This window comes from Sceloporus occidentalis, unplaced genomic scaffold (genome assembly GCF_023333645.1).
Source record: "Sceloporus occidentalis isolate IW3139 unplaced genomic scaffold, rSceOcc1.0.p SCAF_26, whole genome shotgun sequence".
Taxonomy (NCBI): Eukaryota; Metazoa; Chordata; class Lepidosauria; order Squamata; family Phrynosomatidae; genus Sceloporus; species Sceloporus occidentalis.
In genome coordinates, this window is record NW_028317006.1 from 14,100,761 (window position 1) to 14,209,318 (window position 108,558).

The window sequence follows — 108,558 nt, forward strand, 5'->3', positions numbered from 1 at the left end:
ACACAAAGTATTCCATGTTTTCTTCTCTAAGACAGTTATTGTGTCGCAGCCGTGTTACTTAATTATCATACAAGCACTTGCAAGGATTAAAACTGACGGGTTAATGGTCCTGATGGCCCCTTGGTGATCTTGCAAGTAACCAAACATTTATCATTCAGCTATCGGATATCTCTCAGGGTTCTGTGACCATAAAGCTGGTGTTCTGTGTAATCTTTTGATGCTGAAGGTCACCAATGCCCTAGACGGGTCTTAATTACTCCTTCGTATCGCTGTGTAATCTCCATGAGCTCATTAGTATTTATGCAAAATATTTGGCCGCATGGCTCATTCTCCTAATAGTTAAGGGACTGTACAAGCATTCGCTGGCACCGGGTAAACATCTTGCTGTCTACGAAACGTGCGAATTTTGGTCATCAGCCTGTGCGGATTATATAACCTAAGACTAGGACGCGCTTATCTGGCCTGTCGGGTGGCTGGGCGTGCAAGCTCTGCGCAAAGGCGATAATAAACACTTTCTAGTCCTGGAGGCCGAGTTACCGCTAGCGTGGAGATAATGTGTGCACGTGGCTGCTGGCACTGTATGTGCCTTTTGCTTGACTTCGTAATACTTTGTAGCAGAAGTATAAACATGCGGTAGGATTTTAAAAGCTTTTTAAAGTTGCTGTCCCTCTCACGAAGGTGTTACACCTCTTCTTCACACCCGTGTCCCGCTTTTCCGTGTACTAACCAAGCCTGAGATGTTGTTAGAACATAGCTTTATTTGATGTTTCAGTGGCATACCCACATTGAGGGATGGGTGTCCTCCATCTGGACTGGTCAAACGAGCCATAAATAGGAAGGACAGGGAATTCGTGGCCAGTTTGCGGTTTCCAGGCGCTTCGCTGGATGGGGTTGTTCACCGGGGTGGGTTTCATGTGTTTTTTTTGTTTGTTTTTTTTCCTTTTAAGTGTTGGGATTTGACAAGATTCCCTTGTGGGGCATCATCCTGATTTCCGTTGGCTGTGCGGTGATCTGCGCTCTGTTTGTCTGGTTCTTCGTCTGCCCCAGGATGAAGAGAAAGATAGAACGTAAGCTCTCTTCCTCGGTAAAAGTATTGTGACGGCATCCTTTTTAGGTAGAATTAGGTCTGAGCGCTTCCTATTTGTCATCACGCGCAGGTGAAATCAAGAGCAGCCCGTCTGTGTCTCCGCTGATGGATAAGAAGAGCAGGGAGCTCTGTCGTCCCATCCTAAAGCAGGAACCGGAGGAGATCAAGCTGCCTCTCGACAGGGAGATTGCAGCGGAGACCAAAGGACCTCTATTAGACATGGCGTCGGTGCCCATACCATCAAGGGCTGCCGAGGAGAAGACCGTGTCTTTCAACATGGGTGACTGCGAAGACGTTCCAGAGAGAGAGAAATGTCAGAGCATGGAGACCAACATTGACCAGTCTCTGAATGGTGAGTTTCAGGTTATTTTAACTCGTTCCGGTGGTTGTGGAATCTCTGTAGCCACAAGCTTTAATAGCTGAATCTGTTCACTGTTTTGCGTATCAGACGCTCATCTACATTTCCCTGGTCTGCAGCTATCAAATGTATAAAATAATTTCCCGGCACAAAGTTCCAGTGTTCTGTTCGTAGAACGCACTTCATAAATCGCTTCCTTTTCACGCTTTAAATGGCCTTTCCAGCGCTGCCATTCATGGTCTTGTGTGGCTAATAAACGGGACACGCTGATTTCGGCCTCGTGACTAGTACCTGTAAACAGGGCGCGTGACTACTTTGCAGTAAACACCGGCGGAATAACGTGATTAGAGGAGGGCCGTCTCTCTGCTGCTGCCGCCAGAGTGTTTAACACTTCAAGTGCTGGAGCAGCCGCAAGTGGTCTTTAACGTGAGATATTTGGATGATGGAATAAACAACGCGCGTTACTATTTAATGCAGTCTGCTTTAACTTTGACTGCCAAATGGGCTTTAAGCAGAATTCCCAAATCTAACACACTCAGAATTTTAATTGGTTTATCGTTCTTTTTATTTCTGAGGTATATATTTTTTTTGTGTGTATTTTGTTTCCAAGCGCCACAGTGTGGTTTAAAGCGGATCTGCCCCATTTTCTCCAAAAGCCTACATGTTGCATCTCTGTACACGAACTGACTCAGTTATGGTGTTTATAGATAATGAATATATTACTCAGACAGCCTTTGTGAGGTTATAACGTCCGTACAAGATTATTATATATATATATATATATATATATATATATATATATATATATATATATATATATATATATATATATATAATATAATTAGTGTGTGTATGTATGTGCTTCCTTGAGCTATAGGTAGTTTTTAGGTAATTCTTGCCTTTTAAGTCTGAGACACTGTTTTGGTAACTCTGTGATCTGCTTGGTTTTCAGGGGCCGTGCGGCTGCCGAGCGGGAACCACGTGCAATTCAACCAGACGGTCAGCAACCAGATTAATTCCAGCGGGCAGTTTCAGTATCACACCGTACACAAAGATTCCGGCTTGTACAAGGAATTGCTACACAAGCTTCACTTGGCCAAGGTGGGAGACTGCATGGGAGACTCTGGTGAGAGGCCGCTGCGTCGCAATAACAGTTACACCTCCTATACCATGGCGATCTGCGGGATGCCCCTGGATTCCTTCCGGACGCGGGATGCCGAAGCAAGACCAGAAGAGGCAGAAAAACTGACCTGGCAAGGGGCCGATGGGAAAAAGAGGACGCGCATGGACAGTTACACCAGTTACTGCAATGCTGTGGCTGATGTGCATGGGGAGATGGGAGCCGAGGAGCAGGAAGAAGTAAGCCCCGAGGATGGAAATGCCGACCGGAAAAGCAGCAACTCCTCTCTGGGAGAATGGCAGGACCAGGACAAGCCAGAGGTGTCTCTTCTCTTCCAGTTCCTCCAGATCCTTACAGCATGCTTCGGCTCCTTTGCCCACGGTGGAAACGATGTCAGGTGGGTGGCAGTAAAGATAGCATTTAGGACAAAAAATGTGACTTATTCCTTAAAAGTGACCCTTCAGTCATCATATGTACTTTAATGCATATAAAGGCTGTCACTTTTTTTCTTTTGGGTAAATGTATATTATTTGGTTGATATAGCGCAGTGCTGTAAAAACATTAGGACGTGACAATTAGTATATAACATAACAAGATGACCTGCAGGAACAGGTAAAGAGGGCCCTGCTCAAAAAGAGGTTTTAATCTAGATAGTACTTTTTGGGGGGCACTAGAACTGTCCCTTTAATACGCAAGCGGTGTAAGAATTAAGTCTTGCAAATTGATAAACATACTCATTTTAGCCTTTTCTGATCTTTTCTCTAATTGGATTTCTTCTTCTTACAGCAATGCAATTGGACCCCTTGTTGCCCTATACCTTGTTTATATGACCGGTGATGTAGCAACCAAGGCTGCCACCCCCATCTGGCTGCTCTTGTACGGCGGCGTCGGTATCTGCATCGGTCTGTGGGTTTGGGGACGCAGAGTTATCCAGACCATGGGCAAGGACCTCACCCCGATCACACCGTCAAGGTACGGAGAGAGTCTCTGCGCGATTCTCAGCTGTTGGCGTACCGGACAATTATAAATGTTTGATCTAAGCTCTGTAGTTTTTATTGGTCTGTAAACCAGTTTGCAAGGAGGCCGCTTAACACAATGAAAAACGCATCTCAATGGTTTTGTTTCTTCATTTCAGTGGATTCAGTATCGAGTTGGCATCGGCCCTTACTGTGGTGATTGCATCAAACGTCGGCCTCCCTATCAGCACAACTCATTGCAAGGTGAGCGGAAAGCTGAACAGCGATCCTATAATTCTACGTACGATAAATAGCCTTGAGTAAGAGCGACCCGTTCTCACACAATCCCAAGTCGTAATATATCCTGAAACTAAACAATTTTCCCTGGCTTACTGACAGATTCAGGGTTTGCAGCTTCAGATTGAAGTGGGTGCTTGGTGTGTAGCAGGGCATCTGGCTCTGGGGTAATCAAAGACAACCATGGCAGCCTCTGTAACATTTATCATATTTAAATATGTATAGTGTGTGTGGTGCTAATACAATAGGGGGCAGTGAACATTTCACAGATGCATGTTAAAACTGCCAATAACAAAGGCATTGATACGAAGTAAAAGACTGCATTAAAAACCCCAGTGTCACTTTTTGTAGTCCTTTCTCCATTACGTGGGGTCCTCACATATTCCCAACAAAGCATTTTTTGTCGAACCAACCTACTCAATGTACAGGAAGATGCTCTCTTGTAAGAAGAGAAAACAAATCTTTCTAATGTAGAATATTTTAGCATTTACATATAAATGCATTGGAGTAACCTACTGAAAACACTGATGCTGTGGGGGGGGGGGGGGCAGCAAAACTATTCCTTTTTGTGACTCATTTTAACATGTTCTCTTTAAGCGCAGAGAAATGTATAAAGTTTATTCTTGGGATGTCTAAAGCCTTTCTCTGCTTCAGGTCGGTTCGGTGGTATCCGTCGGATGGCTGCGATCCAAGAAAGCTGTGGATTGGCGGCTCTTCAGAAACATCTTCCTGGCCTGGTTTGTTACGGTGCCGATCTCTGGCCTCCTCAGCGCTGGCATCATGGCGATCTTCAAATACACCCTCCCCGGTGTGTGACGGAACGGAGCGCGCTGCCAGGGATCACCTCTCAGGACCACCAATACAGATCACGCAGCCCATCAGTGCCCGCCGCCTCCCTTTACCTCTCCTGTAAGAGGGGCTCAAACCTACAAATTCATATTATGCAATGCCGCTGCTTTAAGGATGAGGTTGAGTGCTTTAAAGGGGGGGGCACTAAAATAGATAAATGGGGGGGGGGGGGGGGATCCCATGTGCTGTAAAACTGCTTCAGAAATTGACTCACAAACCCAATCTACCTGTGTAAACATACCAGTCATTCCTCAGTATTAATGTCTTCTGTATATAGAACTGCTCGTGGGTCCGTTTCTTATTTCACTGTAAATGTTTTGCTCAACTTGTTTGAAATCATAATTGTCGAGAGGGCTCTCCCCTCCCTGCTACATATTTTACTTTGTTTTGTCTAATTGGGGATGAGGGTTAATTTCCAGGGACTTGCTCCATACTCTAATTAGTGAAGCTTTGCATATCATGCGAGAACCAAGATATCATGAAAGGCAAACTTAGTGGGAGATTGTTTTGTAAATACCGCTCAAAAGCATCTGTTCATTATGGGCACAACACAAGGAGCTGCACACAATACATTTGCTGTGTAGTACTTTGTGGGTCCTGCTGCTGTTTGTGGTGAGTTTCCCCCAATCTTTCCCCCCCCCCTGTTGAAAATATCATGTGGACGGAGAGCTGTGTGGCTCCGGTGGGTGGCTGCGCCGTTTTGGTCAGATCGCGATACAAGTTCAAACATCTGTCCTTTTATTGTATCCATATCACGGATTTTGTTCTTGTTGCTGGTGAAGCCAAAATAAAAATAGCACTAATCCAACCCAACCAAGCCTTTCTTACTGTTAGTCACGTTGTATATTATTTCCATACTTCTGCATATGGTATCTGTGATGGGCCTCCGGTACCCCAGCTGCCTACACCCGTCTGTTCTTGTTTGCTTCCTCCCGGGATCTCAATGGTTAACTGAGCGCTAGATGATACTAGCGAGGAGTCCAAATACAGTGTAATAATTGTCCTGAAAAGGACAATAGGTGATATAGTGAGCCCCTGAAGCATTAGAGGAGACTAATGTCTAGGGAAAGAACACTCTTTATTGGGTAAACACACAGGCTTATATACAGTTCAACAGGGAAAAAGGGCCATAAATCAAATCCACGTCTTCCCGGCGCCACACTCTGGCACCAAAGCCCTGCAACCTGCGTATAACCTTACGCTGACGTTCTTGGAGTGATCCCGAAGGACTGGCGTTGATCCCAGGTACCGATGGATAGCTTGTGGTCCTGAGGATATCCTGTCCAAAAAGCGACGCGATCGGCCGTGGGGACCCCAAGCAGCAGCCGTTCAAAGTTTCCCCGGGACGGACGGCAAGATAGTCAAGCCCCGCTCTCCTGGAAGTCCCAGCGACCAGGAATCCACGGGAGTCTCTCTCCGAACCGTTCCTGGTCCGTACCCCACCGCCTGTGGGTTAATAGCGTGAAAAGGGTGCTCTGGTGTGGTCGATGGTGTCCAGGATACAAGGAGTTAAAGTCCGTGGGCAGGACATGTGAAACATGGACAGGACGCCACGTGAGGGAGAACAAAAGCACAAAAACACATATATAGGAATCACAACCAATGATTACTACAACGGCACTTAACCCTGGGGTGTGACAGTATCGAAGTGTCACAAGATATGTTAAATAATGGGGCATGAAGCCCATTTATCCTGACAGGAGCTCGAAAGTCTAATCTGAGCAGCGGGCCGAGCAATGTCCTTAAAAATGATGCAGCACAAGCCACAAACAGGTTCTAACAACAATGGCATTGCATGCCCCAAATGTGGCCTATTGCCCCCCAAGCCTATGCATAGGGGGGGTATCATTGTACTTGGGAGATTAGCCCATATTGGAGTGTTTGAAAGTGACATACCAGTATTCCAAATACCCTGGGGTGTCAAGTTTTCAAAAATATATGAATTGATGGGGTAAGTTGCAGCTTCAAAAATGTTCAAAATAGCACCTGGGGGAAGAATTACCAGATTTGGAACAAATCGTTTTGAAAGAGCAAAAAGCTACTTGTACTTATTGCCCCATAACATGCAGAATATTACTTACATTTAAATTATTACATTTTCCTCCTTTTAAATATACTTCCTTCTTGTATTGAGCACATTTCAGATTAAAACAAAACGAATCAACTACAACCGTAACTTTATTAACAAAGATACAATGTTGAAAATTAGTCACGTGAACAAACAATACAACAGAAGTGCTTATTTACAGAGTAGCTTTTAACCCTCCGGGGGCCAGCGCGGTGTGATAAGCGCATGGTGCAGATGCTGGCAGGTAACAGGCCCCTCGTCCCGCGGTTACAGGTATTTGTAAATGATTTTCTCCTCCACGGTCTGCACCTCCATTTTGACCGGACACTTGTACAGGAAGGAAAGCAGGGTCTCCGTGTACCCGATGAGGAAGTAGAACTTCTGCGGCGGCAGCTTGCGGATAAAGATGGCACAGATCACGACAAGGTTTGCTCGGCGCTTGATCACAATCTCGTTGGCCAGACAGCCGTGGAAGGTGCCATAAAGAAACTTGCGGATGAAGACATCTTCTATGGTGCGTTCCGCGGCCCCTTCCTCGCTGTCCAGGTTACCTGAAAGACAGCACATCCGTTAAAGCAATCGCTGGCCCGTCTCACGTACGCAGCGATAGTGCCGCCATGCTACGGCCAGCTCTCAATTCCCTTCTCCCTTCTACTCCCATTCACTTACACTGTGCTTCTATTTGGAAGTAGTTGCCTCTTAAAAGGGACAGCAGTCTACAGTCTCTGAATAATTGCATATTAAAAGTACTGTGAATACTTTATTCTGAATCTGGTAAATGGGATGGAAATTAGCGTTATCTCAAATTCCATGCCAGCGATTGGCTGCTTAAAAGCAGTAACGTACTCAGGAATGAAGCCAATGGGAGTGTGTTCCTGTCACTGATTGACAGCTTAATGAGCCAATCAGTGGTGTGAAAGTGCTCAGGTTGAAGTCAGTGGGAAGACTTTACACATGCGCCACGGGGGTCTAAACACAGCCCTGTGAGCAGCGTGGGGCTGAGGCTGCGCTGGATCTGAGAGGCGACTATATCACGTGCGCGAAGAGGCATCCGGCCAAACCCAGCTCCTGACGGACAGTCAGCTGTCGGAGAGGAACGAAGAAAATTCGATTGCAAAACCGACCTAAAGTACATACGATACGCAGACCGTCTCCGCAAACACAGACGTTAAACTCACTTTGATTTCAACGGGAACTCAAACACATATAGAAAGTGAGCGGATACGAGCTGCTGCGCATGTGAGCGGCAGGAGGAAGCAGAGCGACTTCATAGAAAGAAAGAAAAAAAAAAAGAAAGAAAGGCCCCATTGGTTTAATGCGATCGACTAAAACCAGTAAAAGGCACAGAAAGCATTCAGTAGTCTTCAGAAAGTACTTACCAACTGCACCAACATTCAGTCCCTTAACGCACTGATTTGTGATTATATGCACTGAAGGCCGTGCCACGGACTCCAATGTACAGGTTACTTAACGTCTGGGCTGTCAGACAAATAAAAAGTGAAGATGTGCTTTATGGCAGGTGCCTCACTTTACAGCAGGGTGAGCACATCGGCCATGCTTTCCAGGAAACAGCCTTCTCATTTGTTGCTGACCAGCAAATGTAAATGGCTGCCTTGCAGTGATTGAGATGTATATGCAGGGAGTCAGTTATACATTCCGCATGGTGCAGGGCAGCGCTGTACACGTGCTCTCACCAACACATCCTAGCCCAGCTGGCTGAAGTGGTCACCCCTCAGCACAGCCCATATATTCTCCTGGGGACTCAGCATCCGCTAAACTGACTCATCAAGGGACGGCGATATCAGACTTGCAACTCCAGCCAATTAAAAACTGGAAGAATATTGCAGTCAGAACATAAATGCCCTGAACCTGTATTTATTGGCAAGCGACTGCGCGGGTCCTGAGAATACCGGTCTGACGGCATTCATTCACAAAAATGCTTCATTCAACAAAGCCCACAACACTATGTTTCAAAATACTGAGCTACTCGCCACTGCCCTGTACACTGTTTATATCATTTTGCCCTTTAAACTCGTAGATTACATTCCTCGAGCCGCCCGCATCTCTGCTTTATTGCGGCTGTACACATAAACACGCAGAACAATAGCCTGACTAAAGGCCATGATCGCTTTAACCCTGCAAATGTGCTGGGTCTGTGGCAACCACTAGCCGTTAAAGGGCCATATTGCATGCAAACCAGTGCAGATATTCTTCGGTTATTTAACCCGTACTAAATGCAGGCAGCGCAGCTATTTATTCTTCTACATGCCTAGAAGCACCCCCATTCTATTCACTGGGAAGCCAAGCTCCCCTTTATATAAACAGGAGCTGCGGTAGCCAATCAAATGTGTGTTTTCTGGACGCTGATGTTTTGCTGGCATGCAGCATCTCAGAGGTCTCTCCTGCAGATAGAAGAGGAGACCTTTGAAGTCTCTAAAGCTTATGTAACTTTACATCTTCTATGTTGGCATACGAAAAATGTATCACGATTAAAGTGACAAAAGTCAATGGTGTAACGGCGACAGATCATTTTCACTCTTGGTGTGTTTTCGATAACTGCTTCTAAAGTTCGAGCACCCGGGCAGACACACAATGCCTCCGAAAACACAACCGTAACAGATGCCGGACCCCCACGTTATGAAAGTTATTGAGACTGTAATCACATTAATTCACAGGAGATAAAACTGTAATGCTTTGGAATTTCATCACTTTCTATTTGTATATTAAGAATGACTCGCCGTCTAGTCTTCCCTAATCCCTTTACCTGTGTTGTATATTCGCCGTTGTTGACATTGTTACAATGTGTGAGATTAGTCTGGTGCCGTCGTACCATGAAAGGGTGCAACAAGAGATATTTATCTCCCAACGAGCAGTATTTTCCATTTAGGGATGAGATTACCCACAATAAAAAGTGATAACATACAATCTATAGTATTCCTTCTCCAAGGTTTATAGATCATGGCCACATCCATAAACAAAAGCATCAATGCTGGTGAAGGTCCAACGTAAACTCCACGTATAAATTACATGGAATGCACTGGAATTGGTCTCCGCTTGAAGCTATTTCTGGATCAAACTGGATGAAATCACAGTTGATTTCGGCGTTTTTATGAATGTTTGTAAATTATACTCTGTTCAAACTCTTTATCCGTTCTTACACCCCTAATGCCATGCCCCTGTTCTATACGCATTTAATGTGGCATATCACTTTATATTGATCTCCTCTACCACTGCCTCTTTATATTCAGGTTATATGTTTTTGAGACACTCCACTTACCATTCCATGTGAAGAAGAGACCTCTGGGTTTCCTAAATTTCATATAACTTTACTATATGGGCCCAATAATAGCTATCAGATTAGACTCCAACCGAATGACTCCTCCAATAGCTCATCCCGTATCCAAGGATTCACCACCAGTGTTTATTCCCATAAGACAGCATTAAAAACGCATTTATTTGTTACATTTTTAAACTCACTCGTGTGTTGGGACAACCAGCCCTTTCTGTGTGCGATGAAGTGAGGAGGATGGGCTTGTTCATAAGTAACGGGCTTGTCTCCTTTCCCTACTCGTACACGTGCGGCACGGTTCTAGACGGGTAAACAAAAACAAAAGTTAGGTTTTAAAACAAAGCTTTCCACCATGGTCTCCCTCTGCTGCTCCTTCCCAATACAGGAAGTGTAAAAGAACGTCAATTGCAAGCAGTATAAACCCTCTTGTCACATAACTGCTATGAGCATTATTAAGTAAATGCAGAGGGATATAAGTGCCCCCTCGTATCTGCATATGATAGCCGAGAAGGCCTTTTCAATTTACATGAGGGCTCTCCTGGCAAAAGATGGGCCATCTCGTGCGCATGGATGTAGAGTGCTCCCACTGACTGCAAAGCAAACACTTTCAGGCCGCTGAACAATCAATCGGTGTAGTGAAGCGCTGCAGCTTCTATGACCGCTTACATAGTACTTCCATACGCATTCATTGTTCAGGGGTCCAAAGGATGCTGCATTGTCCCTTCATCAGATCCTTTAATGTCAGCAGCCGCAATATCCTTTTTTTTACAGCATTAGTAGAAACGAAATTCAGCGCTAGATACAGCAATCTTGGTTTTCTAACGGACTGATAGAGTTACTTTATGTTATCGACACAACTAAGAAATAAAACAACTATTATTTTGGCCGTAAACAATGGTGTATAAAGCAAGCCCTAACTCATAAGAACAATAATGGATCCAAAAAGCTATGAGAATGGAATAGTCCAATAATCCCTTAAAAAGATTTATTTACATAAAGCGGGAATTTCTTTTTCTTTTTACAATTTTAGTTTAAAAGGTAATAAATCCAAACACGTCCGGAGATCCACATTCACAGAACAGAATCTTTAATGTGCACCGTACCTTTAAACAGGCTGACGTGGTTTGGATACATCGACTTTGTGAATAAACCAGTAAGGAGGCCGGCGTCCTGCTAAATAAACTCTGAAAATATAAAAAACAGATACTTGAAATAGTGTATTGTTATCAACTGAACTAATCACTTAAAGAAAATATTTTTATTGCCACGGCTTTTAGGATAACACATTTTTTAAGCCCATAATGGCAAAGCCCGTACATGTATGGGCTCAAAATGCATTGTTTTCAATGGGTTTAGGGACCGCCCATTGTCCTTAAGGGGTTAAAATATTTTGACTTTTTTTTTCTTAGTTATCAGTGTAATGGTTTGCGGAGTTATTTTGTGCAAATGTTAATTCAGGGACGCTATGATGTGAATGCGTCACCACTTCTTCCCTTCACCCTTAAAAATGCTGCCCGAACCACGTGAACTGCAGTCATCGACCTAACAATAAGGCAGAAACGGGGAGGAATTATCATAGAAGATCCTGAGAACAGGCACGTAAGAGAGCTGCCACAGTATACACACAATAGATATTTATAAAGCTTATTTTAGTCTTTAAACACCGTTATACAGGTGTATTTACTGTACAGAATTGTAAAATGTAAGACTGGAGAAAGTGACATAATAAATAATATTAAGCTTTGAATAGAATTATTTTTTTTTTATGGGCCTCAGAAGAACGCCCCGTAAACAGAGACTATAGCACGCTATCCAAAGGTTCATTCCGTAATATGGCGTTATGGCTTGGAACGCTACAATTATTATGATTATTTTTGTTGTAAGAAAACAGAACGTCCACAATAAAAATGGTTGGGCTGAAGTCTACTCCTTGGGACAGACAGATAGAGAAGAGGAAGGTTTCCCGAGACCGTCGCTCGTATCTTAATTTATAATCCCAAATAATAATGACTGCAATAAACATCGATAAGGCGCGTTTGTTTCTAGTATCACCGACACCTATCTTAAACGTCACGAGTGTCTATTTCATTCATGTCGTATAAATACCTGGGAAAATGAGAACACTCTTACCATGAGACGCGTGTAACCATTAACCCATAAGTGTAACCATTAACCCATAAGTGTAACCATTAACCCATAAGTGTAACCATTAACCCATAAGTGTAACCATTAACCCATAAATTTTACATCACGTGGGTTTTTCCACGATCTTAATTTCCTCATAAATATTATAAATCTCCCAAATCACCCCTATTCTTCATCCTAACTATAAACGTCAACCTATTCTAAACACACCTATATAGACCGGACACATTTAAAGAGAATGTTGCAAGGAATTTTTTTTTAACCTTGAGCATAAAATATGCAGAAATGCAGAAAATATGCACTTTGCCCCAATAAACGCAGACCTGGGGGCTGCCATGGTTGTCGGTCATGTGATATTTTGGTGACTATCACCGGTCAAACACAAAACCGAGCTGGTTCTTTATGCCAACGCTAATAAAGTCCTGCTTGTACAAGAAATTCACTGGCTTCCATTGGCCAACTGTCGGGTAGGGTGATTAGAACCGAGCCATTCTATCGTTTATCGAACTGAAAAACATAACTGCTATAACTAAGACAACTTTACAACGCTAAACACTGCAGCTTTGAGTCATTAAAGCATATTTATGGTTTCGGTGTTCACTTTTAAACTGCTTATATTATGTAGCGTATCCATGCAGTTTATATTATATATATATATCTATATTACCCCTGTAATGCACATAATATTATCCTCTTAGGTTGTGTCTTCAGTTCTGTATGATAAAGATGCACAACTTTGAATGACTTTGACGCAGACTTTCTGTCTTAACTCTGAAAACCGTAATTATTTGCCCTGTAAAACTGACAACGCGCCGGATTTCACCTATTTCCACCGAAGCCCCTGTAAAGTGCGCTACCCCTGGAAAAACCCCGTTTACCCCGGTTACCTGTAATAGCCCCGGTCGACTATACATGTGCGCCGCCATTTTGGAAACGTACCATAGAGCTTAAGCCTCGCAGCGCGCCCTCTAATTTCCACTCTGTGTAAAAAGAAAAGGCGACCCCTAGCGGCGAAGTTCACAATGGAACATTCCATTAGCTGCACCTTGCGGAGGATGGTGATATAGAGTTTGGTCAAACCACTGCAGCATAAAATGGGAGTGGAAGGATTGCAGCAGTTGTCTTGGAAACGGTGTTACAGCATATGGCAGTTCCACTGGATCCAATACAATAATTATTTCTGATCATTTATTGTTCTGTAGTGTGATTTCTTCCTACATGATTTGCACCCCCCTTCACATGAAACAATATCAGTATAATTATTCTGTATGCGGGGTATATTTAAACATATATTGATGGATTATTTAAATATTGCCATGAAAGATTTTCATTATTACCTTATCAAAATTTCCAGCGCCCTTATAAATTATTTTGACGCAACGCTCGAAAGTTAACAAATATAAAATAGAATTATAATCTGCATTGGAGGGTTACAAATATACAGAGCTGGATAAATGCATCCAGATTGTTAATGTTATTTCATTATCCTCTTTCTCCCCCAAACGTAGTAGAAACTATACAACTACTAATAGTTAATTTTATTGTCATACTAGGACAGCAGATTGTTTTTTAATTCAATAACTGATTATTTTAGGTTTTTTTATATTAAAATTAGAAGCCCTTTCTTGAAATACTGTTCCTGAGTTGTGTTTTTTTCCGTACACTTACATTATCACCAAATCCTCATATTTTTGTAGCGCACAAAATAAATAAATGGGAAAATATAATTTACAAATTAGCTCAGGCCAGGACAAGAGATTATGCATGCAGTGTGTCATTTCTTGAAATACTCTTTCTGGGATGACTTTCAGTAACACAATTACACTACCAGCACAAAATAAAAATAAAATATTGCTAATAATCACTATTAATAGTTAGAGAAGCACATGATGGATGTCCAAGTGGTCCTTCAGTTCAACTCTTGTGTCCAGCTAGGGTTGCCATCTGTCCCTGTCTGACCAGGACCGCACCAGTCCCTATTCCCAGACTTGCCTCTTCATGCCCCAGAAACCACTGGGTTGGTGCTGCAGGGGGGTTCAGCGGGGTCATAATGTTGCATCACGAGCAACGTCATGTTAGTGTTTGTATGCTTGTGTAATATTGTAAGTATCGGTGTGTTAGAGTTAGTGTGTGTGTAAGTGTGTGTCTCACTCTTCTCACCTCTCAATTTTCTATATTCTGTCTTTCTCTGTCTTCTTCACTCCTACCACACTATTCTCTTTTTTTTCTTCCCCTTTCTGCTTTCCTCTTCCTCTTATTTCTCTTCCTTCTTTCTCATATCTCTCCTTTTTCTCTTGCCCCTTCTTTCTCTCCTCTGCTTTGTCTTTCATCTCATTTCCTTTCTCTTTTCTATCTCTTCTTTTCTCTTGTCTCCCTCTGGTTAGACAACCATTCCCCTAACTACAACGCCCAGTAGCAACCCTATGTCCTGCAAAGCCAGCTCCACCATTGCATGCTTCAATGTTCACCAATGGTGCTAATTGTGTACTGTTTCTGGGTTGTGTAAAAGTTATATATTTTAATTTGGTTCATTTCTGACCGACTACAATCTTAATTTGAAAATGTCTGTGAGATGTGTGGACAGAGCTGGGAGGCATGCATGACAAAATAGTCAGATGAACCCTAGTACACCAGCCCCAAGCAGACAGAACTCAGAGTCAGACATACTACCAGCCGCATGCAGCACCAGTAATAGCAAACATTCTGGCTCTAGTAGCGGTAAAATCTTGTCCACCCCAATTACCAAAGTAAGACACATTTTTAGTTACTACAAAGGCATTACGGAGGGGTCATGTGCTGGTGCCTGGTGGGATTAGAGAAGATTGCTTGTAAATTATTCCATGATAAAGCACAGAATGAAACTACTACCAGTGCCATCACAAGTGTTACCACTACCGCAAGCACTGCCAGCCCTGTAGTTTTTCTAGCCCCTCAGAACAAAAATGGACCAACACCTTCAGGCGACAGCAGCAGGTCAATTTTTGGTCCAAAAGAAGAAAGGTTCACCTTACTTACCCTGAAGCATCAGTTTATCAAAATAGTCCAATTCTGGGGAAGTTCAGTACATGCTGCTGGATCTGTCTCTCCACTGCTGCAGTGCTTTTGCTGTATAGTATGTGTGTTCAAGATTTTACACTTACATCAGGGACAGTCTCAGTGCAAGGCAGCACATGGGAAGCCTGGACCAGGAGGAGCCCCACCTGTCATCCCAGAAAACATCCCCAATTTGTGAACGTAGTTCTGGTTTATGACACGGTTGCAAAGTGACGCCACTGGGAGAGCAGAGAGGCTTGTTGCCTGTGCTCCTGCTATTAGGTGCAGGACTAGCCCTGACTTACAGATCAGATGGCACCAGCAGTCAGACTCGATACCTACCTCAACGCGAGCCCACCGCTGCCTACAGTCTTCCCCCACAGTCCCAGGTCCTCTGTAGTTCAGTGAGGACTTCGGTGAGGTGGGTAATGTGCCCTTGTCGTCCTTGCTCGGTCCCTCATCGACTGCTGCTGGAGATGTGCTGTGAGCCTCTTTGGCATGCATGCATGAGAGTTAGCTGGCCATTTTGGTGGCAGACTTCCAGGTGGCTTTTGGAACACTATATGACAGACTTAGCAAATAGACCAAAACAAATCAGACACACTTTTCATTTAATTTTTGGTCACTTTGGTCACCATCTCCCTAGGATCTTAGCCTCTTCCGTGTCCCTGTCTCCTTTTCTGCAGATAGGCTTCTTCTCTTGCCTCTTGTTGTTCTTCTGTCTTCATCCACTTCTCCCTGGTATCAGCCCTGTTAACCAGGCCTCCCGGAGCACGTCCGCAAAACGGTGAAGCCTCCACGCACACCCTCTCCGTCGATTGAACAAGAAGAGGCAAGAGAAGAAGCAAAGCTGTGGAAAAGGAGATAGGGACACAAAAGTGGTTGGCAGAGAAGCTGGGGAGAGAGTAAATGAGAGAGTGAGAGTGTGAAAGTGAAAACACAACAATATGCAAACAAAAATTGGGAGTTCTCTGCTTCGTTTCCATTGGGGATCACTCTTCATTTTTAGACATTCGTGCTAATTAACGAATTTGGCAAATGTTGTTTCAGATGAATGCAAATGCTCAAGTCTACTATATAAGACACTGACATCTTACTTAGTTGCGCAGTTGTCGTTTGTACTTTCCACTGTAACTTGACTGTTGTTACCTCTGCCTCGTGCCTAGCTCCCCCTTACCCCTCTTGGCTGTTCATTCAGTTGACTTGGCTGTTTTTTGGATTATGCTTTCTGGAATTGCCCCATGGATTTTCCCTGTCTAGTTGCTAACCTCATCCTGCCCTCAAACTCTGCATTTCGTATTGTTACTATTGGGACCATTAACCAGCTGCTGACCGCGGCTTGGCCTGTTTAGTCCCCGGCCACACGCCTCTGCTACATCTATTACAGTTAGGTGCCTAGCTGGACTATCTACCACCCTGCAGGCATTTACAGGTTTTGGACTACTATGTAAAAGGGTTTCCGACAGTCTGACACCCAAAGTTTGATGACATTTGAACTAGTTATGACCTGAGGCTTTTGTGATGTGACACTGGTAGTGTATCTCTCTCTCTCCAGCATTATCTCCATGAATACCATCTATATATGAGAGCTGCGTATACAATATCCACAAGAAATGCTGAAAATCAGAAATTAATATCATCTGTCCTCAGAGCTTCAATCTTGCAACACAATGAGAATCTAATAGAACAAATAATGTGTATCACTCAGCTACGTGCCACGTCTTCTTCCTACAACCTACTGTGTTGTGCGACTCCCAAAGGCTGAAATTTAACATCCTTTCTCTAGAAGGTCTATGACCCATCTCTTAAAAAGGTTGGACGTTATGTTAGATTTTAAAGCTTAATCAAAATTCCGAAAAAAATTGAGCAGTTGACAAATTTTTTAATTTTTTTATTCTTTAATTTGCAATATTCTGAAACAAATCAAGAGGAAAATCTTATTTTCTGTTCTTTATCCTCTTATTTTTTTTTTTAAACACAAACACAAGGCTCGGAAAAAAAAGAGTGAGAGAAAGAGACGAGAAAACAAATATAAAGGAAGACAGCAGCAAAAAAACCCCACTGGCATTCATAGAACGAACAAGCTGTCATCTTGGTTTTTTTTTTTAATATATATATAGATTTATGTATATATATCTATTTATAGGATTTCTGTTTTTAAGGGCATGCAAAAAATTAAACAGCAACAAATGAAAACAAGTCAGGCTGGAAATTAGCCTCTCCTCTCCCTGGGGGTCACTGCTCTCAACCCTGTAAGTCGCTTTAATGTATAACTGTAGAACGTAGCAATATAAAACCACTTCATCTGTCCTAACAAGTTCCGCAGAACATTCTGTCCCACCAAGAACTCTCCAATTCAGGTCAGGCACAAAACCAATATGGAATTTCTAGTTCCCCACAATCCCTGAAGATTTGGTGACCTGTTTCTTCCCGGTCTATTTAGAGAAGCCTAAGCACTCTCGAAGATCCACTTTATTTAGCACGCAGAATTATTCTCGGGCTATGGACTCCCACCCTACAAACACACAAAATCCTATAATCCCATGCCTTCTGCAAAAACATCATAACCTACAAAAAAAAAAATGAACACTTCCTTAGGATTTTGTTTATCTTTGAAGTATGTTCCTGAAAAGTCTTGCAAGGCTTGAAGGTTTGTACTATAAATACAGGTCTTTTTGGAATAAATAGCGCTCTCCTACCTAGAGAGCATTTTGTGTTAAGTGAAACCCAAATAATCATAGGTCTTCGATGAAGTGCGGGGAGCCTTTTCTTAGAGGTGACGCCACAAAATGTGCCGACCCCACACGTAAGAGGAGAAATGCCCTGGCTGAGGACAGACAGACATTAAGCACACTTCATAAATTGCTCCGGCCATGCGTTAGGACTGGTTCTCCCACTGCAAACAATGGATTTAAACATTATTAACGGACCTCGGGGATATCGGGTTGGGTCATTTTTATAGAAATTTTTGTTCTCTTTTTTTTGAAATATATTTTTTTTGCATTCCTGAAACAAAGTAAAACAACATAAAGGTGTGGTAGCGGGGGTCGGGGAGTCCTGCTTTGCGGTAAATACATTTTTTAAAAAACTTTTCGGTTTTTTTACACTTTTTTTTTTTCCTTTTTATTTATGGTTGTTCTGTTTTGACCACTCATTTCACGTTGGACGCGCAAACACATGGGAAAGAACGGCTCCACGGGAAGATCACAGTTCTCTCCCCTCAGCCCCTCGAGATTTCAGACGATCCCTCCACCCCCACTCCCCAAATAAAATCAAAAAGAGAGGGGGAAAGGGGTCAACAAATTCTCTGCAACATGTCAATGGATGATTCTACCCCTTTATAACTTAAGGGGTAATACAGGTTTGAGCCATTTTCCTCCACATCTTTGGAGGGGTGAAACGTCAAAGGTAAATCATACACTTGAGACTTATTCCCAAGACCTTTTCCTATCTTTTCATGGCACTTCAGTCTCCATGAGTCCAGGCAGCAGATATCTGGGGTTAGGTGGTCTGTTTGGGAACACTTAAGGATGGAAGAATAGAAGTCTGGATTATGGAGGGGTTGAGGGGGAGGAGGGATGGGAGGGAACGGCACAAGCATGCGGTCACGTGCTTTTCCTCGCCGCTGGGACTCTCTGAACGGCGGAGCCAAAAGTCTCTGGCACTTCTTTCATGATGAAGCCAGGAGGGCACTACTGGAGCCTGTGAAGAAAGAAAGTAAGAGGGGGAAGTAAGAGAAAGTAAAGTTAGACATAATCAGCTATGAGGTTAGCTGTGTGGAAGTTGGCCTAAAGCAGAGCATGGGGCCCCATGGGCTCCCAAAACATTATAGGTTCTCAGACTAAAGACAAATGTTATCTTGCCTTTAGCTTGATTAAACTACCTTAACCATATGGGTTCTCTGCGGTGCACTGTTAACCTCTCAAGTACTGAAGGATTAAGTGATGGACTTTTCCTAGCTAGTCAAGTGTGTTTGCACCACTAAAGAGGAATTGATAATTCACCCCGATGAAATGTGACATGAGGCTGAAATGTTGGTATAATGTCTGATATTGGCATTTAATAAATGCTGTACAGAGATATTTGGGGGGGTTTTGTCCACCAAAGGCTCAGGCAAGATATTTCATGCAAATTTTCCTCCACGTGATCGCTCACTGGAGACTGTGTTAGAATCTCCCTATGAAGTTGCGCAGAAAGTTGTAACACACTTCATGTCATACATACATTGTTCTGGCACATTGTTCACATTCAATAAAATTACCATCATGGTATAAAGCAAACATTACCGTCACTGGAGGGGTGCCACTGGGGCTCCTGAGCAGTGGAAGTGGACATTCTGCCACTTGCCATCACGGCGATGCCAGACACGGGTCTCCTCAGACTGGCTAGTACGAGGCCGGCCTTGAGTATCAATGTATTGCGTCAGGCGGATGTAGGCGATGCAGGCGGCATCCTCTCCCACCACATGGACGTGAGGATTCAGGATGGTTGTATGGATTGGTTTATTGTTTTTGGACAACACTAAGAACCACATAGAGAATTTCATGGTTAGAACTTGGCTTACATTGTGCAAGAACCAGAAGAAGCATGCTTTAGATAAATCTGTCATGGAAGGGGTCTCTGCTTCAGTGTTTGTGAGGGGGAATGATAGATACTAGGATCCACCAACACAAACGACATTCTTAATATTCAACACTCATTGAAACATTATAAGCACAGATGACTAACAGGTGAAGACCACGTTACGAGACATGGTTCTTTTGAAAATAAACAAGTTTGTGTGTGGTTTAAGATATAACCAAATTGATGGGGCCTGGCGGAAAAAATGAATAAATAACTGATTGCATTAAGAAGCCCCTGGCATTTTGGTGTGTTAATAATATGAAACGCTCCTGTGGGGTGATGGAAACAGAAAAGGGTTCTATAAGAATTCTGAGACGAGTCTAATATTGGAATATATTTCAGCTTCTTACAGTTCTCGAAGTAAAAACGGTGGAAATCTATCCCCTCCACCAGGTTACCCAGAGCTTCCGGCTCAAACGTGGTCAGTCCGGGGTCACAGATCTTCCTGTAACAGCAATTTAAAAACATCATTTATCTATCATAAGGCAAACTTTTAGGGCGCACTCCCTGCCCACTCACTGAAAAGAAAAATGTACAAGCTACACTATCAAGTTTTTTCTTCCCGACCCATCCTCATCCAAGCAGTCTTCTCCTACGGTTTCACTTCTCCCTCAACCGACTAGATTGTAAGCTTGCAAGAGTAGGGACCTCTTCTCTTTTTGTACCAATTTGTTATTGTTTGTGATCTAAAATGTATCCTGCCAACTGTGAATGTAAAGCGCTACAGAATCTGCTGGCGCTATATAAATAAATGTAATTTTTATTTCATCAGTTGTTTAAATATAACAATATCTACAATTTTATATATATTCTAAAACGTAAGCTTTATTTCTTTCCTTTTGCTACCTGTACATTTGTTTTTGACACTCAAATTAACTTTTATACAAGTGTATAGTTTAGCTGAATGGTCTTAACATATTTATCCTGACTTTTGTATACTTAAATGTAAAAATTCAAGCCCATATACATTGAATTAAGCCATTTTTTGTATGATTATGATTGTATTGCTATTATGCAAGCTCAGTTACAATGTCTCAAAGTTAATAAATGATGAGTATAAGGAGAACAAAAGAAGTGTGGAATTTATGTACTAAGGCTGCTTTTTTGCTGCCACTGAATAAAAGCAGATCATTTGCCAAATGGCTTTTATTTTTAATTCAACTCTACTTGGGCACTCACGCGTATGCCTCGAAGTCCCCATTATTCACGGCCTCGATCAGCTGTTCCGTTATCTTAATTATTTCTTGTTTCCGAGCTACAAAAATAGACAATTAAGTATAATTGGAAAAGCATGAAGAACACTGACCAGACATATTTTCAGGCGCAAGATGACTGACAGCCGAATATAAGGGTCACAGAAAAAGGAGAAGGGGCAGGGCTGGACAAATCAACGTAAAACCAAGTATCCAGAGAGAAAATTGTTGGATTTTCTTAAGCAAGACAATATGCATAAGTATGTGAGCGGGATGCAACCTAAACTGGGTCACTAAAGATGACCAGGCAAGAGATTGTCTTGGTTGAAGGGAGTAAAGGAGTTTGGAAAGAGAGATTGAAAGAGAGAGAGAGGAAAAGGATTCTTCTAGGAGAGCTTTAGATCCATAAGTGACCCATGGAGTATGATGCTTACCAAGAGGGAGCTAAAAAGTGGATAATGGCATTATCTGTATGTTAATCAATAAAGAAAGATGTAACTGAAATAAGAGATTATATGGAAAGTCAGGACAAACAAGGAAAATGATTGCGGGAGATACTGAGAATGAGTGACGGTGAGAACATGCTATTGGCAAGAGCGGTACGGATGAAAAAGTGCAGTGATGCTTTGAATGTAAGGCAAATGCCTAGAAAGGTGTGTGTGAGTGAGTGCTCTACTTACGCTGTACAAACGGAGAGTTTAGGTGGGGCTGGGAAAGCCGATGCTGCGTGTTGGAATACTGCACCCCCTCTGCTTCTGAGCCTCGTCTGACTGTGTTAAATATATCTGTAAATCTAGCAGCTGGGAGTGGGGAGACGGAGAAACCAGGAGTAGAGAGACGGGAACAGGAGACAGAAAGAGAGACAGGGAACAGAGACAGGATTGAAGAAACAAGAGACAGAGAAGCAGAGGCAAGGCACAGACACCAATAGACGAGTGCAATAGATTAAAGACAGTGAGGAGGAAAGGCAAGAGAATAAGAAGATTGGAGATAAAGAAAAAAGAACAGGGGAGCAGAAAGGGAGCATTCCAAGGAAGAGCAGGAGATGAGAAAGAAGAGAGTTTAAAGAAAGGAAACAGAAAAGAAAGGGTCCAGGGAAAGCAAGGGTGGCAGGGTTTTGGAGCAAAAAGGAAACAGATAACAAAATGGAGAAAAAAATGAGATAAACAGATATCAACACAGATAGAGCAGAGACACAGTAGCAATGCGCATGACACATAACACAACAAACAACATTTCTTACAAAACAAGCCACACAACAAAGAGCAAGAACTGAACCTTCCAACCCATCCCGAGACAAAGAAGTGTCGGGGGTCAGTCCCACCCTCCACACAAACAGTGACATCACGGTGACAGAAACACAAGGGACCTCTAGAAACTCTACCCAGCTTTCTCCACAACAGGAGAATCGCCGCCGAATTGGAATTGAAACTGCAATAATACTGTGGTCAACGGCATTGCTATACTGTATGTTTTTGGTAAATGCATATTATAGTTATCTTGTAAAGCGAGGAGTCTGCTCTCATCTTAGTATCTAGGAATCCATTTTTAATGGGGAAAAAAATATTAGATTTTCTATCAAAAACAAATAAAATATCCCCAAATAATATTAATGGCCTGTGGACAATACTGCATATGACATACTTCATGCATATATATTGCATGCTATATAAGTGTTTGGGGTCTCCCGGTTGACCCATACTCCTACTTACGCTGTGCAAGTGGTGAGTGGGGAAAGGATGGGGAAAGGGGCTGCTGAGCGACCGCTGGTTGTGGTCCCTCAGCTTCCAGAGCCCCCGAGCCCCTTCTCACTGAGCTTAAAATGTCTGAGAACTTCAGCACTAGAGAGAACAGGAAGAGAAAAAGAGGTGAAGAAAGACAGGGAAAGGAACTGATGGGAAACCGTGAGAGAGGTCAATAGATGCTTGTGAAAGAGACATGGTAAGAGACAAGAATGTGGTACCAGATGAAGTATGTGAGTGGTGATGGGTAAATGAATGAGGAAGGGTGGTGGAGACCCAAATGTTGAATGAAAACGGGAAATGGTAATGGAAATGTTTATGTCTCAACATAGTAATGCTGTGTATATTCTGTCCTTGGCCGACTGGAGGGGAACACTGCCCTAGGTCAGGTCTGTAGCAGTGCCTAACATAAATATGTCACTGACTGAGTGGTATAATTGCATTATTACTTCAGTAAGATGGTTGTGAATATGAGCAATAGGTTTACTGCAGAAATGGAAGAGGTTAATACAGGTACAGAAGATGGGCCTCCGTAGATGTTTTACCGATGGTGGGTAGTGGGTAGTGGGGATCCATGACCAAGCCTCCCAAGCCACTGTCCCTTTATTTTATCCTTAATTTTATTTTAACCTCATTGCAGACCACCATTTTTTTTTAAGACAAAGCGATGAATAAAAATATTTGTGACTTTAACAGCAGATAGACAAAGGGTTAAACTTTGTTTCCAATTATTTTGCTCTCAGATTCTGTATGATTGCCCTTCGCAGTCACGGAGGACGGGATCAGTAGAGGAACATATCGGCTAATGAGTCTGGTGCTGGGTTATTCTCTTGGTTTTGGGTTGCCACATGCCACCCCATTCTCCTTTGAGCATCCTACTACTGGAGAGGAGGGTGTCCAGTGGCCTCAGTTCATGGTGATCCAGTGCTTCCATATCTTGCTCTGCAGTAGAGTGAATGAAGAAGCTGGGTATGCTATAGTATCTGGTGGCTGCATAAACTACTACAGCTAGGCCAGTGATAGCCTAAGGGCGAAAGAATGATACTAGACAATACTAGACACCTCAAATAGTGACGGTAGTCGGTGCACAGCTGCTTGCGCTTCATGATCGGTCTCAGTTCCAAACAGACCTGACGTTCCAGATGGAAAATATACTGATATATGCTGATTGACAAAGCACTGTTTACTTTTTGTATTCCATTCCTAATAAATTTATGCTAACAACACAAGTGGATCGTTTGTTTTTCTATATTTAAAGAGCAATACTAGCAATTTGATGTTCGAGGGCAAAGAACTAAAGAATAATAAGCGTAAAATGTGTATTTTCCATTCTACCAAATACATCTGTCCCAGCATTTTGGGCATTATGGGGAAAAAAAAATTTTTTATTACATGGTGCTTAAACTACAAACCAGCAGACAAAACCAAATGTTCCAGGCCTGCCCTTTACACAAAACATACTTGATGTATTATAGAAATTATAATTTTATGGGGTGGGAGATTTCTTCTGATAGCTCTCCAGCTAGAGATCCATTAGAAAAAGTACAGGTCGAGGTGGAAACACTGTCTTTGACGAGACTACTATGAACATGGTGGTGGGCAGAAAAACAATACATGTGTAATGATGCGAAAACATAGGGCAATAATGACATCTTAGAGGAAATTAAAATTTCAGAGGTCTGTGGGGAGATGGGATGTATCAGTCTAGTAACTGGGTCAAATGATTCCTACTCCCTTTGTTTCAATCTTCTGTTCCCCTTGTTTATCCTTCTCACCCAGCAACTCAATACAAAGGAGGGGATGGCTTGGGCGATAGATGGAAGCAGATGGTAGAAAGGTTAAGGCAAATCTTATGGACGGAGGTGAGCTGTAAGTGACCGGAGGGAACATCACAGTACCTTTCATTTCTTCATCTTCTGGGTTTGTGTGTGTACTGTCTGAGGACTCCTGTGGAAAAAGAAGACAAGAGAGGGAGGGTTGTAATAGCATTTGGAGAGAAACTTTAAGAAGTGTAATTAATGGATAGGAAAAAAGAGAAGGGAAATACATCCTAGCAGGTGGAAGGCTGCCATCCTAGTTCAATGTGCCCACTAGGGCTGCAACTAACGATTATTTTCATAATCGATTAGTTGGCCGATTATTTTTTCGATTAATCGATTAATCGGATAAAAAAATGAATGTAAATTTTTCATTTATTTAAAATAATTTAATAAACAAATTGTTAAATACAAACATCAGAATTAAAAAAAACTTTGATAAAATACATTTCTTGTCTTTATTTCCCAACCAGCCCCCCCCAATTTATGCACGTTTGAGCCCAGGCTTGCCACGCTGCCTCCCACATATGCCACGCCACGCTGCCTCCCACATATGCCACTCCACGCTGCCTCCCACATATTCCACTCCACGCTGCCCCCCACATATACCACTCCACGCTGCCTCCCACATATACCACTCCACGCTGCCCCCCACATATACCACTCCACGCTGCCTCCCACATGCCACTCCACGCTGCCCCCCACATATGCCACTCCACGCTGCCTCCCACATATGCCACTCCACGCTGCCTCCCACATATTCCACTCCACGCTGCCCCCCACATATACCACTCCACGCTGCCTCCCACATATACCACTCCACGCTGCCCCCCACATATACCACTCCACGCTGCCTCCCACATGCCACTCCACGCTGCCCCCCACATATGCCACTCCACGCTGCCTCCCACATATTCCACTCCACGCTGCCCCCCACATATACCACTCCACGCTGCCTCCCACATATACCACTCCACGCTGCCTCCCACATATACCACTCCACGCTGCCTCCCACATATGCCACGCCACGCTGCCTCCCACATATGCCACTCCACGCTGCCTCCCACATATGCCACTCCACGCTGCCTCCCACATATGCCATGCTGCCTCCCACATATGCCACGCTGCCTCCCACATGTGCCACTCCACGCTGCCTCCCACATATACCACTCCACTCTGCCTCCCACATATGCCACTCTGCCTCCCACATATACCATTCCACGCTGCCTCCCACATATACCATTCCACGCTGCCTCCCACATATGCCACTCCACACTGCCTCCCACATATGCCATTCCACGCTGCATCCCACATATGCCACTCCACCCCCACATATGCCACTGTGCCTGATACGCCTTATACCCCCTGATACACCACTCCATCCTCCCCAGACATGCCACACTACCTCCCAGACATGCCACGCTGCCCTCCCCACATATGCCACTCCAGTCTACCCCCAGATATGCCACTGTGGCCCCAGATATTCCTTATACACCCTGATACACCACTCCGTCCTCCCCAGACATGCCACACTGCCCTCCCCACATATGCCTTATATACCGTATATGCCTTATACCCCCGGATATGTCTCTCCGTCCTCCCCTGATATGCCTTATACCCCCCAGATATCTCATGGTGCCCTCATAGAGTCACAGACCCGTTCACATCACACTGACATCATACTTTTTTAAATAAGTACTGGGTTAATCTTCACTGCCCCAGGATTTAGATTCCCCTTAGTTTGGCCCCCCTTTATCTCTAACTGCACCTTAAGTTAACTTTATTAAATTAATCAAATTAACCCTCAGTCCTCATCATTAAATTAACCCTAAACACCCCATTAACCATAACTGCCCCTAAATTAACCCTAAACACCCCATTAACCATAACTGCCCCTAAATTAACCCTAAACACCCCATTAACCACAGCATCCCCTAAATTAACCCTAAAGACCCTGTCAACCACAACAGCCCCTAAATTAACCCTAAACATACCATTAACCGCAACTGCCTCAAATTAACCCCAAACACCCCATTAACCACAGCTGCTCCTAAATTAACCCTAAACACCCCATTAACCATAGCTGCCCCTAAACACCCCATTAACCATAACTTCCCCTAAATTAACCCTAAACACCCCATTAACCATAACTTCCCCTAAATTAACTCCCACCTACCCTAACTTTCAGCAGCCCAAATATTAATTTTATACTTACAGTTAGATGAGTGTCACAGCCATGTGGTTCTGGCCTTCTGGGAGAAGGAAGGGGGCGGGGCCAGTTGTCACAGTGATTACAGGGAGGGGCTGGTAAGTAGGAGCTGCTGCTGTGAGTCAGACTAAACGGATTATATAATGAGGGGTATTTTTCAGAGCGTTTGCTCTGAAAAAACCCTCATTTTATAATCGATAATAATCGATTCAACTAATCGATAATGAAATTCGTCGGCAACGAATTTCATTATCGATTATTATCGATTTTATCGATTAGTTGTTGCAGCCCTAGTGCCCACTAAATTACATCAAAGTTCACTCGATTTTTTAAGGTCATACAACTCTTAAAGGATGTCGTAAATATCAAATCTTCAAACATAGTATTACCGGTATGGCAGAATACATTACAGGTCCAGGCCGACAGCCGATAACCAAGCAAACAATGTGGCAGCAACAACGCATTAACACCAGTTTTCCATGTTATTTGGAGAACTGAGCATTCACAAGGAGGGGTAAAGGTACTATATATTCCAACAATGCCACCGGGAGCCACCATATATATCCTTTTTTTAGCTTCAGACATTAAAGATCAAGTCCGTCTAATATCCTAGTACTAATACCAAAAAAAAAAACAAATACATATGTAATATAAATAGATAAACCTACTTTCACAGTAGGAAGACAAAACAGTAGAGATTCAATTTAAGATAATAGTAAAAATAAGGTTTGAAGTTTCTACCGCAGAGAAAGGAGCACACTATATGGGCTTTATGGTTCTTATCTGATGTCAAATTATCAGGTAGAATGGACTCTACAGCTATATGTTTGGCACCAAGCAAGACTTCATGGAACTATGAGCAGGGTGGACTCTTCCCTAGCCTATGTATCAAGAACCAACATCAGTGAGCTTCTGCTGCAGGAAGTGATTGGCTGACCCCATACAATGTATAGTAAAATGAGATTTGGATATTTGGATATTTCTCCAAAGTCTTCTCTCCCACTAAATTATGGATTATATAGGGCCAGCTCAGCCCTCCATGCTGGAAGACCTTGTCAATGTTGGATCCACATACCACATAGTGATAGTGAGAGAGTTTAAATGCAAACTCTTTGGTAAACCCCCAAGGTCCTTGTTCATATGGTTATAATTCATTTTTACCCGGGCCTGGATATGTACCTGCTCTCCATGCAGTGGTTGTTCTTAACTGCATTCTCTAGAGTGAGGTTCAGATTTTTCTGGATCTGTATTTTACTTATGTTTCACTTATTCATTACCCTGTTACCTTCTGTTTTGCTACAAATGTGTCCATCATTTTTCCTAATTGATATTAAACATGTATGCACAGTTACTGTATTCTCACTCTTGCTTAGTGTTACTGGATCATCAATTTGTTTCCAGTTCACACAACTTTCACATGTTATTGACCAGTGTTCTATCATTAGATTCGCACCTCTATTCATTTCACCAATTATCTTTTCTGTGAAAAAATGCTTATAACGACACTGTTTGCTCACCACTCACAGCCTGTGTAATCACTGCAATGGCCAATAGATCACTAACCAGAATCACTTTTTTATATATATATAACCCTCAAAGCTTCTTTATTTCTTCACAAGAACAGGTAAATATTGTGTTGGCCTTTAAAGCTGCTTTCTGGCATTGCACACTGTTGCCAAAACCTTATGTTTGCTATTTCTTTCAATGTATTCCCTATCAAGGGTTCATGTAACATAGACCAAATTATTGTCTTCCATGTAAATGGAAGGTAGTGAAGAATTAATTAGAGGTTGTTTTTAACATATGGAAGAGGATTTATGACATATTTTCATCCCCTGATTTCCAGTAAAATCAAGAGGTTTCATTATTATTATTGTTATTATTATTATTAGTATTATTGTCTTATAGGTAAAAAGGGCCCTGTTTCATCTCACTAAGTTAACTATACATCATCACTATACATCTGAAATCATGGTTGGCCCTTCATAATACACAGTTAAGCTGATGGAGTCAAAATTTCTGTTTTAACCTCTAACTCATAAAAGCAACTCTTAAGGTGCTGTAGGTGGGTTCATAGCTTGGTTGAACTGCGAGCAACCTGGACAGCTAAGGATAAGGAGTGCTCACAAATGAGATGGAGTTCATGAAAGTTGGACGTAAGCAAGACTGATTTCCTAAAGTAAAAAGCATGAGGGCACTTTATTTTCGGCTGTCACTTAAGGTTGCATACGCTCAAATTCCCCTGTTAGGTTACATACTACTTGTTATGTCCTGTCCACCAGTTGTACAGCGCTAAGGAATTTGATGGCGCTATATAAAACAATAAATAATATTTATAATAATATTGTTGCCAATCTGAAGTGACCTTGCTACACATTTTCAAAAGTTATAACTAACAGTTGTTGCAGGACCTATAATTCCAACACATTCCGGTAACAGTATCCTATCCAAACAATATACATTAATCCAGGCTCGGACTGGCCATCTGGCACACTGGGAAAACTCCTCGTGGGGCTCTGGCCACCAGCACCACACACTAATTCAATCCACTCCAGCAGATCAGGTGCTGCAGTTTGCGGTCAGACACACTTACATTATCAGGCCGGCCCCTATGCCAGAGCTGCCTCCTTATTGCTAATCTGGCCCAGCATCAATCCTCCATCTGTCCATCAACAACTGATGTCCATTTTGTCTAAAAAGGCTGTGCCACATGGTGGCGATTTCAGAATCACTGCCACTTCAAAGAAAAATGTACGTTTGAGTCGTAGCAGATAATGGCAACAAGTAACCATAATCCAAAATGGTAGGGGTAGCAAATGTAGCTAGGTCTTAAGTGCCATGTGTTTTCTCTCTCATGCACTATAGTTTAGGTTAAAGAACGCAATGGGAGAGATGTGGCTAAGAACCTACGATCATCTAGAGGCCTTCCAAAACTAGTTGGTTAACTTGGAGTTACTAATGGCTAAGAGTTCAATTTACTAAGGAGTGAGCATCAGCAACATGAAAAAAATAATCTTACTCCATAAAGTATAACATATACAAGTTGTTTTGTCCCATTTGGTTTCTTTTTGTTTCTATAGACCTGGAGGCTGCCATTGTTATCAGTCATATGACATTCTGGGTGCCTTTCCTACCACACTGTGCACATTTTTTAAGGCAATGGCAATGAAGTCCATTGCTCCATAGACTTTCAAAAGTTGAAATGTTCATTTGGGCATTAGAATAAGCCGTTTGTTCAAACCCAGAAGCTCATCAAGGACCTAAAATACATTGTGTTGCAAAACCATCTACTATCACAGTGGTTAATGGCATTGTGCACATATATGGCGGCGGATGATATAGAGGAGAGAGGGCTGTGAAACATGGCATTTGAAGAGAGAGGTAAACATGGCAAATACCTTCATCCCGTCCACCAGGTTATGAATAACTGTGGTTTGAGGTTCCTACAGAGGAAGAAAGAATGAGAAATGCGAAGAAGGAGAGACCAAGACAACAGATCAGGGACAGGGGATAAAAGGGAGGGTTAGGAAGACAGAGGGAGGGAAAAGTAAAGGGGTATTGTAGGGGAGAGGTAGGAAGAGCGAATAGAAAGGGTGTTGACATGAGGAAAACGCCAGGGACAAGGACAGTTTGCGTTAAAAAGGGGGAATAAAAAACTGGGTATTAGGGAAAAGAGAATGGAGGAGCGACAGAGAGATATGCTATACTAACCTCTATCTAACCCACAAAGAAATCACAGGCCAGTCTTAGCCACAGACAGACAACAAACTACTCTCTCCCAGAGACAGACCAAACTTATCTGAACCACGAACACATAATAACAAAGTTCCCTGACACCACAGAGAGATCTTCCTGAGACAGACCACAAACACCTCTAATTCACTAACACAAAACATGCTGCTCCGGGTCGTGGACAAGAAAAAGGCATCATTCATTCACACCACAAAGTAATAGGTTCTCAGAATGACAGAAAGAGACAAAGATACCAGACTCTTCGGCGTTCCCCAGTGAGCAATCAAGTAGTGTTATAGCTCTCCACCCTCAAAATGCCATAGACACAAATAGGGCTGTGAGCTGACTCAGTCTCCCCATCCAGTTCCTCAATTATCATACCAGTGCTGCTGGAGGAATGGGCCCCTTCGGACTAGTCACACCAGCGCTGTTCTTGGTACTGTTTGTCTGAGGCTGTGAAAGAAAATGAAAGGCATTTAAACAGATAGGACTTGGTTACCTTGTAAGCCAAACTATAAGTCCAATATGGGATGGCAACATTCCAGTTCTGCTGAAGCCCTCCATAGGAATTTGTCTCTTTCCTCGCCCCCAGGTTACAGGGTTACAGGGGTCTAATGAGACACCTCATCTGAATGTGCAGAAGGAGCTCCTCTTGACTTCGATCCAATCAGTGGGGAACAACAGGACTATGGAGTGGGGGGTATTTCACTGCAGCTTTGGGGTTGCAATGTCTCCTAAAACTAAGTGATTTGTTTTTATAACAGACTGAAGAATGCATGTTAAAGTATTTACAAAGTGCCTTAATATGCATTCTTTATTGATAAAGCTGCATGGGAAGTGTCTCTTAAACAGTATTTTATAAAGCCATGAAAATGCATTTGTTGACCACCCAAAAGACAAACCAATTGATGTTGTCAATAGGGTTGCTAAAGGGAGAGTTTTTCGCTCCTTGGCTCCACTATATATCACGAAGAGCCAACCCTGGTGACCTTATGACGCAGGTACAGTTTGTCTGTCCACGTATAATGCAGAGTTACAAGGGAAATTTCTCCGGACTCTCTCTTTAGTGAATAGACCCCAAGGTTTACATTCCAAGTGCCCCAAGGAACCAAGACCGGGCGCTTTGTAGGCAGGGTACGAGCAAAGAAATGGTGTTCTAGACTCATAACTATCCTGCCAATGGAAGATCTAGCACAATTCATACGGAATCTTATCATAAAAATGAATTGCTCTGTGTACTAAGCCTATTCATGCATGATCGAGACAATGTCTATGTCAGACTTACCTTCCCAACATCTGTCTTCTTATTCAGCAAACTCTTGGCTGCTACATTCAGTCAAATGGAGAGATAGAGAGTCACGTTAGTTTGCGGCATTGTCTAGTTGGTGGGGAAAGCATGTATATGTGCACACCTGGGTATCATTACATATGAGAGGTGTGGGTAGAAGTGTTTGCCACTGGTTTTGTCCTTCAATATTTCACCACTATGTATATTTTTACAATTGCTCTTGGTCTTACAGTCTCTGATGACCTCTAACAGTGGGAATAATTAAGTAACATATTACTCTAACATTTCATTAATGTCCCTAGTTTAAGAAAAAAAGCTACCACCATCCCCCTATCATGGCCACCCAACCTCCCGCATTGCCACAGTACTACTAACAGAGCAGTGTAAGAGATCAGAGTATAAAAGGAAAATCAAAGAACTACAACTTACCTCTCAAGAAAGAAGAAAGAAGCGGAATAAAAGAAGGAACAAGAAAGAGATTGATACAGAGGAGAAAAAGAGAGGTGCAGACAGAAAGAGCAAGAGGAGAATCAGCAAGAGTGAAAAGGAACAAAGAGGAAGAGATACACAGTGGTAAGATACACATGGTGGGCACTTCAGATGGCACATTTGTGAATAAACTGCGGGCATCGGCAGGCTGGCAAGACAAAATGCCCATCACATGCCCAAACAGGGATGTACTTTACCTATAGTATTCACAAACCCCACTTCCTGCAATTTACATTATCTGCCTCATCCTGGATATCCCTGACAGTGTATACAGCACTACACCAGTGACCCAATGGGCTTACAATCTATTCCCAGGCAAAGACACAGCAAACTCTTTCTACCTTGTCTCTGCATGTGCATTAACGACTGTACACATTACAGCACAGGCGCACAATGCTCACACTACACACACGCGTACACCTACTGTGCCGATGCATGGAGACACAAACACCTATGCATATACACCCATATACGCTGCCGCGCAGACACACAAACTGCTCACATTTATAAGGCAACACAACGCTCTGCGTTTAATCACACACGGACAAATGCTGTCTAGTGTGTACATTCAATAACAGATACCCTTACACATATATGCCGCTGTGTGCAAAAGAATATGCCGACATATAAACATTTCTATGATATTACAAACAATACAAAAATAAACACTTATGTGCGTAGGTTTTTCTCTTTTTCACGGTAAATAAATATAAACTGTTCTACCTAGACATAAATAGGGCTCCCGTGTGAATTTAAACAACTGCACCCCCCCCCCCAAACCAAAAAATCCAGAATGCTTGACATTGTACAGAGCCGAGGTCGGAGTGAGCAGATCTACCGTTAATTAAAGGGACAGTTTAATGTCATTGACACCGTTATAAAGAATCATGCAGATTAAAGTACAAAGTACAAGCCTTTATCTTGCGTAATGGCTAATTTACACACTCTGTATTTTTTTTGTTAAAGAAATAAAATTATATTATTGGTTTTTACTCTTTATTAGGAAAGTTATAGCCATTTTTTTATATTATATATATATGAGAATTAACATCTAACAATGGTGGGTTTATTTTTGCAAATATAGTCTTTAAGTTAACGGCTATTCCACCCGTACTAAAAATAAACCTTGTGCCTTCTGCGTCCTTTTGGGTAATGTAAGATAATTATTTGGTTCTTCTGTCCAGAGCTTACACATTTGCAACATGAACATGTCTAAGAGAAATCCTGCTCTGAATGCATAAAAGTACGAAATTTAGAAGGACTTCTGGGCAGAGGCAAGCGGCAAAGGGCACAAGGTATATATTACGTAAATGTAAGAACCGATGCATGCAGTATATTTTATTGATATTCTATATACATATATATATATATATATATATATATATATATACATATACTTATTTTCTATTTTTCTGTTTAGAATGCACATTATTCACTTGAAACGTGTACGTAAATGCTTCCTTGAACTGTAATTTATTAACTGCAACCAACTGGGCATTGGTTACTAAAAAAAGAAAAATAGATCTGAAATGAGGACACATGAGAAATGTTCACTGAGCTACACATATTCAAAAATGACATTTAACAAATATAGATATGAAAACACACATTACTCATCCTCCTATATGCATATACACGGTTCTGTGAACATATTTATAATTCCAAGACTCTCTCTATACATATGCTCAGATTATACAGTCTGAATCATTCAGGAAGAAAATGAGAGCGTTCAGTGTGCTAGATCTAAGACACAGCCGACCACAACAGATGTACTACCAGTGCCGTGTACACTGTCAGTTTGTCAGAGGCTGGGGCTGCTTTCTCAGCACATGCCATGCACGTGACATGCCCGGGCGTACCGCATGCACCAGGGAACCCACACGACATGCAGCATCTCCGGGGAGACACCCAGGTTAGACCCCTAAATATCACTTATATATTCAACCTAAACACCATAAAGAGGTAGAGCCTATGATCTGTATGCCTAGCAGTTCATATTCACACGTTCCCAGTATCTCTGACATTCCATATAAGCATACATAAAGTCTGATACGCCTGACATACAATATAAAACCTTTTACAGTCAATAGCGAAAAAGAGTGCTTGCTTCTGGATCAGGGTTGTCAAACTTGTTCCTCAAGGTAAGTCAACCAGCCAGAGCTACAGCCCTGAGAAATGGAGTTGGGGACCCCTGATGCAGTAAAGAAACTCAAAAAAGCTTGGGATGTGCATAAAACTATGATGAGGAATACATAAGTACAACGGAATTGAAAAAAGAGTGGAGTGGATGGGGCAATTGGTTCTTTTCTGCCTTCGCTACCTATGTACGTGGTCACTGGTTTGTTATTCCACACCCTTAATCAACTGTAAGGGTGATAAGCTATATGACACCTTAATAACCCAAACAGCCAAGCAGCTGGGAGAAAGCAGCCACATGCAGTCACCTCTCAGGGGAGGAAAGGGGCAGACGTGGAGGAGGGGGTTTGTGCCCTGAGGGCACATCTACCTTGTTCCACCAACCCCAGGGCTGTACTAGTGGCCGCAGTGGTGATTGTGGCAGGAGCTGTGGTCTGTCTGCCCACTGTGAGAAGACGAAGAGCAGAGGAAAAGGTACAGGTAAAGATAGATAGGTGGGAGAGAAGTAGAATAAAATTACGGGCAAGAAACAGGGGAAAACAGGAAGGGGATAGAGAAGGACGAAAGGGCACAAGAAAAATAGACAGAAAACAAGGGTGAGCATAAATAACAAAGGATATGCATCAAAATAGAGCATGAGGAGGGAGGCGCAGCAGAGATTGTAAGAATAAACAAGATGGAGAACAAGAGCGTAGGAGAGTAAAGTAAAGTAGAAGAGAGAGGAGAAATGTAAGTAGCACAAGGCAGATTGAAAATAAAGGAGCAAATAGAAACCCCAGACAAACCCCATACTATTCCCTAATTTTCATGGACCCCCTCCATATGAAGCCTCAAAGGTAGTTTCAGTAGAGCAAGAATATGTTTTCCAGCTGATAGCTCCCATTGAGCACTATATCATCATCATCATCATCATCATCATGAAGGATTGCTTAAGGCAGGTCGTATGAGGATAACACAAGCTATAGCTCATCTATGCGAAAGAATCACAGGTCATATACCTATGCCTTAGTCATTTCTTTAAAAGCATCTCACTGTAGTTCCTTGTGATGATCTCCGCAGAGTATCATGAGCGTAACCCCTACAGCAGGGATAACTATTGAAAAGAGCTGCAAGGAGTACACCAGCAGGATCTGCAGATCATTTCACATGGTTCAGCTTCTAAGGAAATAACACCGTACCTACTTTGGGTGAATTGAGGACTTACCAGAAAAGTTCCTTGTTGCCAGCATCGTAGTCAGGATGGCCCCCTGGGTAAATAGCACAATATTATATATTAGGTGGGTGACGTCATGAGGGTGTACAGAATAGAACGAGAGGTGGCATTTGCACTTACCTTCAGCTTCCGGCGAGCATTAAATTTCTTGAGACACTCCACTGTTTCCTGTCTGTGCATCATGGAGGCAACGGTGGAACGTTGCTGTGGGAATTAAATAGAGAAGAAGTTGGACTAATTAGCAAATATTCCTCTTGCCAAATTATCCGTCCTACCAAATCTTTTCTCTTCCCTCACACAGTTGAAGTTTAGGACCCTATTCCAAATATTACAAGTAGTTTTGTGGCAGCCACTGCTTTTGATTTTTTCCATATTAGATAAGCCTCTAACATTAAGTCTAGAATGTTTCTGCCCAACAGAATTTGAGTGTTTTCATCAGGGTAAGGGGAATGCGATTAGCCCTCAACATTGTAGCTTTGATCCGCCTAACTTATTCCAAACTCATGCGGCATCTTCAGATATAGATCTAAGTATTATTATGGACGAAAAACAAGCAAACAAACTGATGTGCAACATCATTCCTTTGAAACAATAACTTCAAATGCCTGGTGGAATCCCAACAGGTTCCACTGGTGTCTACAATCCAAAGACCATTACCACCAACAGGATCTATAATGTTGGATTGAAAAAACCGCAGTGGGAGCCAGGTCCACCGGAATAAAAAGACAGCAGTACTCACGCAGACCCATGGATGTTTAAGAGCTTCATGAGCAGTAATACGTTTGGCTGGATTGATGGTCAACATCTGGTTAATGAGGTTTTTGGCTTCAGGGGTCACCGTGTCCCACTCTGGAGATGGAAACTAAAGGAAGATAGAAAAGGTTTATGTGTTCAGCACCCAAGCAGAAATTATCCCGATGACATTAGTCTTGTTTTCGTTCACAAAGTTACCAGGATTCCACAAATAGCGGATTGTGGGCTTGAGAAAAGGTTACTATTCGTGTTCATGAATGGAATACGTATTTTCAAATAAAAACATTGGGTTGTACGTAATACATTATTAAATGAATTAAGTCTTCACATTCCTGCCGTGCTTTTCATGTGGTTACTTGTTAAAGGGGAAGTCCCATTGAGAAATAACATTTTTCTCATTGAGCATAAAACCCAGTGCTGTATACAAGTAATGCAGGTTAGCATTGAGAAAAGCCTGGGTCTATCTTATTTTCTTCCAATAAACCTCCTTTATCTGCAGACCTGGAGGCTGCCATTGTTGTCAATCGTGATATTGTAGGTGACTTTCTCTGCTCAAACACCACGCTGAGCTGATTCTTTATGGCAATGATAATGAAGTCCCCCCCTAGGCTTTCATTAGTCAGAGTGTTTAGCTGGGTGACTAAGACTGAGACATTTCTTTTGTTTACCACAAGGCAGTTAGGGTTTCCCTGGTGGACTCTATGACTTGTCTAGAAGCCTAAAACATTATCTCTGATGATATATACCAGCATTGTCATTATTCATGTAGAAAGGACACACCATTCACAAGCTGACGGAGGGGAGAAGCTATTCAATTAATGATTAATGATGTAACAGAATGTTGTTTATGATAGCATAGCCTTATTAAAATCTTTGATGATGACATCTAACCCATAATTATTCAGTTAGGCAACGGAGACAAAAATCATTTACACTCCATTTGCTTTTTCACTGTATAGTCATATTAATATTGTGGTTGTATTGTATTTACTTACATCATATGCCCCGGCTTTGATCTGCTGGTAAAGTTTGTGCTGATCCTCATCCCAAAAAGGTGGGTAACCGACCAACAGGATGTACAGAATCACACCTACGAGACGCAGAGGTCACATAATTACAACCTCAAATATAAACGTTGTAACCCAGGGCCTGACAAAACCCATGCACCGAGTCAACCCGGCAATCAGGAACTGCACTCTGGACACCTGAACCGGCTCCCTACAGAGCAATGTGTGTCCAGTAGCCATCTCTATAGAGATCCTGGTCATGTGTCCAGCTGGCTAGTCGGCTTTTCCCTCCTATACACCACGGGAGGAAGGTGTTTGCGTGGGTGGGTCACTTGCTGCATTTTTTGGATGGCTTCCCAACATAGACGTAAATTGCATCTTCTCCTCCTCTTTTCTCTCAATCCATGCGTTATCTCCTCATAATTATATCTAATTCCAACACAAAATATCTGCAACACAACCTACCAAACCATTGACCATTTCATCATGTAGCATTGTCCCTGTAATGTTCACTCAATCCTCTCACTCCACTTCGACTCATTCTGCATCTGGAATGTTTACACCTCATATAAATTGTGTTTTAACCCGATAGCCTGTGTAGGTCTCCTTACCACATGCCCAGATATCCACTGGTTTTCCATATGCCTCCTTCCGGAGGACCTCAGGAGACAGGTACCCTGGAGTTCCAGCAAAACCTGGTGAACAAGATACTGGATTAATGTTTACTCATGGGAGCGATCATCACTAACTCCTACTATATAAGTGTGTATGTAGGTATGTATTACCTCCCCAGAATCATATACACCTTGCGTGGTACAATGGACGTGGAGATGTTAATCTGTATTTTACAGTGCAAGTTGATTTCCTCCATTATTCCTTTGTTGAGACAATGGCCAACATGAGATATCTAATAAACATACTAATAAATGTTTTACATTTTAAGACTTCTAGGTTATGGTCCTGATGTCCAAAGGCCCAATTATGTGTTATGTCCAATTTATGTCATGTGTACATCACTGCTGAATATGATGTCTGTTCCTGAATCAATAAGTATTGACAATATAAGCTTAAGTCTTTCTTTTATAATCTTGGTTACTGGGGACTTTTGCTGAAATCCCATGTGTTCTCTGAGTGGCTTTTCCATCTGTCCAGATGCATTGCTAACCTATTTATTTTGCTTTCTGACCCAGACTTACCAAACCAGGCCTGTTGCTCTCCTTGCACCTCTATGGCCAAGCCAAAGTCCGCCAGCTTAACGGCTGCTCCTTTGCATTTGCTGGCGAGTAGAAGGTTTTCTGGCTGTTTGTTAATGGAGATGGCATTAGTTATGATTACACTACTGTCAGGATTTGCAGCTACTGCGCTAACGTAGGCTAATTTACTCTTTACTAAAGTGACCAGCCAAGCATATGAAGGATGTATAGCTCATTGGTGCACTGGCTCTAATAGATCCAAATAAAGTTTCTGGATACATTCTGCACCAAAGACAGAGTCTGGAACCTAACTTCATTCCAACTATAATACATGCTCTAGAATGCAAATGGCGGCTTTCTGCAGTCCTTTGCAACACTGTCTGCCAGTCTTCATTTGGATGATAACGACCACAGCGTTAGCCTAACTTATGAAGAACGGCAGAATGCCCGGCTTTGCTCTGTCAGGGTTTTACTCGAGACTCTGTGCAACCTGTTGTCTGGTCTGGAGAATCATTTTGCTACCACAGGTTCGGAGTCTTCCCCATCTAAAGGAAGTGGCTTTGGCATCCACACAGGACCAAACAGGTTGTGCAACAACATGGTACCAATCACCACACGACTGCAGAAAAAGAAGCCGGCAGATCTCTAACTGGTTACACCAATCTGATATGGCCCTTTTCAAAGGAAACATCAAACACCTACTTTACAAGGAATGAGTAAAATAAGATTGGGTTTGGCGAACGCTACCAAGTAAGATTGTTGTCTTAATATGGCCATATTATCTACGTCTACTGCTGAGACACTAATTCAGCCGTTCGAAGTTGGAAAAATAAAAAATACACCACGATATCCACAATTAAACACAACATGGGAAGGAGGAACGGTAACTATGACCCACATTTCTACAGATCTCCTTTCCTGATAATTATCCTTATCCCTCTACCTCTGTCACCCATCTCGCTTTTTATTCTGTCAGTCGACTCTTTCAGTACCAATGTGATAAGCTAGGCATCGCTTTCATTTTAATGGGTGATGTACACCTCGGGCACTGAAACCGTTAAGATTCCTGTTTTCCGAGGCCTCCTGCTCTCACAGCTCACACATCGGGCTATCGCTGCCTGCATTTTCCCACTGGTCTGCAGAAAGCAGATGCAGAAATACCCCTGTGACTGGCACAAGGCTGGCGTCTCTGATTACCCACTCTTCTGCTCTTAATGCTACCTGGCACAACAGATGGCACAGGCTAGGTAGCTGGCAGATAAATGCCTAGCACAGTGCTGAGTAAGGGGCATCTAAAACAGAAATACCATAAATATAGATACAGTAAAGTCCCTTTACCCACTCAATTGGCACACACTCAAAAAGTAGAAACATCTGGGCATAATATAACATATTTACACCAAGTACACATAATTATTCTCTCCCACTCCATGCCATGCACCCCCAAAATTAGCGTTCTTTCTGAAACCAAGAATTAACATGCCATGATAACCAACACCGTCCCACTTTCCACAAAGAAAGCCAGATGCAACTTGCCACCCACATGCAGAGGGCACTCCCAGGGTAAGGTGTGCATGGACCGGGGAGATGGGGGAAGGGCATGTACAGCCTGGCATGCAGATGGCGCAGGGAATGGCATGGAGGATACGAAACTCACCTTCAGGTCCCTGTGGACAACCCCCATTTGGTGGCAGTGGAGGACTGCTTCAAGAATCTGCTGGATGCAATGACTGCGTGCAAACAGCAGGGGGGGCGTTAGTAAGGTCTGTGTGCACCCTGCCAGCTGGTGGAGGAGGGTAGGGGGACAAGAGAAGAGGGTAGGGGGAGACTGCCAAACAAAACCAGATGCTGCAATGGGCTCGGGTAACATTCTCTTGTTGAGATAAGGCTCCCTTTTCTGACTTTTCCCTGATTGATTCCCCCAGGACCCCATGCCAGTTACAGATAGTTGTAGTTTCCATGCGCTGAAAAGGCTACAGGACCATGAATTCAATCCCAGGGAGTCCAACTAGTTCTGTGACACCCCATGCTTTATATACCTGTGCCAAAATTGACAAATCCTTAACTTATAATGTATAGCGTCTAAATGTCACTCCTTTTGCCTCACCGACAGTGCCACTTGTCAGTCTCAGTCATTCAAAAAGTTCAACAATAACTAACTTAATGTTAATTCCAGGTTCCTAAATCACGCACAACTCAGGATCCAATATATTTGATGTTATCTTATTAGCGTTACACCTGACTAAAAAACTCTTTTGTTGGACTGTCCCTATTGAGTATGGATCGAGTTGGACGTCAGGTACCTAACATGCTGGTGAGGCCTGAGGACAGACTTTGCAAACTACTCCTAAAACTTGTTACTAAAAGAAAACCTTTAAGCACTACGTTAAAGTCACCCTCAATACCGGGAGGGATCCCAATAAAAAGTATCAGGCCACTTTTGACTCGGAAACACAGAATAAGCAATGAGACTGTACTCATGAAAAGGGTGTAGGTGTTAAATAGTCAGATAAGGAAGGGTCGCTAACACAGCTATTCGATCGCGTGACCCCCTTCCCAGCATAAAGATACAACACAGGTCTCTGATGACCTTAGACTGACATGTTAGTGGGGTTGAGGGGCAGGAGCGTAGGGCATTATTAAGAAAAAAAAAAAAAAATACAGAAGAAAGTTGGGTATGTCATCTCTGCTGTCTTCTGGATCACACGACTGTAGATTTGGGGGGGGGGGGCTAGAACTCCAGGAGAAGTCAGTGGAATGTTCACATTTTACTGTATCCAGGGCATGTTGTTAATCAATTGCCTGATGTTTAGAAGTGAATGTCTAAGGGATGCGAGTGATGAATGAGTATCTGTGCCGTGCATCAATGCAATGGACAGAATGTAGACATTAAGTTATGCCTATATGTAATGCATCATGCCGGTACGCGTCTATGTAGCAGTGTGAGCGATAAATCACACTATGTTCAGGTGCAGTAAAATGTGTGACACAGACTATTTATAACAGCGACACAGTGTGCAGTCACATTCCGTGTGCAGTGCTATAAGAACCTAGTCAATTATTTCTCCTGGTAAATAAGTTGAACAGCCTTCCAGAAGAAGTGGTAGAGTTTAATACGGTGAGGGGATTTAAACGTGCAAGTATAGGCATAAGGCGATCCTGAACATAAAATGGGTCCAAAAGGCTCAGGATCTCACAATACATAGAAAAATAGATTACATGGGCCAAATGACTCTAATCTCCTGATAACCCCCGTTGTGATTATCGTATGAAATTCCAAGTGCAAGCTTGTGGTTGTATGTGTGTAACATCACAGTTTGTGACTTTAAAGCCACAACTTGAGTCCCCCTGATCCATCTGGAGAACACGTTATCATAGCGGCTATATGGCAGAGCGTGCTGGTGAATCATACACTGGGAATTTATACATGTGTGTGAAAAGTGCATAACATTAGTGCAAATAAATCACTAAAAAGGCATTGTTCTATTTCTTAGTTACAAATTCCAATGACCTTTGTCCATTAAAAATCTCCTTGACTGTGGCATTGTCTGTACAAAATTAGCCTTGAGTATAAAGAAAAGCCACGATGTTCTCGCATATAAAACCCATACAAACAACTTTAAACACACAGTACAAAAACTACAAACAAAGGGGCAAAACGGGTTAAATAAATATATCATATATATATATATATGTATATAATATTACTATTATTTATACATCTTCCCCATTATGTTGTGTAGAAATATAGATTGTGTTATATGGAGAGCTGTGATCATCCAAAATCTCCAGTTAGGACACATAGAAGATAAAACACGTTTGCATGTATTTGTGTTTTGAGAGGTTTCGATGAGATGGGTCACCGCTGGAGCTTGTGGCCAATAAAGTGAATAGGATCAGGGCAGGTGGCACAGTACTACGTGGTTTTTAAGATGTTAGGAAAGAACTTCCAAAGACAGACAAGACTGTATTAAAAGTGATCATTTCATATGAACAAACATCCCCTTATGACATCAAAACAGAGAAATCACGGGGAGGAAAACTGATAGCAAGGGGCTGTGGTAGGGGGTGGAAGAAGACACCAAAGAGTGAGGAAGTAGGTAGGAGGAATAGAAAGACGGTGAGACAGATGGAGAAAGAAACACAGGAGTGAGAGAAGAGTGGGAGAAGGGTTGCTAAGAAGAAATAATAAAAAAAGAGATAATCATCAGAAAGAGAGATAGGTAGATAGACAGATCTAATTAGAGCTCTGTGACCTCTGATCCCTGGCCTAAACTTTAGGGACAAAAAAAGAAGAATGTGCAGCTATGCAATCAGGGGGAGCACAAGAAAAGGGAGAGACACATGGAAAAGAGACAAGAGAGAGAGCGCAGGAGGGGGAGGACAGAGAAGAGACAGATGGAGGAGGAGAGAGACTAAAAATAGGTGCCAAAGGGAGCAAAAAACAACCAGAGAGGAAAGGAGGAGAGGGATTCAGGGAGACAGCAACACTGAGGGAGAGACAGAGAAAGGCATGTGGTAAGAGAGATGGTAGGCAATAAATGAAAGTGACACGGTAAGGAAGGGAAAAGGTAGGGATGGAGGGGAGGATTGGGCAAAAGCTGCTATGAAGCTAAAAAGACTCGCTGTGAATGATGAGCGCTGTAATCCAATAGTAGCCACGCGGCTGTTCATGCCCAGACCTGAGATAGATTGATGAACATATATAAATCAGACAGCAAGTCGGGATTTAAGGCTTAGAAGGATCTAATAAAGTGATACTCAATGAGTTATGAAAATCAGGAAGAGGAATAAGCAGAGGAACATGAAAAAGAGTAATGCCAGAAAGAGACGGCTGTAGAGAGAGAGGGGAAAGGCGGGAGGGGGAAAAAGAGCAGAAAAGAGGGGCATTCGTGAGTCCGAGGAACACATTGTGTCAACCACGTCACTTATTATTCAAAGAGTGCTGCACGTCGGCTTGTGCAATGCTCTGCACACCTTGCCTGCAGTGCTAGTCCCGGGATGTCACTAGCTCGGAGACCCCATGAGCAGATGCATGGAGCAGTGCATGCTGGTACTTGCAGTCCTGCTGACAGGTGCATGGGAAGCAGGCACTGAGCTCGCTAGTCCTCTCTGTTTATTGGAAGATATATAATAAATATATATACATACACATATACGGTATATATATATATCTATATATATGTGCATGGGAAGAGAAAAACACTGCTCACAGAAAACAGATGTGGGGAACAGACGAAGAATAGACAGGCTGATACAATAAACAGAGAGCTATGTAGCTGCCAGGGCACTATATGTATAGTGTAAAGTTCTGTATCAGGGGAGGTATAGGCACACTTCACTTTCTGTATAGGGGGAAATATACATATAGCTACAAAGCCCCTCGAACCATTTTCATGCCCAGGCCTTGATGCACCATCCACTAACTGCCGCCCCATTTGAGCTGCACCGTCCCGGTACCCCATGCATGCATTTTCTGGAGTGGAATGGTATAGGGAGGTGACGGGTGCAGTGCCCACGTGCGCTAGTCTTCACCTGGGTTCCCCCCATGCCATGTCACCCCCAAACCCTTGGATACTAACCTTCAGGTCCCTGTGCACAATGTCACAGGAATGTGTGAAACAAACACTTTCTAATATCTGATGAAGACAGTGACTGTAAAACAAAACCGGCAGACCAGGGGCACAAAGGGGCAATGAGGAGGCACATATGAATAAAAGGGGCATAAATAGGGATTCAATGATCGTACAGAATACCGCAAACATAAAAACAGAGCAGTAGGCAATAAAAGAGGAATTTGTTGTACAGACGCAATGGTGGGGAAAAGGATTATGCAGATATTTGATCAAATATATAAATAAGAATTAAAAGACAACACAGGTGGCAATAGGGATGGGGATGGCAGGAATTGAGACATGGAAGTCACGGTTGGCAGGATAGGACAGAAAAGGCAGGTTCTCATAAGAACAGAGAATGGGGGAAATCATTTATCCAGCCCGGGGAAAGGGAATAGGAAAGGACATCATATTAACACACATGAAAAACAAACAGGGAGAAAACACATTGAGAAAAAGGGTAAAGGGGACAAGAGGAGAGAAACACAATGTCTTAACATCACATAACATTACATTGGAGAAGAGGCAACATGCAGGACTGTACAACGACAAAGAATTACTAGCTGTAGACAATCGCACTGCGTGTGTTACTGTGATCGGAATATGTCCATATGTCAGACGGTGGGCCCTTCTATCATTCAGGGCTCCAGTAAGGTTCATTGTTAAGCATGGTAGAGATCTGATTACCCATTGGAGTGGCTGCACCGAAATTGGAATTCCCTAATCACTTCTTCTAAACCTCCTACAAGCTGTCCTTCTCTGTGTGCATGTTTAAAGTGTAGCCCCATGTGCTCCGTATGTATATTAAATATACTGATTGCAATATTATATGACATAGAAGTTACCACAATTCTTTCATTTCCCACTCTGTGTTTTTAACCCTTATTTATCATTTGTAACATTTATAAACCAATGTCTGGTATATAGCAGAGGTTACCATGATCTGGTGGGGATGTGGATTGAAGGGGGGGTAAGTACTAGAATAGACTATGGTACCCACCTGGCATCTGCTTCACTGTAATATTCTCTGGCCACAATATCTTCAAACAGCTCCCCACCTGTGACCCTAAGAAAACAAAGGTCAAAAATAAGGCACGGGATGTCATTCACACAAAATGATTTGGTGTATAAAAAAGGTGAATGTATTACAGCAATACCAAACCCATCTGCAGGGGTGTAATCACCAGTTGGCACTCATTTTGCATAAAGCCTGACTTTCCTATTGTTTTCATCATACAGAGTACCGGCCATTCACAAGTCATCACAATTATGTATAAAAATGTGATCCTGGTGCAAAGCGGACCTATCGTCATAGCAACACATACTCCAATAAGTATTTTTCATACACAACTACCATTATTCTTGCTGTTCCGAATATTCTCTCCTTACTGCTAAATATGTTTTTTTTCATATATGCATTCTATTACAATATGTTACAATGTTCCACTTTGGGACATCCATGCATGTGTTACACCACGTTACATGTGTTACACCACATTGCATGTGTTACACCACGTTACGTCATGTGCCCACAAAATGTCCCATGAAACTACCACTTTCCTTCCCTTTTAAAGTATACACAGTGAATAATTTGAGAACTGTACATGCCAAGCAGACAACATTCTGAATAAACAGAACATTTGCTGGGGCAGCAGATGGCCAGGACATAAGACTGGGACTTTTGGCAGCTATTATTCTTAATAAACCCTTCCATTGCTATAGAGGACATAACATATATCCAAAAAATGACAAGCGGAACATGTTAAATGACGCAAAAGAGAAGGTAAAGTGGTGGAACAGAGAAGTTCATAGGAGATGCCTGATGCAGGCATTCAGAGGAGAGAATACATCGATTCGAGGTGTAGGGGTTAATTTAGAGGAATGCAGGGAACCTGTTTAATTGAGCAAGGCTTGGAAGCTACACACTGTGTTATATATAGAATGATGAGTACTAAAATGTGTCACCGCAGCACCTGCCTTCATCAGAACAGCAAAGGGAGGGAGCAGAGTGAGCACAGAGACACCAGGAGGGACAGAAGTGGGTACAGGGCAAAGTGGGGTGTATTGACATGTGTGTGGGGGACTGGTGCAGGAATAACACAGGCCGGGGGCAGGATGGTTAAGGAATGACAAACTTGTGTGTGTACGTTCGAGGTGCAAGATCATAGAAAAGGGGGGCTGTACCCAGGACAAAAAACCGAGGGTAGTTTATGGAGTCAACTTATGAATAGCACAAGGGGCTGCGGGTTCCGGGGCATCCATGGGCCACATTGCTCACCATCTCTCCTCCCATGAAAAAGCATTGTGGCATTACTGACGATGAATCTGATTACACTACAATTTATAATGATACAAAGTATGTAGCGCTAATGAATATTTTTATGGGGGCTAATTTCAGATTTTGTCACATGGCCCCGGTTATGATGACGCTGTTCTTGGGTTATGAACGGCATGGGACACTAATGCAGGAAAGGACAGGCTACTGATGGGTTGTTAACGGGTGAGAGGTACCACTGTCTAGAACAGAAGCAGAGACGGATTAGCAGAGGTGGCTGCAGAGGAGGATGCAGCGAGTAGAAGCTACACTCATGTCTTGTCTCCATCTAACGCCCACAGAGCTGTAACACCAAACAGCCTGCCGTATTTATAGGATGAGTACCCCCTCCCCGGTGCCTGCACCAAAATCCTCTGCAGAAAGAGCTCTATTCCTACCATCAGTCGGGTGTAACTGTCCTGTACTGTCCCCACAATACATCGCCCTGTATACCCCTTCGCTGACAGATATTCCTAAAGGTAGCCTGGCTTCTCCCACAAACCAGTCAGCTGGAAATATCATATAGTATTTATCTGATTACAACATAATGTCTAATTAACTATGTCTAGCTAAATAACATTCTAGTTTCCAAAATTAACTGCTCTAAATATAAAGCCCCCCATTGCCACTTTGAACAACCAAGGGATCACGTTCTCTGGAGTACAGTCCACTTACAGGTCAAAGATGAGATAGTGAAAGCCTTCCTCTGATATACTGTCATGGAGCCGAACTGCAGGGACAAAGAACAAAAGCAGTTAATGGTGAAGCTATATATATATATATATATATATATATATATATATATTTATTTATATATATATATATTTATATATATATGGTAGATCTACTCAATCACACTCTTTTCATATAGTGAAATATACTGGTCATAGTATATATTTTACACATCCAATTTACATACATCTTTATATATACATGGCAAAGCCCTAGTATGTATAACTCACAGTTGCTGCACGTGCACTGCTATGAAACATGTTTACCACAATATCTTCTGAAGAACTCTGCACTTATCTGTGTCTTATGGGTATCTATTAAACTTTAATTTGTTGTCTTCTCTCAACCCCTTATCTTCATACAACGGGTTGGTTAGAGGACTTGTGTCCTTGGAGGTATTGAAGTGGAGGAGAGAAATGTGTTCCTACATCAACACAGATGTTTCTTCTGACTCTGGTTCCATGCATTTCTAGGGACTCAAGTACTGGTTACGACATCATAACTTGGTACCATAAGCCTGGGACACGTACTTTCCATCAGGGAACAGGAGAAGAGTGACTGGAACCACTACTAGGTACTGGGATTACTGGAGGTTGGACCTTCCTGAGCCTAGATGACAGCTGTACCCCCTTGAACCCTATGCAATCTATAATGCTAGGTAAAAGACGCAGAGGTTACCTTATCCTTATAACCCTTATGCCTACTTGTTTATTATTATTATTGTATTGTGCAGCTAAATCCATTAGTAACATATAACAAAAAAGAAAAATGTACAGAATTTCACGCACTTACCAATATTTGGGTGCTTAAGTAGACGGCAGATTCGAGCCTCTCTCTCAAGTTTCTGATGATCTGTAAAACGGAGAAATTAAAATTTTTAGCTGTCTAACTCTGATACAATTAAACATTAGCTAACACCTACCTAACATTCACACAGTCTGCACATTTAATGAATAACATGAGATGATGTATACATTTTTATCCAGAGCCCCATTCTTTCCAGGATGGGACTTTATCTAAATGTACTGTGGATGTCATAAATATGAAGTACGGGGCCCTGGAGCATGTATGCGTCTGCCATCCCTTACTACAAGTAGTAATGAAATCTGCTCACTTATATCACATTGATGTCCACTTTATCCATCCATAATAAAGTAAGTCTTACACAGTTACGAACTGGTAATTGTATACATTAATAATTTTATAGAGGTAAGGCTAAGCATTAATTTGAATTTTGTAATGAGAATGTAGAAATATTCAACAAAAATAAAAAATGAAAATTGTTCTTATCCATTCTTTCTCATTAAGCAAGAATCTGCATTAAAGGGAATGTTTGGAACTTTGAGAGCTCCGTAAGAAACACAGAAATCCAAAACATGACTTTTTATCCCATCTTTATGTAGCAATGTAGCATGTATTTGTTGTATATATTTAATAATAATACTTAGTATATTAAGTAGCGCCAGATTCTGCTTTCTTGGTGACTCTCATCTTTCTTGCTCCACTGATCTGTTCTTTCTGGTCTCGATGTTTCTCTTTTCTAGTACGGTTTCTCAGCCTGTTATATATGAACCTCTCTGGGTTCTCTCACTGAGCATTTTTTGCAACAGTCTTTATCTCAAGCAATAAAGCTAATTGATAGGAAATATTTATTAGGTGTATTTATTGGGTCTTGGTCAATACTGGGGGTAGATGGCCAACAATATTTTACTAGTGGAACTCTGCTGAGGAATGCTGCATTGAGCTACATAATAAAAACTTGGTTAGAGGAAGACTGTTGAGGTAGAATAAGGTTCTAATCGATATGTCTACAAGAAAGACGGAGAGCATCCCAATAAGTAGTAATGCATAGATAGGATTGTGTGTACAGTTATCATGTAAAAGATAAGACTTCATTTACTAAGTACATCTCTTTTTGAGGTAATGCATGAAGAGAAGATGTCATCCAGTCAGGGACATTCACATTGGGCACTGTCCTTCACCAAACGTTTTTGGCTCAAGATATAAAATTATAGCAGTTGGAACACATTCTAAACCAGAATTCCAGGGTTTGTTTAAAATTGTAACTATTATTTTTAGTAGTACTACTACCATACACACAATAACCCCAGGCACAAAAGGTTTGAAGCCCACTGATCCGAAGAAAAACTATAGAAGGAAAGATCATTTAGAGGCGAGACAAAGAGATCCTGGGGATTTTGTCATAAAGGAGAATGAGAGAGAGCTAAATGACCTAGAACGTCACACAATATGTCATTAGACTATATCTAGAGGCCATTCTAAAGACAAACCGGGAAAAAATAACCACAGGCTCATTCACATGTTCACACAGAAGCAAGCTCATAGAGAAAGCCTGTCAGGCACTTGCTATGTAAAATAAACCTTCACCATAGCAGCGAACACCCCGAGGGACTCAAAATGAGGTAACTGCTCAAATGAGTACACTGTATGTAGGGCAACACCTGAGACAGACTGCTCCTGCACCTGTGTGTGTATGTAGACATATATAATTTGTAGGAGATAGCAGACAGCCTAGATGGATATACTCTCGCAATAGACGGCGCAAGGCCATGCTCAACATCACCTACATTCAAGCCGCCAACGGGGGCTTTATGATGAAACTTGGGGAAATGATTGAATATGACCACCAAGCTTGTGTTAGGCAGCACATCATAACCCTTCTATGTTTGCCTCCAAGAGCTGCTTAGTATTTAGTAATGGGCAGTCCATTCCCAGTTCAACTCTGAAAACTAGAGGAAAGACCTCTTTAAGGACCATAGGCCATGTTCTGAAAGCAGCTGCTGTCTCAGCTTGTCATTTTGCTTCCGTATGAGGTGGAACGAGGAAGCCTGGGGGTAAGATTACAGTTATGGGACATTAGGTGTGATGCAGGTGAGATGTTATAAGAAAAACTAGGTCACACCTCTAGCTGTGGTTGCATGAAGGTATAGGATAGTATTGTTAGGTGTGGAAAGAAAAGAGCAAACTGATTTGCATTGGATGTGAAGCCTCTTCTTCAGGCATTTTACAGACCTGAAAACAGTCCCGAATTTTCAGGGACAGACCTGTTTTTTTGGGGCTAGGGTAGCCTAGAGCTCAATGCTGCAGGGTCATGAAGAGTGTTTCCAGGAAGGAAATGATGGACAGTATGCATTTATACAGTAATACGGAGACAGTAACTGCAAAATACAGAGATCGGGAATACATTTTACATGGAGGCTGGTATAGTCTCTAGAGCTTGCATTTTAACCCAGCTTCCCATTTACGTATGACATATGCTTCAAATTCATACCCACAGCATTTACAAGCATGTTGTTTCAGGTAAAAGTATTATTAATCAGTTTTCTTCCATTATAACTCGTAAAAAACATTGCAACCCCAGGTGTGCCAGCTGCCACGATCCTGGCTGTATTAGACTTCTGGCGGACTGAGAACCATGTGGCTTGCCATACGTTAACAGTTTGATTGTCTGGTGTTTCACCCCCCTGTGCTTTTTGCTGTCCTCTGCATCAGAGCAGCAGTACCAAGCCAAGCAGCCTTAAACGTGCAGCAGAAAGCCTACAGACAAACAGACCTGGTGTTTTGGTGAATAGAGGCGTCATCTGGCATAAGTTGTGGTAATGAGATGACGTATAGACCCAGTGGCTATTTGCTGGGCAGGTGGCCACAGCTGGAAGTTACGGAATTGCAGGAAAGACTTGAGTAATCTTTATGGCATGGTTTCATCATTAACACACTTCGCAAGACTGTGTATAGTCTTATAGCCCAACGTAATTGTTTCTGTGAATAATTTACGTCATAAAACAGTAACCGCAATTTGTCCTTAGCGCCATATTTTATCCTGACATCCAGTCTCATGGTCCATTTACAAGATGGGATTTTATGTGATGGTGTAGCACCCAGCAGCCATTTAGCTGGCTGAGAATAATGGGAACTGTAGTTCGGACATTTAACTTAAAAAGTTCCAGAAAATATCTAGGTAACCTTACTCCCGCTATACTTCTGTGTGATCAATATACTGAAATGGAGATTAACCTAAATTAATTTTACTATTATGTTAACCAATTAATAGAGCCTCAAAATATTATACATATCTACCCTCTACTGCTTTCATTGCACTCTTCTCACCTTTTTTCCCCTATCCCTCTTGGTAACGTTACACTTCTCTTTTTTCACCACCTTCATGAGTTTTATTCTGTCATTTTGTGAAGTGGGTCTATAGAGCACAGCTGACAAAACCTGGTGGTTCAACAGCAATATGTAAAGCGGTAAATATACAGGCCCCCAAATTCTACTCATGTTCCCGAACATTAATTACTGGTTAGCAATGCAAAAATCGTAGCTCAACTGCCTATGGTCAACAATTGGTCAACAAAGTAGATTACAGTCCACAAAGAGTTCCATCACAATCATCCTGGGTTCCCATTTTCCTGTGATTCTGTTCCGAACTGTCATTTAACTTATTCCTGAGAACTCCCCACCTCGATTTCCCTTAATGGTCTACTTTCCGGCATCTTTGTGGTTTATACATGCTAGATATTCGAAGCACAAATGCTAGCTGATCAGGGTCTTAGCCCGGGATGGAAGATTAAAGCCAAATATGTCACATTGCTGAGTTGTCTCTGCCAGCTTGTTTGGAAGGTTGTATGTAATTAGAAAAGTTGTGAACACTTAGCATGCCAAAAGAGTGTGACTGGTTGCAACAGCCAGAAATGTCACACAAGAGTAAGTAGTAATTATTCTAACTAGAAGTCTGGAAGTAATATAAAACTACATCGGCCCTATAAAAGACATTCTACTTTGGCACATTCTAATGTGTAGGATAATGAGAACAAAGTGGGTCTAATACCCAAAGCTGTATTTTTTTTTTTTTATGTATGTTGGGAGTCCATGTTATATGTATTTGATAAATGGGCTCCAGTATGCATTTAACATGAAAGTAGGGCTGGGGGCAATTTAACTCCAGAGGAATATCAAAACTGTCTCTTAACAACATCAGGGGTCACATATAAAAGCAGTTCTTTGTAACCTTATCATACATGACCCCGTTTGTTGACCTACATGCCAAGAAGGTCATACCACAAACTTGACGGAATTAATCCTCATCAATTTGACAATCCTTTCATATTCTTTGACTCCTCGCAGCATATAGTGGAATAACTAACCCCACATTAATCTCTCACCACGTGGTGACAGGTAAGGTTCTAATGATAAGGTTCTCCTGGTCTTACAGCCAACAATAGTGAGATCTCCGTACCTTCCGGCGCCGGAGGCATATTTAGGGATAGGACCATGGAGGCATTTTGAGGGAGGGGGTCACTTGTAGGTGGGTAGAGATCTCCATCATTTACTATACTGCCCAGCCAGTGGCATAAAACAAAATCCAGGGCACCTGGAAATCCTCCTGCAAGTTGTGTTGAGGAGCCCCTTCCAATATATAAATATTAATGAGCAGATACATGCAATTTTGCTTAAAATATGATCCAGCTGTATGTTTCTCATTCCTCCCAGCATTTCCCAGCAATGGTCAAAGAGGGCCACCTTAACCTTACGGGGAGCAGTTCGAGGGAAAGGGGCTTTACCAAGACTTTCTATGTGACATTATGACCTGTTAATAGCCTTTTCTGTAACTGACAAAAACATTTAGAAGAAGAAAAATGCATTTTATTTACACAGCTAAATGTATAGTTTATGCTTATTCTTTACACATTATTGTAGCATTTAGTGCTGTACAACAATGTGATACATTCAGACCCAGCAAACATTTTGAGATAATAGAAAAGAGAGACATCGGGGGAATAAAAAAGGGATGAGGCCCAATGAGTGACTGTGCCTTCTACAGATGTACACTTGGGAGGTATGTCTTCTAAAGATGTACACCCGGGAAGTATGTGTTACCAAACACCCTGGGTATTCTTAGTAATAAAAAAAGTAAAAAGAAAATAACAAAAGTCATTAAATGACCCACTTCTGCGCAGGAGCCTGTATTTCACCCCCTCTGCGTAGCCAAACAGTGCACAGCCACAATCTTTTGCCATGTGATCTGCGCCTTATAGACAGTAAATAGCAAAAGAGAAAGTCTGAACCACCATTTAGGACCATAAGTGTGAGGGTCATTTTGTAATTAAATTAAGGGGGTGAGGTGCGGATGGGTGTTGAGTAAGGGCAGGCCAAGGGCAAAATCATAATTAATAAATCACTGTTTGGTACAGATCTTTGCAGAGAAAAGGGGGTATGTGGGGAACAGACACGGATGGATACACGTCGCCCTAAGAGTGCACCGCTCCATGCAGGCAGTAAGCAACGAAAGCTCACTGCCAAGACAGATCATAATACAGATTTTGGGCAAATCTGGACCTCCAGGCAATGTAACTAGCATGGTTTAAATATACAACTTTACTTGCGCTAAGAAATGGTGGAATTTGTCATCAATGGGGCGTTTGCCATTCCTTTGCTGCTTGGAAGTATTAGTAACTACTTCCTTCCCATCCAAGAATGAACAGGAGCCTTCTGCAACCCCCATCCCTGCAATTTAAAGACCGAGAATTCTGCTTAGTTTAAGTGGTTTGTTATTGGTTTTTTTTCAACTGGTGCCAACTTAGTAGAAAGTATAGGTTCCTGAATCGATAACCTGCTTGAATAATAACGCCACAGAGAAATAACTAGTAAATCCTCTTAGATAACATTGGCAACAAACCAATATTTCATGATCACTGCAGCCGCATCCTAGCACTTTAAGGGGGGGGGGCAGTAATTAGTTCAGTAATTATACATGGCTGTAATGAAATGATTAGTGAATAAGTTCCCCCCAGAGGCTGTGAACAGGCCCTCCCCATTAGCCCCGCCTCTAGCGCAGCTTTTTATAACCCAGGATTGAGGTCAGTCGTTCAGAGAAGGAGCTCAGGGGCTAGAAAGATGTTATTCAATGAGAGTGTTTAGCAATCTGTAGAATGTGAGTATGTTTTAAAAAAAAGTGTATTAAGAAAAATTTATTTACATACAATCTTTCTGAAATGAGCTAACAACTAGACTCAAAATATTAACCCTTTCAGAGAGAGGGGCACCAACCATCGCATTACTTTCATAGGGTAATTAGTTGAGTTTCATAAAATACCCTACCTAGAGCCCATCACAGTTATTCTACCTATTGATTAACCAGTGATAGTAAACTTAAAATGAAAACATAGTCCAAGAAGATAGTCCAAACATGTCTGCGATAACATTTAGTGGATGAACACTGATGGAGTCAAATGTGGACATAAGTTTTCCAGACCTCCAAGTTTCTCCATCTTACTTTGTGACCAACAGTCCACTAAAATGCATCACTGACTGCTTTGGACAATGATGGCAACCAAATGGTTGTAAGACACATTTCTCCAAAAACTCAGGGTTAGAAATAAGGATAATTAGTCTACCAGAGTGAAAAAGCGCTGTCACTCATGTTTTAGCATTATGATCCGTGTCTATTAGGATATCCTGGACTCATATTTATCACAGACAGAATATGATGGAGTTGTCTGCGGACTACCCACGCAGTACTCTACTCTCCCAAACTCATTCTATAAGAAGCTAGACTCAATAAATCATAATGGTTTGAATGTGTGACACCTTCACTATTCACCAAGCAAGTTAGCCCATCAAAAACAAATAGCAAAAAACACACAAGATGTTCTTACTTTGCAGAGAGGGTGGCAGATAAGTAAAGAGGTAGAGGTTAATACAGTGAAGACATTTAAACATGCATGGGACAGGGATAAAGCTATCCAGAAGACTTGACCAAGTACAGTGGTGCTTGTTCATAAACAAAAAGTTAACACTCGGGGCTATTCCTGGACACAACTCACCCCCTTGTCACAAGACATTTTTTTCAGGGTGTATACACAGACGCAGACAGATAAGTGTTTTCAATTGCGTGTCTAGCCTGTTGCTTTATGTACACTGCAGTGTTAGTCATGTGTAGAATGTTTGTCTGTGGGTTCCGTGTAATAAAATGTTTTGGATGCTTGCGTGGAGATACTGAGAGTTTTTATACATGTAAAATGTCTGTCAGCGCAGAGGATGTTAATCTGTTATGCTGTTGTGTTAGGGACATTGAAATGATCAGAACGTATTTACTAAGGAACTAAACTGAAGTTTAAGTCTCCTGTTCTACTGACTCAAGATGTCACCAAACTCTAGGACTCCCAACAAACCACACGGTGATAAAACTTTTCAATATAGCTCATGGTATTGGAGACAATCCCAATTTAACGTGTGTTGGAAACCCAAGGAGGGGGAGACCAGACCAGACTAAAAGACAGGAAAGGCAATGGATGAGAACACTGTATTGCTATAAATAACGCTTGTGGTGAGAGAAAAGAATGCTCTTCGTTTTGTTTTGTTATTTTTTGATGTGGGGAAAGTTACCATAAAGAAACCCTAAGTCACAATGTAAACCACTGACCAGGTAAGTTGTCTTTAAGTGTCTGGACACAGTTTGCCAAACAAAAGAACATTTGAAGAACACCATTCCAGTAACACCAATCTTACACCACGCTTTGATTATGTTGTATTAGGTGAATCACAGAGATTATGGAAAAGTGCTGGAAGATGCAGCCACCCTGAGGTCATTACATTTTCTTTGAGATTACGGGACTAATCAACCTGAAGCTTCATGGGACCAGCAGGTCTTCCTGGCCCCCCACTTAAACCACTGCCTAAGTGAAAAAGTGAGAAACGCAACACAATGCCACCTAAACAAAATCTGGGGTCTTGCTATTGAAAAGGTGGTAACCAACATCAAAAAACTCCCATTTCATAAGTCTTATAGAAAAGAAAATTATTGGGTTTTAACCAATCGGAATCATAAGCTTCTGAATAAGAATTTTTAAGAATTGTGTTCAATTATTCCTAAAAAAAACATGACTGCAACTTGGCCAAATCTTACGGCAAAAATGTAAAAAAAATTGAAAGGAACATAAAACTGAAAAGTAAAACCAGGGTGATACAGATATTTTTACGAGCTTTAAACTGATGATCCTGCTCCTCAGTAAATACAGTTTTAAATCCGTCAGGAGGTGTTGTCTGTCTGTCTGTGGGTGTGCTTGTGTGTGCTTTTCTTACGGTTGGATGGTGAATGCTAACTGTACATTTGTCACCGAGTACCGTCTGTCTGTCAGGGTGCCACGCTGCTGGCGGTGTGTGTGGATCTGTCTGGATTAGTTATGCACAGAATGTTCTGTCTGATGCACTGAGGCTGCTCCACATACTACCTGCAATGCAGAGCCTGGCATCTCCCCTGTAACTCGTTCTCTGCCACGGAGAGGACAAACATCTTCCCCGTAACCCGGCCACGGACAATTACAGAATTTCCCCATATAAATGACACAGATCCCAGCATCTCTGATGTAACACATCCCACGTACAAGAGAAAATCTTTTCCCGTCAGGGACAATAAATCTGGTCTCTCTCTCTCTAATAACCCTTTGTTTATCTAGGGGGCAGAAATGTCCATTTCCAATGAGAATCATCCCCCTTGCCTTCTCAAAGAAGACACCATCGAAAATAAGGCATTCGTTTTGTGTAAATTCATGTCTGGATTAAGTAAAATGCAACATAACCTACTGTCTATGGTAGGTTGGTCAGATGCCTCCTTCATTATTAATATCCCTACTCCTCTTGTATACATTTAACATAAATGTCCCCGGGTAAGCAAAATTTCTATTCAGCCTAGCCAAGGCTGAATAGAATTTTCAGCACGGACCACACGGCATGCATTTTAATAACGGTAAACACACGTATGGTTAGTTGTGGCCTATCAGAACACTCTGAAAGATTCTGAAAGTTCTACATTCCATCCAATGAAATGGTTAAAAAATGCTGCTGTAGAAAGCCAAAATGTACAAAATTAATTTCAATAGTTACAGAAAAGCAGTTTTTAAAGACTATGGGTCAGTCGCACCCATATGAGTTGATCCCCAAAGCCTGGTTTGCAACTCCATACCCCATCCCTGTTGGAACGGACGACCATAAGGTACACGAAGCAATTGCCTAGAGGAGCCCATTTTAAGGAATGGCGCATGAGTCTGGCTACCGTATCTAAGTACTTGGTCTTTCCTGATGAAGTCCTCAGTTGATACATTTTATTGGGTCATAGCAAATACAAACAATTGTATATATGATTAGGACATGTCAACAGTATACATGCTGAGGTTGATTTACCAAATGTTGATTTGTCAGTTGCTGCCAGATGTAAAATTGAATCCCCCATATTAACTATGCATTATGGCCAACTCAGCTTTTCTTGTAGACGTGGTAATATTTTTCATCTCTCCATTTAATAATTGCTACACTAACCTTTCCCTGCGGGACATTGCGTTCTTTACCTTTTTACCCGCAGGGCTACAAAATCAACCCTCTCAATACATGAAATTGTTGGCTTAAACCCTTTCTACCATGTATTTCTGCCATATTACTGTGAGCCCTGCAATCCCATGAAGACCATTGGCATGGAGGGGGTTAACTCCAGTACACATCCGGCTGATTTCCCATATCAGCGAGGTGGAGGGGGGGTGCAGGGAGGAGGGGGCGCCGTGGGAATCAGCTAGGGTGGGGAGGGAGGAAGGGAACGGATGCGACAGAGTAGTCTCTATGGTGATGAGCATCACGCAGTCAGCAGAGCACGCGCCAGCAGGAGAAATATTTATAACCAGAGATTCAATCTAACATTCGCCCAGCATCCCAGAGCAAGCCTCTGCTATTCCTGTACTGACCTTAAATACACAGCTCTGTCACTGCACTAAAATGCTGGCTCCCTGGCCAGTGCCTACCAGAGGCGGATTAGGAAGAGACGGTGCTTCGGGGCAAGGCAGTCAACCTTATGAACGTATTCCCATACACTGTCACAACAATCTGACACAGTTACGTAGAACTCACAGTTATACCCTAATCCATAAATCTTGTGCCCTGGGAATCCCCGCCAGGACTGGCTGCTTCTGTTTGCGAACCATAGAAGAGCAGATGGCCTCTGGTCTTGTGCTATGCAGTAGTGGTGAACCTTGCACTAAGGTGCCCTGGGATAAGCGCCTCTTTTCACCAACCATTATACAACCCTTGTGCCTGCCCACACAAATCAAGATCTATTACATAAAACAGGAGCCGTCGGATGTATGTGGCTATTTCACTGTAATTCCTTACATGCTTAATGTGTCCTGGATAAATTCTATACTGCCCCCCCCCAACACAGACACGGCTGAGTCACTCCATTCTGCTCTTATGACCTTGTAAAGATCTCCAGTAACCAATTGCCCTCCTGTGTACCTCGCGGTAACAATCAGAATGTTCCCAGCCTCCCCTCCTCGTTTGGATGTGGTGCCAGCTCTTTTCCCAGCGCCCCTGCGTGTGGGAAGCTGCCCGTACATTCCACCATCTGTGCCTCGCGCCATCTGTAGAATACAGGTGGAGTATGCAATACCGTGATGTTCACAGACAAGCCTTGGGTATGTCACTCTATAATATTACATAACGCACAATGATTTCCTGCCATCCTTTGGGGTTAACTGTGAGACTCTGGCTTACAGCTTCAAGGCTGATAACTGCAGACAATATTCTCAGGCTATGAGGAATGTATTATACAGATCAAGAATTCAGCGCATGCCCAGCGGATACCATTCAAAAACGCCTATCTAAGGCATAAATATTGGAGATTCCGTCACAGTATATCAACATATATTGCTTAGCTGGCTACTACATCAAAGCACCCCAAGTTTGGCGAGTCCTATCTCATATTTTATGGCTATATTGCTTACCAAGGAGCTGAATCAGTGGTACTCATTTGGGTTAATATGAGAAATGCATTTGTTTAATGTATACTCTAGAAAACTGCTAATATTATACTCAGCTACTTCTTAATAGCAAGAATATCCAGCTGAAGATGTTGTCTTCAGAGTCAATACGCACCGATCTGCTGCTCCTGTGGCAGATTAGGTGCTGTAGTGTGCGGCTTCTGGCTGGATATGCCCGGCCGCGTGCTACATGGGCATAGAAACGTAATGTGTGTCCTATCCAGCTATCAGCTGTGCTATCGTCATTAGCAGTGCCAGGGCACCTCGTTATCCTTAGTCCAGCTTTGGTATACAGGTTCAGTGGATTTCTAAAAGTGTGTTTAGTGTAATTGTTTAATACACGATTTGGGGGAAACATGCAGACGCTCGTTCCAAAATCATAGGCATCAATATGGAGTTGACTGTTATAGCAGTGATTTGCTTGCATTCGTCCAAGGGAGCAGCAGGGCTTTGAAAGGGGACCTTGCTTTGAGCACTGGGGCATTTTTAAGCAGAGCCAAGGTCCTTCTCAAAACTTCTTGAAAAGTTGGAAGCACGGAATCAGCTAGACCGTCACTGCCTAATGCCGTAGCATTAAGATGTCCCATTAACTGAAACCAAAGGGCCTAGCCTGAACCAAGGACACAAAATGAGACCACTGCTTCTCCTCCAGCATAGTTTGGCATCTCCCGAAGTCGTTCTCTGTTCCTTCTAGAAGTGTCTACTTTACAGTAATGGCACAGGCAGTTCAGCAGTTTAGAAATCTCGAGAAACGGACTCTTTGAAATAAAAGTATCGTATGATGATTCTATGTTGAAGGTTGCTGAGCTCTGCAGTACAGACCATTCTACTCCCAATGTTGGTCTAAGGAGACTGCATGGCTGTGTGCTTGTTGTTATACATCATTATTGTGTCTATATCATTTTCACCATGTGGTGTATAACAAATTTCTGTACAGTAGGCATTCTGGAGATGTGTGACATGCCCCACCGTGGATAGGGGACATCCCATCTCCCACACTTAAACATAGGATTCAGGAACATCGTTAATGCAGGAGGTAGTGGGCAGCTGCCCCAGACTGGCTTTTAGGGGAGCTCGTTGATTTCCTTGCTAACTGCCCCCACAGCATATTAGGAAGAAAAGATAACATGCAGCAACGTTGAGCGTTAATATTACATAAAAATTCAGGCCCGGATCGCGCAAACACAATGGTCACTAATTCCTGCACAGCTTCAGAGGTGATTTCCCCTGTCTGGGCAACAAGAGGACACCTTAAATTTGCATACGAAAACCTTTTCCACTGACACAATTTCTACAGAAATGGCGGAGAACAGTTTTTTTTATTGTTATTATTCCTTCCAGTTCCATGGGCTGAGAAATCTACAAATGAAGTGGCACATTTTGGAGCTGAAATGTCATCATTTTTTACTGCAACAGAACTGCTTATCAAGAGATATTCACTGAAATACCTTTCAAAGCTTCTACACATTGCAGATTGCATTCAACAAAATCAATGCCTTGTGGTTCAATGCCGAGCTGGATTCTTCCATAAATTCCATTTATTTCGAGGCACAGCGGTATATAATAAAATATAAAAAACTGTGTCTTGGTGGAACCGGCTCCCAGCAGAAGTGTTAGAAGCTAATACATTAAAGGAACTTAAAAATGCATAGGAATGACGTGTGACCGTTCCATTGAGTAATACGGACAATCAATACATTAAACCAGCAGCCAATTTCACTTGGTTGTCAAATTAAAATCGCCCGTCAAAAGAAATTGTTCAATGGTTGATTGACAGAGTAGACAGGTACCATCTCTTCTAAGAGTGTATGGTCACATGACATATTGTAAACTATCGGCTACAGCAACATCAGGAGTATTAATTGAAGTAATCTTTGTTCGTTTTGAATTTTGCTCCCCTTTAAAGATATAATAGGGCAAAAAAATGATTTAACCCAACGTTAACTCAAGAAGACATATGGTTATGTTCACCATGTTGTTTATCTTAATTTTGTCCTTTTTCTCTTGTCAAGTATAACATCACCAGTAAAGTAGTACTTTTTCGAACCAACAAAAAATTTGAAATTAGATAAAAGCAATTTTCCACCTGTTGTAAGACCGGAAACCTTATAGGGTAGGCTGCACGGAGCTCTCCCTCTTCTGGAGTAGCAGGCTGCATGTGGGTGCAGGGCTGTGCATGGAGCAGGGCTAGTCCCAGAGTGCCTTTTGTGGGATGGGTTGCAGGCGGGGCTTGGAAAGAGATGGGGCGTGGCCAGATACTTGCGCTCCGGCCAGAAAAAGAAGAAGCTGAACAGGAAAACCAGGGAAGCCGGGTTTACTCTGAGACTCCGGGACAAGCCTAGAAAAATCCCACATATGCTTTTTTTGGTTATGGACTTTGTTTTATGTTTAGGATATTTATACCTATCCGTCACTGTATTAACTTCAACCCTTTCTACTGTTTGGCTATGGCACTTATCCACCATCCTCTCAGGAAAAGAACATTTCCTCATAGATGCAGGCCAACAGGGATCTGTCTGTTTAGTTAATTCACACCTAAGCCTTTAGACATGTATGAAACAGGTTTGAACTGCACAGGGATTCTGAACCTTAATCTCCAATATTTTTTATTTTTTTCTTTAGGGTATATTGGCTCAGGCTGTGCAATATCTGTAGAGCTGTAAAAAAATGCACATACACAATAATAAAGAAAAAAGTTTGAGCAATTATCTCCATACTCCAACTGATGAATCCACAGAAGTCCGGTTGGTATAAAAATATGAATTTTATTGAAAAAAGTAGTGTAATAACAAAGCCAATTGAGAGGAGACTTTTTCGATACACTTCATATTTGTATAGCAACCTGACTTCTGTGGATTAATCAGTCAGAGTATGGAGATGCATTAATTGCTCACACTTTTCTCTTTATTAAGAGTGTTTTGTGGTTTTTTTGCACCCTGCATCCACTGCTCAAGCCACCATTACGGAATTTTGCTCAGGTGATATGACCAACCGCTGTACAGAGCTGCATAATATGATACGGGTAAATATATATATATTGTGCTGTGAAAAAGTATTTGTCTATTTTTGGTTATTTGTCACATTTAAATGTTTATGATTTTTTCATTTTATTTTTTGAAGGTAAAGAGTTAATCAAAACCTATATCATATCCACTGCAATGAAACATTTGCTATAACTGGCAATGAGTCTTTTACATTACTGTGGAGGAATTTTGGCCACTATTCTTTGCAGAACTGTTCTAATTCAGCCACATTGGAGGGTTTTTGAGCATGAACTCTTGCTACAGCATCTCAATCAGATTCAAGTCGAGACTTTGACTAGGCCACTCCAAAATCTTCATTCTGTTTCTTTTGAGCCATTCAGAGGTGGACTTGCTTGTGTGCTTCAGATCATTGTTCTGCTGCGTAACTTTTCTGGTAGAGAGCTGAATTTATGGTTCAATCAATTATGGCAAGCCGCCCAGGTCCTGAAGCAGCACAGGGCCCCAGACCATCACACTACCATCGTGTTTGACGATATGATGTTCATATTATGGAATGATGTGTTAGCGGGACCCACGTCTTCCAAGAAGTTCCACGTTTGACTCATCAGTCTACAGAATGTTATCTCAAAAGTCTTATGGGTCATGAAGATGTTTTTGGTAAGTGTGAGACAAGCTTTTGTGTTCTTTCTGGTGAGCAGTGGTTTTTGCCCTGCGACTCTCCCATGGATGCCATTTTTCCACAGTCTCTTTCTTATTGTGGAATTATGAACACTGACCTCAACTGAGGGAAGCGAGGCCTGTACTTCTTTACATGTTAGTCTGGGTTCTTTTGTCACCTCATGGATGAGTCGTTGATACGCTCTTGGAGGAGTTTTGGTCAGCCGGCCACCCCAGGGAAGGTTCACCACTGTTCTAAGTTTTCTCCATTTGTAGATAATGGGTCTCACCGTGGTTCACTGGAGTCCCAGAGCTTTAGACATGGCTTCGTAACCCTTTCCAGAATGATCAATGTCAATGGTTTAGTTTCTTATATGTTCTTGAATTTCTTTGCAGCATCATGTACTGCTTTTTGAGACCTTTTAGCCTACTTCACTTTGCAGGACTGGTTTATTGATGTTTAGATTCAACAGGGGCGATTACTTTTTCACATAGGGAAGTATAGCATTTTATACATGGAATCATCATTTAAAGACTGCATTTTGTGTTTACTCGATTTACGTTTGTCTATTATTAAAATCTTTGGATCATATAAAACATTTAAGCGTGATAATTATGCAGAAATAGAAGAAATCAGAAAGGAGACAAACACTTTTACACAGCTGTATATATATATATATATATATATCAATAATATAACATAAAACAAGAAAGACTATACATATTTGTTCGAACTATGCACCAATGTTAGTATTGTTATAGTGAATAAAAAAGGTTTTCATAGGGACTGTCATAACAACCATTTTGTTGTTATCATTAGTGGAAACTGCCAGAGTAACTTTGTGATGGAGTGTTAAAGGGTTAATATTTGAAGCGCCTCAGGGTCAGTTAATTCAGTCCAATTGAGCTATGTAATAACATGGAGCTTGGTAATGCAGCTGTACACACAATGTCCTTAATACATACTTAATACTGCAATAAACTGTTGTATAATGTAAGCTTGTATTGCTTATTTTTATTGCCACTTGCAGCAGTATAATGTAAGTTTTTATTACTACATACAGTAATATAATATGAGGTTTCATTGCTCCTTGTAGGGGTATAACATGAGGATTTATTGCCACTTGCAGTGGTATAATATGAGGTTTTATTGCCACTTGCAGAGGTATAATATAAGGTTGCCACTTACTGTGGAATAATATAAAGGTTTTATTGCCAGCTGCAGTGTGGTATAATATGAGGTTTTATTGACCAATGCTAGGGTATTATATAAGGCTTTATTGCCTCTTGCAGGGGTATAATATAAGGTTTTATTGTCAGTTGTAGTGACATAATAGGAGGTTTTATTGCCTCTTTCAGTGGTATAATATAAGGTTTTGTTTCCACTGCTGGGTTATAATATGAGGTTTTATTGTTGCATACAGTGGTATAATAACACATTACAATTGCCACATACTGTGGTATAATTCAGAATATAGTAGGGTAATACCACAGAGTTACAATACCCTACCCGGTGATCTAAGAACATAGCAAACAAAACCAGGCTGAAAACATGCTCCAAATCCTTCTTAAAGTTGATTTACTAGTCAACAACAAAAAAAGGTTGATATATTATAAAAGTAGCACAAAAAAAGTTGCTACTAGTTTTACTCTTAAAATATGTTTTGGTACATTCCTATCTACCCAAAACCTGCTGCCTTAAATAATATTGTCCATTTCCAGCCTTATTTTCGTCCAATGTATTTATATCATAGGATTCACATAGTTGCTGTCGGTGTAAAGAGTAAACATATAGAATATATAGAATTATTTAACCCAATTATTGAGTTCCATGTCCTAAAGGGGATGCCTGGAAATGTAGGATCCCTGCGATACCCTGGCTTGAAGGGCCATGGGGTCTAAAGAAGAATGCGTATAAAAGTATTATGTGGGTACTTTAATATGTACTCTTTAAAATGTAAAAATAAAACAGGATAAAGGACTTACCTTAGGTAGAAGCTGCAGCCCTGCAGCTGTCCTACTACTCTGTGGTCTGACGAGTCCTATCACTGATTGGCTGAGTAAAGCAGCCAATGAGTGTCAGGAAAGTGCTCTATTGAATTGAATAGGAGAGCTTTCTGCATATGCACATAAGCCACTAGGTATGTAATGTAGAAGGGCACTGGTAGCATCTACATCTTGATTGTATCCTTCCGGCACGATTTTTATTTCAATGCAATTCTTTTTTGGTAAATGCATCTTGGAGATGACTGGATAGTGTGTGGCAAGGTGTTTGCAATTTGGGATGCTAAAATATTATGCCACGACTACATTCAGGGCCGGCCCAAGGCAAAATGCCGCCTGGGGCGAATTTTAAAATGTGCCCCCCCCCTTATCTACCCTTCCTCTCCCTCCGTCCCTGCCGCCCCCCCCTTGTACTTACCTTTCAGCAGTCCTGCGGCGAGTCTCCCTGTTCGGTCTCGGTGCCGGCTTGTAATGCTGAGCGCAGGAAATCTTCCGGCACTCAGCATTACAAGCCGGCACCGAGACCGAACAGGAAGACTCGCCGCAGAGGAGAGAGAGAGGGGCGCCGAGCGGGTACTGACAGCTTGGTAAGCGAAAACCACTCGGCGCCCTCTCTCTCTCTTTCGCTTTAAAAAAAAAAAGGGCTTGGGGCGGCAAAGTGCCGCCCCTTCAAAAGTGCCGCCTGGAGCGGTTGCCCCACTCAGCTCCATTGTCGGGCCGGCCCTAACTACATTTCCCCGTGAGGTGGAACTACCATCCCTCCCCTGCTGTCCATACTGTCATGAGAAACACTCTGAAGAACCTCGAAGCCATAGCTGCCAACACTTCCAACAACTTTGCTTATGATCCAGCTGTAAATTGGAACAGCCACTCTTCCAATTATTGGGTCTGTTGGCAGAAATGAGCCCTGGGCATCCGGAGGAGATAGAGTCTCCCACCATGTACAGAATGTGAAAAGTATGATGTCAAAACACCATATATAGTAGGCAGATCCATCCCAATCCCTAGGGTGCTTAGTGAAGCAGGGGACATTCAACATTTATTTTATAATGAAAACATCATATTGCTATTTGTGTCATTATTCGCATAACAACCACAATACATTATGAGGCACATCATTTACATCACTTATATCCATTATAGTCAATGAAACGTTACAGTATTCTATAATGTTTCCATGGAGGAACACAAAATTACTATTTCTACTTACATTCAAACACAGTATATCATTACATAATGGGTAACAACTGCATTCATTACATGTGATTTCACATCTATCTAGCTATCAATCATGAGTAAGACACATACAATATGCAGTATGTATGAACTGGCTCAGCTACGACTATAATTTTAATGACATTGCTGTTTTTTGTCCTTTTTTAAGGCTTGGGTTTGAATCGTGTATGTTACTCAGAGTGCACTTGATTTATTTTTTAACAAATGCTAATTTAAAACGACTAGTAAAAGAGAGGGATAATTTGGGATACGGAGCAAGAGGATACCATTAGGGCTCTTATATTTAATCCTTTACTGGGGCTAATTCTAGTAGATGTACTCCATGTGACGGCATACCCTCTTAGAGCAAATATCAGTGTTTGCCACGGTGCCCACCAGGCTCAAGGTGCATGGGCAACACAGTCTCCAGCTGACTCCTTCATGTTTGACTTTCATTTAATGATATTGCAGCATCCCAATTGATGCTGAGCTCCCCTGACCAGTCCAAGGAGCTGTTAAACGAGGGAGGTCTGTGCTGTTGCAGGTCCCACGTGGCAACATTACAACCCTCTGAACCTGAGCTTTGCGAGGTGGCTCGTTGGGTAAGGTTAGGTGGGTTGTCCAGAACCCTCTACTTAGCTCCAGCCTCACCCCCCACTAAATCTGGCCACACACCCCTACAAAAGAAGACTTGACTTAGACATCTAAAATGTTGCTAATTGTTGTTGCTTGGTAAAGGCCACCTTTTAGAGCATTGGTAAGAAGAAGAGATAACATAAGGGCAATCAACTGATATGCTAATCCTGTCATAAACTATAAGTCGATTTAATAAATAAATGTAATTATGCTAAAAGCTGCTACGGTTACAGCTACTCTTTAAACAGAAATATTCCGAGAAGGCCTTTTGATGTTCATATTTATGTTTATTTAAAGGTCCAAAAACTGATGTCCACTTATGATTGAAATGTAACTACTGGCATTGAATTCAAAAAGCAGCGTGCTACTGACTTCACTATTTAAAGAGATTTAAGTGGAAAGCTTTATCTGACCTAAAACATTATTCATGTTTATTATATTAGAGAATGTTAAGTAGATCGTGATTGACGTGTACAGCATCTGATCAAGCAAAGATCTGCAAAGAGCCAAGTGGGATATTTTAGATACTTTAGGCTTTATTTATTTACATTTTGGTACTTTTATTTATGATACTACTGGCCTACCTAAAACTGTAATCCATATATGTGTAGAACACACTCAGCTGTACTTCCAACAGGCACATGCATCATTAGCAGGTAGCTGACTGGCTCTCTATGCACTACAACCTTCATGGCTTGTGGCCAAAGCAGAAGGCAGACACATTCTAGATGAGAGTTATGGGAGTCATAGTTTAACAGCTTACGAATACCTGCCCTCAGTCCTATCAGCCTGTAACAAGATTTGACTGTTATATATGGCTTACTGCTCTTACCAAATAATTCCCATGGTATCCGTAATGGTTCCATGACCTGGATATTTCCTTATATCTGCAGCTATGCTTTTGCTGCCTCTAAATAGCTCCTAAGTAGGGGCTTTTATATCCTTGGTATTATTGTATGTTAAATAAAGATATACTGTGAGGGAAGGTAATGTGAATATTTGCAATAAATCAGGGGACCCCCGGTATCCTGTGCCATGCGTTGGGATTTAAAAAAATTAAATTATTTAATCCTCCCTAACATTTTCTACAGCAAAGCACAGTAATTCTATGAGAAACACTACACTTTATGCTTTGGCACCAGCTTCATGGCAAGTGTGCCAGTGGCACGGACAGGGCATTAAAGGGTAATCACAAAGCCAGCCACAAGAACAGAAGACCTGGCATCTGAACGCATGAAGATCCCCTGCGTTACTGACTTTCCGCCATCCACTTGGTAAGCAATAAGGCAACATCTGAAATGCCGCTTAGATTACAAGATATCAGTGAAATGGGCAATGAAGAAAACTTGCACCTGTACAAAAAAAAATCTGAGCATGAAGGTCTCTATAAGGATCTGTCTGTCATGTGCCAATGACACATGGCAAAGGACAGGCAAATAACTCAATGTTGCATTGGTACACACGGGGAATGTATAATGTTAATAAACTAATGCAATGTGCAGCACAATAGGAACGCTGTGTAGCATGTGCAGAAACATTGTCACATAATTAGATGTTATAAAACTGTACGTGATTATCTCATTTAGGCTGTGAGATTAACACATAATGTTCTAAATTATTATATAAAATCGATGTGAATAGTAGCACCTCTGACACATGTATAACAAAGCACTTTGCACATTATTAGCCAAACTGCTTATTTACTGGATTAATAAATGGCCGAACAAGACTGCCATTAGAGATGTTTCCTCCGTCGCTCCATATCATATTCACAACTCCTATCATGTATAACCAGAGTTAAGTAAATGTGGATGATCATATAATGTAGAACGGTAGAAGATTTTTTTCACACCAATGCAAACTGGTGTTAGTGACAATGAAACCATAACTGCCAATAATTAATAATAGCCAAGCTCTGGAGAAGGTTTCCATTGCTAGAGCTGATTTGTAAAGTGTGAATGCATCATGGACCCTAGTTACTGACAGATCGGTCTGGCTTACCATTCAGAGCTATGAAATGCAAAGTACGTATTGGTGGGCTTTTCAAGTTCCCGGGGGCTCCAAGATGAAGCTAAACTCTCTCCCGAGGGCCGAGATAGCCTTGGTTGATAGTATCTGGCATCCCTATAATCAGAGTCCTAACTTGGACTCATGGAGCCTGGGGCAGGGTAGGTGGTCACCCCACACACTGACATCTCATCCAAAAGGGCAATAGGGGCATTCCCCCTGGGCAGCTCATGTGTCCCCTCACCTTGTTGAGCCTGGGGCCACTACGCCTCTTGCGTTGATGAAGTAACAGCCCTGCCTCTGATGCTGGGGCCCCTGCAATCGGTGTTAAGGGGGCTTTCTCTTCATATTTTTAATATAAATGGCTGTGTCTTAGAACATGTCACCGTGTACTTCTGTAAATAAGAATGAATGCATGGTGCCAAATTTGCAGAAAAATAAGTAATTGATTTCATAAACACCATGTGGACAGATGCCTGATGATAAATAATTACATAAACCATAAGTAATACATCATGATTACACACAAAGGACTCCTTGGGGACCCTCCAAGACCCAGGTTTCCATCTAAGCTGCACCCCTGACTACAGTATTGTACAAAATGGATAAAATGGCAAATTACTTCTGCATTCTAAAACTTTTACCTATTCAATACCAGGGGGACTGTTAATTAAACATTTAAAATTATTATGTTATATCCTACTTGTTATACCCTATCTACCCATTGTACAGCACTATGGAATATGATAGCACTATATAAAAAAATAAATAATAATAATAATGTGGAACAGATTTTATACAATGCTATGTGCTTTAAATGAATATAAAATGTGTTTTCTATTACTATACCGACAGGTGATGGCCCTACATTACTGAATGCAACTTTTACAGGCTAAGTCGTTATTGTCGCTGCTACATTGTACACAAAATGGGTTTTATATATAAAGGTGACAGGTGCAAAAAAAGGGAAAATATTGAGATAGTTGCACGAAAAAGTTGATTGTGAATGAAAAGCCGCATAATCACACCGTAAATAATGGCACACTCAGAACCGATGATTTCATGTATACAGAAAATTATGGCCCAAGTGCTTTTTTAGAATTCACACCAGTCGTGTTCTTACAGCACTGTGCTTAGTAATAATACCTGTATAAGTGAGAAAACGGCCTGTACTGACACTAATAAAAGTGCTACGCATTAACATCACTGTTACACACACCATGATACACTATAAGAGATGATTATATGCTTTATACAGTTGGTACAGCAACAGCTTACAATTACTTTACATTCAGACCATAATGAAACATTCATCTTCATTGGAATTCCGCATCGTCCCATTTACATGCAGATAAATGACAATTTCAATTACATATAAAAAGAGGCTGCTTGAATGCGATTTTATCACCATAGCAACCAGTAAAATTCTCCTGCAGCTTGGATCATTCCATTGGTTGCTCTGGTGATAAGACTGCTATGGTTCACATCTAGACAATACGTTGTTGGTCCTATTGGTCCATCAAGCAGGTGCTATAAGAACCCATAAACTGTCAGCGTTCATAAAGACAAAACAGATAAGCCAGGGATGAAGTATATAATGTTACTGGTTCGAAGTCTGTTGTCTTATCTGAAGAAGCTCGTTTGAGCAGGTCCCTCCTTACCTTTCGTTTCTGTAAATCCAAATTGTTATGTTATGCACTACTCGTTATGTCCTGTTTACCTATTGTACAGGGCTGCAATATATGAAGGTGCTATAAATCAATAAATAATAAGGGATCTCTGAGGTAATGAAAACGTGGTTATTTTTCCTATGTTGGTCCAATAAAAGGTATCACCTACAAATAAAGACTCCATCTCCTCTGGTACCAATACAGCAATATCTATGATCCTGGTCTGAAATGTGGTCTTATTACCATAGCAACCAATGGAATGGTCTTCCTGAGTGAGCTGTTCCATTGGTTGCCATGGTAATGAGATCGGTTTTTCATAAATTGAACCAGAATCACTTTTTTTTCCTACAAACCTCAGTGCATCATGTGCTATTATTTTACCCTATATCATCCTGCTCTGACAGTTAAATGATGAGTAGAGGTTGAGGGGCCCAAAATGTTGGAGGGCACCTAGAACCCAGGCACCTGGATACACCACTGGTTTATGGAGCACATACTGAGTTCCTTATTTTTTTACCTTGGAATTTTAAGATCCACAATCACTTAATAGAACCGATTCCTTTACGGTTATTAAATTTCCACAAAAAAATGTTTTATATTCTGATAAGATATAAAAAAGATTAGAAAACAAATAGGAACTGCTCGTATAACCTCTCTACATTGTGCCTTCTTGTAATGCCTGAATAACTAAAAAATGCCCCATGCAATGAACTTAATGTACTATACATGTCTTCATCTTAAAGAGCAAATCTAGCATCTTCCTATAAATCCCCATATTTTCTGTGGTGTATTCTGGCCTTGGCCAACTATGCCTAGGATGGCAGATCTGGGGGAGAAATAATTAGGTCCCCTGGAGTGCCACTTACTGAATGGGCCTGTTATGGACATAAAAGAACCGTCGTATTTGCATTACAGAGGCTTGTGCCTCCTTAGCCCTTACTTGGCCCTCCATGACACGCATCCTTCAGAGACTTGAGGTGAGACATGGGGGTGAGGGTCGTCCGGGGCTAGGGCAGCCACCTCTTCAATGCACCACTGCATATAATCTCTCCTATTGCTGGTTTTTGCAAGCGGCCAGGGAAAGGGGAGCAAAAATGCACTGAACCAGGCAGGGAGAAGGCAATGCTAAACACAAACACCCCCACCCAGGGGTCAAAAGGACTGAGACATTGGATGTGGAAACGCTGAGACTTTCCATACTACTTCAATACTTTGGTACTCTCTAGTAAGCAGGTCAGTGTCCTGTCTGTCTCACATATAGAAGTGTGTCCATCTTGCATCCGTGACTCACCTCGTGCCGACAACTTCTTGGTGTTTATGATCTTGGCTGCATATTCGTGGCCTGTGCAGAGCTTCACGCAGCGCCTGACCACGGAAAACGCTCCCCTGGAAGATATAAACAAGACCCCATCAAACCAAAGGCTATCTGCATCTGGACCTGCATCTGAGCCCTCGTCCAATGTGCTTCTTCAGTGGAAATGGTTAAGGAGATTTGGTGCAGCATTACAGTTTATATCTCATACCTATCTTGCCACTTTCAAAAAATAACACATAGCCTGCCTTATCGCCATTCTAATGCATGCTATTTGTGGTAGATAAGTGGAACATCCTCCTAGCAGGTGAGTGAATTTAAACATGCATAGGACATGCATAAAGCTATCCAGAATCTAAAATGAGACCAGGGACTGATTATGGGCTGAGTCCATCATCAGCAGACTAGATGAGCCAAATGGTTCTTATCTGCCATCAAATTCTATGTTTCTATGTTTCACTTCTGGATTTGGTGTCTGATTGCCAGGCACGCGTCTAAAAAGCCTGTTGATGTTATCTCTGCTGCTACAAGGCTGAATTGGATTTTAATGCAGTGAATGAGTCTGCAGGGCATGAATGAGGTGCGGCCACAGATCTATATGTAGGCCTGGGTGAGAGGCGGATGGGGTTTCTGCACCAGTCCAGACAGCCTGTCTGTGTTTAATCCTGCAGAGTAAGAGTGGAGAGCTTCTACACAGACAGCTACACTTACTGCTCTCTCTGCAGTGAAGTCCCGGGGCATACAGACATATTATCGGATACAGTGATAACAGAAGCCTAAGCATTAACAGCCAGCTCTGGATGAAAGTCATCGGTCTATTTATCCCTTCAGCAAAGCCAGCCAGCATAGGCTGAGTAAAGTGTGTGATACCTACCTGATCGAGATGAGTAATCACAAGTGGCTCGGAACCAGGACTAATCAACAGGCAGATCTCCATCTATTATACAAATCCCATGGCACTCAGGTAGCCCCCCAGAAAGAAGGATGTCTACGGCTTGTATGGGAGCCCTCTCCCGAGTCCAAGTCTGTTAAGATCATATACTAAACCCTTGTCCTTGATAATTTTAGATGTCAGTATGACGATTATAGAGTAGTCTAAATGATAGAGTGCAAGTGAAGGGGTTCAATTGTATGTAGAAGCATGAAAAGGTAGCCATGGCGTTAAGCGGCTGGAGAACCAGAAGCCAGACCTCCATATACACATAATGGTAAAAGACAGTGTTTGAATACAGAAGATCCAGTTTTTGGGGGGCCAGTATAAGAATAACTGAGTGACTTTTCAGGATGAAATGATTGTGTAATGACAGCTGTGGGTATAGAGAGCTCAAACATGGCTTGGAACCAGAATGATCCATAGTAATACTCTCATACACATCCATCATGTATCTAAATATAGGTGTGTATTGACCCCAATGTGAAGTCACACTCTATCTGCTCTCTGGCAGGATATATTAATATCAGTGACTGTGTGTGTGAGCAAACACCTATCATTGTCAAGACAAAGAGTCACCGCCTGGGCACTCCACTCCCCGGCTACCCGGAGGCTGCCAATTCCCATGTACTGCAAGGCATGCATTTCTCAGGTTTTACTGAAAAGAGCAATGATCGGGATTCCTGCGGTAATTACTGGGCACATGCTGTCCGTGTACAGCTGAGTACCAAGCCACTACTCCACTCCTGCAGAGAACACACCGGCTTTGCTATTGCAAGTTATACATTTCTTTAGTAATAATGGGCATACCTTGGGTACTGACAGAAATATACACAGCCAATGTATTCTAAGACCACGCTGTCTTATTACACATTCCCAGAGACAACATAGTGTATGACCATACTTTCCAAATAACGCTGCACATACTTTGTCGTGGTATCGTTAGGTACATGCAGATAATACCCAAATATTATTAGGTTCCAATATTGCCTAATGTACCCATTACACGCTATTAAATCCAGACCAACAGGTGCCTTGTATTAATGTGTCCACTACCCACACCTAGCAAGATGGGAGCAAAGCATGTACACTGCTGTATAGGTGCGGGTTACGTGTTGTGCATGTACATGATGTATAGGTAGCTTTTTGGCAATCCCTCGCTAGCACCTGTTGATGCCAAAAGCACTGCTGCTTATTCACGGATTGTTTTATTGCTAAATCCCCTTTATAGGCACATCTATACACAAAAATATTCAACAGATGTATACCTACATAGATGGGCACAACAGGCAAAAGAGAGATCTCAATAATTAATTGATATCATGTTGAGTGCAATGCGTTTAGGGGCACATTAGGCCAGATGAGCCACTTAGCCACAGTACTGGCCCGGTAACACTGTGACCCCTGCTTCACAGCAGGCCTTGTCCTGAAATCCTCAATCCATGCCAGAGCCAAGCGTGACATCACCTGGGGGGTGATTTGGAAGAGGGGGGGACATCCAGGGGACAGAAATCCCAGTACACCTGCCAATCAAATCATCCGTCTCCAGGCACGGTAACACCACTCACACACCAAACACCCTAACCAATAAAAAAATAACTCCAATTACTGTCCATATATGGTCATTTACATACCAATATTACCAAAGTACCCAAAAATAGCCCTGATGGCTCATTAATATGCTCCGGTCACTTGACAACACTTGTTTGTTGGCTATTAAGAACACTAAATAACCGCTACTGTTTGTCTTGCTATTTATAGGATATATGATCAATTCTCCTTATCAAATCGTACAGTGTAACCGTATGTTCATTACTTCTTCCACTGGAGAAACACCTGCATTAGCCCAATCTTTGCACCTCCACCTCAGTGTTATCAATCACCCCCCAGCATTAGGGACATCTTAATTATTATCCCCCACCATTCCATTTTGAATCTGGCACCATCTCCGTTAACGGAGAATGCAAAGAAAAAAAATGTCCTTTGCAAATTGCCAATCAATATATCCTGAATCATCAATAATGGTCTATTTTATCCGAAGACATTTGCCAACTCATCTCTCTCACCCACGCAGAGAAAATAACCATCACCCCACGTCGTGTTTGCCAGGCAATGGGTGCCAGTCACCTGTGATAATGCCCCTGCAATCCATGAATAGTATTTATCATTTATAAGCCACCATCACCCCAAACCTCCCCCTCCATCTGAATATCTCCCAGAAGGAATGTACGCAATCAGGCACTGTGTATACATACATCTACTAATATGTGTATATATATATATATATATATATATATATATATATATATATACATATATACATGCGCACATGTACCCATCTATTCACCGTATATCCATCTATAGATACAGATGTGATTACCCACCCACTGAGTGACATATTATGCCAGGTATTAAGCATTAAGTGAATGTATTCTGCACACACAAGCATTATTTATCAGTTACACTCATATAGGCAGATAATATACATTTATTACATAAACATCTGTTCAAAGTTTACATGATATGCAATGAGACAGGGCACCCTTATTTTCTGCCCCTCACACACACACACACACACCCTTTCTGCCCCCTGGGGGGGGAGATGCTAAGAAGCATTAACCCTTTCACTGTTGGGGGAGGGGTGAGCTGCACCATTCCCAGCACTGGAAAGGGTTAAGCAGGGTATCAATGCTATAAGGCACTGTTTTAGTAGGTTTGGGGGAGGAGGTGGGGACCATGTATAACCCTTCCCCCTGAGTGCCTTATTGCTCCAGCTGCAGGTGAGATGTCAGATGGTGCCTTACTTGCCAATCTCTTCATAAAGCTGATATTCATCTGTAAAACGTGTGCAGGTTACAGCCATGTCTGCATGGGATCTGGGCTCTGCAGTGCTGCTTGGCTTCAGGAAGGAACTGAGCTCTTCTTCTGTCTTGATTTAAGGATGGTTGGTGGGAGGCTGGAGTCTCAGGAGAGATCTGTTCTACTTGCCCCTTCTGGTCCTATTATCTGCTTCTTCCTCTCTGCCCCTCCTGGAGGGTTCTCTGCGTCTTTTCTACCACAAAAAAAAATCCAGAAAAAAAAAGAATGAAGAATGATAGATACACAGACTGGGAGGGATGGAAAAAAGAGAGAAAGCGAGAGAGACAGGAGGAGTGAGTGAGATTTCAGGAGTAAGGGGGAGAGAGAGAGGAGAGGCAGGCAGGAGCAGCTTTGAATGTGCCTTGCCTGTATTAATTTCAGATCGACCAGAACAAGAGGGAGGGAATGATGGAGGGTGGGAATGAAAGAGAGAGAGAATGAGAGAGGGAGGGCAGAGATAGAGTAGAGATACCTTTGAAGAGAATAGGAGAGGGCTGGAGAGAAAGTGCCAGTACTGTTTACTAGGGGTATTTACCCCATACCTTTGGGGGAGTGGACCTCATTACAGACCCCATCATGTAAAGAAGATATAAGCTCTCAGCTACACAAGACATATCCCCTGCAATGTATATTACAGCTAATGGCTGCAAAGCCTAAAGCTAATAGGTACATCAGAAATACCTAATAATACAATTGTCTAAATATGAATAAATCTACAAATGCACCAGCCGACGTTGTATTTAATATGCTGATTATTGTACCCCGGGAAGTTACAGTAGGCATTAGTGTACTTGGCCCTGTTGTTCTGGAGTCCCTATAAATAGAAACACAAAATTTGACGGCAGAACCATTCGGCCCGTTTAGTCTGCCCATTTATCTTGAAGTAAAGACCTTGGTCTCGTTTAAGGATAGCTGTGTGCCTACTCCATGCATATTTAGATTTTCTTACTGCGTTAACCTCTACCACTTCTGCTAGGAGACTGTTCTACTTATCTACCAACCTCTCAGTAAAATAAACACTCAGATCACATTGATGTTTCTGGACGGCCCTCTCCTGCCTCCCTGCAGTGATGTTGGGCCTGTTTACATTGAATTTAGCAATACACACACAAGTAACCAGTGGTAGTGTGACCCAGGGACATTTAACGAGCACAGTAACTTCATGATGATAATATTTAAGGTGGAAGATCTGGCTCATTGCCATTGTCAAGAGTAATGATGATGGCGCTATATAAAACAATAAATAATAATAATAATAATAATGTTCATTTTGCAACATGGTGACAATCAAACATTTTCCATCAGACCGTGGGCCGTGAACTAAAGTTGGACCGTGGACTCTGGCAATGAACAGGTTACCTTTGACCGTTTACCCCAACCCCCCTATGTTACTCCTAATTAGTAAGCAGGGAGAAGAGAAAGGATAGGTCTGGCTAGTTGCATTTGGCCTGAGCCAAGCATGGGGATGTAGCCTATGTCATGTTGCCATGGTAACAGCTACATGAACAATTACAAGGCAATATTCCACCCCCATCTCACACACCGAAGCAGGGGCGGTGGGGGTAGAGTCCCTTAATAGGGAAAGTGTCAGGGGAGAGAAATAAAGATTTTATTCTTAAACTCGCTGTGTCTAAAAATATCCAGCTGCAACGTGGGGCATATCAGGGCTGCTAGGAGATGTACGCAAACCGTGGGATTCTTAGAGCAAGTGTTCTGACCACAGCTAGAGGTATACTGCGCATGAATTGCTCACATAATGAAGGTGTTCCTGTGGCACACACTTTAAAAACAGGAACTTTTATATTATATGTCCTTCCTATAGTAGGCAAGCCAGTTTAAAATACATTTGGGCCCTCCTGGCATAATGGTTGCCACCAAGCTAGCATTTTACTAGCAGGCCAGTATAAAATAGGTTTATTGCCACTTATAACTCCATACAGGGCCGGCCCGACAATGGAGCCGAGTGGGGCAAGCCCTTTTTTTTTTTTTTTTTTTAAAGCGAAAGAGAGAGAAAGGGGCGCCGAGTGGTTTTCGCTTACCAGGTTGGTAAGTACCCACTCGGCGCCTCTCTCTCCTCTGCGGCGAGTCTCCCTGTTCGGTCTCGGTGCCGGCTTGTAATGCTGAGTGCCGAACAGGGAGACTCGCCGCAGGACTGCTGAAAGCAAAGTAAGCACAAGGGGGGGGGGGGGCGGCATTTTAAAATTTGCCCCAGGCGGCATTTTGCCTTGGGCTGGCCCTGACTCCATAGCAGCAACATCATACCTTCCCAGAACAGAATTTTAGTGATTCTTGCCCTGTGTCTGGATGGCATAATTTACCAGATTAACCCCCAAACAATTGCTATACAAGTGGTTATGGCATAGGTCTTCAATAACCCTTTACTGGGCAACAGGCCTGTTTGAGTACCAGGTGAGTCAGGTCGCTACCTGGGGTGCCCGGGCAAGGAGGGCATGAGCCCAATGTGTGTAAGTCAGTATGTACCAGTCAGGAGTGCCCCAGAAGCCTCCACAATGTGTGGAGATTGTGCACACGAGATCTGTGTCTATATTGGCGTACTAAATGTATAAAAAAAAGAGTCATGTGTTGTCACATGGGGGCAACAGAGAGTTTTTTGCCTAAGGTGCTCTTCAGACCTGCTGATCCACAATCATGGGAGGTGCAGGATGAAAGACAACTGCCGATTCCCTTTTGTTAGCATCATACAAGCCTTTCATCTACATCCTTGGGAACTGAGATAGACAAGGTCATTAGGGACAATAAGGTAACCTCCTTGTTCAGAGCCACCATACAAATGTACAGCATCTTCACCTGTCACAATGTTTATATCGGGTCTCCAATATCTTTTCTCTCCCATCAAACCAACCTGATTCCTCCACCTCTTTACCCCTCTGTCTACCATTATTTTTTATCTGGTTGTTCAAGTCCTCTCCCATCTTTCACATGTCCAATATCTCCATCTTCTCATACTACTTTTTATCATCATATCTCAGTCCCACATCCACCCACCACCTATAATTTTACTTGATGCCCGAGTTGGAGTGCTAAACCAATTCAGTACCAGGTAGGCATCTTGGAGCTTCCTCGTGTTAAATCCCAATTGATCTTCTGAATGGGGATTAATTTAGGATCTTAACGATGATGGTTCCCAAGAGAAATACTTGGGACCTTCCCTATGTTGATACATAATAACCTTACTGTATACAAAATGTTTACTAACAAAGTTGCGGAATTCTAACACTGTTACCATAGTAACTAGTATCTTAATTTTCAGTGCACGAAGTCAGATGGAGTGCACATTGTACATTTATATGCAGAGAGGGCAGTATGGAGTGATACCAAACTAGAACACCGCAAGCAATGGCCAAGGGTGGACAATTAATTAATGCATTTTTCTGATTTGTTAATTAGAGAGCACATACTATTTATTTCCCTCTGTCATGTATCAATAAAACACAAAAACAAAGCTCCAAGAATACATTTTTAGGTTGGAATAGGAGAAAGTGTCACATAGTCCCCTGCAGGCCATGAGATACGGGGGGCCAGAAGGTCTTAAGAGGGCCCCCAAGACAATGTCTTGTCCATGGAAGCTGGAACTTCTCGTACTTATTTATTATCGATTAACAAAACACGCACAAGGTGTTAACAAAAGTTATTTTTCCGCAAAATTGGTACCTTGAACTCTTTTGCCTAATAATATAACTGCAAATAGGTAAGAACCGTTTCTTATGAATGTATTGTTCTGACATGCAACCAGTTAGATCCTAGACAATAGGAAGACCCCTCACATTCTTTATTATGAATCTGGCTTACGAAGAGCTACTTATTGGCCCTCAACCTGCAAGAACTATGACTCTTATAATCCTCAGTCATTATGAAATATGCAGTCAACAATGCTTGTGACTGTCCCTGTGCATGATAGTACACAGTCACTGTATAGTTAAATCCACTAATGGAAAACGTGACTACATATTTCTGAATGAAGATGCAGAGCCCATTTTTAATGACAATTAGCTCTCTGAGCCATAAAGGACATAGTAATCTGTCACATAAAAGCATACCAGGAAAATGTAGAATAGAAATGCGGTGTAATAACAAGTAAACATAATAAACAAAGATGTGGAAAATAAATGCAAAAAATGTACCAAAAAGATATACTATATATTATATATATATATATATATATATATATATATATATATATATATATATACAAACAGATATTAAAATTAAGGCTTGGTCCCTGTCTGCATTTTACCTACCATATTTTAATAAATTATAAAATTATTTTCATCCAAAAATGGTTGCCTCTTTTTATTATTAAAAATTATATATATATATATATATATATATATATATATATATATATATAATATGTGAATTGGGGGAATGGGTGGTGTTAAGAGACATTCAGATACAAGACGCTCCTTTGGTGCTATAAGATAAGGAAGCATCAGTTTATTTATTTATTATGTGATGTCATTAATTTGTTATAAAAGTGACTACATTTCAGTGACCGCACAAATTTATAATATGCCACAGCAGAAAATCAATAATATTAATGGGAAAAAGTCTCAACCACCTAGCTTACTGATTCTGATAAACCATATTTTCACCATATAAGTGCATTCTCTGATGTTTCTATACACAGTATTGTGTTTTTTTAGGGCTTTAGAACATTGAAGGAAAAAGGAACACCAGGAAAGGACAGAGAGACAGAAGGATTTGGATTCCAAAGAGGGACTGTCCCTCCTAAAGAAAAGCACATGGGAGGTATGGGCCTCCTCACACAGTAAAATGGAAGCCTATCTTTCTCTTCCATGCACTATTTCTGTCTGCTAAAACTAGTTCTTACTAGCCCAGCGTGCACCTGAAAACAAAATATGTCCATGTACTTTACGGACCCCTGCGCTTCTTAATTACTGCACCCTCACAGATCTGGCAGATAAAGGGGAAACAAACGGACACTTGTCCCTCTAATACCTCTGGAAAATAACCTCTAAATTCCTGTCATTTTTATGGAAAGCATTATAAAGCCTATATATATATATATAAATAGGTCTTTTTTTAAGAAAAGGTTGATATACAGTACTGTGGGAAAGTTTAAGGTGAGTGTGAAAAAATGCTGTAATGTAAGAATGCTTTAAAAAATAGACATGTTAGTTTATTTGATCAAATTCAATATAAAAAAAAATTCAAAATGAGTGAGGAAGAGAAATCTAATTTAAGTAAATATTTGCTGTGACCACCCTTTGCCTTCAAAACAACAACAATTCTTCTAGGCACACTTTAATTTCATATGTAGGTAGACACCGTTGTCAGCCAAGGTGCCATTAGGTCAGCATTAGCAGGACCCTGATACATCCATCTACTGTCCGGAGAAGCCTGCTCACAAGTGCAGCCAAAAAGCCAGACCTCTGACATAGAAACAAGGCCAAGCGAGTCACTATGTGCTCTGGACTGAGTCACAATTTAAAATATGTCTCTGTAGCAGAAGCCAGTTTGTTTGCTGAAGGGCTGGAAAGCGCAGTAAGAATGAGTGTTCGACCCGGGAGTTCTCTGGGCCAAACCAGGAGAGTTCCCAGGTATGCATGAAGGTCATTGGTCCTCTTATTCCTTACCATTCATGGGAGATTAGTGAGTTAGCAAGGAATCTGGGTCTATGCTGAATGACATCATAAGGATGTGACATGATCTCTCCTGTATCAGAATAGATCATGTCAGCCCTACCTGTGATATTACCGGGGATTTGTACTATGTTTTGTAAACCAAAAATCATCACGCTCAGGCCTGTCCTGGTTGCTGCCTGACATTGCTCCATATGCACCTGATCTGCTTCCAAACCGGGAACTGCAGTGTGCGGATATATCTGACCACATGCTACGTGAGCATTAAAACATAAAGTGCCGTCATATCCAGCCGGCAGCCGCACTTACATAATTTGGCAGCCGTCAGTCTTAAAGTGCCAGGGCTGCCCCATCATCCAAACCCTGGCCCGGATCTCCGTTTAGACAAACCAATTGCAAAAAGTTGAATCAACAGAGACCCAATTGAAGTGATTTATTGTACTTCACAAGCAATGTTCTCACATAAGTTGACAAGCCCTGATGAGGTATGGATCCTCTGTGGACGATGTTAATGCCGAAGTGCTCCCAAGTCCAGTATGCACGCGATCACCAACAGTGCAATGCTTCACATAATGCGCAGATCACAATTCTGCTCTAGATAACGTAACTGAGTCACTTTTAAACTACGTCTGCCTTTCTCTTTTCACCTGAAAGGGGATTACATATTATTTTTACAATCTTGACTGAACCAGTCACAATGTATAGAGGAATCTCTGACTTATTAATACAACCAACCTACAGAAGCATCACAGCACTTAGAGATTACCAATAACACCATCCTAGCTGACAGATAAATGGATCGCAATTAGGGACACAAGCATAATAAATTCTAAAGCTGCATTTTTATTATCTGCATCCATCCTAGATCATGTCGCACTTTAATACATAATCACCAAGACGATATAGATAGGAGAGGGATGACATAAAATACGGGCACAACTGAAGAAAGGAACAAAATACAGGAGCAGAGCACTCTGATATATACAGAGTATATATACACTCAGTATTTACGTATATATGCTTATACACAGATGCGTGTATATAATATAGTACCACAGACAAGGAATACATATACAATGTAATATTCATTTAAACAATGAAATGGGTACACTAAGCCGGCGTAAATAGCGCAAAAATGTCAGTTGCGGAGATCAAAAGCTCCCTTGTAGCCATCCCATTGTTCGGCAGGACACTGGAGGCTTGATCATGCGAGAGGGCGATCTGCCCCCTGTTTTGTACCAGGAGAACTGTCATCCCCTGAATTCGCCGCCCCCGACCCCCTGGACCTGCCAGTCCCCTGAATCTGCTGCCCTAGGCTTAGTCCAGGATACATCAAGTAGATGGAGAGCATCAGTAGCCTTTGATGAATAGCCTCTGGTGTTTGTTGGTTTCAATCCTATATATGAAATTACACAGGACAGGAGTGATTGTTATAAGGCTTAAATTCCAAATAGTCAAAGAAATAGATTGCTATTAAAAGTCATAAATGTCATACTTTTTTTTGAGTTTCTTGGATCATTTTGGTTTATAGTTCAATTTTCCAGCTTCTGCCTGCAATGGTTTCCTTCTACATACATTGTATGGTTGCCTCACCTGTTGAGCTGTTGTTGGTAAATATTATCTGACTCTTTACAGACATTCTTTCGGAAGGAGATTGTTATCTCCCAGTTTGATGCCCCTCCTGTAGTGCCGTCTCCTTTCTTTCATATAATCCATTCTAGCCACAAATATGATTATTATTGGTTTATTTAGCACTGTCATAAGTTACAGCATGTTGCAATGGTTGGGGAGTACATAACAAGTGCATTATAATAATAATTTGGATTTACACAAACAAAAGGTGAGAAGGGCCATGCATAAACAAGATCAAAATTAGGTAAGCGTTATTATCCAACCTTTTTTTTTTTAAATGTTCCAGACAATCTCACCAAAAGAGGAATGCATATACAAGTTGTTTGTGAGCATTTTAATATGGCAATTTACTTAAATACAAAATCTGCTGAATAATCTGATTAGAATATAATGTAGCAGCCGTAGATTTAAGAGTGCCGTTGGGCGTAAGAATGATTGTCAGCCTGTGCCGTGGAAAAAAAGGCTTGGCTAGACCGTGGGATCCTGTCCTTTGTTACGTTGTAACTCTCACCACCATAGTCTTCTAGGAGCTTGTGGACTACAGGATGACCAAGCCTGGCCCAGAATTACCCAGCTGTGCCATAAACTGCTGATACATCAGAATAGACATGAATAAAGACATGAGGGAATAATGGCATCTGCATGCACATCCATAGTGATTAGCAAAAAAATGTAAAACCTTTCAAGGCTCTCTGGGTTTTAAGTTTTAACCCAAGTTCAGGGTGAATGGATGGATTCTCAGGTCACAGACTGCTTTCCAACCTATGGTGGTATTTTTCTTAATGATGTATACAACATTTCAAGTGCCCAAATCAGGACACCGGTGTTGGGGCGTGTGGCAAGAAGTAGAGTTGGCGTCATAAGGGGGCAGTGTTGGTCCTGAGAGGCATTGCCACCTGACCGCCCTACTTGAAGGGACACCTTGCAGCGCTGAGCTTCAGAGCATCGCAAGGTGAACATGTGGGAGCTAAAATGGAGATCTGTGCTGCAACAGGCCTCCATTGGTGGTACAGCCACGGGCCAAAAAAACAAGACAGTGGGACAGGTACCCGGGAAAGTGTCTGAAAAAATGGACTATCCTGTAAAAACTGGGATTTATGTATGTATTATAGATGAAAGCGCTGCTCGAATACAGATTATATAATCAAGGGAGCAAATTTCAGCTTTTTATATATTAGTCTGTGAACAATTCTGCACAAATTCTGTTAAGTATATTCTTAATGGGGGGACTGCCACTGTCACAGCTTTTAGCATAACTAGATTAATTTATTAAAACGTTCTATTTATTTATAGAGCGCCAGCAGATTCCAATATACAATCTGACAATAACAGATGTTAACACATACTGGTACAAAAGGAGAAGAGGGACCTGTTCTAGCAAGTTTACAATCTTTGAGGAGGAATGACAGAGGAGGAGAGGGACTGCTTGGGTGAGGATGACTTGCTTGTAGAGGTGTAGCCAGTGGCATGGAGACCTCAAGGGTAGGAGGAATGAATGTTTTATACAAAATGCAGGTTGAAGGTACCAGGGGGGTGGTGGTTTTATGCTTCTTTTAATATGTGGGCTTTTAGTAAGGGTTTAAAGTTAGATTGAGTAGGAGACAGTGGGATAGAATGGGGTAAGGAATTCCACAGAACAAGTAGAACTCTAGTAAAGTCCTAGAGACAATGGGAGAAGAGAGAGATGTAAGTCATTGAAAGAGCCAAGCGGTCAGTTAGGAGCATAATTGCAGATAAGAGTATAGTTATAAGGGGGCAGTTTGAGTAAGGAATATGTAGCGAATGGTCAGGTGTTTACATTTTATTATAGAAGGTATGATGAGCCAATGGAAAGGGTGGGCATAGCGAAAAAGTAGATAAGGAGTGATGGTATAAGAACATTGGCCTGGCGTTCAGGATGTATTGGGTGGCCGATTACTAAGGAGTAGCAATAATCCAGATAGGATATGACAAAGGAATGGATTAGTAATTCTGTAGTCTCTTGAGTGAGACGAAAGGACGAGCTCGAGAGATATTTCACAGGTGACATAACTATTATATGTCAGACTGACCTGCATCGTGTAAAACTCGTGTACACAAGGATCAGTCTCAGACCAATTTAGTTATCAGAGTTAGTTGTTGATCAAGTCGATATTTCAAGGGTCTCGGGCGACTCATTTAGATCAGATGTATGGAAACGTATTTAAAACATAGTCATCAGGGTATGAAGATAATTGTAAATGTTCTTCATTTATAGCCCATTCTGCATTAACACAAGCTTATCCCATGGCGTGATTGTTTTCATGTACTAAAGAAAAACCCTTGGCTTTCTATACTTTTTATTAAATCCCACTGGTATCATTATACATAACATTCAGCAAAAGAGGCAAGAAGCAGACTAAGGGTCTGATGCTTAATAATATATACACCTCCCCCACTGGGTGTACCACGCATGTGAAGCTATGTGCACTGTAGGGTGAGAAGCAGGCAGTGTGCGTTGCAGATGGGACTGTTTTATTCCGGCACAGATAATGGTGTCTCGATTCCTCTCCTGTCTCTTTTTCTTTCGTTGTGTCTTGCTTCTATTACTATGTTTGTCTGTCCGTCTCCCTCTTGGAGCGCTGCACAGCGAGCAGGCGTGTGAAGCTATTATTGGGTGTTTCCATGGACACCGCTATGAAGCAGGTGGGGAGCACTATTATTATTCAGGGCAGGGAGAAAAATGAACAGAACAACAGAAACCACAAGGAACAAGTGTGAGCTCTTCAGACAAGGATTTGAATATCTGATTTCCCAGTTTCCACATAAATCATAAAAACCTTTTAACCAAAGATCAGAAGCTAGGTTATGATGGAAGATACAATGTATTTATTATTTATTGATTTAAACTGGTGTCTGAAAAAACATGTGTTTCGACATAATGAAGTCTTAAAAACATTCTAATTTGGATACTTAATAACAAGTATGCACACAGAAAGATGCAGAAAATATGCATAAGTAAGAAGCCTAAGCACATTCACGCAGCCAGAACCACACGTGAACCAAGACACACGGATTCACATACAGAGCCGTTCACAAAGGGGTGTATTCACTAAACTAAGAGTCTGCAGGTGAGTTGGAACGTTTAATCTTACTGACTTTCTATGCGTCATGGAAGATCTCATTTAGCTTCTCATTAAGGAAAGGCTAAGCGGACCCTGCATAATGCATATTTTTATAATTGGTGAGATGACTTGAGAAATCTTCACATGTAAAGTATGGATTATACAGGTCCAGCTCAGGATTTCTTTCACAAAGGCTCACTGGGGTCAGCCCTTGGGGACTTCAAATGTTCAACTCTCCTGCAAACTACTGTTTTATATAAATATACAGTATATTCACAGAGAAATGCCCACAACTGTATACATAAAGTTAAAAAAGCCCTAAAGCATTGATGCACACAGAGCCAAATACATGAACATGTCTAATAATAATAATTTATACATAAAATATAATAATGTTACGTCTCATATTCACACACTGAATTTTATTGACTAATCCCAATTGCTTGTCCCAAACAAGAAGGGCTGAGCTGGTTGTATCTACTACTAAGTAAACTACTAAGGAGAAGGATTTGGGAATAATTGTAGACAAAAAACTTAGCAACAGTGCACAATGCCAGTCAGCTGCGATAAAGGCCAGTAAGATATTGCCATATATAAAATGGGGTATTAATTCACAGGAGGATATGACCTCTTTACAAGTCCATTGGAATATCTTAGTTCTGAAGAGAGACTAAAAAAAAGTTGCATTTATATATGCTAAACAGTGTCTTAGAAGGTATATTATAACTTTTTATAAATATGTGCGAGGCCAATATAAAGGACTCGCCAGTGACCTGTTAATTAACAGAAATGTACAAGAGGTCATCTTTTGAGACTGAGAAGGAATGGATTCTTTATAGTATAGACATGGAATTCACTGCCAGGAGAGGTGGTTCAAATATAATGGATGCTTTCAAAAAGGGTCTGGATATTGCTTTTTATTTTGAAAAGCAACATCAATGCAGGTTTCAAATGCTTGATTGAGCACCATGATTCAGTATTGACCTATTGGTGCTGTTTTAAAAGTGAACCTACTGAAAAAGGTCCGTCCATCAGGACTTCTAAGCTGGGGCATCATCTGCAAGCCATCCATGCAACCGTGAAAGCTGAGTCTGTGTTATCAGGATTCCATGGGAGGGGAAGCATGAGAAACAGATAAATAACTTGTAATAGTACCTTGTTCTCATCTATGTGACATGTTTATACAAGTGGTTACGTGTGTAGACTTAGGAATATAATATATCTATCATATATGATACAGTCTGTGTCCCTGTAGTTGTGTATGCATGCTGTATACTGTGAAGGCAAGAGAACATTATTTTTAGTGTAATACACATAAACACAATCACAAGTGGTGAACAGTGGCCCGTTGCCATGGCAACCACAAGACGGCAGATCGTACACCTCCCTCAAAACACGAACGTCGTGAACCCCCCACCAGACTACTGTGCATTGCTAGCACCAAACCTGTAAACTTCTATCCATCATATGATTGCCACACTGTCAACATACATTATATACAGTTAACGATGAGCAGACCGCAGTGTACAGCGCAGAGTATCTGTATAAACAAATAAGAAGCTTGCCACAGTGTACAGTACAGAGAATTTGAAATGTTAACGAGCATGCTGCATTGCAGAGCAATGAGTATTCATCTAAACTAGTAACAGGCACAACATTCAACATGGAATCTTTATATGAAACAGCACAGGGTTTCTGTAGAAACAAGAACATTTTACAGCATTATAGAGTATCTGTATATATAATGTTCTGTTGGAGGTTGGACTTTTCTATGTCAAACACTGGCCATCATCAAAAATTACATGGTGTCACTTAATAGGATACCTACATTTCACCTATATATGGTGCTACAAAACTATAGATATAGATGAAAATATATATATAAATATATATATATAAGCTTAAAGCGAGCCGACTACTCTTTAACACTTGTAAGGTCCCACTGAAGAAGTCCCATGTGAGAAGGAAGCTCCGGTGCCACTTTAGCATGTGTTCTACCAGCTCAGCGTGTGCTCTCGAATTCATGAAAAATGTACACAATAAAATACATGTGTCACTGGAACAATGTATTTATTTGTTTCACAAGTTTCACCACCAAATTTGGAACAATGTATTTATTTAATAATAATATACTGCTTTCAAGTCATTCAAAAATGAAATGAGTAAATCTTCATTCATACTATTTCTGAAAATTTTCCAGCACAAATGATCTAGATTCATTTGGAAGCGATGTCAACTTACACCTCACATTTTCCTTAAAATTTCAGTTTTCGCCACGAGCCAAGATTGCTCAATGAACTGGGTGTGAGCTCCTGTCCTTGGGTCGACAAAGTTTTCCTGGTGATTGACGGTGAAGTTACAGAGACCTCTTACAATTAAGTCACTGTATGATGAACGTTTATCAGTGTTTATTATGGAGGTTATTACACACTCCCCTTCAATAATGGGAACCAGTAACACTCTAGGTAGAACACTCTAGGTAGAAGTAGCAGCAGTTTGATCCCTGTTTGAAACCAAACACCCATGGTCTATTAATTCTAGCCCTATGGTTCCAGACGTTAGTTACTGCACCTACTTCTTCTGACGAAGGAGGATTATCACCTTTTAAAGTCATCCCATGATTGTATTTCCATCGGCCGGCAAACCTGGCTTCATCTATTTCCATGGCAAGTTCTTCATTTTCTACCAACTGACTGCTTGCTTCAACAGAAACTATAGCCATACAAACTTCCCTGCTCGTGTTAAACCAGTATGTCATGTTAGCAGAATTATATAGTGATGGAAGTTATGCTGTACCACTGTCAATGTATGGCTCAGTATATAGTGATGGGAGTTATGCTGTAACTCCTTCTGTTACACCTTATGCTATATTACTGTCTGTGTCTGGCTCAGTAAACTGTGATAAGAGTTATGCTGTCCCACTATATGTGTCTGGTAATTACTATATAGTAATGGGATTTATGTTGTACGCTGTCAATGTCTTGCTCAGTATATAGTTATGAGTATAATGATGTACACAGTCTGTGCCTGGCTCAGTATAAAGCGATGGGAGCTTCTCCTTCCTCCCTGTAGTTCAGGTATAGATCAAATAAACAACACATGTAAACAGCATTTGCATGTATAGATCAACTGAATAAGACAAACCCTATATTTGCAGATATACATAACTAATGTATGGAAACATAGCATTGCAGGTAAAGATCAACAGAACAACACAGGTATAGATCTGGAAATCACATGTTAACTCAGCACTGAAGGTATAGATCAAATAAACAACACATGGAAACAGCACTGCAGGTATAGATCAACTGAATAAGACATACAGTACAAACACTGTATTTGCAGGTGTACATAAATAATGTGTGGAAATATAGAATAGCAGATGGGACGGCCGCCTCATAACAAATCCTGCTGCCATGGCGTCCGCACAGCTCGCACACCCCAAATGACAGCCCTGCCATCTATCTTTGCAGAATAAAAATGAGTGGTCACTTTGGACCTGCTTATTATCTTCTCAGTAAATGTTATTTATTTAAACATATTTTTCATATTTCTAGTTTATTTCTAGTTTAGAAATGTGTGCAATAAATATTCTTGCAAACACTTACATTTTTGTATGTGTTTTACATTTTAAAGTGGGAGGGGGGCCACATATATGATCTGCCCGGGGTGCTAAATACGCCCCTGAAGACCAGACTGCATGACGGCTGCATGATGTGTGATACGCAGGGATATGTTACGTAATAATGTAGATAATTATGCTTTTCACTTGTTTAGGACCGGTTACGTTGGATTGAGGGACTTTAGTATGTCTTGTTTTAGAATTCGCTGTTGGGAAGTGAGAGTGGGTGGTTAAGAAATTATTTTTGCATGTTTTAAAGTAGCACCATCACTTTCAAAAAACATTAGGAATCAGGCTTCTCTAATGGCTCCATCTGTGTGAGGCCTAGGAAAAGTCTATACAGAACACAGCGATAGATGAGGAACTTCCAGAGTGGGATAGATCTCAACTGCCCCATGAAGCGGCAATCATCCTCCCTCACTGACACTGCGCTTCGGGAAAAGATATCACTTCTCGGCACACAGTATCGGTGACGGACAATGATTACCACACTTTGCGGGACCTGATCAGATCCGCCACTCGTTGAACGACCAACAGGCGACACGGAACATACAGGAGGGAAGTGGTGGATGCAGTTGTAGGTATATTTATATGTGTATGTTTATATATATATATATATATACATACACACACATATATAGGTATGTATGTGTATATATAGATGTATATATATGTATGTGTGGGCTGCTATGAGGACGAACAATGTAAAAGGCAGACTAGATGGAAGAAGAAAGGGAAGGATGTCAAAAGTTAACTGCAAAAGAAGTTGCTAAAGAGGGAGGAACAATTATATCATAAGGAAAAAGACCACAAGGCAGGAAGCAGAGAAAAAAGGGAAATTAGAGCTTGCTTTAGGCAGGGAATCCTGAGAAGGAGCCCTTTCTGTATAATTACTCCAGGGCAAAAACCTCCTTGATCTGGCTTTGGAAACGTCTTCTCCACAGAGCCTGTGAGTTTGATTCCCTGGAATATGCAGCGTATAGAGGGCGCTAGAAATGCAATCCTTCCCCAAAACATCAGCTCTTACCACAATGTCACCAAGAAGCAGTTACCTCTGCAAAACACAGAGGTACTCACGAGGTCCACTGACGTGTATGGGTGGTAGGAGCTCTGGTGATTGCTGCTCTGGGTCAACATAAGCGACCGAGGATTAAAGATCCATTTCACATAAATCAGCGATCACTGAATCTACACAATAGTAGTGATGTCCGGATCATGAACGAATCGATCATTTGATCCGGTTCTTTTTAGTGATCCGGATGAGTCGGTTCACTAGACTGAACGATTCGTTTGTAACGGTTCAGTCTGTGAATCATGCAGCTGTAACCTGATCCTAGAGCTGTGAGTCATCTGCAGAGCACTCAGACACAGACTCTGGGGTCAGGTTACAGCTCATTAATTCACACAGGAACGATGACTCTTAGAGTCAGAGAGTCGTTCAAAGAGTCGAATGATCCGAAGAGTCGAATGATCCGAAGAGTCGAATGATCCGAAGAGTCGAATGATCCGAAGAGTCGAATGATTCGAATCTTACAGGGATCCGGATCTTACAAGGATCCGAATCTTACAGAGATTCGAATCATTCAGAGAATATCACTGATACCATACTTTTATAAATAAATACATTAATAATGTTCACACTGCCCCCAGGATTTAGATTCCCCTGAGTTTGCCCCCCCTTTACCTGCAACTGCACCTTAAGTTAACTTTATTAAATTAATTAAATTAACCCTCAGTCATCAGCATAAAATTAACCCTTATACCCCATCAACCATAACTGCCCCTGAAATTAACCGTAAAGATCCCATTAACCATAACGGCCCCTGAAATTAACCCTAAAGACCCCATTAACCATAACGGCCCCAGAAATTAACCCTAAATACTCCATTAACCATAACTGCCCCTAAATTAATTGCATGTACTCCAGATAAATTACCTAATAAATTGGTATGGTTGATGGGGTCTTTAGTGTTAATTTGGGGGCAGTTATGCTTAATGGGGTGTTTAGGGATAATTTAGGGGCAGTTATGCTTAATGGGGTCTTTAGTGTTAATTTAGGGGCAGTTATGCTTAATGAGGTGTTTAGGGTTAATTTGGGGGCAGTTATGCTTAATGGGTCTTTAGTGTTAATTTAGGGGCAGTTATGCTTAATGAGGTGTTTAGGGTTAATTTGGGGGTAGTTATGCTTAATGGGGTCTTTAGTGTTAATTTAGGGGCAGTTATGCTTAATGAGGTGTTTAGGGTTAATTTGGGGGGAGTTATGCTTAATGGGGTCTTTAGTGTTAATTTAGGGGCATTTATGCTTAATGAGGTGTTTAGGGTTAATTTGGGGGCAGTTATGGTTAATGGGGTGTTAAGGGTTAATTTTAGGGGCAGTCATGGTTGATGGGGTGTTAAGGGTTAATTTTAGGGGCAGACATGGTTGATGGGGTGTTTAGGGTTAATTTAATGGTGAGGGTTAATTTAATTAATTTAATAAAGTTAACTTAAGGTGCAGTTGCAGGTAAAGGGGAATGTAAATCCTGGGGGCAGTGATTATTAATGTATTATTTATAACAGTATGGTGACATTCTCTGAATGATTAGAATGCCAATGAAGGCAGAGAGTCGTTCAAAGATCCGGATCTTACAATGATCCGGATCTTACAATGATTCGGATCTTACAGTGATCCGGATCTTACAGTGATCCGGATCACTGTAAGATTCGGATCCCTGTAAGATCCGAATCTTTGAACGACTCTCTGCCTTCATTGACATCACTGGAGGCAGGGGGGAGGATTCATAATGAAAGGGGCGGGGCCAATCGTTAGTGTGCCTGCACGGAGTTACTGGAAAACAGTAACTCCGTGCAGACACACTGAGTGATCCGAAGATCCGGATCATGAATCGGATCATTTCAGTGAACGAATCGAAATGATCCGATTCACTTTAATGATCCGAACTTCCCATCACTACACAATAGCGAGATCAAAAGTTACACCCCTCCATCCCATGTAACAAGCCTACATTACCACATGCAAATTCTACTATACTGTGCATATATTGTACTGCAGCATTCAGTTTTTTCCATTCTATCTTTATTAACACAATTATCAGCCCAGCTTTTGCCAGGCATCAAAAAATTGGTTGAAACTCATGGTTGTTCCTCTCCACGGAAATCTTTAGTAAAAGGCGAAAGATTTATTCGATCTGAAGAGAAACCAGAGTATACAATACAAAGCAGCTGGGGAGGAACCCGACTACACACAATACTCATTTATATTAAGGCGGGCTAAATAACTGAAGCGGTATCGGCAGCTTAGTTAATATAAAAAATCAAAACTGCAAACTCAATACATATTAACAGAAATCTGTACGTATTTAACGGGTTTTACATAAAATAGAATTCAATACGAGCCTACCGTAACGCGGTGCATTGTGGGTATTTAAATGAGGCAGACAACTAGATGTCTAAAAAGGCGTCAAAACACTAGGTGGCGCTGTTGCTCATTAACCATCGCAGTCCTCGTAGAAGACCGTGGTGGGGATTTTATTATCTCTGTAAAGAGCTCTGCTGCCAGCCTATAATGCATTAACTATGCATGCGCTGGCCAAGTAAGCGAGGCATTACAAACAAAGTGATGCTTAACTCTTTGATGCCAAAACCAAATGCATAATTATTACTAGTCTTCATTATTCTGAACTTTGACAAAAGTGTAAAAGTGACCGTGTGGGAACTTTGGATTCCTGGACAAACCTTATACTAGTTTAAAAAAATGTGACTAGAAACCACCTTTCAGTAGAATAATGTTTTTGGACTGTTGCTTTACTGCTATCGAATTATGAAGGGGCATTTACTGCTTTTTATTGTCTTTAACTGGATGCGGGACCCGATAGCAAACTCAACCTAAAAATGTCAATTTACATTCAATGAACTTGTAATGAATAACCCAAATATCATTAAACATCAGAAGATAAATTGCCTTAATTCAGAGATATGATGCAAGCAGGGGCGGGCTGGGCCGGGGGGCAATTGCCCCCCAGGCCGCCCGAATTCTAATCTAAACGGCCGCTGGGTGCTGATGCCGCCGGCCGGCGCTACTTTAATACTTTTTTTTAAAATGTAATATGTCGGCTATTAAATGAAAAAAAAATAGTATTAAAGCAGCGCCGGCCGGCGGCATCAACACCCAGCGGCCGTATGCGATGGCCGCCAAGTGATGGGAGCAGCGTGAGGGGTGAAAGCTCCGCCCCCTCGCACTCACCTTTCACCCCTCACGCTGCTGCATCACTATGCGGCCATCAGATTGTTGGAAATCGAATTTAAACGGCCGCTGCATGCTGATGCTGCCGGCCGGCGCTACTTTAATACTTTATTTGTTAATTTTTAATATGGCAAGCCGATCCGGCATATTAAATAAATAAAAAAAAGGATTAAAGTAGCTCCGGCCGGTGGCATCAGCACCCAGCGGCCGTTTAGATAAGTTTTCCAGCAGTCTGATGGCCGCATAGTGATGGGAGCAGCGTGAGGGGTGAAAGGTGAATGCGAGGGGGCAGAGCCACTTCACTTGACTTGCCCCCCAGGCCTTAGGCTGTCAGCCCTCCCCTGGATGCAAGTGTAAAACTATTTCTCGGAAGTGCTCACAATCTATCGTTCTGTGTTACAGGTCAGGATATCTTCCTTTGCGGGTTTGTAGGGGCACTGAACGGAGCTGTGGTCTGCGCTTCTGAAATCTTGGGCCGAAATATTTATTTAGATCTGCTCAGTTTGAGAAAGAAGATTATACACAACCAAGACAGAAAATCGGAGTGATTAGAGATCTGATCACAAAGACAAGTGGCGTGATATGGAGAACAGGATTTGGACGTGGCATAAGGATAGTAATTTGCCAATAAAATCCCCCTTACTTGCATTCTTCATCAACTATTCACGTTCTTTGCCATACCTTTGAACAGTTACTGTTTAAAGAGGCCAAGCCTTGTATCCCATTCCAGATGTAACGCATTATTATTCCATTACCTTACATGTTTATACATCTTTGGCATTCTTATGCAAAAGCTCAAATTATATCACTATACCAAATACAATACTGTCATAAAGTGCCTTGGAAATCCACATTAGTGATACATTGCATATTCGTAATACTGAAATTCTTTAAACCCAATGCTATTCTCTTAGCATATGAGTTTTTCTTAAACAATAAGAGTAGATCAAATTATGACCGTGGGTCGGTTATATAGAGGGAGACTTTGATAAAAGATCTCAAAGGAGTATTTTTGTAGTGATTCATGTGACATTTACTAGAATGTGAAAGCCTTGTTACTCGATACGTCTGATATTCTGTACATATGCTACAGACTAACACAGTAGGTTTCACTCTCATTAAATATTTTGTCCATCTTTTTACAGTATGGTATGTTTTCTGTTCGCTGCCTATATGCCATTTTAGTACGCATTATTTAATTAAGAACTATTTTAAACATTTGTACAGATCTTTCTGAATAAATGACGGTGTCTACATGCTGTGTGTCATTCGCTTATTACTGTCCTTAGTTCATGTAACTGTTTGCCAGGGAGTTACAGAAATACGGCATTTCGTATCGGTTATGGCTCCCGGTAGATATACCCAAAGAATCTCACCCGGATCCCTGGACAAAAAAAGAATTGCATGGCTGCATAATGAGAGTAGGGATTTGTCATGAAAGAAAACACAATTACTTTAATACACATGGAAATCACTATTTTTTGTTTGTTTTATTTACTTTTTTATATGTGAAATTTTGTAAGAAATACCAATAACAAAAGTTGTGGCGGGTAATGGTGATGGAAAACCCTTTATAAGTACAGCATTGTACCGTACCATTGTACTTCGTAGTCCTTCCCTGCAGGCCCGGACTGGCCATCGGGCATTTTCCCGGTGGGCCGGGCGGCCCAGGGACGGATTGACGTAGAGGCTGATGGAGCTGCAGCTCCAGGCACCTACCTTAAAATAGGCTCAGTCAGGACCGGACTGACTGGGCCTATGCGGCCGCATTAACACAGAGCATAAGGGGCACCTGCCCCTTAAGCCCGCAGCAACTGCGACCGTGACCGCCTCTCTATGAGGCCGGGCAGCCCCCACCAGGGCTGGCCTTAGGGGTGCGCGGCCGCACAGGGCTTAAATTAAAACATCGGGGGGTTTTTTGTTTACTTTATTTAACATCCTTCATGTTAAATAAAGCTTTTTTAACTTTATTTAACATGGAGGATGTTCAATAAAGTTAAAAAAAAAAAAACCCCGATGTTTTAATTTAGGCCCTGTGCGGCCGCGCACCCCTAAGGACGGCCCTGGTGGGGGCTGCCCGGCCTCCTAGAGTGGCGGACCCGGTCGCAGTTGCTGCTTACTCCGGCAACAAGGTAAGTAGGGTAAGGGAGGGGGCGCAGTGAGAGGGGGAGAGGGGTTAGATAGAAAGGGGGAGATAGAGGGGGTACATATTGAGAAATGGGGAAGGGAGTACATAGTGATAAGGGGGAACATAGTTAGAAGGGGCAGATAAGAAGGGGAGAGGGGGTAGTGTGAATGCGTACAAGAATGAATGAATAAATGTGTGGATGAATTGTGTGAATGCGTATGAGAATTAATGAATTCATGTGTGGATAAATTGCTTGAATGATTTGTGAGACTGCATTAATGAGTATGTGTTATTGATTTGTGTGAATGAGTAAGTGTTTGTGTCTATCATGAATGTTTAAGTGATTTGGGGAAATGCAAAGATGGTACATGAAGGGTGGGCTTTAAAAATAAATAAATAAAAATGGGCTGCTCAGTCTTAAATGCCCGGGCCTGTTTTTTGTCCCAGTTGCTTCCCTGCAAGGAGAATGTTTAACTTCTCTCACTGTATTAGCCCTTGCCACCTCTGCTGGGATGCTGTTCAACTTGTCTACCTCCTTGCATGATTCCAGACAATGATGAAGTAGTCGTTAAGCATGTCCGATCAGGTGGTTCCTAGAAAAAAAAACATGTTCTGGGAATAGTCCATATAGAATACAGCGATGGACGAGGAACGTCCCTACAGAGCCTTTGTGTCCCTGGAATATGCAGCATATAGAGGGCGCCAGAAACATCAGCTCTTACCACAATGTCACCATGAAGCAGTTACCTCTGCAAAACAGACAGAGGGACTCATGAGGTCCACTGACATTTGTGGGAGGTAGGGGCTCTGGTGATTGCTGCTCTGGGTCAAGATCAGCAGCTCTGAGGATTAAAATCAATTTACCATAAAGCAGCGACCACCGAATCTATACAGCAGCGAGATCAGAAACTACACCCCTCCATCGCACATAACAAGCCTTCATTACCATATATTAACACTGCTATACCTTTTTTTTTTTTTTTTTTTTTTGTTTCAAATCTCTTTATTGAAAAGTAATAAAACATAATACAACACAGTGGCACATTGTATATAAGATGGCATAACATCAATACAACAGTACCTCAGTAGAAAAAAGCAGTCAGGCACATTATCGAATGGCATGGACTGAACACATCATAATACAATCCAAAAGTGTCCGGAGTGCAACAAAACAGAATGGAGCTGTAGAAAACACAGATACAGTAATCTGAAAGCAACAGAGCACCCGGATAGCAAGACAACTCCTCGCCTCGAACAGACAGTTGCCAAAAGTGTCAGCATATATAGAGAAATGACACATTAGAACATGGAAACAAGAAGGAAAGAGAAAAAAACAAAAACAAAAAACAAACACATAAACATACAACAAAAATTGCCCTAGGTACAACACCAGTAGATACATACAGATACAGAGCACCCTGAGGATAGAAGAGACACAAAGGCGAGAGGTACGGTACCTAATACCTAATATCAAGTCGCAGTCGAGACAGGTGTGAATGTCACAAATAGGAAACACTGCTATACCTTACATAGGTTTCAATACATTATTTAATTTATCCAATCTATTTTTATTAACAGTTATCAGCCCAGCTTGCACCAGGCATCAAAAAATTAGTTGAAACTCATGGTTGTTCCTCTCCACGGAAATCTTTAGTAAAAGGCGAAAGATTTATTCGGTCTGAAGAGAAACCAGAGTATACCATCCAGAGCAGCCGGGGAGGAACCCGACTACACACAATAATCATTTATATTAAGGCGGGCTAAATAACTGAAGTGGCTTCGGCAGCTTAGTTAACATAAAAAAATCAAAACGACAAACTCAATACATATTAACAGAAATCTGTACGTATTTAACGGGTTTTACATAAAATAGAATTGAACATGAGTATAATGTGACGCAGTGCACTATGGGTATTTAAATGAGGCAGACAAGTAGAAGGCGCCTGAACAATAGGTGACGCTGTTGCTCATCGCAGTCCTCATAGAAACCCGTGGTGGGGATTTTGTTATCTCTGTAAAGAGCTCTGCAGCCAGCCTATAATGCATTAACTATTCATGCGCTGGCCAAGTAAGCGAGGGATTACAAACACAGGGATGCTTAACCTTTTGTGTGCCAAAACCAAATGCATAATTACCCCTAAGTCATCAATCACCAAAACATGAAGGCTTAGTATTGACCTATTTAACCCCTATAAAAGGCTGTGGGGGTGGAACGTATGCATGGCAGGTAGGGGTTGTAAGTAAAGTGTAAAGGAAACGAAGCCGGTTTACGGAAACCCCTTGTCTCGGGGCTTGGTTATGGTCAAATTTAATTTCCTGATTAGTGATAAACTAAGTATGGAAACCCAGAGGAGCCAAGGTAAGTGAATGCGGGTAAGAGGGTTAAAAGGTGCGCTGGTCTCATTGACTGTACACATTACACATAAACAGATTGTACGCTTGATCTATGCTGTTTGTGATTGGGTTCTGCATTGTACCGTGCCCCATACTGTATGATATAGAATAAACCCACACGATAACAACTGTAACAATCAGATATGACCTATAGCAGGTTATTGTGATGGAGATAATAGACTAGTGTGCCCAGGCTTTGCATCCAATCACATGCTATGAATGAATATAAAAAAGTAATGCAAGCTATATAAATTTCTAAATAAAGATCTAGATTTCAACTTAAGTGAGTCTCTTCACTGGCTGTGCATCATGGGAGATGTAGTCGAGATGTAGTGTCCCTCTCCCAGGACACATCTAACATTTACATACATTTACATCTATAAAGTGCATCCCTGCATTATGGGGAATGTATAAACGTGGTTAAGTGATTGACGTCTTTCAGTCAGTTCATACATACAGTAGTGCAGCACTATAGGTGGTGGCAGGCCCAGACTAGCACAGCGGGCAAATGCATTATTTTTTATACAGACCAAAAATCCTGTAGATTGTAAGCTTGCGGGCAAGGCCTGCTGAAACTGTTGGCCCTATCTAAATTAAAGATAAAATATAATAGTAATAACAATGCTAATAGATCAGTGCTGTAAGTGGGAAGGTGCATGGTGGGAAATTATGTTCTAAATGGTCAAGGAACATTTTTAAATGACCTGCCTTATAAGCTTTGAACACTAAAAATGCATTATTAACACCACCAACCAAACAAAACATAGATACAAACTAGCATGGTTTGGCTTAACTAGAAGAATGGGAAAAAATGAAAGGGGTTGAAATTAGCCATTTTCTCTGGTATCTAGCATGATGTATAAGTCCAGCATTTGTATAGCATTAACACAAAATGGGTTAATGCTGCACTACCTTTTCCCCAGGTACCTTCTGGTCTTGGGGTTAAGATTTTATTTTTGAATCTGGCAGGCCAGCAATGGTCTGTCCCTAAATTATTTTTCTTAATTTATTTAATTCACTTCGTTTTACACGAGTGCCCATTAATTTGCCCCCCTTTTGGAATTCACGGCTTTCAAATTCACAGCTTGGCCCTCACTATTCTATGGCACACGATTTTGTACTCACGTTTTGGACACTGTTTTCTTTTTAAGAGGCAGTGAAGCCTGGACTTTGCTGGAGGAGGATTGGGTGCCTTCTGGCCCCTTCCTCCCTTCCAAAAAAGCCAGCAAGGAGTCTCACTCTTCGGGGTCAGACTCAAGATCCGACCCTCCCATGGGGGGGGGGCTGGAATTTGTCCGAGTTCTCCGTGAGGGAACTCTGTATCGTAGTCTGGCTTCTGCTGCCTTGTGCACAGAATGCGGCACCAAAGGAGCACGCACCTCGGGCTTCCAAAAAATAAAATAAAAAAATTAACACAAAATGGGGGGATAATTCCCACAGGACTACATTAATTAAACAAAAAAGCCCACTATAAAACGGATAAAAATTGTATGCTTTAAGATCGATGGTATTTTAATTTAAAAAAAAAACAAAAAACACACACAAACACGCAAATTTAATACATAAAAAAAACCAATAGTAATAAAATACTTTGAATTGTCATTACTACACTTATCTTTATTCCTGTATTATTGGGAACACAATCTGTAAACCATTTAAACCCAAGATAAAGGTTGATCCAGTGGGTTTCCCATCTGCTCGGGAAGCGACAGCGCAATTTTATTAAAAAAGTAGAGCAGTCCGAGGTCCGTCAGCTGTTATTGAACTACAAGAACTGGAGGGTTCCCAGCTACTTACAAATGATATGTATGTATGTATATATATAAGTAATAAGGAGCACAAACATGACATGGAAAGTAAAAGAGGTAAACAGAAAAAAAAAAAAAAACAGATTTCCTGGGGGGAAAAACCCTCAATGAATTAGCACATATTGATATTGGAAAAGCCCAATATCTGAAAGAGTTTGCAAGCTACCACATCACCCTCCCTGTCCTAATCGGATCTATTTTGGGCAACTCAAAGACTGTGGGGGCTGTTTTTCCTGTGCAAATTTCTGATATCATAAAGTGATTCCTTCCAAATCACAAGCTGGAATCTCTTCCAATGGATTTTTAAACAGGTTAAAATAAACTGGTGTTTTTGTAACAAAACAAACGTGACCCTGTAAACTTTGTGCAAAGGAAGGACCCATGAGCTCCAGTACTTAATCCCATTTAGGTACAATGTCTTAGAACTGCACCGCTCCTGGGGATATATTGAACATGGAGGGGTCAAACGTTTGCCCTCTGAATGGTGACCCTTCTGCATCCCATCCCCTCTTCAGCATGTCATGGACTTTCTGTTAAGAAAACAAACAAGACATTCAAGATATTATACATACATATATATATATGTGTGCGTGTGTGTGTGTGTGTGTTGTGTATTTGTGTCATAGCAACATGGGGGTCTGGATGTAGGCGAGAGAGACGGCTGTTATGTAAGGTCAATGTATGAAATGTACAGGAACCGCTATTAACAAAACCGTCTGTGTTATAGAACATAAAAGCATACCATTTCGTGGCTCTGGGGCTTCCCTTGTAGCTTCTGGTGGTAATCAAACGTGAGCCGATCCAAAACGGCGTGCTCCTCGTCGTCCACGGTTGCCATGCTCCGTTCCTTATTGATCTTGTCGATGTCTATTTTCTCCTCCCCCTCCAAGACGGCGTTCCACCAGTACTCCCCGCACTTGCTCAGGCTAATCTGTAGGAGATGCACACCTATGACTCCCTGTGCTATATAAAAAGTTGAGGTTTCTGTGCAGACTTTTTTTAAACCAAGCGAAATAGCCAAAAAAGGGAAGGCGGTTATTCCATGTAAGAAATACACACTAAGAATCATCAGACTCTAAGATAGAAAATAGGAAGGTACATTGGGATAGGCTGCTTGGATCAATGCATAACACCCAGTAGAAAAAAAAGTTTACAAAGAATCCAGAAAAACAGACATAAATCAAGAAATGGCAGCAATTTCTTATGTGTCTCTTGTGGCCTAATTTGGAGCTTCGGACAGAGAAAAAAATTGCCTTAAGTGAGAGCAGCCCTGACTGTGATGCAGAAACACTGATCACAATTCTGTACAGAACGGATAGAAGTATCTACCCAGGGCAAAAGAGTAAGTATGTTTACACCACTGCTTTTAAGCTGGGCTGTGAAAAAGCTACACAGAGACCTCTGACAAGGAATATCCGACATCCCAGGCCAGCTGGCAGCTTCGCAAAATCAGTGACACCGCGCAAGACACAGTAAGGAACTGAAAATCCATGGGTGCATCCAAAACAGTAATGCAATGTGTGCACAGGGCAAAGGGTGAGTGTTAGAGATTGTAAACAATATGTGATAACTGTAATATTGCTGAGAATTTGTGTATAGCAACCCCTACATTGGGTTTATTGTCTCAAGTTTTTTTATCAAGGGCCCAGCACAAGAGGGGCTCAGATGGCCCTGTATACCAAATGGTTAAATCAGTAACATCGATCTCACTGACTTAACTATGCATTGCGCAGGGTCCACTGAACCATTCCTGCAGGACATATTTGCTGGGTTTATCATACATGCTTATATCAATGATACGGAATGTTTATATTTACCAGATTCATTGATTGATCTCAGTGTCATTAAACAATTCACAATATTAGAAACCCTCCCTCATAGACCCTTATATTACCAGTATACAGTTCAGACCCTTATATTACCAGTATACAGTTCCCGGGCTCCAGGCTCCAAAGGGAGGTCTCTGCGTTTATTTTGTGGGTGAAGTTTCCATCCATCATAGTGTGTTCCCCATCCTTATCCCTCACCTTCACACAGATAGACGTACTGCGGAGGTCCACGGACACCTAACGGTGACGACAGAAAGCAGGGGGTTATATGATATCACGATATGACAATTTCAGAGGTTTTCTGTACCTAGATATTTCTATTTGCTCTTCAGCTCAATAAGCCTTTCTCTGTTTCATATTTTCTGGATGCGATGGCAATCATTTTTGAAGAGTATATACATTGCTATACAAGTTATTTGTGGAAATAGTATTTCTGGGGACTGCCTATTTAAAAAAAAAAAAGAGTGATTAAGACAGAGCCATTCTATTGTTTACCACAAGGCAGTATGATAAGGAGTCAGGGTGTTTGGGCCAAATACCAGAACTAGAACACATACAAATGGCTAATATGAAGCTGCTTTGAAGAAAAACCCTCAAAATAATTTTTCAAATGTATTTGGTGGATGTACCCCTTTAATGGTGACATGACCCCAGAACACTATTTATTGTGAGTATATATGGGCAATTACGGTCTTTATTTGGTCTTTTTTTTATTCATTTTATTTATCTTTTGTATGCAAAGGAAACTGCTAACCTTTTTGGAGTGTCTTTCACAAAAGGGTGCCCATGGAATTCTCCATGAGGTTTGCCAAAAAAACTAATTGTAAAGCATTCTAAAAATAGAATGATGAGCAAAATATTCCACAACACTTGATTTCTAGAAATATGACCCAATATTGACCGCATGTATATTCCACCAGGAAGGCTACCAGCAATGGTCTACCTGACCTTTGAGTCAGAACACTGTCCTTTTCAGAAAAAGATGCATACAAACTTCATAAATGTATTTTAAAAAACCTATTATTTTGGATAAGGTACAGCGCACCATTTAGCTTGACTGGGACATAAGGTAGGAAGGATTAACTGTTCAGTGTGTGGGGGTTCAGTGTGGCAGCGTACGCAGTAACAATCCTCGGGGATGTTCATATAAAATTCTCCAAGTGATAGAAACAGAAATATAAAAATATGCATATTATATCCTAGTAGAGTAGGAGGATTGGTAAAACATTCTGTAGCAGAACAGGCTTTGAACGAGTGCATCAGGCATCAATATGTTACAAAGATCCTACAGGGAAATTATATTTATACTTATCATTTAACTGAACACAGCTGCTGTTCTAACAATACACAGGCCCTTAACACTGACGTAGTCTGCTTCCATATTTTCATCAGTCTCTACCACCCTCTGCTGAAAGTCCAGGCTCTGCATCCCACACATCTATGCATATATTTTACAGAATCAGGCTACAGCTCCAGAAAGTAATTTCATATATATATATTTAAAATAAATAAATATATATTTATTTATTTATTTATTTTAGAAAATGTTGCTGCCAATTAGATTGAGTGTCAGATGAGGTCACATCTTAGAAAAACTATACAATACCCTGGGTAAATAAATATATAAGTCATAGCATTCTGTATAGGGCATTTTTACAAGCTGAAACATGGTCTCACCTGTCTTCCTTTAATCACATCTTTAGGCACTGGGACTTTTATTTCTATGTCTGTATAATCCTGAGACCACAAGTAATTCTTTCTCACAGCTCCATTATAACTGTCTGGGTTTGTCTGAAAATCCTCATGGACACTAATATTTAAAATAAAAACAAAAAACACAGACTTTATTAGATTAGATTCGGTTCGCACATACACATTGCATTGCATTTATAAAGCACCAACAGATTATGTGGTGGTATTACAATTTAACAATAAGATTAAGGTATTCTAAGACATTCGGACACAGAAGCTGAAGGAGGCCTGCTCCTGCTACCTTGTAATCTATTAAATTGTAATGGATAGAATAGACTGATCACCATGGCAATAATCAGAATCACCCAACTACATCAGATAACCAGTGTTTAAGTATTAAGTTACACCACTGTGTAAAAAAAGAAATGTTTTCAAGAATACTTTGGATGGATGGTGGAATGCCTAATGTCATTCTCAAATATAAAGAGTTATTACACAAATTACCCCTCCAAGTTACTAAATAATATAATGTAATATATAATGGGCAGAAAGCAATATATGGTGACGTTCTACTGCAAGAAGGGTTAATGTGACCATGTAGAATACATAAATCAATGACATAAGAAAGTATTATAGGGATGGCCCTACCGATGAGCAATGCATATTAAAGTACTTTGCAAGTATTTAACTAAGCACACACTTTCCCGTGCTGCAGAGGACTGAGCACCGTCCGCATTTTGTGCCAGTTTTGGCCAATCAACGGCAAGGAGCGCTCATACTTCCTGCTCATGATGATCTTGTTAGACCCCACCACACCCCAGGAACTGGCTGGCAATAAATATACTGTCCACACATGCATGTCTGGCCGATCGCCTGCAAGCCAAGGAACAGAGGGAGCGGGAACACATTCTTAATGCATAGAAGTAGATTCTCACGAAACCCTTCATGCACTTACACTGGGAAAATAAAACAGTAGAAAGATGACCCTGACTTGAAGCACATACAGAAAGAAAGTAAAAGATGATTCCATAATATTAGCTATAGTTTACTTGTCAGTTGAAGCTGCTGCCTCTGTACTGTTCACGTTGGCGTCTGTTCCCTCTGCATTCCCTTCAGTTTTCTCTAGTGCTGCTTCAGGAGTTGTCTTCTCCTGCTCCATCGTTCCTTCTTCCTGTGGTGCCTCAACAGTGACTTCTTCCACTGGTGCTGGCGCCTGCTCAATCTCTGCCTCCTCTTTCTTCTTCAGTCTGTCCTGCAACTCACGCACTCTCTGCTCATGGTCTTGCATGGCCAGTCGCTCAAATGTTTTGAAGGTCTGGGAAAGGAAAAACGTGATTGACTCGGGGGCTCCAAAACCCTGGAACTGCCCATCCTAAAAACCAATTACTCACCTTCAGCACCATATTCTGTGCAACACCTGGTGGGAATCCCAGGCGATCCTGTGGACTCAAAAGAAGTCTGTAGAAGTCTGTCTTGCGGTACAAAAAGCCAAAGTAAACATTTAGAAAGTCTTGGATGTTTCCAACATGTTGCAGAATTCCCAGCAGAGCGTGGTCGTAACGGTCTGTTAACTCTGGCTCCATCTCAGCTCTCTGCAAATACACGCAACTGTGGTTATGCACCTGTATATGTGTCTATATGGATATTATATTTTATTAGGTACATTAAAGCTATACATTTCCTCCACCCTTCTGTATTCTGCATGGACTTCTGCCCATAAATCAATGTTTCTTTTAAAGGTTACAGTAGCTGTCCAGTTTTTTACTGTTGATCACTACAGATGACTTCCTTACTGGTTAAGGTAATAATGCGGTCTCCTAAAGGACTCAAAACTTAACCCAGTAGATCGTAAGATCACAAGAACACTCTTCTCAGTCTGTTAACGCACATTAACATCAATTTAAAAGTACCTTTGCAAAATATTTTTATTCTTCCCTATTGTAACAGCGCTACAGAATCTGCTGGCGCTATATAAATGAATATAATGTGATGTACTGCAGAATACGTTACTGCTTTCAAAAAAGGGGGTAATAAATCAATATTTATTACAGCTAGAGAAGCTTCATTGCACTAAAGCTGTATGAACATGGCTGCTCTTTAAAGGGGGAGAGCGTTTACCTACACACAATGCTAACCGCTAGCAAACATGTATGTAAAAGGACATATCACTAGATGGGCTGCGCGCACACGCCAATTACATACATATACATATACATTGGCTCACAGGCTAGCACAATGTAAAGGGAAAATGCATCACTCTTAAAGGTCAACGGCTGTCATGATAGTTTTGATTTAGTGAGTAATAGAAGAATTAGCTACTATTAAAACAAAATAAAAAAACAGTCTTGGCCATGACTACCAACGACTGGAACAAGCTCTACTAACACTATGTAACCTTCATCAACTACTGCGCCCACTCCCATCACAGGAATCCCTATTCCTACACACCTTTAGCCTTTATATCGCGATACCACCCTACTGTCAATATTCCGATGTACATGCAAATTGTGCCACTCACTGTGTTCACCCCGGTCTCTCCACCTGGAGAACCACTTCCTGTGTTATCGGTTGACAGATCACATCCGCTTCCGGGTATTGATTATGCTACAAGTGTCTTTTGATCCTAATAAAACATGGCCGCTGGCGCATCACGCCCACAGTTTTCGTAACAGTTCTGCACCGTAATAAGCTGCTCGTGTAGAAACAATGCCAGACTTCTAGTGTTCCGAAGCAAAACGGTAATGGCCGAGAAGAAACTCCTTAGGCATAGTCAATTAGTTATTTATATTTCTAATCCTAAAACTACTAAAAAATCAATAATTTGTATACCTTATTAAAAATGCAATATTTGAAAGACCAAAACCGTATAGCTCCCAACTATCCCTTTATAGCGGGGTAGTCACTCTTTGGGTTTGTCTTTTTTTCCGGCAGCATAAAATGTGTATAGAAACAGCAGGGTAAATGCTTACAGGATTATTCTCCATGTCGGTATCAATAGGTCACAAAGATAAGCCGAACCCCTCATTCGGCACTCTTAACTACATCTGTAGGACATCTGTCCTTCTTCGGTCCTTCGAAATATTGGTAGGCGTGAAACCGCGCATGGACATCATTAACGTATAGTTGGAACCAACATTAAAGACGACGTCTCGTTTCTTAGTGGAATTGTATATTGCTCAAATTTGATAATATTATATCAATAAACATCAACGTGTTTTTATATTTATTTTAGCACATTCGGATACAGAGACAAGCTGTGTGAAGACGTTCTATATGCCTACATGAAACAGTAACAATGTAACGTCCCCCACGCAACATGTTTTTGAAACTCGATTTGGGAATCAATTATTTCGTTATATAAACACAGAATGTGATGGCAGATGAGACCCATTCGGCCCGTCTAGACTGCCTGTTTTTCCTGATATAAAGACTCAGATCTTAATTAGTCCTTGATCTTGTCTTAGCTTTATGAGCCATGTGCCTATCCCATTCATGTTTAAATTACTTCACTGTACCACTTCTACCGGGAGGCTGTTTCACTTATCTACCACCTCAGTAAAGCAACACTTCCTTACATTACATGTAAGTCTTTGACCATCTAGTTTTACAATGCCCTCCACTAATATCGGCACCCATGGTAAATATTAGCAAAGACGGCTGTGAAAAAATGTCTTTATTGTTTAACCTTACTTGTTAAATATATTTGTGGTACAATTAAGCACCCTTTCAGTCAATATTTTGTGCTACCTTCCTTTGCGTCTTCTCCTATAATGCCTGATGAGGATAGAGAACACATGGCATGGGATCTGAAACCATTCCTCTAGAATCTCTCCAGATCCTTCAAATTCTGAGGTCACCGCGGGTGGATGGAACATTTACTTGTTACATCTCTACCCACCAACGACATCCTCATTCTTGCTTTCTCTAGGTTTGGCACATCTGGTATAACTTAGTGGCCCCTTATGTTGACACATGAAATACAATAATCTCATCTCAGAAACCTCTGAAATAAAGGGAATCTGTCTCAGTTGGAAAGCCAGAGTTCATCTGTCTTCATGCGACGATGCTTGCAGCAGAGAGAAATCAGTTGAGTGGGCTCAGGACTACCTATAGGTACCTATAGGCTACGTCTGATATATAATATATGACACATGAAACCACCGTACAAAATTGTTCATGAAGCAATTTCCAGAAAGAAATGTCACTGCTCAGTGGGCTCAGAACTCGCCCTATGTGAGACTCCAAAACAAAACAACACACGTACAACAGCCAAAATACGGAAGTAGTATAATAGTCCGTACGATGCACTCAAAGACGATTCAGTAGGCTCATTCAGAGTCAGCAGCCCAGTATACGACAAGTGCAAAGTATTGAAAACAATCTTCATTTTCTGTATCCCTTCAAAAGTGACAGCAGCATATAAAAAAGACAATACAGACAATACTATTGTGACAATCTCACAAACCAGGCTGATTTTGTCCAAAACACTTTACCTGACGCATTTTATATGCAGTGCTTTGTTATGGTAGGCAGACTGCTGTGGACAAATTATGCAGGTTTGGGTATATCAGTGCCTTGTTCGTGCTATGTGTGGCCTGTTCACCACCATTGCCCTCGAAATGATAGCGCAATTATCTATTACCTTATTATTTTAGCAGCTACCTGGGAATCTGAATGTGTATACGTTGTGTGCTCCTCTTTCTGTATATTATTTTGTTGTGCATATTTATCTGACCAAACCTTAGATAAATTGCAGCCCATCCTGCCACACAAGAGTCTCATTAATGGGGTCCAGAGAAGGCTTAATCATTATAGATTATAGCAGTATAGATGTAAAATTAGATAGGACTGGACAAAATTCGGGCTGTTGTGCATTTATTACTTTGAAATGCCCCATTTTTTGTAGTATATGTTGTGTGATAAGGCATACCCTGTTAGAAAAATAGGACATTCATGCAGTTTTGGTACCCTGGTCAGATTCTTACAAAATCACATCATATTATATCGTCCTGATCAGATTGAGAGTTTGGATAACGAAGGGTAAAGCTTCTTTTATCCATACGAGCATTATGTATGTCCTCATTAGACCAGTTGTATATAAAAAAAATATATATATAAAAATAATAATATGAATCTAAAGTTTATACC

The 108,558-nt window shown here is 41.5% G+C and overlaps 4 protein-coding genes and 2 non-coding genes across 21 annotated transcripts in view; 1 reads left to right on the forward strand and 5 right to left on the reverse strand.

Annotated features, from left to right (window-relative positions):
• Nucleotides 1-4,634, forward strand: part of LOC149300215 (sodium-dependent phosphate transporter 1-like) — a 9,505-nt gene extending 4,871 nt beyond the window's left edge. Inside the window, exons 5-10 of the mRNA XM_089485719.1 lie at nucleotides 948-1,067; nucleotides 1,158-1,439; nucleotides 2,398-2,962; nucleotides 3,352-3,537; nucleotides 3,701-3,785; nucleotides 4,473-4,634. Coding sequence (XP_089341845.1) covers nucleotides 948-1,067; nucleotides 1,158-1,439; nucleotides 2,398-2,962; nucleotides 3,352-3,537; nucleotides 3,701-3,785; nucleotides 4,473-4,634 — 1,400 coding nt within the window. The remainder of the gene's footprint in view (nucleotides 1-947; nucleotides 1,068-1,157; nucleotides 1,440-2,397; nucleotides 2,963-3,351; nucleotides 3,538-3,700; nucleotides 3,786-4,472) is intronic.
• A 2,368-nt stretch (nucleotides 4,635-7,002) lies between these two features.
• On the reverse strand, nucleotides 7,003-15,706 carry LOC149300216 (small ribosomal subunit protein uS3mA-like). The gene is made up of 4 exons (XM_089485664.1): nucleotides 15,545-15,706; nucleotides 11,128-11,208; nucleotides 10,213-10,324; nucleotides 7,003-7,286 (listed from the first exon to the last, which is right to left on the reverse strand). The coding sequence occupies exons 1-4, from the start codon at nucleotides 15,704-15,706 to the stop codon at nucleotides 7,003-7,005; spliced, it is 639 nt and encodes a 212-aa protein (XP_089341790.1).
• Nucleotides 15,707-19,490: 3,784 nt separating this feature from the next.
• LOC149300217 (calcium/calmodulin-dependent protein kinase type II subunit beta-like) lies at nucleotides 19,491-75,359 on the reverse strand. Of its 16 annotated transcripts, XM_089485595.1 has the most exons (21): nucleotides 75,301-75,359; nucleotides 71,545-71,639; nucleotides 48,051-48,110; nucleotides 47,202-47,256; nucleotides 45,213-45,278; nucleotides 40,255-40,327; nucleotides 38,601-38,703; nucleotides 38,016-38,099; nucleotides 37,393-37,487; nucleotides 36,384-36,506; nucleotides 35,765-35,848; nucleotides 35,636-35,678; nucleotides 34,802-34,876; nucleotides 31,804-31,841; nucleotides 30,900-30,971; nucleotides 30,185-30,229; nucleotides 24,659-24,707; nucleotides 22,731-22,859; nucleotides 21,005-21,080; nucleotides 20,176-20,270; nucleotides 19,491-19,723 (listed from the first exon to the last, which is right to left on the reverse strand). In XM_089485595.1, the coding sequence occupies exons 1-21, from the start codon at nucleotides 75,357-75,359 to the stop codon at nucleotides 19,491-19,493; spliced, it is 1,752 nt and encodes a 583-aa protein (XP_089341721.1). The 16 variants fall into 16 exon arrangements, with proteins under 16 accessions (XP_089341721.1, XP_089341724.1, XP_089341723.1 ...); XM_089485598.1 differs by lacking the exon at nucleotides 22,731-22,859; XM_089485597.1 differs by lacking the exon at nucleotides 22,731-22,859 and having other exon boundaries at nucleotides 31,804-31,844.
• Nucleotides 75,360-92,409: 17,050 nt separating this feature from the next.
• Nucleotides 92,410-92,524, reverse strand: LOC149300218 (U5 spliceosomal RNA). The gene has a single exon (XR_016272344.1). It is a non-coding gene; the product is annotated as a U5 spliceosomal RNA (small nuclear RNA).
• Nucleotides 92,525-97,270: 4,746 nt separating this feature from the next.
• Nucleotides 97,271-97,385, reverse strand: LOC149300219 (U5 spliceosomal RNA). The gene has a single exon (XR_016272329.1). It is a non-coding gene; the product is annotated as a U5 spliceosomal RNA (small nuclear RNA).
• A 2,923-nt stretch (nucleotides 97,386-100,308) lies between these two features.
• On the reverse strand, nucleotides 100,309-104,993 carry LOC149300220 (nudC domain-containing protein 3-like). Its single transcript, XM_089485790.1, has 6 exons — nucleotides 104,802-104,993; nucleotides 104,460-104,725; nucleotides 103,396-103,528; nucleotides 101,812-101,955; nucleotides 100,632-100,820; nucleotides 100,309-100,419 (listed from the first exon to the last, which is right to left on the reverse strand). The coding sequence occupies exons 1-6, from the start codon at nucleotides 104,991-104,993 to the stop codon at nucleotides 100,309-100,311; spliced, it is 1,035 nt and encodes a 344-aa protein (XP_089341916.1).
• Between the last annotated feature and the right edge of the window lie 3,565 nt (nucleotides 104,994-108,558).

Bases quoted from the DNA above. Each gene is read 5' to 3' on its own strand.
- LOC149300217 (XM_089485595.1), bottom strand. From the start codon at position 75,359: ATGGCTGTAACCTGCACACGTTTTACAGATGAATATCAGCTTTATGAA. The intron at 38,100-38,600 runs GTAAGTCTGGGT...CTTGTTCACCAG, and splicing joins AGAGCAACAGGCCTGGTTTG to GTTTTGCTGGAACTCCAGGG. The intron at 35,849-36,383 runs GTGAGTACTGCT...TAATTCCCACAG, and splicing joins TTAAACATCCATGGGTCTGC to CAACGTTCCACCGTTGCCTC.
- LOC149300216 (XM_089485664.1), bottom strand. From the start codon at position 15,706: ATGCATGCCAAAGAGGCTCACAGCACATCTCCAGCAGCAGTCGATGAG. The intron at 11,209-15,544 runs GTAGGTATCGAG...TTATATTTTCAG, and splicing joins AGCGGTGGGCTCGCGTTGAG to AGTTTATTTAGCAGGACGCC. The intron at 10,325-11,127 runs GTACGGTGCACA...TTACCCGTCTAG, and splicing joins CCACGTCAGCCTGTTTAAAG to AACCGTGCCGCACGTGTACG.
- LOC149300220 (XM_089485790.1), bottom strand. From the start codon at position 104,993: ATGGAGCCAGAGTTAACAGACCGTTACGACCACGCTCTGCTGGGAATT. The intron at 104,726-104,801 runs GTGAGTAATTGG...TTCCTTTCCCAG, and splicing joins CACAGAATATGGTGCTGAAG to ACCTTCAAAACATTTGAGCG. The intron at 100,420-100,631 runs GTATGCTTTTAT...TTTTCTTAACAG, and splicing joins AGCCCCAGAGCCACGAAATG to AAAGTCCATGACATGCTGAA.